Source organism: Choloepus didactylus, assembly GCF_015220235.1.
Source record: "Choloepus didactylus isolate mChoDid1 chromosome 25 unlocalized genomic scaffold, mChoDid1.pri SUPER_25_unloc2, whole genome shotgun sequence".
Lineage (NCBI taxonomy): Eukaryota > Metazoa > Chordata > Mammalia > Pilosa > Megalonychidae > Choloepus > Choloepus didactylus.
The window spans coordinates 3,074,152-3,218,330 of NW_023637607.1; the positions used below are offsets into that span (position 1 = coordinate 3,074,152).

Consider the following 144,179-nt stretch of genomic DNA (forward strand, 5'->3'; position numbering starts at 1 on the left):
CCATCAGCACTGAACATCCCTTCTCTCCTGAATCTGGATCTTCTGGAGATAGCAGGATAAACACCCATATTCCTCTGTTCTCATCTGCTTCAGCTCTCAGTGATAAAACCTTAGGGACCAGCACATTTTCAGTCCAAAAAGTCACTTCCCTCATGACTCCAGGGACCCCTGAGACCCACACAGACAGAGCCCAACTCACCTATTCTGTTTTCTACAATACCAAGCAATACAGAAATAAATACTGAAAGAGTAAAAAAGTGCAATTGCCACTCTGGGACCTCCATCTACACCAGGAAAATGGCCATCAGGGAGTGTTTTTACCCTCAATACTTCCCCTAATACCACAGACACATCCAGTATCTGTATAGCCAGAACTTTGGCTTCTGAATGGTCAGGTTAGTCCACGTACCCTCGGTCTCACTACCCTCGGTCTCACTACCATTTCAGGCACGGTAACTAACATGTCTTCGACATCTTCCATCTTCTACCACAGTGGAGAACAACCCCTGTCTTTCCTTAACTGGAAAGTATGTCAATGAAATTTTGAATACATATGTGAGTCCACCTGATTTCTCCACTCCCAGAAAGAATGCCGTCTTAGCTGTTAACCCTTCTCCCACCCAAACCTTCCCCACCATGGACAACAGAACAAGGTATACTCAGATCATTTCTACCCATCTAATGAGTGAACACAGAGCCACAAACAGTGCCCTAGTTTTAAACTCAACCAGTAGAGCTCTTCCAGAAAGATCTCATCTCTCTAGGACCACTGCTTTAACTTATGCGGCAGCCATATCATTGACCAATGCATGCAAAAAATAATTATTCCACAGCACTGTGCAACACAAGTTGGTCAGAGATGAGCCCCAGGATTGAAACAGCGTCACTCCCAGGTCCAGTAAGTATATCAGCTTCTGTCACCCATTTCCCTACTGCTGTGTTGGTCTTCAGATTCACTCCCCCAAGGACCAGTTCCATGGAAGGAACTATCAGGGAAACATCAATAGCCATGTTTACAACAGAGGCTGTAAGTGGCCCAGCCAATTTTCAGTCTGCAAATTCCACCAGTATCACAACTACACAAGTCCACAGCAACGAAAGGAGCTTAGGCACAACCTTTCTTCCCATAGTTCTATCTGAGGCATCTAAACATTTTACCCTGGGAAAGAAAAGTGTACCATTTTTTACATATCCATCTGAGTCCATGGCTGCTGCTAGCTCAAGTACTCCACAGGGGACAAGCCAGTTGTTTGGGACAGTTTCTGCTGCCTTCCACAATTTAATCTCTGGGGGATGACAGTTTTTGGGGATGGAACCAGCACAACTCTAACTTCACAAACAACTGCAACTCACTATTCATCTTGTAATCCTGATTCTTTTGGAAATACCTGGATGAGAACTAGCATCTTATCCTCATCTTCTTTTGTTCTTGCTGCCAGAGTCACAAAACCAAGCACATTTTCAATCCAGATAGTCACCACAAGTATGATATTGGACATAGTTGAAGGTAGTAAATTGAGCATGCTGAGCTTACCTGCCGTTCCTTCCTCAGTGCTAAGTAACATCACAAGTGCTGATATAGGGGAAAGTGCCATTATTTCTGAGTCTTTCATCTCCAAACCCATCAATAGAGTGGTCACCAGGGAGAGTCCCTACCATAAGCACCTCCCCTGACAGAACCAGAATCAGCTGCAGAGGACTTACCAGTTCAGAAAGTCCTAGCTTTATGAGTATCACCATGGCTTCAGTAGTGAAAACTGGCTTGTGTACACCTTTTACCAACCCCTAAAGGGGACCACCACTCCTGTACCAATAGTCAGAATGGACACTAGTGAAATTTCTTACACTTCTGGGTCCCCACCTGAGACTGGGTCAACTTTTGTAGAGACTAGTGTGGGCAGTAATTTGCCCCCCACCACATACTTCACCAGTGTAGACACCAGGGTTACAAGTTCGGCATGGGTGTCTTCAACCCCTCCAGTGAAGGAACACAGAACCACAGACAGCTAACCAGGAAAAGACTTCATCAGCCTATTTATTCACTCTAGAAGTCCTAAATTCCTAAGGTAAGCTGATTCTACCAGCCCAGCCACAATTGTATGGACCAGTGCAAACAGATTTGAACACTCCACTCAATCCCATGAGACAGATTTGGCAGGAAAACTCCTGGAGTTTGGTCTCAGTCAAACTCAGCACCAGTCTCTGTACCAGCCTCTACCTCTCCTTCTATTAGAAGCCACACTTTGGAACATGCCTCCAATACCCCAGGTAAGTCATTGGCCCTCTCCACCAGTGAGCAGACACAATCACTTCTTGGCTGTCGGCCTTTGCTACATCTTTCCCCATGGCAAAGGCTGAGCACCAGTTCGACAGAGGAAATGACCTCAGCTGACCCTGATGTGTCAAGCTCAAGTTCATCCATGACAAGATTTGCTACTTATTCACCTGTGTCCATACCTCATCATGAAATTTTAAATCTAGGAGAAGATACCAGTGCCCTCCAAAACACAGAACCAACCACCTTAAGTCAGCATCCTGAAGGACTCAGATTTTGGGTACTACTGGGGACTTAACTCCCTTCCAGCCTCAGCCTCCAATGACTCACCATGAGCCTGGAACCAAGTTCATGTGTCTCATTGACTTATTCATCCACAGAAACCAGAGCCAGTACTTTTATAGACCCAGAGGCTGGAGGCAGAACTGATGTCCCTGAATCTAGATTTGCAGTCCTCCTCAGCACAAAAGCCAGGGAGAATCCGTCCCCACTGCCCCCCTCTACCTTTCCATCTACAGAGCCCACATCCCCACTGATACTGACCACTTTCGTATTAAGCCCCCAGATATCCTGGAAAAGACCCACATCATCAGAGGCAACACCAGTCAACTCTATGTCTAATGATGAGACAGGTTTATCTCCAGAGTGGCCTGTAGAAGTGCAGAAATTTGCTGCTACCTTCAGCTCTTTGGAAATGAACAGAGGGGTTACTTAGGCCTTTGGACAAGGAGAAGTCACAGTAGATCTGGGATCAAGCTCAATTTCTGAATGGAGTTCACTTATGCCTTTGATGCCAAGCACTGATAGGGCTCCAGCCTCCACTGAGGAAACCATCCCCAGATGGCAAAGTGGTCCCTGGTCAGAGTCATCAGTAACCAAGCGGAGGGCTGAGCCTGGACTCCTCTTCAGCTTCTGTGTCTCTTGAAGTGACCACTCCATTGGTCATTTCCCCCACAACAGGGAAACCCAGAGGCTCTACTTCATTCTTCTGTAAGGTTAGGGAAGTGTCAACTGAGGAAGTACCAACTTCCTCATTGGCACTCAGACTGCTAGATACAAGATCTCTATCTCTTTCAGGACAGCACTTTCTGTTGGCATTAGGAAAGACTCAAGTTCAAACACTTTGTGATCCAGCACATTTTCTGATGGGGAAATAAGTTCCTCAATTCACATATCCTCCACCATTAACAACAGCCCTGCTTCTTTCAATCTGTCCAGGAGAGCAGGGCCCAGGGCCTCTCCTCTGACTCCCACAACTGCAACCTGGATCTCTTCATCAGCATTTACCAATGTCAGACACAGATAAGCCACACTTCTCTTAAGAATATTTCCTCCTCAAGAGGCTCAAAGGGAAAGCACACCAGCCCAGGAGTGGAGTTTGGCCTGACCAAAACCCCGTCAGAAGCATTCACTTCCTCCAAGGCTGAGAGAGTTCCTATTTGGACATCCACCTCTCCCCTGGCAGAGGCCCTAACCTAACCTGACTGCTGGTCAGGGAGCACTTATGCTCCTGATCTAGGCAGCTTACCCCCATTCACAAATAAGGATCTGCTGCCCATGACTTTTTTTTTTAATGATCTTCATTTTATTGAGATATATTCACATACCACGCAGTCATACAAAACAAATCGTACATTCGATTGTTCACAGTACCATTACATAGTTGTACATTCATCACCTAAATCAGTCCCTGACACCTTCATTAGCACACACACAGAAATAACAAGAATAATAATTAAAGTGAAAAAGAGCAATTGAAGTAAAAAAGAACACTGGGTACCTTTGTGCCCATGACTTCTTAGAAATTGGTTTGTTGTCCTTGGGTGGCTTTGGGAGATGGTAAAGAATTTTTCTTTTATTCATATGGTCTCTGATTTGTACTATCTCAGGATTATGGCAGAAGAGAGATGTCCAGTTGGTCAAGGTGGATACCACAGTTCCCTAATTATGGTCTCTTAGGTCACTGTAGAAATTATTACCTGCATGTATCCATAGTTGTAAGGTCAGCCATCTACATCATCATGGTTTGTAGCTACTCCTGATGAATAGCAAATATTTATGTTTAGGTTTCTGAAACATTTTCTCAGGTTTACCAGTTCTCACCATCCCCTCGCCATTTTCCATGATGAGTAATTAGGGTCCCCACCAAGATGATGTGGCCCTAAGCACCCCTGGATATCCCCAGTTGAAGATCATTCTCAGAAAGAGTGTGAGAACAGAACAAATAACTGACCTCTGTGTTTACCTCTTTGCTTTGAGTTAACTGACTATACCACCTTCCTTCAGTTTTTCTGACAGGGACTGTTGGGAGTATGGAGACTTTTAGCCAGAACTCAAGTTCAGCAATACAGAGGCATGGTCCACAGCCAAGTTCTGCCCTGGAAACCAGCTCACCTGCCATTAAAATAGGTAGAAGTAAGTCTTATTCCTGAGTCCTCTCTGTACTTCCAGTTGGGTCCTTGCTGGAGAAAACTTGAGAAAATCAAGTGGTTGTTTTAAGTGAGTTTGACTCCTGGTAATGGCAGAGTACCAGCCAATTTGATTTCTCTTCTTAGGCTCATAAATTATATGAACAGAATATACTGATAAGTGTATCAATACACATCCAAATAGGCTCTGGATGAGGGTTGAGAAACTCTTAAGTTTTCTTAGTTTATTAATTCATTCAGTAAATCGGATAATCAGAAACATTGAGTGGTCATTCAATAATGATGTAGTGAAAGGGTGAAAGTCAGGAAAAGCCCTTTCCCATGCTTAGTGGGCCCTTGTTTTATCAGACTTCTGACCTAGATGAAAGCTTCCTCAGTTTGAAATTTTAAATATTTTTTTTGGGGGGGGGTAATTCTGTGCTCAATGAGAACTTCGAAAGGCAATCAACAAGAACTCCTGCTCATATATAGGACATAAATTCCTCAAAGGTCTTTTATATCTTCAAAGTTGACAGCTTGATGTGGGCATACAGAGTGCTGGAGATGGGAACAGACTCACCTCTAGATCTTGTTAGGTAAGGGGAAGATTTCAAATCCTACTCTGTGCAGATGGAAGCTGTGGCCTCCCAACCAACCACACATGATGGTCAGAGGATTTCAGCAGAAGCCCAGCATCTACGGATACATTTGGTGGCTACAAGGAGCTTGTCAGAAAATCAGGGATCAATGCAGAGAAGGAAATGTCTCTCAGATAGTTAGCTATAGTGACTTCCTTGAGGAAGGCCTAAACTTGTCCATACACTTTCTCAATGACCTCTTCCACTGACCCCAGCTCTTCAGTTGGTACCAATATTAAAGTTATCTTGGATGTGATCCATTCACCTTGAGGAGTCTAGACTCCAGAAGAGATCTATACAGACATGACAGTGGGCACAGAAATGGTTCCCTCTCTATTTTTCCAACTGAGGACTGGACTAGCCTTGAGGGAGTTACGCTCAAAAGGACCAGTGAATCAGGTAGAACAGATTTCTTCACCTTCCTTGAGTTTATTCCTAGAATAACTGTGGTTTCCAGGTCAGAACCCAGCACAGATTGACTTCACAAGGGACTTCAGCTCTCTCTTCATCCCCTGAGCCAAGTTCCACTGGAGGGTCCAGGACGGGCACCAGGGTCCATATGGTCTAATCTTTTATTCTTGTCAAATGAGCTAACCCACTGTCAATGTGGAGAGCTGTCTCAAGCATGGCTTTGGGTACATCTGTGGTCACAGAAAGGACACAACACAACTCAATTGTCTTTTCTGCCATGTCTTTGAGCAATGGCACTACCAGCTTAGAGAGAGGGGAGACTATGTCTGCCATTTTGAATCTTCTATCTCCATCTCTGTCATGGGAAGGGATAACAAAAATTGTTCTTTCCCTCAACACCTGTCCTGGAACTTCAGGCACACAGCATCAGCAGTAGGACACACACCAGCCCATCCAAACTTAGGATCTGTGATTTGTCAGCAAGTCTTGGAAACACCAGCTTCACTAAGGCCACCCATTCTTCTCCCTGCTAAGGACCTGTTACTTCTGTATCCTTAAGCAGAACAGTCACTAATGGGCCAACTCTCAATCTGGAGACTTGGTGACTGTGTCAGTATCACCAGGAGAGATCACCTGGAGTGGCTCTTTAGACTACCTCTGACAGTGAGATAAGAACCTTATCTCCAGTCTTGTTACCTATCTAAGCAGGGTTCTCAAAATCACAGACAACTCCCAAGGAAAAAACCCAGTAAACTTGTCTCCAGAATCTCTGAATTTCCAGAGATACCTATTCCTACCTCTCCCATAGCAACACCATGGAACAACACTGGGTTCCAGAATACAGGTTTGGTAAAGACAGGCCCTGGAGTGGAGACATAATCTCCCCAAGCACCAATTGTTGTGCCAGTCTCTGCCACTCCTCCCTCTGCTACTTTGGTGGTCCCTGGAGCTAGCACTCCAAGGATCAGTTTCCAAGAAGGAACTTTTTCAAGGAGACACTACAGACACACTTAGCACAAAGGGCATGACTGGACCAGCCACCATTCAGTCCACTTCTCTTGTGGAGACCACAATTACAGGGGGCAGCAGCAGCTGGATCTCACCCAACTTGCCACAGTTGCCAGTAATCAAGCTGAGCCGAGACATCCACAAACATGATTCTGTATACTGAAACTCTTCTACCTTCTCCCTCTACAGCTGCCCTTAGCTCAAGGGTATCAGGAAAGGCCAATCATTTGTGACAGTTTCCTCTGTCCTCCCTGATCAGTGGGCCCACTCATTCAGCTGGAGTTGGAACATTTTCTTCTCTCCCTCTCACTATGGGCCCAGGTGAAATCAAAGCCATGTCTGAAATCTCCATTAGCAGTGTGCCAGCTCATCTCACAACAGTAACCTGTGAAGCCTATTATTGTCTATTATTGCTCAGTCAGGGCTCCAAATGCCTGTCTACCTCTTCAGACCCATTGAAGGCCTTATCACCACAGACTATACTCTTTTCAACAAGGGTGATCCCAGAGTCCTCCTGGACCCTTGACTTATCTCTGAATGCATCAGAGAGTGTCCTTTCTCTGGAATCACACACACACCTTCCTTAGAAGGGACATTCTTGTCTCAGAGTCATAGCTTTCCACTCTTAGAGATTTGTCACTACCATGAGTAGAGAATCAGAGGCTCGGTCACAGACAGTCTCTTCCCCTGATGAAGAAACCATACTCCTGTCTTCACAAATGTGTTTCTCCAGATCAACCTCCCTTTCTCCAGTTCCCCTAAGGGAGGTGAACTAAGAGACCTCACTTCTCTTCCTACCACAAGACTGACAGTATTCCCATCATACACAGTGAATCCCTGAAAAACACAGCTACCCCAGGTTCTTGTTCTCCAGAAGATTTCTGGCCCTTGAGTATTGCTTTAGGAGAGGAAAGTGTCTCCGAGATGATCTCTATAGACATCACTATGTCAGTGGTTGGAAATCTACCACTTACATCTGGCATAGCCAAGATTAGAGCCATTGAAGTTAGCGCCCATCCTGTAGAGCCCAACTCAATATCAGCTCCTTACAATACCACCCCACTTACAAGTAAATCTACCCTTCTTATATGTCTTTGTTTTGGGGGGCTGAGTTTTGGTGTATACTGTTGAGTGAGGAGAAAATACGATTTCTGGTATGAATCTGCTTTCTGCTTCTGTATTTCCATTTGAGTCCTTGTATTTTCTGTTAGAATTTGGTGGTACTTCCAGCTCCCTGGAGTTGAATACAGTTCCCCCAGAGTGCTTTTCAATATCCCTGATATGAAGTATGCAAGATAACAGTTTATAGCATGTATTGAAGGAAAATGGCATTGCTTAATTGCCCATTTTGTTAGTCACATGCTTTAACTATTACAATATCTACAACAGTCCTATTATATTATACTCACTTTACATATGAATATTTCAAAATTTGCAAAATGGGCAAAGGTAAAATAACCTGAAGAGCTTACTAATTTAAAAGATGGAGACAGAATGTCTCACAAATGCATACATGCTTGAGGCCCAACAAATTGGTACTTCCCCTTTATGACTCAGGGCGCCTTGGGGTTTAATTTCATGTCAAAAATATATTTATTCTTTAAATGCCTTTTCAGAGAAAAATGAGGACATTGACAAGTCATTGTTTAGTAGAATGTTCCTTGTGGACCTACATTCTGAGAGAATACAAGGCTGACACCTCCATCCCCTTCTCCTTTAGAGTCTGATGCATCTGTAGCAATGACTACCAGGGAGGTGAGTCAAAGAGTGCATGGAAGCACCACTTCATCAACCACTGACATTGCATCTCTTGTGACTGTGATTAGTCGTGGTATGTATGAGTGTCATCCATATTTCCTGAAAGGTCATCCTGTATGGAGTATTTCTCTTCATCCCTGGGGTCATGGGTTGTTTAGAGGAATAAAATGACTAGGGCTGTAGTAGTTTTCTTGGATCTTGCCACTGTACTCTCAGGATGTTATTTTTTTTTTCTTAGAGAGTTTATTAATTGCACACTTTTACTGCTTCAACTTAAGTAATCTCTATGATTGGTGGTCAATCAATTTAGCAGGAGTAAACTCCAAAGTGACAACTGTCTTTATATCTCCTCTTGTTCTGATGTGAAGTGTCTTTCTACCTCAGAGACCATCACTGAAATCTTGGATTGACAGGGAGGCCGTGGGCAGACTTAAAATAACAGGTTTCTTTTGCTACAGAAGATGATGAAGGGTTTGTGATCCTTGGCTGTACTGTTCAATGTAGTAATACACTGTTGAGAGGAGGTATAGACTCAAGTTTGTTAGGGGAGTGTGAAAAACCGGTCCTCAGGAGGAGTGCCATTAAAAAGTCCGGCTTTTCTCACCCCTATGACAACTGAATGTTATTTTCACAAATGGCAAGAAAGGGCTCTAAAGGGGGTTGGACTTAAAAGATGAGGAAGCTAAAGAGAAAGAATGAGGTTCTCACCCCCTTTGTCCTCTTATTTCTCAAATATAAATCCTTAAGTGGCTTTTTAGTGAAGTCAGATTTGGGGTATCTAGAAGAGACTGGTAGTTGTAAACTGAAACAGGTTCAGCAAAGGCAGAATCTGAGGAGAAAAATGGAAATGGAGGAGGGGCAGCTTCTTGCATGGGTATAACCCTGGTTAATCTTCCCTTGTACAAAGAGCCCTTTCATATAAAGCATAGGGATTCTGAGCTGGAAGTGGCAATTTCTGCTATGAAGGCCAGATGGATGAAAGCCCTCACCCCACCATATCCTTGGGGGTGGTCAGCATGATCCCTGGCATCCACATGCTTTAAGTGTGAGTTGGAAGGGTTAACATTTTTTAGGGCAAGGGGTAGAAAGCAATAGTTTTAATTATATTCTCAGGAGAGAATGAATGATAATGTCAACCAGAAAGACTCCCATGCTGTCTGACTTGTATATGTACCACCAACTCACTTGCTGGTCACAGACCTGCCCACAAGAAGCCCAGACATTGCTAAAGCTCTCAAAATCATAAGCTCTAAGGAGTTCATCAGTAGACAAGAGACCAGGTCCACTGTGGAAAATTCTCCTTGGGAGACACCAACAGTGACTGTCCCCATAGACACCATGGTGGGACCAGTGACCCTTCAGTCCAAAGCCATAGGGAATGGGAACATCAGCCTCCATCACTTACCCACAGGAGTCAAGGCACCAGACAAGTCACTAAGAGCAGCAGAAGGGACAGTGGCTACAGAAAGGGTCTTACTCTCCCCATCCCTGTCTGAGGCTTGGGCCAGCTCCTACACTGAGAATCCAGGAGGTACTAGCCAGTCATGCAGAACAGTATCCTCTGTTCTCCCAGAGTCAACCGATAGTGCCACCACAGGTACAGGTCAGCAAAACAGCCCAACTCTGAATCTAAAGACAACTGGAATGAGTTCCTCCAAGAAGCTGAGCTCCACTGGAGGGAATGAACCCACACATTTCTCTGAGTATATTTTCCACTGGCCTTGAAGACTATATAGTCAGCGCAAACTCCACTACAACAATAAGCTCAGTGACAGATAAATATGAACTTAGAACCAGGAGATGGGTCAGCACCATAGCCACTCTTTCCACTGTCCTGAGTAAATAGACAATGACAGCTGAACAGCAGACAACTGGAGTAATGCTTATTCATCTGCTAGCCCATGGCCAGATGGGAATTATCTGCCCCTTGGTGAATCCCTTAAGACCACAGACACTTGCACGTTATCGCTACAGCACAAACTACTTCACTGATATCTCCGAGCTCTGAAGGTGAAACCATCGTTAGCCTCACCAAAAGTTCAGGAGGAAAAATGAGCTCATTGTGATTTGTCACCTTGCCCTCAATGGGGCCTAAGAACCTGGTGCCCATCACAAGGGTAACAACCAATGATGCTGCCTCTGCACCTGGATAACTATCACGAATCTCATCTCCAACAGGAGTGAGTACAGGGGTGTTAACACTGCCACCGCTCTTGGTGTTAGCACCACCATCACCACCATTGGAACAAGCTCAATTTTGACTACCATTCCCCACCCGGAAAGGAATGTGAATACCGCAGACAACACCCTTGTTACAAAGATCAGCACAGCTAACACACAGCACCCTCCCTCTTGACTTGCCACATTTGTGTCTGCCCCAATATTAGGTCCCCAGACTATCCCAGACATGATTTCAAACCTGGAAGGCACAGGTTCTCCTGAAACAATAGAGACAACTTCATCCTTACCACCAACCATTGCATCAGGCTCTGTGTCTACAACCCATGGTCCTGTTAGTGTTAATGGAATGAGCCTGGCTATTCTATCCTCCTTTGTTTCAGCTGAAAAGTCAGAGGCTAGGACAAGTGTGAAATTGATGGGGCCTTCAGATACAACTGCGTCTTTGTTCTTTTCAACATCTTCTGGTGTCCAGAGGCTGAGCACCTCAGTTCCTGTATTTCAAGCACAAGCAGGACTCCCAATAGAAGAGGGATAGAAATGCTGTATGTTTCAATGGCTTCTCATCACCAGGCAAGAACAAAATCTCACTCAAATATCTCCTTGTCATCTCTTCTGTCTGATTCTCTGTCTAGTCTTGACTGGGCCCTTGGGGCATCTGTGTCACCAGCCACAATCACTACCTCAGTTCCTAAGGGAGACACAACTCTCCAAGAGCTCCCTTTGGGGACTGTGATCAACCCAGCTACCTCACAGCTGCCCTTCTCTATAGGGGTCAATACAAGTAGGGTCACAGCTGCTCCACTGGTGAGTAGCACTGGAGTGATTTTCTCAGGGAGGCCAGATCTCACTGGAAGAGCAGCAGAATGTATTTCTACCCATATTCTTGCCACAACTTCTGGAATTCCAGAGCCTGTGTCTAGACTAGCAGCAACAACTCTGGGTTTGGTCCGATATAGAGCAAGAACTCCAGAATCAACACCCCAAGGACACGGGATAATAACTCTTAAAACAGAGGAAAGAGCCACATTTGATTCCCGGACTGGGGAAGAAACAGCCTCAAGTGCATCTCTGAACAATGACATGCTAGCAGTCTCTCCTGATTTGGAGGGTACCTTCAAGGAGGTAAATGATTCCTCTGGTCCTGCTACTGAGATCTTCAGGTCAGTGGTCCCTTCCCCTGATGAAACATTCATGACAGGTTCTGTAACCTCAGCAAGGTCCCTGGGCATGTCCTCAGAAACCAGCAGCAGGCCCTCTGCTTCTCTTACTGTGACACATTCCATGCATAATGCCTTACCCACACAGAGAGGTCCTTCTGGGGCTACATACCCAAGTTCAAATACCTTGGAGACTTCAACTGCAGTGTCCTTTAGAAGGACACATTTGACCTTCTCAAGGCCATCCATGGGCACATCTCCCATGGATACTGCCCCTACCATGGGGCACACCACTGTTTCATCATTGGCACCTGCATTTGCTGATCTCACAAGGACTGAGACTCTGCCATCTTCCTCCATGATCCCAGAACTGCAGAAGACAAGCACCACCCAGGAAGCCACCTCAGCCACAGGGACAAGCACTGTAGATTGTCATGTGTTCACTGATGCTACCACTTTTGAGTTATCCAGATGTCCCTTCTAACAGGACATCTATGCCAGGAACTAAATTTCTCCCAACAAACCTACAGGAAGCAATACCAGCCCATTAACCTCCCTGTGCCGGTTTGAATGTATTATGTCCCCTAGAAAAAGCCATATTCTTTGATGCAATCTGGTGGGGCAGACATATTAGTGGGGATTAAATTGGAATGTTTGGATTAGGTTGTTTGCATGGAAATTTGCCCCACCCAACTGTGGGTGATGACTCTAATGGGATAATTTCCATAGAGGTGTTACCCCACCCATTCAGGGTGGGTCTAAATTAAATCACTGGAGCCATATAAATGAGCAGACAAACAGAAGGAACTCAGTGCAGCTGAGAGTGACATTTTGAAGAGGAGCTACAGCCAAGAGGGACACTTTGAAGAATGCACAGAAGCTCAGAGAGTAGCTGCAGATGAGAGACAGTTTGAAGACAGCCGTTGAAGGCAGACTCTTGGTCCGGAGAAGCTAAGAGAGGACAGACACTGCAAGAGCAACTAAGAGTGACATTTTTGAGGAACTGCAGCCTAGAGAGAAATGTCTTGGGAGAAAGCCATTGTGAAACCAAAACTTTGGAGCAGACACCAACCATGTGCTTTCCCAGCTAAGAGAGGTTTTCCGAACACCATTGGCCATCCTCCAGTGAAGGTACCTGACTGCTGATATGTTACCTTGGTCACTTTATGGCCTTAAGACTGTAACTGTGTAACCAAATAAACCCCCTTTATAAAAGCCAATCCATTTCTGGTGTTTTGTATTCCAACAGCAATAGCAAACTAGAACACCCCCCACTCATCACAGAATCCACCGGAGGGCCCTTCACCACCCAAACAGGTCCTCCTTGGGCAACCTCACAGAGTATATTTACCATTCACACATCAACCATAGACTCCTGGGTATGGACACACTCAACTCTGATTCAGGGTTTGGCAAACTCAAAGATTACTACTTTCATGAACAGAGGTCCCAGAAATGCCTCATGGACTAGCCCTCACTCTCTGGAAGAAACCAGCCCTCCCTCTTCCCTTGAACCTAAACCTGCCTCAGCCTCAACTTCCACTGTTTCTTCCACATTTGCAGGGTTCAGTCCCTCCTCCCGTGTTTCTGCAACCTCAGTCCCCTCCTCTGGGATGGTGAAGATCCTGGCCATGATGGGCACAAGCTTGGAACCTGGCACCAGTTCAACTCCTGAATTGAAGAGCACCTCTGGTGAAATACTCACCCCACCTGAAGCCACCACAGATACAGAGGTGATTTACCCTTTCACAAGCACAGACGCGACCAATCTGGCAACCACCACTTCTGCTCAAGGATTACATTCCTCTCTCCCAGCCCACTCAGAGCTATCTGAAACCACAATGCTAATGGTTATTGCTACCACCGTGGGGGAAAACTCTTTTTCCACATCTGTCTCTGGCTCCTCTGAGATCACTAGAGATGAGTCAGAACCAGTGTCCTCCTGGACCCCTCAATTGAGTGAGAATAGCACCTCCCAGGACACCAGCTCAGCTGAAGAGACAATCAATGTACATTCCCAGGTGCCCTCTGATGTGGCTACGACTGAGGTCTCCAGGGTAGAGATTCCCTCTTCTGGTAAAACATTCATGCCAGGTCTTGCTCAGACAACAAGGCCCATTGAGATACTGACAGGAACCAGCAGTAGACCCTTTGACTCTCTCATGACAGAATCTATGCACATGACCTTCACCGCACCAACAGTTCCTCCTGGAGCTACATCACTGCATGAAAATACCTTGAGCACATCAACCACAGATCCCTGGGCAGAGATCCAATCAGTCTTCCCCAAGCAATCTGGGACCACACTTTCAAAGGTTACTGCCTCTATCACAGGAGGCACAAATGTTTCCACATCCACGCCTGTCCCCTCTGAGACCAAAAGCATAGAGACAGAGCCATCCTTCACCCTGATTCCAGATCAGAGGGAGACCAGCACCTCCCCGGGAACCCACTCAGTCACAGAGACAAGCACTCTCCTTTCATACCTGCCCACTGGCACTGATACTACTGAGGCCTTCATAAGAGAAGACATCTCCTCTACCAGGACATCCAATTCAGGCCCTGCTCAGTCCTCAATGTTACCATCCATCACCACACCCTATACCTCCCCTGTCATCCCAGAATCTGCAGGAATGACCCTCACTGACCGTATAAGTCCTTACGAGCGTACATCAGTGAGAACACATAACTTAGACACATCAACTGTAGACCCCTGGGAAGTTGCACTTTCAGATGTGGCTCAGGATTCTGAACACTCCAAAATGAGCACCCTCATGAACGCAGGTGCTGGGGATGCATCATGGATCATCCCTCACTCTGTGGAACAAACCAGCACTCCCTCTCTCCTTGAATTTACTGCTGCCACAACCTCAGCTTCCCCTGTTTCTTCCACATTGAAAGGCATTCAACCCTCCTCTGCTCCTCCATTGACTTCACTTCCCACCTCTGCTGTGCTGAAGAGTGCAGCCATGTTGAACACAAGCTTTGGACCTGGAACCAGTTCACTTCCAGTTGTGAGCAGCAACTCTGGGAAAATACTCCTTACTGCTGAGGCTACCACAGATTCTCAGGCAATTCCCCCTTCCGCAAAAGCAGCTACAACCACGGAGGGTACTTCCAGTTCTGGACTGGACTCACATTCCTCTTTCCCAGCCCATTCAGAGCCATCCAGAGCCACATCTCCAGAGGTTTTTGTCTCCACCATGGGGGTCACCACTCTTTCCACACCAGTATCTGGCTCCTCTGAGGTCACCAGGAATGAGACAAAACTAGTGTCCTCCCAGAACTCTCAACTGAGCAAGACCAGCAGCTCACAGGTAACTAGCTCAACTGAAAATATAAGCAGTGTCCATTCCCAGGTGTCCACTGGTGCTGCTACTGAGGTCTCCAGGTCAGTGATTCCTTCCTCTGATGGAACATTCATGAAAGGTTCCATAACCTCAGCAAGGTTCCTGAGCATGTCCTCAGAAACCAGCAGCAGGCCCTCTGCCTCTCCTCTCATGGTAGATTCCATGCATAAGGCCTTCCACATACAGACAGGTCCTTTTGGGGCTACATACCTGAATTCACATACCCTGGAGACATCAACTGCAAACTCCTTTGCAGGGACCCATTTGGCCTTCTCAAGGCCATCCATGGCCACCTCTCCCAAGGATAGTGGCTCTACCATGGGGCACACCACTGTTACATCATTGGCACCTGCATTTCCTGAGCCCACAAGGATCGACACTCTGCTGTCTTCCTCCCTGACCCCTGGACTGCAGGAGACAAGCACCACCCAGGAAGCCACCTCAGCCACAGAGACAAGCACTGTCCATTCTCTTGTATTCACTGGTGCTACCACTTTTGAATTATCCAGGACACAAGCCACCCCTTCTAGCAAGACATCTATGCCAGGAACTACTGAGTTCCAAATTTCTCCCAACAAACCTACAGAAAGCAATACCAGCCAATTAACCTCCCCCCTCATCACAGAATCAACAGAAGGGGTCTTCGTCACCCAAACAGGTCCTCCTGGGGCAACCTCACAGAGTATATTTACCATGGACACATCAACCATAGGTTCCTGGGCAGGGACACACTCAACTGTGACTCAAGGTTTGGCAAACTCAAAGATTACTACTTTCATGAACAGAGGTCCCAGAAATGCCTCATGGATTAGCCCTCACTCTGTGGAAGAAACCAGCCCTCCCTCTTCCCTTGAACCTAAACCTGCCACAGCCTCAACTTCCACTGTTTCTTCCACATTTGCAGGGTTCAGTCCCTCCTCCCGTGTTTCTGCAACCTCAGTCCCCTCCTCTGGGATGGTGAAGATCCTGGCCATGATGGGCACAAGCTTGGAACCTGGCACCAGTTCAACTCCTGAATTGAAGAGCACCTCTGGTGAAATACTCACCCCACCTGAAGCCACCACAGATACAGAGGTGATTTACCCTTCCACAAGCACAGACGCGACCAATCTGGCGACCACCACTTCTGCTCAAGGATTACATTCCTCTCTCCCAGCCCACTCAGAGCTATCTGAAACCACAATGCTAATGGTTATTGCTACCACCACGGGGGAAAACTCTTTTTCCACATCTGTCTCTGGCTCCTCTGAGATCACTAGGGATGAGTCAGAACCAGTGTCCTCCTGGACCCCTCAATTGAGTGAGAATAGCACCTCCCAGGACACCAGCTCAGCTGAAGAGACAATCAATGTACATTCCCAGGTGCCCTCTGATGTGGCTACGACTGAGGTCTCCAGGGTAGAGATTCCCTCTTCTGGTAAAACATTCATGCCAGGTCTTGCTCAGACAACAAGGCCCATTGAGATACTGACAGGAACCAGCAGTAGACCCTTTGACTCTCTCATGACAGAATCTATGCACATGACCTTCACCGCACCAACAGTTCCTCCTGGAGCTACATCACTGCATGAAAATACCTTGAACACATCAACCACAGATCCCTGGGCAGAGATCCAATCAGTCTTCCCCAAGCAATCTGGGACCACACATTCAAAGGTTACTGCCTCTATCACAGGAGGCACAAATGTTTCCACATCCACGCCTGTCCCCTCTGAGACCAAAAGCATAGAGACAGAGCCATCCTTCACCCTGATTCCAGATCAGAGGGAGATTAGCACCTCCCCGGGAACCCACTCAGTCACAGAGACAAGCACTCTCCTTTCATACCTGCCCACTGGCACTGATACTACTGAGGCCTTCGTAAGAGAAGACATCTCTTCTAGCAGGACATCTAGTTCAGGCCCTGTTCAGTCCTCAATGTTACCATCCATCACCACACCCTATACCTCCCCTGTCATCCCAGAATCTGCAGGAATGACCCTCACTGACCGTATAAGTCCTTACGAGCGTACATCAGTGAGAACACATAACTTGGACACATCAACTGTAGACCCCTGGGAAGTTGCACTTTCAGATGTGACTCAGGATTCTGCACACTCCAAAATGAGCACCCTCATGAACACAGGTGCTGGGGATGCATCATGGATCATCCCTCACTCTGTGGAACAAACCAGCACTCCCTCTCTTGTTGAACTTACCCCCGCCACAACCTCAGTTTCCCCTGTTTCTTCCACGTCGAAAGGCATTCAACCCTCCTCTGCTCTTCCATTGACTTCACTTCTCACCTCTGCTCTGGTAAAGAGCGTAGCCATATTGAACAGAAGCTCTGAACCCAGCACCAGTTCACTTCCAGTTGTGAGCAGCAACTCTGGGAAAATACTCCCCACTGCTGAGGCTACCACAGATTCGCAGGCAATTCCCCCTTCCACAAAAGCAGCTACAACCACTGAGGGTACTTCCAGTTCTGGACTGAACTCACATTCCTCCTTCTCAGCCCTTTCAGAGCCATCCAGAGCCACATCTCCAGGGGTTTCTATCTCTAGCATGGGGGTCACCTCTCTTTCCACACCGATGTCTGGCTCCTCTGAGATCACCAGGAACAAGACCAAACCAGTGTCCTCCCGGAACTCTCAACTGAGCAAGACCAGCACCTCAGAGGACACCAGCTCAACAGAAGATACAAGCAGTGTCCATTCCTATGTGTCCACTAGTGCTGCTACTGAGGTCTCCAGGTCAGTGGATCCTTCCCTTGATAGAACATTCGTGACAGGTTCTGCAACCTCAGCAAGGACCCTGGGCATGTTCTCAGAAAGCAGGCCCTCTGCCTCTCTTCCTATGACACATTCCATGCATCAGGCCTTCCCCTCACAGACAGGTCCTTCTGGGGCTACATACCTGAGTTCACATACCATGGAGATATCAACTGAAACCTCCTTTGCAGTGACCCATTTGACCTTCTCAAGGCAGTCCATGGCCACATCATCCAAGGATTCTGCCTCTACCATGGGGCACACCACTGTTTCATCATCAGCATCTGCATTTGCTGAGCCCACAAGGACTGAGACTCGGCCGTCTTACTCCCTGATCCCTGGACTGCAGGAGATAAGCACCACCCAGGAACCCACCTCATCCACAGGGAAAAGCATTGTCAATTCTCGTGTGTTCACTGGTGCTACCACTTTTGAATTATCCAGGACACTAGTCACCCCTTCTTCCAGGACATCTCTGCCAGAAACGACTGAGTTACAAATTTCTCCCAACAAACCTACAGAAAGCAATACCAGCCAGTTAACCTCCCTCCTCATCACAGAATCCACACAAGGGCCCTTCACCACCCAAACAGGTCTTCCTGGGGCAACCTCACAGAGTATATTTACCATGGACACATCAGCCATAGGCTCCTGGGCAGGGACACACTCAACTGTGATTCAGGGTTTGGCAGACTCAGAGATTGCCACTTTAATGAACATTGGTCCTAGAAATGCCTCATGGACTAGCCCTGACTCTGTGGAAGAAACCAGCTCTCCCTCTTCCCTTGAACCTGAACCTGCCATAGCCTCAACTTCCAATGTTTCTTCCACATTTACAAGGTTCCGTCACTCCTTCCCTATTTCTGCAACCTCAGTCCCCTCCTCTGGGATGGTGAAGATCCTGGCCATGATGGGCACAAGCTTGGAACCTGGCACCAGTTCAACTCCTGAATTCAAGAGCACCTCTGGTGAAATACTCACCCCGCCTGAAGCCACCATAGAAACAAAGGCAATTTACCCTTCCACAAGCACGGAAGAGACCAATCTGGCGACCACCACTTCTGCTCAAGGAACACATGCCTCTGTCCCAGCCCACTTAGAGGTATCTGAAACCACAATGCTAATGGTTATTGCTACCACCACGGGGGAAAACTCTTTTTCCACATCTATCTCTGGCTCCTCTGAGATCACTGGAGATGAGTCAGAACCAGTGTACTCCTGGACCCCTCAATTGAGTGAGGACAGCACCTCCCAGGACACCAGCTCAACTGAAGAGACAATCAATGTACATTCCCAGGTGCCCTCTGATGTGGCTATGACTGAGGTCTCCAGGGTAGAGATTCCCTCTTCTGGTAAAACATTCATGCCAGGTCTTGCTCAGTCAACAAGGCCCATGGAGTTACTGACAGGAACCAGCAGAAGTCCCTATGACTCTCTCATGACAGAATCTATGCACATGACCTTCACCGCACCAACAGTTCCTCCTGGAGCTACATCACTGCATGAAAATACCTTGAACACATCAACCACAGATCCCTGGGCAGAGATCCAATCAGTCTTCCCCAAGCAATCTGGGACCACACATTCAAAGGTTACTGCCTCTATCACAGGAGGCACAAATGTTTCCACATCCACGCCTGTCCCCTCTGAGACCAAAAGCATAGAGACAGAGCCATCCTTCACCCTGATTCCAGATCAGAAGGAGACCGGCACCTCCCCAGGGAACAGTTCAGTCACAGAGACAAGCACTCTCCTTTTACATGTGCCCACTGGCACTGATACTACTGAGGCCTTCGTAAGAGAAGACATCTCTTCTAGCAGGACATCTAGTTCAGGCCCTGTTCAGTCCTCAATGTTACCATCCATCACCACACCTTCTACCGCCACTGTCATCCCAGAATCTGCAGGAATGACCCTCACTGACCGTATAAGTTCTTCTGAGCTTACTTCAGTGAGAATACATAACTTGGACACATCAACTGTAGATCCCTGGGAAGTTGCACTTTCAGATGTGACTCAGGATTCTGCACACTCCAAAATGAGCACCCTCATGAACACAGGTGCTGGGGATGCATCATGGATCATCCCTCACTTTGTGGAACAAGCCAGCACTCCCTCTCTCCTTGAACTTACCCCTGCCACAACCTTAGTTTCCCCTGTTTCTTCCACATCCAAAGGGATTCAACCCTCCTCTGCTCTTCCATTGACTTCACTTCTGACCTCTGGTCTGGTAAAGAGCACAGCCATGTTGAACCCAAGCTTTCGACCCAGCACCGGTTCACTTCCAAATGTGAGCAGCAACTCTGAGAAAATACTCCCCCCTGCTGAGGCTACCACAGATTCGCAGGCAATTCCCCCTTCCACAAAAGCAGCTACAACCACTGAGGGTACTTCTGGTTCTGGACTGGACTCACATTCTTCCTTCCCAGTCCATTCAGAGCCATCCAGAGCCACATCTCCAGAGGTTTTTGTCTCCAGCATGAGGGTCACCACTCTTTCCACCGCAATGCCTGGCTCCTCTCAGATCACCAGGAATGAGATGAAACCAATGTCCTTCTGGAACCCTCAACTGAATGAGACCAGCAACTCACAGGAAACCAGCTCAACTGAAAATATAAGCAGTGTCCATTCCCAGGTGCCCACTGGTACTGCTACAGAGGTCTCCAGGTCAGTGGTTCCTTCCTCTGAGGGAACATTCGTGACAAGTTCTGTAACCTCAGCAAGGTTCCTGGACATATCCTCAAAAACCAGCAGTATGCTCTCTGCTTCTCTTCCCATGTCAGATTCCATACAGCAGGCCTTCTGTACACAGACATTCCTTCTGAAACTGTATCTCTCTTTTTGCTGCCATCTTCTTCCATGACCCCCCAGTCTCAGGTAGACCAGTACCTCCCAGGATATGAATGCAGCCATGCAGAGAGATGCTTTCCTTCTTTTTTCTTACTTCTTAGTTTCCTAATGCTTATGACCTTTCTTCTAGCTGGATATCTCTTTCAGTCCCATCTCTGTTCATGTTGTTACTATCTGTCTCCACAGGAACTTTCCCACTCGCCACCCAAAGAATTTTTTGGGGCGTTACATCTTTGGGTCCCCTTATCTTGGACATATTTATTTACCTCTGCCTTTTTGGAAGATACATTGTCATCTGTGACTCTTTGTTTTGAACACTCAGTGGTGACCACTCTCATGAACAGAGATCCAGAGGATGTGTCATGGATGAGCACTCCATATCTGGATGATACCAGCTCTCCTTCTAGCACCTTTCCCTGCCATGACATCACTGTCCTCCACATCAGAAGGTGGTAGTACCTCCCATCCTCTTCCTACAAATTCATTTGTCACTGTGGTCCAGTGCAAATCCAAGCTATGTGGGCCACAAGCTCAGAGCATGGCACTAAGTCACCTTCAAATTGGAGCAGCACTTCAGTTGAAATATTGACCACTTCTGAAGCCACCACTAATACAGAGAGAATTCCCTCTTCCATAAACACAACCATGACAACTCTGGGAACTGGTAGTTCAGGATACGAATATTGTTCCTCTATCCCACCCTATTCAGGGTCATCTGGCACAATATATCCAATGGTTACCACCACTGCTACACAGAACACTGTATATCCACATCATTGCCTGCCTTTTTAGATACCTCAAGGACTAAGTCTCATCCACTTTCTCATGACTTCTGGAGTTATGAAGACTATCATGTTCCTGAACACTAACTCAGTCACACCAGCAAATACACTTTAATTTCCTGCATCCACTCATCTTTTGCAGAATTCCAAGATGGATATTACCTCCTCTGTCAAAATATTAATCACTAACCAGTTTCCATCCTCACAGACACTGAAATTCCAGGGGAAACAGTCACTCACTTTTATGCTTCTCCCTCTGGTACAGGGTCTGGTGGAGAAACATCCTTTCCAGAATCAAACCTTACTACATCTGTATCAGAAAATACTCGTTACCTGAGTACAGATATATCATCCTTAACTAATCCTATTCCAGCTGACAAACTTATGCCTTCTCAGTCAGAAGCTATGGTTTCCTTTGCCTAACTGAACTTCAAAGGTGCCAGCTCAGCTGTCTTGTCATCCAGTTCCTCCTTTAGAGCAGAATCCAGCTCTGGGGCTTCTACTATTTACACCATTGCAGAGAGCCTACTTAAATCAGCTTCAACCCCATTCCCCTCTTTAACCTTCACTACCAATTACTCTTCAAGGAACCCAGCTGACCTGGGGATGACTTCCTCACCAGCTGCTCCACCTACAGTGGACACCAGTCTTGGGGGAGAGAGCAACAGTGCTGAAGGACACTCAGTGATGATCAGTTCTTTGGATACTTGGACCAAGCCGGTCAGGACATCTATGTCACCCTTTGCGGATACCATAATAACAAAGAATGTTCACTTGGGAATAGTGACAAGTGCTTTTCAAGTACTTCCACAGTCAACACAGTTGACAAGTAAGGACCTACAGCTCCTACTTCCAATTCTTTGGGGTTAACAGCAAATGATTCCTTTACTGGTAATTAATTTGACTCAATTAGGAGTTTATTTTTGCACCAGAAATTCTTTCAGAAGATATTTGTTGGTCTATCCTCTGTTCCAGGCACTGGGCTAGGTAAAGGGGAAACAATGATAAATAAACAAGTCGCTGAATAATTAGATATGTGCTCTAATACTACTACTAATGATGATGAGATGACAATGATATTAATAACAACTATGCTTATATAGCACTTATTCTGTGCCAACCACTGTTTTATGAATTTCTTAAACCTTGTTATAACACTTTTGAAGTAGATATTATAAGCCCATTTTAGAGATGATGAAATTGAGGTACAGAGAGGTTAATTAATTTGCTCAAAGTCATAGAGCTTGTAAATGACAGAGTTAGAATAAAAACTCAGATTATCTGGCATTAAGAATCCATGCTCTTAACCATTAGGCTAAACAGCAATGGTCAGATATATAGGAGCAAAAGCCACAGTCTGGCATCATAGTAGCCACAGGATTTTAGGAAGGAAGAATGACCAGTTATTTGAAATGCAGCAGAGTATCCAAGTTGAAGTGAGATGAGAAATGTTCTTTAGCAGCATGGGGCTGCCTCAAGGATTCTAATGAAGAGACTATCAATGGAATGGAGTGGACAAGGTCAATAGCTAATACAATACATAGATACAAGGGGAGTTTCCCCCTTTTACTTGCACATGTTTGTATGTTGAACACAAAATGTCAAAAGCTGGGAGAGATGAATAAAAGGTGAGTCAATGAAAATTGTAGCAACAAAGTATCTGAGGATGCAGGAAGGCCCCAGGACTTAGAAGGAAAAATATCACTCCAGGAGATCAGTAGATAAGGGAAGGAACCTTTTGGGGATTCCAGTCCTCAAATTTGACCCCCAGGTTTGTTCTGTACTTAATTCCAGACAGGCCCTCTAACTACTCGAGCATCTATTCCACTAGACAATGAATACAAAAGGATGACCTTGATTCTCCCTTAAATTAAAGTTTTAACAATTCAAAAGAAAATTAGAGACATTGGTGGCTATTGACCCATGTCCTAAAATGTGGCTTAGTAGTTGAGTCATGGATATTCAGCAAGTAAATGGTGAGTGGAATGGTAAGAAGGTGGAATGGTAAGAAGGTGGGAGTGTAACTGGCTGGATGGAAGGAAGAAAGAAAGGAGAGATTAATAAATGGAAGGAAGGAAAGATGGATGGATATAAGGAATGATAGATGTTTGGAGGAAGTATGTAAAGAAGGAAAGGACAATCAAATAGTAAAGTTTGAAGGAAAGTAGGGGGGAGAAATGTTGGTAGGAAAGTTGAAAGGAAATAAAGATTGAAGAAAAGAGGGGTGAATGGAAGAAATCAAAGGAGGGAGGAAAGAGGGAAGGAAGGAAGGGTGGATGGTAGGAAGAAAGGAGGAAGAACAGGTGAGTAGATCAAGGAATGGAAGGAAAGAAGGAAGGAAGTTAGGGTAGATAGAAGGATCTCTATGGATGGGTGTAGCTACTCATGGCATGTAACCCTGGCTCAGTGTTCTTCTGGATGAGATGAGACACACGTGTTTCCTTCCCCCCTTACCTACAGGGATTGATGACACTGTGGAATCCATCACAAAGATACCCAGTGTAGCAGCACATGGAGATACCACAGGGTCAGTCAGTGCCCTTCTGCCATCCACACCACCTGCTGGAGGTAGGTGCAATTTTGCTTGTCTCCCATTAATCCCACTTGTGGCCTTATTGCCTGTTCCTGAAAGATGAAAATGTTTGCTTCCTTTAGAGAAAAAATTTTCTGGAGCTGCCATGGATTTCCTTGCTTAAGCTGAATCTTTTCTTAATGGTTACCAGGTGTATTTTACCACTTTGCCTTCCCTCATAATGTGCCGAGTGTGCTTAGCTAAAGGTCAGATATTTCATCTTCACAAATTCAACACAATTTAACTAAATTCTGAAAGTAATTATTAATAATAGCCTATGTGTTAGAGACTATGCTATGAACTAAGGTCACTAAAATGAAGATATTTTGGCATTCCACCCATAGAACTCTCAGTCCAGTAGGGGAGACAGCAAAGAAACAAAATAATTAAGATGCAACTTTGAAAGTATGTAATGAAGATATATTTGAACCACAGAAGGAATAATTCATAGTTGAGGCAATATTTGAATAGGGTTTTAAAGAATAAATATGAATTTACCATGAAGACAGAGGGAGCTGATGATGGCGTTCTAGATGGAAGTCTCTAAAGGCAGAGAAGGGTCAAAGGTACAAATCATTCATCTTTTCTAAAGGTTAAAACATAAGGAGGATGGATGGTAGATGAGATTGAAGAAGTGATAGAAATCAACTTTTAGAAAATCTTCTCACCATTAAGATAAAATGCTTAAATATCCTTAAACAAAATGACAATGTTTGTGGTAAAAACATTTTTGCAAACCTTTTTGTTCCGTTTTAGAGAATCCTAACATGCTAAGCATATTAAATGCTCTGGATTAAAGAAATTTTACTATAAATAAATTTGTTTAGTGTTGTTCAACACAGACTTTCCTCTGAAAGTCACCTAACATTTCAGAGTTCTGAATAAGAATTTAATGGTTGCAGGTATATATAGAAAGGGGACCACCTCGCTGAGTTGCCAAAAGGTAAAACTTTACTTACCTATGCAATTATTCCCAAGGAGTAACTGACCAAACTATTTTATCAGCACATTTTGGAGGCTTTTTTAAGATCCAGGCTAATTGGCTTTGAAAAGAGTCAACCTCTATCAGATTTTTAATCTAATCCTGTGACCCAGATGTCTTAAATTGCATTCCCCAGAAGCAGAACCAGGGTCAAGGATTTGGGGGCAAGTAGTTTATCTTGAGTAGGGGTGATTCAGGAAGTACTGATCAGAGAGACAGAGAAGAGGGAAAGGAAGCCAATGCAGGGTGCATTCATCAGCAGGTAACAGCTGTAGGCAATGCTGTGTCAATCCCAATGCAGATCTCTGGGGGACAGTGTAAAATACTTCAGAGCTGTCCTATCTAAGGGACAAGGTGGCTGGGGTTTTGTCATACAACTCCTTTCCATCATTGGCAGGGGGCTGTTGCTCCCAGAAGTGAAAATCCCAGCACTTCTGGACTGCCCCACACAAAGTGTGAGTGAAAGCCCTAAGGTGTGGGATCATAAGGGCTTCAGTAGGACCCCATTGGCCGGGACTGGAATAGTGAGTGCTGACAGCATATGTGTGGGACATCAATAGAGTCTGTTAAGTCAGGCCACTGGGAAATGGATCAAATAATGGGAAATGGCAAAGTTTGTGAGGGATATCCAAGAATATTAATTGGCTCCTTTCAATCTAGAGTAGGTTTTCTACCTTTGTCACTATTGACATTTGGGGCCAGATGATTTTTTGTTGTTCAAGGCTGTCCTGTGCATTGTAGGATGCTTAGCAGCATCCATGGCCCCTACCCACTATATGCTAGTTGCCCTGCCCCACACACATTTGTGACAACCAAAATGTTTCTAGACATTGTCAAGTATCCCCTAGGGGAAAAACTGCCCTGGTTGAGAACCACTGAGCTCGAGAGTGCTTGCTATGAACCCTGGATGGATGTTTTCTCCTTATTTCTTTCTCTTTCTGTCCTATTCTCTTTCTATTCTTTCTTATCCTCTTTCTATCCATAGACCAACACGAGTTTCTGAAACTCAGTTAGGGAGTTAATATAATGCAGTGGGTTTAGGATGAGAAAACTAGGTTCAAAATTCCATGTTATCAGTAAGTAGGTTTGTGACCTTGGCAAGTTCTGGTCTCTCAGGTTCTGTTTTTCTCTTCTGTAAAATGACAAGAATAATAGAATATATTCACAGTTCTTGTGAAGACCAAAGAGATAAAACAATTTGCAATTCCCTCATCTTTATTGTCAATACCATCAAATAAATATGAAGTACTCTGGAATGTCTTCTCTCAGAAATATGGTTTTTAGTGTACTTTCAGCAATACAGGGACATTTGTGTGATTCATTCGCTGGTTTGACGTACCATCAGAGTTACTTTTCCCCTCCCCCTCCACCAGTTTCCAGCAAGCTCTTTGGTCTTTGTAGAGGGGTTTCCACTCAGTTCATCCTCTTCCCTGGGAATCATTTTCTGAACCCTGCTTCAGTAGGTGCTATTTTAGCTAATGCCACTTTGCTTCAAGGGCTTCATTCCACTCTGCTTAGTCAGCTCTAGTACTGGACTAGCGTGGTTCTTGGTGAATTCAAATCGGCAAAAGTTTATTTTGTAGTAGAAGCAGTAGTAGTAACAGTAGTAGTAGTTAGTAGTATTAGTAACAGTAGCAATAGCAGTAGTAGGTAAGAATAGTAGTAATAGTAGTAATAACACTGGTAATAGTAGGTAATAGTGGTCATAGCAATGGTAGTAATAACAATTGTTATAGTAGCAGTAACAGTAGAAATAAAATAGTAACAGTAGGAAGTAGCCTTAGTGGTAGTGACAGTAGTAGGAGTAAGTAGTAGCAGTGGTAGTAATAATAGTAGTAATAATAGGTATTAGTATTAGTAATGTCTTATTATGAGCCAGGAGGCACTATGCTTGATGCATTTTTATCAACCCTCTGACCTGGTCACTATACTTATCCCCACTTTGTAGATGAGAAAATAGAAGTCTAGCAAGGTTTAAAGAGCCACATGTCTATTTAGTGAAGGAGTCAGAATCCTGGTGCAGGACTATTCCAGAGCCCAAGCTCTCAAGCACTATGAAATATGCTTTCTCTCAGGACAGAGGAGACCCACTTATGTATGCATGCATCCATATATTCATTCATTCATTCATACAATGCATCTTTTTTGAGCATCTACTATAGGCCAAGCTGTCAGATGTTAATAGCTGTTAACAAGCAGACTGTGACGGGTGGTATGGTGCTTGTTCAGACAATGTGATAAGGAAGTATTGAGAAGAGGAAGATGAATTCTGATATGGATAAGTAAAGTTAGGTTTAAGCTGGGCAGAATGTAAAGAATCTGTATGGGGGATGGACATGCAAGGCAGAGAGAACAGCTTGAACAAAGGTTCAGAAGCTGAAGAGTACAGAAAAGATTTGGGAACAGTGAGTCGACTAGTATAGTGAAGAGTTTGTGAAGGACTTATATTCCAGGATGAGGCAGAGAAGGTAGGTGAATACCAGTCACAATCCTTATTCCCATTCTGGAAACATACCAGTCCAAATGAACAAGAGACATTTTACACCCTTACCCCAGGTGGAGAAAAAGCAAGCTATTACCAGTCCCGTAAGTGGTGGTGATTTTGTCCATATTGTGTGCTCACTCCCATTTCACAGGACTACACATGGGAGAGACAGAGAGAGCAGAGACCACCACCACAGCTCTGATGGCCACCAAAGTCTCCACTTCTGTATCAGGAAGGACATCAGGTAAAACACTCAGCTCCAGCACAAGAATGATCATCACAACCCAAGGTATTCCTCCTGATGTTCCAGAGACGACTGCCTCACCAGCCACCAGACCTACAGTAGAGGCCAGCACAGCTGTTCCCAGGACAACCTCATCTGTTGTTACTAGTGAGCCAGAGACCACACCCTCACTGGCCCCTAGTTCTGCTGCAGCGACCAGCCCAGGTGTTCCAACTCTGACTGTTTCCCCTCATGAGTCAGAGACAACAGCCTCATGGGTCAGCCATCCTGCAAAGACTAGCCAAACTCCAGCTGTTTCCCATGGTGAATTATATACCACACCCTCAGCAGCCACCAATCCTGGGGCAGAAGACAGTTCAGCTGTTCCAATTCCAACAGTCTCACCTGGGGTACCACATATGGTGACATCACTGGTCACTAGTTCTGAGGCAGCGAATATTATGTTTATTCCAACTATGATTGATTCCCCAGGTCGACCAGGGACTATAGCTTCAATGGCCACCCATCCAGGGGCAGAAGCCAGTTCAACCATTCCAACTTCGAATGTTAACCCTGGTGTAATGGGGATGGTGACTTCACTGGCCCCTACTTCAGGGGCAGAAATCAGCCCAGCTGTGCAAATTTTGACTGCTTTCCCTGGTGAGCCAGAGACAACAGCCTCATGGGTCCCTCATCCTTCAGAGACTAGCCCATCTGTTCCTAGGAAGACCCCAAATGTTTCCCATAGTGTATTAGACACAACAGCCACCAGTCCTGGTCCAGAAACCAGTTCAGCTATTCCAACTGCAACTGTATCACCTGCTATGCCAGGGATGGTAACCTCACTGGTCACTAGTTCTGGGACAAAGACCAGTGTGGCTATTTCAACATTGATTGATTCCCTGCATGAGCAAGAGACCACTGCTTCATTGGCAACCCATCCTGGAACTGAAGACAGTTCAGCTGTTCCAACTCGTACTGTTGCCCTTAGTGGGTCATTGGTTGTGACCTCACTGGTCACTAGTTCTGGGACAGAGACCAGTACAACTGTTCCAGTTCTGACTGCCTCCCCTGGTGAACCAGAGAGAGCAGCCTCATTAGCAACCAATCTTGGGACAGAAGAAACTTCAGCCATTCCAACTATGTCTGCTTCCGCTGGTATACTTGGAATGGTGACCTCATTTGTCACTAGTTCTGGGACCAAGACCAGTATGGCTATTCCAACCATGACTGATTCTCCAGATCAACTAGAGACCACAGCTTCATTGGCCAGTTTAGCTGTTCCAACTTTGACTATCACCCCTGGTGTACTGGGGGTGGTGACCTCAGCGGCCCCTAGTTCTAGAGCAGAGACGAGTTCAGCTGTCCAAACTTTGAGTGCTTCTCCTGATGAGCCAGAGACAACAGCCTCATGGTTCACCCATTCTGCAGACACCACCTTGACTGTTTCCAGGACAAAACCGTATGTTTCCCATAGTGAATCAGAAACCACATCCTCAGTAGACACCAGTCCTGGGACAAAAGCTAATTCAGCTATTCCAACTCTGACTGTCTCACTTGGTGTGCCAGATATCATGACCTCTTTGGTCACTAGTTCTGGGGCAGTTAGCAGCCTGGCTGTTTCAACTCTGCCTGATTCCCCAGGCCAACCAGGGACCACAGACTTACAAATCACCTATCCTGTGGCAGAGACCAGTTCAACCATTTCATCTCCAACTGTTTCCCCTGGTGTATCAGAAACAGTGACCTCACTGGTCTCTAGTTCTGGATCAGAAACCAGTACAATTTTTCCAACTCTGACTGATTACCCACATGAATCAGAAACCAGATCTTCATTGACCACCTTTCCTGAGACTGAGGACAGTTCAGTTGTTCCAGCTCTAACTGCCTCACCTGGTGCCCCAGATCTGGTGACCTCAGTGGTCACTAGTTTTGAAACAGAGACCAGTACCACTATTCCTGTTATGACTGATACCCCACATGAACCAGAGACCACAACCTCATTGACCATCCATCCTGGTACTGAGGACAGTTTAGCTGTTGCATCAACTGCCTCTCCCAGGACCCCGAATCTGCTGACTTCAGTGGTTCCTGGTTCTGAGACAGAGTTCAGTACAACTATTCCTATTATGACTGATTCTTCACATGAACCAGAGACCATGGTCTTATTGACCACCCATCCCAGTGCAGAAAAAAGCACACCGATTTATGTTTCAACTCATTTATTAGAAACCACAGCCTCACTTGCCATCAGAACTGGGACCAAGATTAGTACAGCTCTTCCAGCACAGACTGTTTCACTTGGTGCACTAGAGACATCTTCTCTGTTCACCACACTGGGGACAGAGACAAGCAGAGGTGATACAGCCCCAACTGTCTCACCTGGAGTTCCTGATGAAACAGCCTCACTATCCACCCATCCTGGAACAGAGACCAGCACTATTCCACCTTCAACTCTTTCGCCTGGTGTACACGGGCCTGCCACTGCCCTTGCAACAGCTGGCAAACCTAATAGTGTAGCCTCCCGGAGCACAGAAACCTCGCTACTCACAACCTCAACTGGACTCCCAGAGTTTTCCAAGACTGTCACAAGGACCACTGGGACTTTGATACCATCGGAGTCCACAGCACCACCTAAAACTAGTTATGGAAAAGGAGAAAGTCCAACAACTGTCCTGAAAAGTACAACCATTGAGACTACTCACTTAGCCACAGGTTCTGTGTCTGAGACCACAGCCACCTCCAAAACCCTGGCCAGAAGTCCCTTTGCCCCTTTGCCCACATCTGGAATTTCCACCTTGGCTTCTGTGAATGTGACTTCAGGAACAAGTAAGAATAATTTTTAAATTTATTGTTATTATTATCTCTTTTTCCCTCATTGAAACAGTTCAATTACTCTGCCAAAAATGTTGAAAACATGTAAAAGCCTCAGAGAATTAAAAATCCCTTGTAACCCTACCTACTAACCAGAGATAACCCGTTTGTTTTAAACAAAAAATAGTTTTGTAAGTTGTGAACATTTTCCTTGTTACCTAATATATTTATTTAATGTTTACTATTTTCCATTACTTGTCTTTGACTATTTTCTTCAGATTTACAAATTCAGTTCTCCAACATTTATTTAATGTTTACTATTTTTGCATTATTTGCCTTTGACTATTTTCTTCAGCCTAATTTACTAATAGCTACATTTTATTATGTGGTTCAGCTTTCCCATTATTTTATTTAAACTAGAGGTCAGCAAACTTTTTCTTAAAGGGCCGGATACTAAATATTTTTGGGTTTGCAGGCCACACAGTTTCTGTTAAGACTACTCATCTGAGCCATTGTGGTGCAAACGCAGCCATAGACAATACATCAACAAACGGGCATGGCTGTGTACTAATAAAACTTGATAAAATCACAGCACTGGCTTCAGACCATGGTTTGCCAATTCCTCATTTGAACAGTCCCCCAATGGTGGATATTTACAGTTATCATTATTTTAAAAATAAACTAAACAACAGTGAGATGAACACACTTATAACTAACTTTTAATTCTCTGAAATGCTCTATTTGTGTGTTTGCCAAAGATTTCCCTTTATTTGTATATTTGGCTCAGAATGAAATTAAACTTTGAATAAATTCAATTTGATAAATACTTAGTAATTGCCATAGGTAACTGTGTCAATACTTTACTACATATTTAGCATAATATTATTTCAATTAATCACCCCATATCCTATGAGGTAGAAATACTGTAACGCCCATTACAAATAGGGGAACTGAGGCTAACATGGGATAAGCAGGTCACTTAATCACCTAGCTATTAAGTAGCAAGCTGGGATTTGAAAACAGGTCTGTAACTATAAGGTACATATTCTTTACCTCTACACTATCTTGCCTCCCTTGAGAATTGACCATTAAAACCCTTCTCCCACACTTGTGATTTCTAGGTGAGTAGAGCTCTTATTCAGTTAATAATTTATATACGTGAGTGAGATGTGTAGTAATAGGTAAGTAGCAGATGAGGGTTCCTTGTGGATGGAAGGAATGTGTGAGGTGGGTATATGATACTGATCAATGGGAAATAACTGTTAAGAGTCACAGTCTCTTGCAGTTGTTAAAATAACTAAGAGGAGGGAAAAATATTTAGGGCAGAGGGAAAGTATGTACAATTACCCTGGGGTGTGAGAGGGAAGCACAGTGGGTAGGAAAGCTGATAGAGGGAACAAGAATATCAATGCAAAGAGTGTGTGGGAAATGAGACTAGAAGGGTACAGGGTAGTGATGGTGCCCAAGCCCTTTCTTCCATGGTAAGGTATCCCAGATTTTTTTTCTAGTGTTATTGTGTTGTGTTTTGAATACAGAATATGTAAAGAACTGCTACATCCCACATTCTATTAAGGAAGCTCAAAGACTCCAGCACTCACTGCTAACAACATAGATAGGACAGGGAAAAATGCCAAGGTAATTCCCCAAATGGGTGCCTCACTTGGCCATTCGGGGGCAAGAAATGCAAGACTAGATTTTCTGATTCCTTCAATTCATGTCTATTGGCTTCCCTTGTCTTCCTGGCTTTGTGCCAGGACCTGTAGACTCAGACACAAATCTAATAGTGGTATTCCCAGAGTGTTAGAGCTGGAGGGAGCAGACAAGGAGCACAGGGACTCCGGAGGACATCTTCACCCAGCACCAGCTGATCCCCATTGGCAGATATACCATGTCCCACAAACTGTCTTCACTCTGTGCTATTCTACACCACAATTCTGCAGTTGGATTCTTTTCCTCAGCTTTTGTGACCACCACTTATACACTAGTGACTTCAAGCCCTTTTTTTCCAGTTCCACAGGTAGGAGCCCTCTTCCATGTCACACAAGTGATCCATCTCTGATTTAAGTAGGGACAATGAGAGAGTTAGAAAGAGACTCTTTTTTCTGGAAGTATTAGCAAGTCTCTGATGCTGAATTCTCTCCCTGGACAAAAGGGATGAGTGGAAGCTTCCTCAGGACATTTAAAAATATAACCAATAGCAGCAGGCTCCTTGAGGGGCAACGGGAGTTCCAGTTGGTGAACAAAATGTTTAGTGAAATACTATCGAGTGATCTTCAGCTACAGGGAGGAGGCTAGTCTCTGCTGACTCAATGCAGAGTGAAAGAGCAGGACACAGCAGAATGGGTCAGATAGAGTCAACAAAGGCAGGAAGGTGGAACTGACCCTGAAGCAGTCACTTCATTAAGTTTTTACTGTTCACCTCCTTACATCATTGGAATTGTCATTTTTGAGAGCCCAAATCCCTGAGTCAGTAACTTCCTTGTAGCCAGAAGAGGTAATATGTCTTAGGCCCCAAAAGCAGACTCTGAAACACTGATTTGAGTGCAAATGGTTTATCTGGGGAATGAATCTCAGGAAGCATTTGTAGGGGCACGGGTATGTAAGTTAGGGAAGGGAAAACAGGCAGCAATGTATTACTGCTGCAGGCAACTGGAGCTCAATTCTGCTGGGGAAGCCACGGATAGCACATAGCACATACACTTTGAAGTTGTCCCACCCAAGAGGCAAGGGGGTAGGAGTATTTATACACCAACTCCCATCAGTCATTGATGGAGAGATGTTCCTTTGGCCTATTAATTACAATTATCCCAAGATGAAGAGGTGCAGTAGCTGGTGTGTGCTGACGTGGGAAGAGCCAAGGGGATATGGGAGTTAGATGACCAACTCATAGTTACCTGTTTGTTTTGCTTTTCAAACTGAAAGTCTGCATCCTAGGAACCCCCTTAGCCCAGGAAAACTAGGATGGCTGGTCCATCTATGTGGAAGAATTTTCGACAATGACTGTTAGACAAAGTGTTGCAAGCAGAACGGCCCAGACCTTACCCCAACTCAGTACTGGAGTTAAGGTGTGTTCTCAGAGCCTTCCCTCCATCCTTAGCCCAGGCCTAACTCAGGACTAGCGTCTTCTTACCCTCCCCCACTGCAGCTACAGTTCCTTTCCTGATGCCTTTTACCATCAACTTCACTATCACAAACCTGGGCTACACGGAGGATATGGGACTCCCAGACTCTGAGATATTCAACATCACTGAGAGAGTCCTGCAGCGCCTGGTAAGAGCCACCCTGCCAGTGCCCAGTCTCACCTTATCCCTGCCACATCCTGGCCTCTTGGCACCTCCGATTTACCTCCCTTTCCTTCCTTGCCAGCTCAGGCACTTGTTCAAGAACAGCAGTGTTGGCTCCCTCTATTCAGGCTGCAGACTGACCTTGCTCAGGTAAGACCTACCTCTATAGCACCTACAGCAACCCAATTCTGCAATATTTGGCCCCCTACTGTCCTGATCAGTCACAGCCACATGAGCCTATGCCAAGAGTTGGTATGACGTAGTAGAACCAAAGAGTCTAGGTTTTAAACCCTGTTCTTACATTTGCTATTTGTGTGAACTTGGCAACACATACAACCTCTCTGTTCCTCAATCACTTTATATATAAAATGGTGATAATAACAGTACCTCATTCATGGGGTTGTTAATCACTCAGCACAGTGCTTGACCCAGAATGAGTGCTCAATTAATGGCATCACATAGTACCTGCTGGTGAAGCATTTTTAGCAATTGTGTCCACAGAATCCCTGACACCTTGCCTGCCCTGAGCCACTTTTGACATATCGGGGGGAAATGCATACACTTCAGCTCCACTGTTTGCTCCCACTTTTAAGTCCAGGAACTTTCCCAAAAAGGGCTTTTACTTGAGACAAAAGGAAAAACAAACCAAATGTTTATCATTGGCCAAGTATTTGGCAATTAAAAGAAAATCTCAAATGGACCTGGATTTTCAGCAGAAATAGCCTTCCTTTTCCTCTCTGCCTATGTCCCCATCAGCATCCTCTGAGGTTGGTGAGCTCAGGACACTTTATTCATACTTGATCTTGTAGCCTCTCTGTTGGGTTCTTCATCCAGCTGATACAACTCATCTAGCCAGAGAGGTGGGTCCATGAGGGGAGATTCCCAGAGTATCCTAGACCACAATTATCCTCAAATGAGTTCTACCCACCCCACCTGCCCTCTTATCTCCAGAGAATGGGGGAATCAATAATAATAATGTCACCCTTACTACATGCTACAGAATGATCTGAGTACTTTACATGTTTCCTTTAATTATCACGACCCTATAAACTGGATACAATTATGATCTCATGTTGTAAATGAGAATACTGAAACTCAGAATAGCCAAGTTACTTGCTTGAAAAACATTATCTTTAAGGATAAGAGTCCAGATGAAGAGGATCACCAAATGAGAAAGATGTGTTTGAGAAGGCAGACAAAACCCAGGAAAGAGTGTAACATGAAAATCAAGTAGTCATCAAGAGTATCCAACTCTCAAGTATCTCTGTACATCCCTATTCCTGTGGCCCTCTCTCCCCAGGGCTGAAAAGGACAGGACAAGCACCAGAATGGATGCAGTCTGCTCCTATCAATCAGACCCCACAGGCTTTAGCCTGGACAGAGAATGGCTGTACTGGGAACTAAGCCAACTGACCTATGGCATCACGCGGCTTGGCCCCTTCACGCTGGACAGGAACTCTCTCTACATCAATGGTGAGTAGCTCTTCAGATGGAGCTCCCTTAATTCAATTTCTCTGTATCTACGTACATAGTCCCAGGCCAGCCTAGAATATCCATGGGGCCTGAGTTCTCTCCCCTCAGAACACCTAAGAAGGACTTTCAACTTCTGGAAATAAAGGTTGACTTCAAAGTCTTCCTCATTCCAGTGATCTTTCACAGAAGATTGACTGGAGCATGCAGATATCAGAGAAGGAAGGGGTAAAGCAAGACCATGGCTGCTATCGTGGTTAACCCTTCCCTAATGGGTAATAGGTTCCCAGTGCAGTGACTCCTCCATTTCTTTCTTTCTAATGGCAGCATGCAGCTCTTTACTCTTTCTACAAGGATCAGCTGGAACTATGCCCTACTTGATAAACAACAAAACTGTTTCTCATATTAAATATACTAATATTTAAGCAACAAAGTCCTTAGCAACAACACCAACAATAACAGCTATAACAATAAATAATATTTATTGAGACATTCCTATGATCTAGAACTATACATATATTATGTCTTAGTAAGCCTACCTAAAACTCTGTGAGATATGATATACATTTTACAAGAGGAGCAAACAGGGCTCAGGGAGGGAAATGCATTTGACCTAGTTGAGACAGCTAATAAGTGGTAGAGTTGGGACTCAAACCCCAAATCAATTCTAAAATCTAGGTCTTCTAACTACTAGTTCTATTACAGACCAAGGTAGCAAGAACAAGCCCTAAATTTCAGAAGGAAAGGTACATTAAGAGACTTCTGATACAATTTAAACTAATGTTTGATTAATTATGTCCTTACTGTACCACCTTAGATTTTTTCTTTATACCTGGATTGAAGCATATGTTGCCTTGTATGGTGACTGAAAAGCAGTGGTTAGCAGTATGAGATTTGGTGAGTTATGGACCTTGGTTTAGGTGTTGGCTCTGCCTTTTGCTCACTATGTGATCTTGGGCAAGCCATATAACCTCTCTAGTCTTCAGTTTCCACTTGTAGAAAAAATGTCGCTTCAGAAGGTCAAATGTGATAAAACCTGAATAGCCCAAGTAAATCATAGAGCTTCACTTGATCCATTATCAGAGATAAGTTTCATTTCAACAAATCTGGCCAGGCTATCAAATGTAAAGTAAGTATTAACTTTACTTGCATTACTCACAGAACTTCAAAGGAGATTCAATTAATGATTCAGAAAAATACTTACTCAAATCTCTTTTCCCCATTTGTTTTCAGTCTCCAACTTAATTGTCTTTGGCTGACTCCCAAGTCTCTCCCTTCTTCATTATTCAAATCCTTTTCCTAAATCCACACACCAACACATCACCTCTTTCCTCCTTTTCTCTCTCTATATTAACATATCCATAAGCCATATTTTTCCCCTCTCCACCTCATTATCTCAGTTCTACATTACAGAAGCCCAGGAACAATCTGGTAAGGGTAAAGCTGTCTTTGGAAATTGGGGAATGGGTAGAAGCAGAGAAAACAAGGGCAATATTATCTTTAGTGGTTGAAGCAAATACAGGTAAGGCTAGAAACACTCATTTCCTTAAAATTTTTGTACCTACAATTCATTTAATGAGGTTTAATGTAGGTATTGTGGACATACCCACAATATAGAGATTGCTCTGATTACTATATCTTTATGATAATAGTGATGAGTACTAAGTTATCTTTAGCATCAGAATATGAGGCTGTTACCCAATAAAGTAGATGTTATTACTTATTTATGAACATCAAAGAAAACACTTAGGACAGTTTGTATAGTTTGTAAACTTATGTTTCAACTTCTATCACCCACACCTTTTTTTAACCTCTTCCCATCATCTTACTCTTTCTCCCCATCTCTCTTTAGGTTATAACTATCAACACTGGACCCACATCACTAGCAGTGAGTAATAAGGGCCCTGATGTCCCTGTACCCTGGGATCCTTCTTCCCCAAGTCTGTTATCCAGGAGAATACCCTCCATCCTCCAGATTTCATCCCAAGAGCAGCCCCATGCCAGCAGAAGTCCCAGGCAGAACTAAGAGAGATACAAGTTCCCATTAACGGTTCAGTTTTCTCATTACCTCATGATAGATCCCGACACTTTTTGTTCACATTGTATTTTCCTTCTAGTGACTTTCATATTCTCTTTAGGATCCCAAGAGTCTCTGACCCTCTGCAGGTGGGAAACTTCTCTCTGAGTCCCATGAATCTTCAGTTCCCATTCAGTGGCTAATGAATTTCTACATGATCTGAGCCCTGATGTCCATCTAGCCTCAGCCTGTCCCACTCTCTCCCTTGCTCCCTAAGCTCTGGCTACACCAGGCTTCTCCAAGGCCCAAATCTCACTCCATCTTGAGGGCCTTTGAAGTTGCTGTTCTTGAAATTACTATTTGGATTTATTTTACTGTTCATGTGTTTGGCCTGAGGACTGAGCACAAGAGGCCTTGACTCCTCTTTTTCCCACCAATATGTCTACTACTTTTCTATCATTGGCCATTCACTGCTGAAGTCACACATCTAACATAGCAGTCCCTTCCCCTCCTCCAGCTATCTAAGGAAAGAGGTGTCTCAGATGGGATATTCAATGCCTCACTTACTGGACGCGGTGGTCAGGGAGACAGCACAAGTCCCTTACCCCACTTCCAGCTCAGGCCTAAGCCTGAGAGGTGTCTTCTCTCTCTGTCTCCCCCTCCAGCTGCCAGTGTGAGTTCAGCTTTGATGCTTTTCACTCTCAACTTCACTATCACCAACCTGCTCTATACCCCAGACATGGGACACCTAGGCTCCAGAGAGTTCAACTCCACCGAACAGCACCTGAATCGCCTGGTGAGAACCCCTCTAATACCTACCCTGGCCTACTTTGTCCTTGCCTCACCCCATCCCCTTGACTCATTTGCTTACCTCCCTCCCTTTCTTCCAGCTTGAGTCCTTGTTCAAGAATACCAGTATTGGCCCACTTTACTCTGGCTGCAGACTGACTTTGTTCAGGTGAGGCGCTCCTCCTCCACAACGGGAAATGCTGCACTATCATAAGTAGCATCACCTGGAGGCAAGGTCCTGAGCATGACAACTGAAGGCAGGGATTGTAAATGACTATGGGCTTCCAGAAGTCCAACCACTGAAGTTATCACCTCTGAGTATATCAGAGAGGGCTTCCTATAAGAAGTGGCTGTCTAAGGCCATAAATTATTTGGGTATGTAGAGGCATGGAGCATTCAGGCTCACCAGTTAGAAAAAAGGATATCACTGATGCAGTAAGAAAACAAGAAATGAAACACATTAGGTCAATCCCTGCTAAGACCACTGAGAGAGTCAGCCGTGGGCCCTGACCTCATGGTGTCCACTGGGATATAATGTGTATAATATATAATGGGCAGAAACTACATGAACTTAAAACCTGCTATAAATGAGGTTAGTATGATGTTAGAGCTCTACATGGGGGCCACAGGAGCCCAGAGGAAGGACTTTTAGCTCAACCTGATAGAGTTGAGTAGAGGCTAACTGCAGGAGATAGCACTGGAGCTAAGTTTTGACAGTTCAGGGTACATTAGTCAGAAGGATCATTGACAACAATATTTTAGGTGGTAGAACATCTTGAATAATGGGACAAATGTGACAGACAGCCTAGTACATGAGAACAGTTGTAAAATGGGCAGTGGAGTGTGGAAGGAAAGACAAGAAGAAAGGGAGGAAGAGGGGGAAGGAGGAAGGAAGGGAGGGAAAGGAATGGAGGAAAAGGAAGGGACCAAGAAAAGGAAGAAGGGGATGAGAATGGTTGACTGGGAGACTGACTGAGTGACAGAAGTGTAGCTACATGGACAGATGCAAGATGAGTTTGGAGTAGTGGATGTTATCAAGAGTTCAGGCTGGAGTTGGGGTTTAAAGGCCATATCAAGGAGTTTTAGTAGTGTAGCACAGCAAAAAAGGTTAGACATTGAAGGTCTCTAATATCCAAATATATGAAGTCACATCCTGTTTCTGTCACATTGAAGGTCTCTAATGTCCAAATATATGAAGTTACATCCTGTTTCTGACATTGCTTCCTCATCTATAAAGTGGGAATAACATGAGCATCTACCTCATAAAGTTGTTGAATGTATAACACATTTAAAAGTCATAGCAGAGGCTCTAGCACCTAATGGACACTCAATAAATATTAGTTATAACTATTCAGAGCTGTGGATAACTATGGAGCTGTAGTAAGCAGAGTCCTGACGTGATGTGATTTATTTTAAGTAGAACGCTGGTAGTTATGGCATGGAAAATTTTGAAAGGATGATAAGACAGAAGTTTGGGAGATCAGTGAGAAGTGGTACTGGACCTGGATACTGACTGGATATGAGAAGAAATGAAGACGGATGGTCCAGGAGGCCTCCCTGGTCTCTGGCTCTGACACTGATAAGGAAATATGGGAGGAGTAGCTGATTCCGTTTTGGGGAGAAGATGGATTAGCTTAATTTGTGACCTGTAGAACCTGAGGGGGTCTATGGGACATCCCTAAGTATGTCGGATATATGGAATGGAGCCCAGGGGAGATATCTTGGCCAGGAAGAGTGAGATGGTGCCCCATGATAATATAGCTGGTAGTTGAAATGATGAGTGTGAACCTAATTATCTAATAAGAATGGGAAGCAAAAGAAGAAAATGAGGGCTGGTAGATTATCTACTTTATGGAAGGCAAAGGAGCCTGGATGAACAGGATCTAGGAAATAATATGCCTGAGAAACCAGTCAAGACCCAATAAGAGGTATCATAAAGCCAGGGGGTCAATTTGGAGGAAAGAGTTGAACAAAGTATCTAATTCTCCCAAATCTCTTAATGTCTACATTCCCATATCTCTCCTGTCCCAGGACTGAGAAGGATGGGGCAGCCACTGGAGTGGACACTGTTTGCTCCTACCGTCCTGAACCCATGGGCTCTGGGCTGAACAGAGAACAGTTGTATCAGGAGTTGAGCCAACACACCTATGGTATCACCCGGCTGGGTCCCTACACCCTGGACAGAGACAGTCTCTATGTCCATGGTGAGTAGCTAGCTGTACCACAGCTTGGGTCTCCTCCTGCCCCTTCTTCAGTTCCATATCTGTCTATGCTAGTGGTTCTCAACTGGGGATGATTATGGGTCATAATCACCCTTAACTGGGGGCATTTGGCAATGTCTGAAGTCATTTTCTTGTCACGACTGGGGGTGGGAAGATTGCTACTGATAATTGGTAGGTAGAGACCAGAGATGTTGTTCAATATCCAACAATGCTCCCCCCCACCCACCCCGCCGACTATAAAACATCATCCTAATGAAAATATCAATAGTGCAAGGTTGAGAAATTCATAATTATGGTACAAATCTAGCATATCTTGGGGAGTTCATTTTTGAACACTTAACATACTGATGGAGGCTGATTTCCTCTCCCTTTTACCCCCTGGAGTGAAATATTTCCACGGTGTTCCCTATTCCCACTGTCTCCTATGAGCTCACAAATGGAGCATTCGGATTCTGGGGATCCTGGTCAACTGTTGGAATTAATTCTTTCCTAATGGGCACTGTGTGCCCAGTTTAGCCCCCAGGCCATTTCATTCTCTGCATCATGTCAGCTTGAGACAATTTTCTATGTTTCTATGGGCCGCAGGAACTAGATCCATTTCATGAAACAACAATACCCTTAGCAAATATGCCATGATGTTTACAAAACACCATTGGCAGCAATACTTTTTGGCAACATTGCTGTTAGGAGTAACACCAGAACCATAACTATAATAGCAGCTAATTACTTATTAACAGATTCCTACATGCCAGGAATTGTGCTAAAACCTTTATTTATATTATCTCATATTAATCTTACCCCAAACTCTATGAGTTATTATACTCATTTTTACAGAGAGCCATCATACATTGAAAGGAAGTAATTTTCCCAGTATCATCCAGCTAATGTATGGGGCAGTCAGGATCCAAACCAAAGATTGAGTCTAAACTGCAGGCACCTAATAACAAGGAAACACTGCAGACCTTCCAGATAGAGTAAACCTCTAATCTCAGGACTGGAAATGCTATTAATGGCCTCTAGTCTAACATAACCTAATGCTTTGTACTTGCCTGGAGATTTCCTTCATATATGGTTTGAAATATATTTCATTGTATCATCAGTAGAACATCCTGTTCTGTGTTTATACAAGGATCAACTCCAAGATTGGGACTAACTTAAAAAAGGTTAAGATTTTAATATTGGGACTAACTTAAAAACTGTTTAGGATTGTTGTTACTATTAAATGAGTTAATTCAGGAATAAATCAAGTAAGTTGCATAGCTCCCCTAGGTCCAGTCATTACTTGCATCTTTCATAGAGCATCAGAGATGCAATCCATAATCCAGAGAAACAATCATGAAAATTTTCTTTTCCATAATTCCTTTCTATTCATCTTTTATATCATTCACCTAACTCCCAAGTCAAATTTTCCCCAACATTCCAAACCACATGTTCCTTCCCTTTCTTCCATCTTTCTATCCTTTTATATCCACATACCACTACCTCACTGTGACAGTAAATTAACTGTGAAATTACATGCGTCAGCTTGGCTTGGTTAAGGTATCCAGTTTTTTGGTCAAGCAAGCACTGACCTGATTGTTACTGCACTGTTCTTTCATGGATTTAAAGCATTAGTCATTTGATTGCCTTTATGGCTGATTATATCTATAATCAACAAAGGAGACCACCTTCAGCAATGGGAGAAGCCTCATTCAATCAATTGAAAACCTTAAAGGTAGAAATGATGATTTTTCACAGTCAAAAAGAAGAATTTATATCTCTACTTCAGCCATCCAGCTTCTCCTGGAGAATTCATGAACACCTTCATCAGAGTTGCCAACTTGTGGCCCGTGCTATGTAATTCACAATTCCCAATTGCCAGTACCTACAGTTGCATAACCAATTCCGATAATAAATTTCTTAGTATTTAAATCTATCTGTTATATATCTTTCTATGTATCTATCTCTGTATTTATCTATGTATCTACCTATCTATCTATCATCTCCAGTTTTTCTACTTCTCTGGAGAACCCTGACTAAAACTCTCACTCTGTCATAACTTTGTGGACTCTATATCACAGAAAACACAGGAACTAAGCTAGAAAGAAATATCATACTATCCTAAAAATGTGAAGTGAGAGTGAGAGAAGCTGAGAGAGAAAAACATTAAATTGTCTTTATCAATGAGAAAACATGGACAAGGTTTGGAATATACTTGTTCATAAATTTGTCCCATTACACTTGTATTGTGTTTAGCATGATTGTTAGTAGATAGTATGCCTCCAGTAAATAGAGGCCACTACTATTATTTTATTTTTGTTTTTGTAAAAATAATGGTAATGATGATGATTGGTATCAAAGGACAAGACACAAAATAGGCTCCAAGTAAAACCTAGTCATTATTATTTATTTCCCAGTCATAGGAATTTTATCAGTGATTTCCATTTCTAGGTCTACATCCACCCCTTCCTTAATTCTTACCTGTCATATAAATTCTTTACTCTTTTCTCCCTCATTATCTGCAGGTTATAACCATCAATACTGGACCCCCACCACCAGCAGTAAGTATTCAGAGTCATGATACACCATTGCCCCCAGGACCTTTCCTCCCCAGAGCACATTCCTCAGGAAGGAACTAACAGTGCCCCCTAAGTGCCCTTCTGCACCCTAAGAGAAGCCCCTAAACCAACCAGTGCCTTGGTATGAGCCAAAATATAAGCTCAAATTCCAATTAACAATTTCTGCTCAACATTCCTTCAGGATGGGATTCAATCATTTTTTCCCTGTTTTTTATTTTTTATTTTTTATTTTTATTTTTTATTTCAGCTCCAGTGACCTCTACATCCTCTTCCAGACCCTCCACGTCTCTGTCCCATACTCCCAACTCTACAGGTAGGAACCTGCTCTCTCAGACCTGGGAAATGACAATTCCGCATGGTCTGGTCTCTGCTGACTATCCTGCCTCAACCTGTTTCACTCTCCCTTAGTATCTCATTTCTGGCCACATCAGACTTTTGTTTGTTCTTCTAGCGCATTAACCTCTGTCCAACTTCAGAGCCTTCAATACTAGCTATTCTTGTAGATCAGCTATGCCTGGCACCTGTTCATCTTTCAACTTTAAGCTCAAACATCGTATTCTCTGAAAGACCTTCTCAGATAACTTTATAAGAAATAGCATTTCCCCCACATATGTACTTGACCTACAGGTCTTCTCTGTCATATCATTGTGATTATTTCATTCGTGGAATTTGCTACTGTTTCTTCTATTCACTTTTTATGTATTCGTCACCTGTGAAGTGGGCACCTATTTGGCACTTAGTTATATTTGTTGAAAGAATGATTGACTGAATAAATGGATGAATGAAGCAATTCCCATATATGTCTGCATTTGTGGATTCTGTTTGAATATCCAGAAAATCATTCAAAAGCTGTTTTAGTTATGAGTTTTATTCTTGTCCATCTGTTCATATGGACCAGATGTTGATCTGAGGACTTCTGAAGATCCACGAACTTGCCACAATTGCCTGTTTTTGCCACAAAACCTGTCCTACTTCTGCTCTTAAGATTTGTTTTAAAAGTTGAGTCTATGGGTCTTTTACATGCATGCATCAAGATATAGGCTGGGTATCTCTGATCCTTAATTCCTGCCTTGTAAGTCTGGAGTCATGAGATGCAAACTGGTATCTGCTGTGTCTTGTGAGCCATGACACTGTACACTTTTTACATGCTTTTAGACAGGATGCACACTCTCCATTTCCCCACGGCTCCACCCTGATAAATTCAACTATTTATGTAATGTTACTAGTTCCTATAATTTTTTAAATATGTAACATATACTGTGTACCAATTCATTCCATTATTGATAAGAAGGGACATTATTTGGAAACAGTACTAAGTCTAGTTATTGTTTATGGAACACTTACTATGTACAAGACACTGTGTACAATACTTTGTGCCTCTAGGCTTGCACTGATTCTCAAACATTGAATCAGCTTTGCATTCATGGAATAAACCCTATTTGACCATGATATGTTAGCTTCTTTGTATTTTGATGGATTCATTTTGCTGTTATTTTGTTGTAGATTTTCAAGTCTATATTCCTCATAAAAGATATAGGGCCAGTTGGGTTATCTATTTCTTCTTGAATGAGTTTTGGGAGATTGTTTGGAGCATAGTTATAACAGCTGCTTTAAAACTTGTACCAGAAAATTCCAACATCTGGGTCTCCTTGAGGTTTGCATCTATTGATGGTCTTTTCTGTTGAGAATTGGTCACATTTTTCCTGGTTCTTGGCCCAAGTAATTTTGGATAGTATCCTATTATTGTGTATGTTATGTGTATGCATAATCTTTGTCCTATTATAATTCTTTGGGAAATGTATTTTTGCTTGTGTTTGGTTTGTTTGTTTTAGCTGGTAATTAGCTCTTTTCTTTCCAGTCCACAATCACCCCACTTCCTTGTTCCATTTGGTCAAAAGATGAGTTTTCCATCGAATTTTAGCCATCTCTGCAAACACACACACAAACACAGCTCCATGACTTGGATGGGCCCTCAGAAAAAAAACTTTAAGAGAAAAGAGGAGGGAAAGTAAAAGTCAGCCTTGTACAAGTTGTTTTTCCAAATTTTAACTCCCTTCCACAATCAGCTGGCTTTTGTTTACTTTTTAGAGTCCTTGATAGTTAGTTGCTTTTCGTATTTTGTTTTGAGGTTTTTAGATGTAGTCGGCAAGAGAGTCAGGCTATGGTGGGCTTAATCTACCTTGGCTGTAGTTTTACTCAATCAATCTTCACCAAAACCTTAGGAAATAGATATTACCATTACCCCTTTTTATAGAGGATGAAATTCGGATCACAGAGATGTTAATGAACTTGTCTAGTCAACCATCTAGTAAGTAGTAGAGCTGGCATTCAAATACAGACAACCTGGCTCTAGGGCTCAAGTTTCTAACATATATGTTATAAGGGAGATGTGTGTTTTCTGGGGAAAGATGACAATTTTGGAGCCAGAAAGATATTGTAGCAGTACTGTTTATTTGTCTGTGGGACTCAGGCAAATTTACATTCTGCAAGTCACAGTTTCCTCATCTGTAGAATGGAACTGGTAACACTTAACCTCTCAAGGTTGAGGTGAGAGTGATCTGGGATGCTGCAGGTGAAGTGCCCACCATAAGGGCACACAGTCAGTGCTCCATAGTACCAACAGGGTTCAGGTTGAGAATCCTTCTCTAGAGGATGCATAAGACTTCTGGCTTTTGATTATTTATACCCTAACCCATACAGTTAGGTGACCATACAGTTAGGTGACCATACAGTTTTGATTTCATACTGGGTAACTTTTGAGAGACAAAGGGGTGAAATTAATATTTACATGAGGACAGCATGACTGTTCAGGGCAAACCAGAATATCTGGTCTCCCTACCTAAACTCTGCTCTCCAGAGATGGTTGATGGAGCTGAGGGAGGGTACCACTCTCACAGGAAGAAAAGCCTTGACCCATTAGCAGTTACCAGTCTCTCATGATGAAGTCAGAAGACCAGGGGAGTTTTCTGTCCCCAGAGTCAATCCAACATAGTGATTTTGTTTCTCTTACTCCCACTGACATGTCCACCAATTGCCTAGTCTTTAGACACTTTAGGCCAAATGATTTGAGGTTCTTTTTGCAGATTAGATTATCTATCCAATATGGAGACCTCTTCCCCTTTATAGGCTGGCAAGGAGCAAGGGTGACTCAGGTGGCATATCTCAAGCCTGATCTGTTGGATACTGGAGCTAAAATGACAAGTCTGGATCCTTCCCCATAGCCATCCTAAACCTGAGCTTGTGATGGAACCCCTTCTCTTCCTCTCCTGTTGCAGGCCCTTCTCTGGTGTCCTTCATCATCAGTTTTATCATCACCAGTCTGTACTATACAGAGGACATGGGGAAGCCAGGTTCTGAGATATTCAACACAACAGAAGGAATCTTGAATCGTCTGGTGAGATCACCCAGTGCCTTCTCCTTCTCATCTCACCCTTGTCCTGCCCAGCCCCTTGGCCCATCCTGCTCTTTCTCTTCCCTCCTCTCTGCCCCCAGTTCAGGTCCTTGTTCCAGAACAGCAGTATTGGGCCCCTCGACTCTGACTGCAGACTGACCTTGCTCAGGTGAGAACTCCAGAGTACACATGTGGGCAATATGGGAAGTAATGTTGAGCTGGGCCCTAGCTGGGCCCTAACCCACTGCACCTACCACCCAAGGGACAGTCTCTTCTCAGCCTGACTGTAAAACACAGAATCCTCTTAGGCCTTTCCTTCCTGGGAGATAAGGATGAATTTTCTGGAGGATCTTTATTCTGGAGCTCATCCAGAAAAGAATTAGCCAACACATTGGCTTTTTCACTAAAGAGCAGTGGTTTTCAACCAGGAAAGATTTTGCCCCCTAGGATATAGTTGGCAGTGTCTGGAGACATTTTTCATGGTCACAACTGGGTAGGAGGGAGTGTTATTGGCCAGAGATGCTTCTAAACATACTACAAAACACAGGACAAAGAAATAACCCATGCTTTGCTATTACACAGCAAAGACTTATCTAACCCACAGTACCAACAGGGTTCAGGTTGAGAATCCTTATCTAGAGGATGCATAATTCTCTCTCCTGCTTTAGCCACATTTTTGCTAAAGATTGGCATGTTCATAACTCCTAGCAAGCCCTCCTCTTCCCTACAGTCCCCCAGCAATGGCCAAATCCTGTTGTCTGACTTCTCAGAGGTGAATTTGGGATATCTGCCAAATGCTGAGAGGTCTGTCCTCTTACCTTATTTCACAGCTGAAGAAATGAGGCATGGAGGGGGTGAGAGATTTAACCAGAGTCATCCATGATTGATTGGCAGAGCTGAGATTTAAGCAATTTGATATCATCTTATTTCACTTTGTCAGATTGCCAGACTTTCTTCCACTCCATTTGTCATGTTTCTGTTGTTAGGGTATGCAGTGCCTTGTGATGATTGTCACTTTAAAGTTAAGCACAAAAATTCACACTTGAAGATGCTATATCACCTTTGTTAAGGGATCTTGGCAGCTGTCCTGTTCATTTCCAATTCTCCTCCACCAATAAGGCCATTCTAGGCTTCCCACAAGCCCTCCCCATTTCCCTTGACCCTCCCTGCCCAGGCCTGAGAAAAATGGATCAGCTACTGGAGTGGATACTGTCTGCACACACCGCTCTGACTCCATGGGCCCTGGGTTGGACAGAGAGCGGCTATATTGGGAGCTGAGCCATGAGACCTGTAATGTCACCCAACTGGGCCCCTTCACTTTGGATAGGGACAGTCTCTACGTCAATGGTGAGCATCCTTTTATTTCATGCAATTTTACTGAGATATATTCACATATCATACAATCATCCAGAGTTGTTCACAGTGTCATCACAGAGTTGTGCATTCATCACCATAATCAATTTTTTGAACATTTTCATTACTCCAAAAAATAATAAGAATAAAAATAAAAGTAAAAAAGAACACTTCAAGCATCTCATACTCCTTCCCCCACCCCTGTTATTCATTTACTTTTTGTCCCCCTTTTTTCTTCTCATTTGTCCTACACCGGATAAAGGGAATGTGAGCCACAAGGTTTTTCACATTCACACAATCACACTGTATAAGTTATATAGTACTATGAACATCTTCAAGGATCAAGGATACTAGATTGCAGTTTAGCAGTTTCAGGTACTTCCTTCTAGCTATTCTAATACTCTAAAAACTAAAAAAGGATATCTATATAATGCATAAGAAAAACCTCCAGAATGACCTCTCAACTCCATTTGAGATCTCTCAGCCACTGAAACTTTATTTTAATTTCTCTTCCCCTTTTGGACAGGAAGGTTTTCTCAATCCCATTTTGCCAGTTCTAGGCTCATCCCTGGGAGTTGTGTCCCACATTGCCAGGGAGATTTACACCCCTGGGAGTCAAGTCCCATGTAGGGGGGAGGGCAGTGAGTTTACCAGCCAAGTGGGCTTAGAGAGAGAGGCCACATCTGAGCAAAGAAAAAGGTTCTCTGGGGATGACTCTTAGGCATCATTATAAGTAGGCTTAGCCTGTCCTTTGCAGTAACAAGCTTCATAAGGGCAAGCCCCAAGATCAAGGACTTGGCCTACTACAATTGTAGTCCACAATGCTTGTGAGAATATCAGAAATTCCCCAGGTGGGGAAGTTTAATGTTTCTACATTTTTCCTCAGGCCCTCAAGGGGGCTTTGCAAATACTTTTTATTCTCTGCCCAAATTACTCTGGGATGTATGGGGGTTTCACACTAACCTGTACAAACCAACCAGATCTCACCCCCTATTCAAGGTTCCATGTAATTATGGTGTTTGAATAAATTGACCGTACAAGTTCAATTATATAGCGAGCTACAGAAAGTATAGATTTTGCACCATATAAACATCTCTTTCTTTGGTCAGTAAGCATCCTTTTAGTAACCCCAAGCCGAAGCTGAGAATTTGCTCCTCAGAAGGGATGTGGGCTCTCCAGTTTACCACAGGACCCATTCTGTATATCAGCTTCCTCGTGAGCCACCTCCTTTAATAATACTATCAGCTCAGTCCCCATAATCCCTTGAGTTTGGAAGTCATTCTCCTCTCATTGTATCTCTGCTTTTCAGGGCACTGATTTGCCCACTTGTGTGGCCACAAAAGCCTCTCTCTATTTAGGTGAAAGAGAAGATCCTTTGGCTGAAGCCAATGGGGTTCAAGAGTGTAGCCATTCAGCTTTCTCCCTTCCAATGCCTCAAAATCCCTAAAGACTCACAACCTAGAATTCTGTTTCTTATCTTCCCCAATAAATTACAAGCCCATGAAGACAGAAACTTGGTTTTTGATTTCTCTGCATTTTAAGAACAGGATACTGTTGCTGTTAAATCATTACTTTTGAACTGTATAGACTTGAAGCCTTATTTGGGGGTAGGGGCTAATGGCCCTTGAGGTGTCTCTTGTATATCCCTCCCCTGCCCACACTGCAGTTCAGTCTTTTATTCTCATTGCAGGTTATACACATCGGGCCTCATCCTCCACCCCCAGTGGTGAGTACTCAGGGCCCTGATGACCTTGTGCTCCAAGTGCCCTGTGGGTAGCATCCGATTCACCTCCACCTACCACCCCATGAACAGGACCTTGGGGAGAGAGGAAACCAGAAGCCTTGATTATCTCACCCCCACCTCCATAATTCATAGCTTAAACTGGAAAGGAACAATGCACACATGGGCATCTGTGACCCACCCCACATCCCTGTTCTCACTCTAGACCATTTCCCCTCAGCTGCTGTGAATTTGGCATGCACCCAGTGACCAGAGTTCTGCCAGTCAACTTCTCTAGCTCCATGAGTGGGTGACTTTTCTCTCCACCTCCTTCTAGGTAGCCAGGAAATGTCCTCATATGACCTCAAAGCAAGGTCCTGAGAGTTGCAGAGAAAAGCTGGTGTGAGAGAGCTTGGGACTCAGTCATGAGCCTCTCCTGCTCTGCCCTGAATTCCTCAAGATCAGGAGATGTGCCTTCTCCAAGCCATGTTGACCCTGGGCAAGTTACTTACCCTATCAGTTACTTACCCTATCAGTGCCTCAGCTTCTTCACATACCAAGTGAGGATAGCAGTAATTCTTAAGGTCATTGTGAAGGTTAAACAAAAACATATGCAAGAACACTTAGTACTGGGGCTAGCAGGGAAGTTAGGTCAACAAATATTTATTGGGCACATTTTCTATGCTAGGAAGAGGGGTAAGACGTTGGGTAAGTTAGGTGGAGTCACTCCCCTCACAGAGTTTACAGTGTATTGGGGAAGACTGTCACTGAACATGCAATTATAACTAATAAAAGTAATAAAAGACAACCATGTTATTTAGCCCTTACTATGTACCAGGCCATGTGCTCCTTTTTAAAATTTTGTTTTGAAATAATTATAGATTCACAGGAAGTTATAAAATGGTACAGAGTTCCCAGGTATCCTTCAGCCAGTTTCTTCCCAATGGTTACATCTTGTGTGACTATAGTACAATATCAAAACCAGGAAATTGCACAGACCTCAGTCAGATTTCACTAGTTTTACATGTCTTCATTTGTGTGTGTGAGTAGATGTGTGTTTTTGGTTCTATGCCATTTTATCGCATGTGTAGATTTCTGTAACCACCACCACAATCAAGATACAGAACAGTTCCATCACAACAAAGCTCTCTCTCCTGCTACCCTCTTACAGTCACACCCATCCACCCTCAACCATTTGTAAACACTTATCTGTCCTATATCTCTATAATATTGTAATTTTGAGAATATTATATAAATGATATCATTCAGTGTGAGACTTTTTGGGGTTAGCTTTTTACCTTCACCCTAATGTTCTTTATAGATACTGTTTTAACAAACACAGTCATTTAACAAACACAGTCACAGAACCACTCTAAATAAAAAGTATGATTCTTCCCATTTCACAGTTGAAGAAACTGAGGTACAGATAGGTTGAATAAAGTGCCCAAGGTCACACAGCTGATGAAGGGCAGAGAGGAAATTTGAAATCAAATGAGAGTTTCTAGAGCCTGTGGCTATTTAGGCTCTCCTGTGCAGACTTATATTAAAGGGTAAGTTCTTAGTGTTATGGAATGGAAGGGGGAATCAAGGTGAGTAGTTGAGAGGAGGCCTTCTTTAAGGATTGATGTTTGGCTGAAGAAAAAAAAAAATTGTTTGTTAAATGCTGAGTGGGATTAAATTGATTTTTTCCCTTTTCCTGTCTCCCAAACCATGATATTACCCCAATCCTGTTTCTTAAACCTCCAAACTAGATCTGCCAGGGCCAGACTGGATCCTCACCAGGATTTAAGATCTCAGTTCCTGGTTGCCTGACCTGGCACATAGGCAGACAGGGGCCCCCTAACCTGCTTCTTGTTAATTAAAAATATTAGAGAAATTGTAGGTTTACAGAAAAATCATGCAGAAAATACAGAGTTCCCATATACCACGCTATTATTAACACCTTACATTGGTGTAGTACCTTTGTTACAATTCATTAAAGAACACTTCTATAATTGTACTATTAACCATATAGTCCATCGTTTAAAATAGGATTCATTGTGTTGCACAGTGCTATTTTTTAAATGTTTATTGTAATAACCTATATACAACCTAAAATTTCCCCTTTTCACCACATTCAAATATGTAAATGAATGCTATTAAGTACATTCACAATGTTGTGCTACCATCACCACCATCCTTTACTGAAACTTTCGATGAACCCAAATAGAAACTGTACAATTTAAACATTAATTACCCATTCCCTATTCCCACCCTGGCATTTGGTAACCTATATTCTAGATTCTGGCTCTATGAGTTTGATTATTTGAATTATTTCATGTCAGTGAGATCATTCAATATTTGTTCTTTTGTGCCTTATATATTTTACTCAACACGATGTCTTCAAGTTTCATCCCTGGTATTGCATGTATCAGAACTACATTCCTTTTTACAGCCGAATAATATTCTATTGTATGTATATACCACATTTTGTTTATCTATTCATCTGTTGATGGAAATTTGAATTGCTTCCACCTTTTGGCAGTTGTGAATAATGCCATTAAGTATATTGGTGCACAAATGTCTGAGTCCCTGCTTTCAGTTCTTTTGGGTGTATTCCTAGAAGTGGGATTTCCAGGTCATATGATGATTCTCTACTTAACTTTCTGAGGAGTCACCAAACTGTTTTCCATATGACTGCACAACTTTAAAGTCCCAGCAACAATATCCAAGTGTTTCTATTTCTCCACATCCTCTCCAACACTTGTTATTTCATGATTTTTCAATAGTAGCCACTCTAGTGGATGTGAGATGGTATCTAATTGTGGTTTTGATTTGTATTTCTTTGGTGGCTAATGACTTTGAGCATCTTTTCATGTGCTTATTGACTATTTGTATATCTCCTTTAGAGAAATGTCTATTCAAGTCTTTTGCCCATGATTTAATTGGGTCATGTGTCTTTTTGTTGTTGAGTTGTAGAAGTTCATTACATATTCTAGATATTAAACCTTATCAGATATATGGTTTCCAAATATTTTCTCCCATTCACAGGTTGTATTTTTACTTTCCTGATTGTTTTGATGCACAGAAGTTTGTAATTTTGATCAAGTCCCATTTATTTATTTTTTCTTTTGTTGCTTGTGCTTTTGGTGTAAAGTCTAAGAAGTCATTGCCTACCACAAGGTCCTGAAGATGCTTCCCTGCATTTTCTTCTAGGAATTTTATGGTCCTGGTTCTTATATATAGGTCTTTGATCCATTTTGATTTTATTTTTGTATATTATCTGTGTGAGGTGTCCTGCTTCATTCTTTTGCATATGGATATCCAGTTCTCCCAGCACCATTTGTTGAAGAGGCTATTCTTTCCAAATTGAGTGCATTTGGCAGCCTTGACAAGTATCAGTTGGCCATAGATGTGATGGTCTATTTCTGAACTCTCAATTCAATTCCCTTGCTTGATATATCAATACTTGTGTTAGAACCATGCTGTTTTCACCACTGTAGCTGTGCAATATGCTTTAATGTCAGGAAGTGTGAGTTCTCCAACTTCATTCTTCCTTTTCTAGAGGATTTTTTTTTACCATTCTGACCCCTTAACCTTCAAAATAAATTTGATAATTGGCTTTTCCATTTCTTCAAAGTAGGCTGTTGGAATTTAGGCTGGTATTGCATTGAATCTGTAAATCATTTTGGCTAGCATTGATATCTTAACAATATTTTGTCTTCCAGTTCACAAACACGGAGTGCCCTTTCATTTCTGTAGGTCTTCATTGATTTTTTTCTTGCAATGTTTTGTAGTATTCTGTGCACAAGTCCTTCATCTCCTTCGTTAAAATTATACATAGTTATTCAATTTTTTAAGTTGCTGTTTTAAATGGATTTTTTTTCTCCATTTCCTCTTCAGCTTGCTCATCCATAGTGTATGGAAGCACTACTGATTTTTGCGTGTTGATCTCATATCCACCACTTTGCTGAATTTGTTTTTATCTCTAGAAGCTTTCTTGTAGATTTTTTAGCACTTACTCTATACAGGGTCGTGTCATCTGCAAATAGCAAAAATTTTATTTCTTCCTTTCGAATTTGCTTGCCTTCTATTTCTTTTTCTTATTGCTCTCATACGAATTTCCAGTACAGTGTTGGATAACATTGGTTAACGTGGCATTCTTGTCTTGTTCCAAATCTTAGAGGGAAAGGTTTCACTGTCTCATCATTGAGTATGATTTTATGCCCATTACCATGTTGAGTAAGTTTCTTTCTAATCCTATCTTTCGAAGTGTTTTTATCAAGAAAGGATGCTGGATTTTGTCAGATGCCTTTTCTATGTCAATTGAAATGATCATGTGGTTTTTCCCTTTGATTTGTTAATGTGGTATATTACATTAATTGATTTTCTTGTGTTTAACCACCCTTGCATACCTGGAATAAAACCCACTAGATCATGGTATATAATTCTTTTAATGTGAGGTTGGATTCAATTTGCAAGTATTTTGTTGAGGAGTTTGGATCTATATTCATTAGGGATTGCTCTTTAATATTTTTTCTTGTAGTGTTTTTATCTGGCTTTGGTATTAGGGTAATGTTGGCTTCATAGCATGAGTTAGTGTTCCTTCCTCTTCAATTTTATGAAAGTGTTTGGGCAAGATTGGTATAATTCTTCTTGTAAGGATTGGTAGAAATCACCTCTGAAGTCGTCTGGTCTTGGGCTTTTCTTTTTTCGTAGGTGTTTGATGAATAATTAATCTCTTTGCTTGTAAATGGTCTGTTGAGGTCTTCTATTTCCTATAGAGTCAGTATAGGTTGTTCATGTGTTTCTAGGAAATTGTCCATTTCACCTAAGTTGTCTAATTTGTTGGCATACAGTTGTTCATAGTATCCTTTTCTGATCCCTTTATTTCTGTGGGGTCAGCAGTAATGTCCCCCCTCTCATTAATGATTTTTTTTATTCACATCTTACCTGTGTTATTCTTTGACTAGCTAAGGGTTTGTCGATTTTATTGATCTTTTCAAAGAACCAACTTTTGGTTTTGTTATCTCGCTCTATTGTTTTTTCTCCACAATTTCATTTATCTCTGCTCTAATCTTTATTTCTTTCCTTCTGCTTGCTTTGTGGTTAGTTTGCTGTTGTTTTTCTAGTTCCTCCTAGTGAAAAGCTTAGTTTTTGGTTTCAGCCCTTTTTTCTTTTTTAAATGTAAGTCTTTAGGGCAATAAATTTCCATCTCAGCACTGCTTTCACTGCATCCCATAGGCTTTGATATGTTGTGTTCTTGTTTTCTTTCATCTCAGGATATATACTGATTCTCTTTGCAATTTCTCCTTTGATTCACTGAATATGTAAGGTAGTGTTATTTAACTTCCATATATGTGTGAATTTTCCAGTTCTTTGCTTGATATTCATTTCCAGATTTATTCCATTATGGTCAGAGAAGATGCTTTGTATGATTTCAATCTTTCTAAATTTATTGAGGCTTATTTTGTAACCAAATGTATGAACACTCCTGGAGAATAATTCATGTGCACTTGAGAAGAATGTGTATCTTGCTATTTTTTTTTGTTGTTTCGTTTTTTGTTTTGTTTGCTTTTTTGTTTGTGTTTCATGCATTCTTTCTTGTAATTGCAATCAGAAACTTTTAGCAATACATGTGTTAAAAATGGGAAAAAAACAAACATTCCATTCAAGCATCCTAATTTCCTCTAAAACCTACTCCCATAGCTCCACAACAGACATTCTCTCACATCACCTATGAAGATTTCAAAAAGAAAAGAACTCATTATAATGTGGTCTTGGTTCTTAGATCCCTTCATGCTGGATCCATCTGGAGACTAGTGCAGTGGTTTAGTTTTTTTTAATTCATTTTATTGAGATATATTCACATACCATGCAGTCATACAAAACAAAGTGTACATTCATTTGTTTACAGTACTATTATATAGTTGTGTGTTCATCACCAAAATTAATTTTTGAACATTTTCATTATCACACACACCAAAATAATAAGAATAAAAATTAAAGTGAAAAAGAACAATTGAAGTAAAAAAGAACACTGGGTGACTTTTTTTTTGCCCCCATTTTTCTACTCATCCATCCATACACTGGACAAAGGGGAGTGTGGTCCATATGGCTTTCCCAATCCCATTGTCACCCCTCATAAGCTAAATTTTTATACAATCATCTTCAAGATTCAAGGGTTCTGGGTTGTAGTTTGATAGTTTCAGGTATTTACTGCTACCTATTCCAATTCATTAGAACCTAAAAAGGGTTATCTATATTGTGTGTAAGAGTGCCCACCAGAGTGACCTCTTGGTCCTTTTGGAATCTCTCTGCTACTAAAGCTTATTTCATTTCCTTTCACATCCCGTTTTGGGTCAAGAAGATGTTCTCCATCCCACGATGCCAGTTCTACATTCCTCCCTGGGAGTCATATCCCACGTTGCCAGGGAGATTCACTCCCCTGGTGTCAGATCCCACGTAGAGGGGAGGGCAATGATTTCATCTGCCAAGTTGGCTTACGTAGAGAGAGGGCCACATCTGAGCAACAAAGAGCCAGCCTTTCATTTTCAACCTATTTTTGTCCTGTTATCTAAGATGAGTCTCTTGTAGACAGCTTAGAGTTGGGTCCTGTTTTTAATCCGTTTTGCCAGTCTATATCTTTTTATTGGGGTGTTTACTCCAGTAACATTTAATATTATTACTGTAAAGGCAGTACTTTCTTCTACAATTTTGTCCTTTGGATTTTATGTGCCACATCTTATTTTTATTCTCTCTTTCCTTTTACCCTTCTTGATAGACTTTATTTGTACTCTCTTCTCCAAACCTCTGTCTCTTGTCTTTTCCTATCAGCTTGTAGCACTCCTTTTATTATTTCTTATAAAGGAGGTCTCTTGTTCACAAACCCTCCCAGTGTCTGTTTGTCTGAAAATATTTTAAATTATCCCTCATTTTTGAAGGGCAGTTTTGCCAGATAAAGAATTCTTTCTTGGAAGTTTTTCTCTTGCAGTATATTAAATATATCAAACCCTGCCCTCTTTCCTCCATGGTTTCTGATAAGAAATTGGCATGTAGTCTAGTTGCGGAGCCTTCATATATGATGAATCACTTTTCACTTGCTGCTTTCAGAACTCTCTCTTTATCTTTGACATTTGACATTATAATTGGTATGTGTCTCAGAGTATGTCTATTGGCATTAATTCTGTTTGGGGTACCTTGAGGTTCTTGGACATGTATGTTTGTGTCTTTCTTAAAACTTTGTTAGGTTTAGGCCATTATTTCCTCAAATATTCTTTCTTCCCATTTTCCCTTCTTTTCTCCTTCTGGGTTACCCATGAAACATATGTTTGTGCACTTCATATTGTCACTTAAGTCCATGACACAGTGCTAAATTTTTTGTATTCTTTTCTCTATCTGTTCTTATGACTGTATGATTTCAATTGTCTTGGCTTCTAGTTTGCAGGTCTTTCTTATGCCTGTTCAAATCTGCTGTTGTATTCCTCTAGTACATTTCTAATATCTACTATTTTACCTTTCATCTCTCATTTTCTGTTGTGTCTCTTTTTATACTTTCAAATTCTTCATTATGTTCACACAATATCATCCTAATATCCTTTATCTCTTTGTGCATATTTTCCTTTATCTCCTTGAATTGATTGAGAAGCTTTGCTTGAATATCTTTGATTAGTTGTTCCAAATTCTGATTCTCCACTGAAGTTTTAGTTTGCTCCCTTTGCTGAGCCATATCTTCCTGTTTCTTAGTATGCTCTAATTTTTTTGTTGATTTCTATGTATCTTATCTTGATGAGTTAATAATGAAAGTCCTTTTCTCCTTCTTGTCTAGGGTTTTATTGTTGATTGACTTTGTGTTGAGGCTCTTTTTTGAAACTTGGTCCATCTTATTCAGGACCTTTAGAGAAACTGTTTTTAAGTGTTCTGATTTTCTCAGCTCTTCTTCATGTGATTGTTGCCCTGGATATACACTGCAATTGCTAAGGTTGTACTTTTTTTCTAATTGTTTCACTTCCATGTCAGAGCTTCCTTTCTTCCATTCCTTCTCCAGAAATCTTGATCTATTCTGTTTATTTTTGTTTAGACTTTTCTCCCCATCTCCTTTGGTTTGTTTAAATTGTCTCCCTCACTCAGTGCCCCATTTTCCTTACACTTTTTAGTTGTGGGTCTGTCTTACAGCAGTTCCAATTATCCTTTTTAATTTACTTTTTTTCTGTGAGGATTTTATGCCTCCGTTTTCTTCCCCATTAGGATATCACAACCCAGAGAGGTGGATGCTATCAATCCAGAAATCTGGTCACTTCAGAAAAATCTATTTTGCTTTTACGTGTCCAGCTGACTGAAACTGGGCCTGAGTGAGAGCACAACAGTCTTACCAGCCTTTCTATAGTGGTCTCTCTTTTTGTTTCCCCGGGAGGCCTTTTGTAGTGTCTTGTGTTTCGCTGTGGGTCTTTGTGGACTTAGGTCCCTGTGCCTAGATATGTATGGAGTTCTAACTTGCTGCTGTGAGTCTACTGTCTCAGTCTATGGTTGGAGGGAGCTGGGCTCTGCTTCCTCTGTGTGACTCCTAAGCTGGTGGGATTTCGTAAGGGTGTGAGGAATGAGGACTGACTGGCATTTGGGTTGGAATTCTCCTACCTACGATTTTTCTGTTTCTGTGATTCAGCATTTGTTGAGTCTGTCTCCAGCCTTTACTTCCTCCACAGTTCTAAGCAAGTGGAGTGTGTCCTTGAATTTACTAAATCTCTGCCCTATTTACTTCTATTGTACAATTTTTCAAGTTTATCCCTAGTACCCCTCAATTATTGTAATGTATGCTGGGGTCTCCTCTTTTTTGAAATTGCCATTCTGGAGTAAGCTGTTCCCCAGTACTTGAACACACACATGAGGGATGTCCCAGGCTTGAGCATTTGGTATGCTCAGTTGGCATTTCTCTTTCATCCCCACTTTAGCCACTGGCCCTGCCCTAGTGCTCTTTACCCTTAACTTCACCATCACCAATCTCCACTACAAAGAAGGCATGCAACATCCAGGATCCATAAAGTTCAACACCACTGAAAGAGCTCTTCAGCTTCTGGTGAGAACCATACCCACCTCACCCTAACACTGCTCACCTTACCCACCCTGTCCACCTCACTCCCATCCTACCCTCTTCACTCCTGCTTTGCCCATGGAAGCATACCCCATCTACCAATGCTTACTCACCTAGCTCCTGCAAATGCTAGCTCCTCAGCCCTCCTACTCACCTCTCTCTCCTTCCTTAACAGATTGAGCATTTGTTCAGGAACACCAGTGTCAGTTCACTCTACTGTGGCTGCAGACTGATCTTCCTCAGGTGAGACTCCCTCGAAGACAGCCACCTGGACCTGCCCTGAGCATTGCAAGGGCCAAAGAATTTGGTCCACTTCCTTCCTTCCCTGTTTAAATGTCCTCAGCAGAGTTGGAATTCAGAAGGCACTAGCTCTAGGACTAAGGTGTTATGTCCTCCTCTCCCCCATATTCTTCAAATTCTACAGAGCTCATCAGCAGGAGTGGGTCTCTGTGCTGGTCATCCCTTCTAAATTCCCTCTCACTTCTCCACTTGCTTTAATTCCAAATTCCAGCAACTCTTTACCTATCTCAAGTATGCACTTTCCTGTCCCCATGGTGTGACACTGCAGGTTTCAGCTTTTCAATTGAATAAAAATTCTCACACCCACTAATTCTGCTAAGTCCAGACTGGCCAGAAGTTGGTGTACTCAGAGAATCTGAGTCTGGCTTCTCACCTCCATTACCTCTGACCCTTTTCTGTTTTCCCAAGGAATCTTAGGACCCCTCTCTGGAGACTGTGTTTGTTATCATTCCCCTCACTCTCTCTTCCTAGGTCTGAGAAGAATGGTGAAGCTACTAGAGTGGATGCCATCTGTACCCACTGTACTGACACTGCAGGCCCTGGGCTGGACAGAAAGCAGCTGTACTGGGAGCTGAGCCAGCTGACCCATGGTGTCACCCAGCTGGGCCCTTACACTCTGGATCAAGACAGTCTCTATGTCAATGGTGAAGGCACCCATCTTTGGCAGCCCAGAAAGCCCCACATCTTCCCTCTCCATTCCTCCTTTTCTCTTACCCCATCTCCTCTTTCCACTTTCTCTCTCTACCTCTGCAGGTTACACCCACCAGGCCCTGGCCACCACACCCATCAGTGAGTATTTTGAGGTTTCAGAAGTCTATGCAACTTTTGTTTGCTTCCTCCCTGAGTCCCAGCCCTTAGGAATGAAAGAGACCAGATCCTGCTGCCCCCATTTTCCACCTCCACCCACCTCCACCCACCTCCAGCTTCAGATGGACAGAGTCCAATACCCCCAAATTCCAAGGTGTGGGAACATCCCCCTGGCGTCTCCAAGGTGAGGATGTACCCAACCCAAGCACTTGAGTATTTTCCCCCATCTACTGTGGTGATTACATTTTCTGCAGGGATGCCGACCTTCTTCTCCAGTTCCACAGGTAGGAGTTCTTTTCACTGAAGATGCTCCTAGAAACTTCTGCTGGATTCTAACCACAGGAGACAGGATATCATTGGGGATGGGGGTGGCATCTTTTGGGGGACACCATGGCTAACTCCTGGTGGTTTGACACGGCCTTCCCAGGTCCCTGGGGATGTCATGAATCCCAGTCTTAGCCCCAGCACTCACTTTCCTAAGCCACTCTCTGTAAACTTGTTTTGAAACCTATATGTTGCCCCAGTCTTCCAAATGATTCCCTAACTCTTGATAGAGTAGAAAGCAGACAAATTCACTGAGAATAGATTTGTCAAATTTCCAGTTTCTCAAAAGCCAACTCAATAAAGGATCAATACCCCACTTTACCCAATTAGTTAATTTACTAAAATATTGTTTGAGGGATATTCTTATTGAATATATTGAATAGATATAACTTTATTTCTTCTTAGTGTCTTTATGATTATGTTCCTTGTGAATATATATGGTTTCCCTGACCATATCCAATGAATATTGCCATTTTAGCAGCATTTTAAGGAAAGTCCCATTTATCAAAGTCTAGGGATTATGGAGCATTTGAACATTTCACAAATAGTGGGTGTGTGTTTACTGCCCTCCCCCCAACATTTTCTGTTATGAAAATTGTAAAAACTATCACAAAAGTTGAGAAAAAAGTACAAGGATATCCATCTTTCCACCACTGGAGTTCAACAATTACTGAAATTTTGTCTTATTTGCTTCTTTGAATAGTCAGCTATGCTAGAACATGACATTGTATTCCTTAAAATCTCCATGCTAAACAAAATGTGCAATGAAAACATGGAGTTTATGGGACAAATGGGTTTGGGGCACATCACTTAAAAACATCTTCAGTGACACATAAAAGAAGAGATAGGAATCTAATTTAAAAAAAAGCACAGTTTTCCATGTTAAATGTTTAAGAAATACATAAATACCATCATAAATGTGTCAAATTGTTCCAAAAGTAGCAAGGGTACTGAAGCAATCATGTTTTCAAAACAAACATTATAGAATTGATTTCAGTATACATGTAGACATAATTTTTTCTGAACTATTTGAAAGTTGTAAATGCCGTGCTTTGCGACTACATATTTCAGCAAGAATCAGCAAAGAAACAGGACACTGTCCTATGTAACCATAATGCCATTATCATGCTCACAAAATAGCAATAATACATTAGTATCATCTAATATACAGTCTGTATTCAAATTTCCCCATCTTCCTTTTGTAGATGACTTTTTCTAAACCAAGATCCAATCAAGCTTCCCATATTGGTTAGGTTATTGTCTTTTTTAGTGTCTTGATCCAGAATAGTCCTATTCACTGTCCCCCTTTTATTCTCATGATATTGAGTATTAAAGACAGCAGGCAGAACCTGGTCCCACATTCTGGATTGTCTGATTGCTTTACCTATATTCTTGAATATACTTAGAGGAATTATTCATAAAATAATTCTGGTTAAGTCGATCAAGTTGGTAAATTTTGGAAAAATGGCATAGTGCTCCTTAGGCAAATTACCATATAGACCTCTGAGAATAAACCTGTCTTGGAGGGTCCTCAAAGGTTTCCTGGTAGGAAGAAGAAACTGGCTCATGCCTAGCCAACCTGAACACCACCATCTATGGTTTCAGCTTGTGGCCAAAGCCAGGAACCATGTAATAGAACAATTTCAGGGGCTATTTTAGACAGAGCTGGCAGGCATGTGTCCCACTGGTCCTTAAACCCATATTATGCCTAGGCCTGACCTGTGCATGGCCTCTCCTCACCCTTCCCTTCTGCAGCTGCTGGCTCTACCCTGGTGCCCTTCACACTCAACTTCACCATCACCAGTCTTTGCTACATGGGGGACATGCAGCCAGGCTCCACAGTGTTCAACTCCACGGAATCATTTCTACAACGCCTGGTGAGAGTCCCTGCTACCCGTCCTTCTTTTCCAAACCCCTCTCCACCCCCTTGCAGTCTTTCTTGTTACTCTCTGAGGTTGGAGTGCTTAAAGTTGTGGGCTCAGCAGGCAGATAGTTCCAAGTTTAAAACCTGGAACTGCCACAGACAAGCGATGTGGCCTTGGACCAGTGTTCCAGTTTGCTAAAGCTGCCATTATGCAAAATACCAGAAATGGATTGGCCTTTATAAAGGGGATTTATTAGGTCACAATTTTATAATTCTCAGGCCATTGAAGTTTCCAAACTAAGGCATCCACAAGAGGATGCCTTAACTGAAGAAAGGCCAATGGCATCCATGACACCTCTGTCAGCTGGGTAGGCTGGAAACTTCTGGTCCTTTGCTCCTGGGTTCTGGTTTCAAAATGGCTTCCTCCATACTGTCTCTGGGCTTCTGTCTCTCTTAGCTTCTCTCTCTCAGCTCCTGTGCATTCTTGGTTGTTCTCCCAGGGCATTTCTCTCTAAGCATCTGGGGATCCTCTGTTAGTTTCTCCAGGCAACCACTGGGCTTCGTCTCTTAGCTTAGCATCTCCAAACCTCTTTCTGTCTGCATCTGGAAGCATTGCCAAGTGTCTGTGTCAGCTCTTAGCTTCTCTCCAAAATGTCTCTCTCAGTCTCTCTAAGCATCTGGGTCTTGTAGGCTCTCAGCTCTCTTAAAGGACTACAGTGATCCAGTTAAGACCCACCTGGAAATAGAAATGGTCTAATCAAAGGTCTCACTCACAGTTGGGTGAGGCACATCTCCATGGAAACACTCAATGAAAACTTTCCACTTAACAAGATTACATTAAAAGATCATGGCTCTTCTGGTGTCCATAACAATTTCAAACTGGTACAACCAGTGACCTTGATTTTGATACGTCAGTTTCCCATCTGTAAAACCGAGATAATAAAAAGCATCTCTCCCAAAGTATTTTGGAAGAATTAGATGCAGTGTTGAGTGAGTTAGACAGTTGGTGTTTCATTTAAAATTTATTTTTAAATTATGTTTATTTTATATTCATGTTCATTCCTTCATTGTTCCTCCTCAGCTCAAGGTCTTGTTCACCAACAGCAGCATCGGTTCACTCTACGCTGGTTGCAGACTGACCACACTGAGGTGAGACCTCCTCTCGGACCTGCCTTATTTGTGTGATGGTTGGTTGTGCAGGGCCCAGCTAGCATGAGGCAAGCGAGGCACCTAGGGCACAACATTTAACGAGGCATTCACCCTCAGGTGCCTGCCCTGCACTTGCATGATCTTGAGAGTGAGTCCTTCCTTAAATATTGCATCTTAGCTGCCTTGCTTTTTTCACCCTATGTCTGACCATGAGGCTTGCCAATTAAATAGAATTGATAGACCTTAATAGGCCATGTGTGGCTTCAGTTTCATGTAGAAGAATATAGACAGCAAACAGTACTCCAGCAAGAAAGTGTGGGCATTTCCCTTCTGCAGGATCCCTCAGAAGTCCATGGGGCTATTCTCTTTGGCATCCCAGATGACATCTAATGTGCAAGAAAATGAGACTTTAATGGATAGGTGGAAGGGTCACCCTAGCTTCAAAGTCCCATGTCCCCCTAGTTTTTGTTGCTGCCCCAGGGAGATATTATGCAAGAAGCCATTGGGCAACAGATGAGGAGTTACTTCTGTGCAGCATCTCATCATGCTCAGCTGCTCAGGTTGAGAAGTTGGATTGTATCAGATTTCTGAGAGTTGAGGGGTCTCTATTCAGAGCTGCCATTCAGTCTTATCAGAAACTGTAGGTGTTCTGTAAATATTTGTTTAATTAACCAGTTAACTAATGAACACTTAAAATGTACTTGTCACCAGGACTGAATATTTTCTGTCAAAAGAAATAAGTTTACACAGGTTGTTCAGCAAACAACAGAGCTAAGGTCACCTGACTCTGAAATGTCCACTTTTGTGCTTTGTGGCTCAGTGAGGCCCTTTCTCCTCTGATTGGCTTCTGACTGTGCAGGGACAGTAGAGGATCAAGTGTCCACAAACAAATGGACTCAGGGAAGGATAGCCTGCCAAAGATGCCCCTGTGTCCTGTCCCCATCCTCATGTCCTTCTTTTCCCAGACCTGAGAAGGATGGAACAGCCACTGGAGTGGACGCCATCTGCACCCACCGCCCTGACCCTGCAGGCTTCAAACTGGACAGGAAGCTGCTGTACTGGGAACTGAGCAATCAGACCTATGGTGTCACCCAGCTGGGCCCCTATACCCTGGACAGAGACCGTCTCTATGTCAATGGTGAGTGGCTGGTGGTGACAGGGGCTCCTCCTGCCTCCCTAGGTGGGTCTTTCTGCCACGAGGATAAATTCCTGGCTATGTCAAGATTTCTTTCTCTTCACTAGTCCTTTCCTTGTAAGCTTCCCCTTACCCACCAATGAGTCAATCAGAGAGAGAGGGGGGCAGATATTAAAGGATTCCTATTCGGAGGTATTCTAATTGGCTTTTGTTCTTCCCCAAATGGTCCAGCTCTTCATTACATCTTTAACTTTCAAATATCCCACCTTACTCTTATCCATTCTCTGCAGGTTACACCAGTCCAGCCTTGATCTCCATCCCCACTGGTAAGTAGTCAAACCTTAGATGGCTCCATGCTCTGCTGACCCTGTGGGAGAAGATTTCCCTCTCCTCTCGTCGAAGTCCAGGACTTCAGGGATGAAGGCTGTAGGACCCTGGTCACTCTCCCCCACCTCTACTTTCTCTGCCTCAGGCTGCACATCAGGGTCTCCTGTCTCTGGCATCTCCAATATGCTGGGGTTGCATCTTTCTTAATTTTGATGCTTCCTCTTCAGTTGCTTTGACTTCTATACTCTTCTCAGGAATCTCTGCTACCGTCAATCCCCTTCTCCAACTCTACAGGTAGGAGCCAGCTCTTCATACCTCCCTTCTGCCCACCATCATGTATTTGTGGTTGGAAATAAGAAGGGCAATTGAGGGTGCACATACAGGTCAAGGTTAGAGGACAGTGTAGGGAGGATGAATCCTTCAGGCCATGCCCTTGGAACACACCAGTTCAGCTCCATTCCTGGGTGTGGACTCTGTGATTCCAGGTTTTCAATCCTAGACTGAAGCAGTGACTCATTTTTTACACCCTTTTCTTTATCTCATAGCGTTATACCAGTTAGTTTTATTGCATAAAAAAATAAATAAAATTTAGTGGCTAAAACAACAACTATTTATTATTGCTCAGTAGTATACAGGTCATCTGGTCAGTTCCTCTGGTCTTGACTGAGCTCCCTCACATATAACTGCAGGTCAGCTAGATGCCTCTGCTTCTTAAGGATGCTTGATTATTGATTGGCATGCTTTAGTTCTCCTTCATGTAACTCTTCCCATTGTCCAACAGGCTAGCTCACGCTTACAGTATGGTGGCCATAGAGCTCCTAGCAGCAAGATAGGGTTAGCCCCAGTGCACAAGCACTTTTCAGGCCTCTTCTTGTGTCAGTTTTTCTTTTCTCTTTGGCCAAAGCAAGTCACACAACCAAGTCATTTTCAAGAAGTGGAGAAATAGACTTTCACCTTGTGATGGGAGGGGCCACAACATTACACTGCAAGAGTGTACTTGCAGGGAGGGGAAGGATTTGTAGTCATTTTAAAAACCCATGTTAAACAACCTGCCAGGGACCAACTTGTGACCATGTTCTCTGTCCCCAGACCTCTGGGAGAGCTCAAGGGGTTAGTTAGTGAAAGCAGAACCAGTAGTTCATTCCATTACAATGCTTGAAGTGTCACTATCTATTAGAATGGAAAGGAAATAGTCAAGGGCAAATCTAGGACTAATTCCCAAGAGACAAAAGGTGTCACTAGAGAAAGGAGAAAGAGATGATAATAATGATGACAAAATAATGACAGCAGCATTCACTGATTGTTTGCCACACTGACGGTGAGCGTGCTTTATGCATATTATCTTACTTCAACCCTAGGAAGTAGGCACTATTACTTTTCTATTTGAGAGAGGCAGAATGTGGCACTCAGTGATTTTTCCAAGGTCACATAGCCAGCAGATGGCCAGAACTCTACCCTAAGTCTTTCAAACTCTCAATTCTGAGCTTCTGCCCTAAAAAAGGGGGACTTGGCAATCCCATTTCAAGGTATATACCAAAAGAATTGAAAGCAAGGATTTGAATAGATACGCACACTGATGTTCATAGTGGTATTATTCACAATTGCCCCCAAAATGGAGGCAGCACAAGTGTCCATCAACCAATAAAGGGGTAAACAAAACGTGTAACAAAATGTGGTATATATACACACAGTGGAATATTATTCAGCTATAAAAAGGAATGTAATTCTGATATATGAGACAACATGGATGAACTCTGAAGACATCATGATGAGTGAAATAACCCAGACACAAAAGGACAAATATTGTATGATCTCATTGATATGAAATAATTTGAATAAGCAATTCAGAGTCAGAATCAACAATATAGGTTACCAGGGGACATGGTGGGATGATGGAAAAGTTTTGGTAGTGGATAGTGGTAATGGTAGCACATATTGTGAACATAATTAAGCACTGAATTATATATTTGAATGTGGTTAAAAGAGTAAATTTTAAGTAGTATACATGGTACTAGAATAAAAATTAAAAGAAAATTCATGGAGCTGCACAAAAATATGCCTTCAGTAATTGTAGCAAATTTACCACACCAATTAAAGGTGTTGCTAATAGAGTGGTATATAGGAATCTTGTATTTTATGTGTGATTGTTCTGTAAACCTACAGCTTCTCTAATAAAAAAAAGAAGGGGCCTTGGGGCTATAACTTAACCTCTTTGAAACTTACTTCCATGTCCTATAAACTGGGGATAAGTGATAGAATTCACCTCAAGGAGCTGCTGTGAGGATTACGTGAGATATGGGTGGAAGGTGCTTAGCACAAAGCATTAAGTAAGTTCTTAAATATCAGCTGTTATTGCTGCTATTTTTTATTGACATTATTTTCAGTGCTATTATCAGTGTCTTCAAAATGAATTTTCCCATTTTGGGAGGAGACATTCTGATCCATATTCCAGATGTGAGCACACAGGGCCCCAGGGATATGAATCCAAATTCTTCCCTCCACATCTAGCTCAGCACTAACTTGTGGTATGGTGTCTTCTCTTCCTCCTCCCTCCTGCCTCTCTCATCAGTTGCTGGCCTCGCCCTGGTGCCATTTGTCCTCAACTTCACCATCACGAATCTGTACTACACGGAGGACATGAGGTGCCCGGGTTCCTCAAAGTTCCACAACTTTGAGGTGCTCTTGCAGCGCCTGGTGAGAGCCTACCCACCTTACTCCTACCCTTCGAGACGCCAACCCCACCCACTGAAGCTAATCTTGCCTACCAAAGCCAACCCTGCCCCCCGCAATGCCCACCCTGCCTGCCTCTTTCCTGCCTTCCAACTGATGCCAGCCCCCACCCACCTCAACCCTGACCCCTACCCCAAATGATGCCTGTTTTGCCTACCTCCCCCCAGGTCTACACCTATTCAGTTTCAGCCCTTCTTCTCACCTACCTCTCTCTTCTCCCCAGCTATTGCCCTTGTTTAAGAACACTAGCATTGGCCCCCTCTACTCTGGCTGCAGACTGACCTCGCTCAGGTGAGATGGCTGGATATGACCCAGTTAGGCATGGTGGAGACTCTTGCCCATAGACCCCTAGGGCTGGGTCCTCCTTTTCCAGTTCTCAATGGGGACAACCATTGCCCTTTAGGCTCCTGCCCCCCAGGTGCTGCTCTGGAACTTCCCTTCTCAAGAACCCTCAAATCTCACATTTGTTTACCACAAACAGAAAGACATAGCTACTTAAAAGTATGCACAAAACTCCTTCATAAAGGACACACCTCTGATCTTAGCATTCCCTGGGGTCAGCAAGGTTGCATTGCCTACCATGCCTCCAAACTCTTGCAACATTCAAGTATTCCTGAAGTGCACATCAAGCACTACTCTAGACGTTGAGCTAAACCAAGGTTTCTCTGCCATATTGGCACTATGGATATTCTGGGCCAGGCCATTCTTTGTTGTGGTGAGCTGTTCTCTGCATTGTAGGGTATTTATCAGCATCCCTGACTTCTAATCTCTAGATGCCAATTGCAATGCCTTCCACCTTTCCAGTTGTGACAACCATTTTCCAATAAGTGTTAGATGTTCTCTGGGGATGCATGGTTGCCCACATTTGAGAATCATTGGATTGAATGTTTCCCATATAGCATATCTCTAAACTCTTACAATGAAGATATTATTATCTACATTTTACAGGTGAAAAACCAAAGCATAGAGAAGTTAAGGAACTTTCTCGGAGTCATACAGCTGGAAAATGGTGGAACTGGGATCTAAGCCCAATATCCCCAGAGCCCATGCATTTATCCACTAAGCTTGCCTTGCCTCTTCCCTTAGGAAGAACCACATGCCCTCAATCCCTTCCCCTGGGAGTACAGCCTCTGGTCCTCTGCTCTCAGAGCAAATGTGAGGGTTACATCACTAGTGTAATAGGGGTTTCCTAGCATTAGTGACTGGCCCTACTCCAAGGTCTCTGTAAGGGCTTAACCTCACTAAGCATCTTCTTAGAATTCACCCCATGCCTCAGGGTGTAGATTTACAGAGAGGAGATGCTCCCTTGAAATTCTTGGGTGGAGAGGGAAGCAATGAAGTCAACTTTTTTAAACACAAGTGTGGAGTGTTGATGTGCCCCAGCAGAAGTGACCTTTCCCCTCCCTTGGAATGGAGTCCACAAATTTTCTTCCCTTTGTCAAACATTGCTTGAGCAACTATTCTGTACCAAGTTCTTTGCTCTACTCTGAACATTTGAAGGAGCTCAAAGCACAGACTCTGTCCTTAAGGAAACTTGTAAACAGATAATTAATAGTAACAATAATGATAGATGATAATAATAATAACAGAATAAACAGTACTTAGGATATGACAGGTGCTATTCTAAGCACTTTACTCATTCAATTGTCATAAAAAACCCTCTTCATCAGTGCAGTGGGTATCATTATTACCCCCATTTTAAAGATAAGAAACTGAGACATAGAGAGACCATTGAAATGTTGAGAGATAGGGAAAGTGCAGTAGACCCAGGAGGAACTGAGGTCAGAGCTCCTCCCAGGAGTCAAGTAGACAATGTACAGGAGATACAGTTGCAGACAGAGGGAACAGCAAGTGCAAAGAACAGAGCCTGAGGTAGAGAGTTCACACAGAGCAGAAATACTCAAGTGCCAGTGTGTGTGTGGAGAGGTGAACAGGGCTGGTCATGATGCCCTGATGTGCATGGTGGGACATTCAGGCTTCAACCATACAGTAAGGAGCCATTGAAGGAATTCAACAAATGTCAAATGAGGAAAGACTTTCATTTCGAATGAGAATTGTCTCTCATACAGAGAATGGATTGTAAATTCTGGGAGACAGCGATGGTAGGCCTGCACTCAGGCAGTGCTGTTTTGAGGAAGTTTTCACATTTTATAGCAAATTCCCCCAACAGTAGATGATGCAGCATCCCAGGTCCTATTGACAAGGGCCCCAACATTTTCTGTTTTTTCCTATAGTACACCTACCATGTTCTCAGGGACCTTCTTCAAATGGGCCTCTATTATGCCCTTCATTGTGTCCCTACCTCCCCAGGTATGAGAAAGACAGACAAGCTACCACAGTGGATGCCCTCTGCACTCACCATCCTGACCCCATAGGCACTGAGCTGGACAGAGAGCAGTTGTACTGGGAGCTGAGCCAGCTGACCCATGGAGTAACCCAGCTGGGCCCCTTCACCCTGGACAAGGACAATTTCTTAGTCAATGGTGAGCAGGCACCACCATCTTTTCTTTGTTGTTCTGTAGAGCCTACATCTTCTTCATCTGTCCATATTCCTTTTTCACCTGGCAGCACGTCCTTTCTCTCTTTCCCTTTCTCTCTCTCTGCAGGTTACACACAGCAGACTTCCAAACCAACCTCCAGTGGTGAGTACCCAGTGTCTTTAGATGTCCCTCTTGCACCAAGATATCTTCCCCAACCCACACAAAAGGAAGCATCAGGCCCCCAGCCTAAATCCCCATCCTGCAGCTCACAAAGAGGGAAGGAATCAAGGGTACACTCTGGGAACCCATTTCAGTAAGATTCAGCTGTGAATAGCCTTTGTATTGTCAGTTAGGCCCGGAGAAATAGCTACCAAATGTTGGTTGGGTGAATGGATGGAAAGATGAGAGTAAGGTGAACAAGTGAATTAGAAATAAGTAGGAATGTCAGGATGTAAATTGGCTCATTTCAAAGCTTTATAGCTTCCAAAATATTCCCTCCTTTACCTACAGCAGATAATGGCCAAAGGTTTCCCACAATTGGTGATTCTGGTATTCAGCCCCAAAGACCCTCTATCATTGCTATGGTCTCCCATGAGGTGGTTCTTTGTCCCAGGAGTGTGGCCCCAGACCCTGCCACCCAGTCCATCCCGGACCTGACTCAGGTGTGGCCTCTTCTTTCCCTCCCCTGCTGCAGCCACAGAATCACTCCTAGTGCCATTCACTCTCAACTTCACCATTACTAACCTGAGATATACGGAAGACATGTGGCCTCCTGGCTCCACAGTGTTCAACACCACCGAGAATGTCCTGCAACTCCTGGTGAGAGCCCCGCCCACCTTACCCTGCCCCCAGACCTCACCTTCCCCTCCCCACCTCACCCTTCCCCACCCACCTCACTCTATTCATTCCACCTCTCCCTCACCTCACAGCCCCACCCAAGGAAACCAACCTCACCTACTGATGCCTACCCACCTCACTCCTGCCACAAACCTGCCCCCTTAGCCCTCTACTCACTTTTCTCACCCTGCTCCACAGCTTGGAAGTTTGTTCAAGAACACCAGTGTTGGGTTTCCCTATTCTGGCTGCAGACTGACCTTGCTCAGGTGAGTCTTCTTAAAGGACAGCAAGCTGGGCCCATGACAAGTGCTCCCAGGCCTGAGGACATTGGTCTGCTTCTTTCTTTCCGTGATAACAGTGTCCTCAGCAGAGGTAGAATTCAGAAGGCAGTGGTTCCAGGACTAAAGTGTCTTCTTATCCTCCCTTCCACAGCCCCCAGATTCTGCAGAGTGCATCAGCAGGACTGGGCCCCTCTCCTGGTCATCTGTTTTGTATTCCCTCCCCCTACCCTTCCTCTAACCAAGGAGGACATTTCCTCTGGGTGTTAAATCCTGTCCCCACATATTCTCTCAGGACAAATGTACCTTTTCCACTTGCTTTAATCCTAAATTTTAGCTCTTTACCTGTTTCAAGTATGAAGTTTCCTTTCCCCATACTGTGAGGATGCATGTTTCTGCTTTACTATGTAATAAAAACTCTTGTACCTACTGATTGTGCTCACAGTCCCAGGATGTCTGAAAGTCAGTGTACTCAGAGAATCTAAGTCTAATCTAATCTCCCCTCTCTACCAGCCTTCTCATTTCCTCTGGCCCCTTTCTGCCTGCCCCTCCCTAGGAACTTCATTTGTTGTCATCACCCTCACCTTACCCCCTCAGGCCCAAGAAGAACGGGACAGCCACTGGAGTGGATGCCATCTGCACCCACCATCCCAATCCTGTGGGTCCCAGACTGGACAGAGAGAAACTGTACTGGGAGCTAAACCATCTGACTCATGGTGTCACCCAGCTGGGCCACTACATCCTGGACCAAGGCAGTCTCTACATCAATGGTGAGAGGCCAAGCTGGAATGTGGGTGCCCTCCTGCTTGCTAGATGGGCCCTGCTGCCACAGGCCTCTGCACCAAGTTCAGTCTTCCATCTGAGCCTGCCTTCCAGAATTCTTTGTGCAAGACTTTGTCTCTCTGGGGCTAGGGTTGGGGCAGTGGTACACTTTGATCTCTGCCAGATGAGACTTTGTCTTCATTGTGATGAACCACAGCTGTGATAGTCCAACCACCCTCTCTCCAGTAACTGAATTGCCTCCACAATAAATGTCTCTCCTACCCCCTTCTTCTCCATCTCTCCCTCTCTGCACAGGTTACACCCATCCGGCCTCAGCTACCATTTCCAACAGTGAGTATTCCAGACCCCATGACCATCCTCTTTTCCCTGAAAAATAGTTCTTGCTGGACCTGCCAACCCCTCCTTACAGTTATCAATCTTCAGTAAAGGAAGGATATGCATAGAAATGTGGCTGAATTGGGCATGACAGGGGTCACCCACCCTCCTCCACCTCCCTGAAGGCAAAGTCCTGGAGCTCAGAGGACATCTCTAGTCACTTGTCTACATTTCCCAATGTCCACAATGAAAGGAGTTCAAGTTTGAGTGCAACATCTCTGTCTTGCTGCCAGGCCTTTATGCAGGCTGAGTGGAGCATAGAGAGAGGTGCATGTTTCTATTACTAGAGCCCTCATCACCAATTCCCACCTGCCATCAATCCCTTAGATATAACACACCTTAGATTTCATTCCTGATGTTTTCTTCTCAGTATCTGTGACCTCCACATCCTTCCCAGCATCTTCTCAGACTCCAGTGCCTACTACAAGGCCTACAGGTAGGAAAGGCCCCAGTCTGTTATTGGTACCAAAATCCTTTCTACAAAAACATCATTTATCAAATAATTTCTTCCATCATTATTAAGTCACTCTTCCTGAAGGAGTTGTCTGCTTCTGTGAATTCCAGGGACCCTTTTACCTCTCAGGGTGCTTACATTCTAAATTCACCTATTCTCGTTTGCTAATGCTGCCTTTTTGCAAAATACCAGAAATGGATTGGCTTTTATAAAGGGGGTTTATTTAGTTACAGAGTTACAGTCTTACGGCCATAAAGTGTCAAGGTAAGACGTCAATAGAGTACCTTCATTGAAGGATGGCCACTGGAGTCCACAAAACCTCTGTTAGCTCAGAAGACATGTGGCTAACGTCTGCTTGCTCCCAGGTTGTGTTTCAAAATGGCATTCTCCAGAATGTTGCTCTTGGGGTGTTTAGTCCTCTCTTAGCTGCAGCTCCTCTTCAAAATGTTGCTCTCAGTTACTCTTGGGGCGTTTGTCCCTTCTTAGCTTCTCCGGAGCAAAAGTTTGCTTTCAATGGCCATCTGCAAACTGTCTCTCATCTGAGGCAAGCATCTCGGCCTGTGTGGCTCTTTTTAAAGTACTCCAGTGATCCCATTAAGACCCACCCTGAATAGGTGGGGCAACACCTCCATGGAAAAAATCCAATGAAAGTTCTCGCCCATAGTTGCTTGAGTCACATCTCCATGGAAACACTGAACCAATAGGTTCCAACCTAATCAACACCAATATATCTGCCCCTACAAGACTGCATCAAAGAACATGGAATTTTGGAGGACATAATACATCTAAACCAGCACACCAGCTCACACTGCCACAGCTCCAGACCTTTTGTGTATTCACACCCTAGGACATCACTCAGGCCTCTTTGTCTCAACATGTCCAAGTTGAAGTTGTCAGAATACTTCAAATATGTTCCTTCCCACATTACCAAAGGCAGAGGCATGAGTGCCAATCTTGGCCCTCCCTCCCCCTCACCCTCTGATATCCATCTGTCACCAAATCTCATCTCTTCTCCCTTCTGAATATCTCTCAAGTCCTTTCTTTCTCTACATCTGCATTGCCTCAACCTTTATTCAGGCCATCAGCATCTCTTGCTAGGAATATTACAATAGCCTCCACTCTGGCCTACTACAATACTCCATACACACAGCAGCTGTTGTGTCATTCCTCATATAAACATGTCCAAATAATTCCTCTCTTGTTTGCAATATTTTGTGACTCCACCTGGTCTACAAGTCATGTCCAAAACCTGTGCTAGATAGTCTCAGCCTCTCCTTTCTTGACTCAGAGGACCCCTTTAGTCTCATGTCTGTACTTTCCTGTGGAAATATTTCAAGTTTCTTGAGTGCAACTGCTCTGTCCTACTGCCAGGCCTTCACCAGGTTGTTCCTTCTGGCTGGAGCACACTATTCACTTGCTCTGCTCCTGTTCACCTAATTCTTTCTTTTGGTCTCACCTGAACTGATGCTTCCTCCATGAAGCTTTTCTCAGACATTTGGTTGGATGCCCCTTCTAGAATTGCATGGCACCCAACCCCCCCTGAAGCATAATGGTCTGGTCACTCCCTTGGCCACAGAACTGGAAGGTTTATTCATCTTTGAACCTGCAGAAGCCAGTACAGAGCCTCACACACATTAGCTGCTCAATAAATTCTCACTGAATGAATGAGTGAAGGTGCATAATGCCTTGCAAAATTACAGCATGTTCCCTCTTTCAGCTCCTGCAGCCCATGACTGTTCTTAGTCCACTGCTTTGGCTTTGGCTATGGACCCAGGACACCTTGGTCATTACTAACTGTTTATCTTTCTCTCTTTCCTCCACTGCAGCCACTGGCTATACCTTCTTCACCCTCAACTTCACCCTCAACTTCACCATCACCAATTTGCGTTATGCACAAGACATGCACCCAGGCTCTGCGAAGTTCCACTTCATCGAGAAGAGCCTGCAGGGCCTGGTGAGAGCTCCCTGAGGACTGCCATCAGCCCTGCCTTGATTCCATGGTCCCTCAGCCCCTTGAGACCTTCTGCTCACTTTCCTCTCTTTTCTCACAGCTTGAACTCTTGCTCAGTAAAACAAGTGTTGGCCCCTTCTTCTCTAGCTGCAGACTGGACTCTCTCAGGTGAGACTCCTGGATGGGGAAGTTTAGCAGGGTGGGTGGACCCTCCTGCATAGGCCAGTCCTTCCCTGCTGACCCATCCTTCCCTCACTGAGGTGGTAAAAATGCTGAAGGCCTAGAAATGAGGAACTGTGTTTACAGTTTATAGAATCCAGTTAATATTTTATTTTGAATGAAGCTCTCCTCTTCAAAGAGGTATGATGACTGCTGCATCCTATCTGCAAATTCTAAGGGAAAATTTTTCTGTCGCCAGTTGTGAAGGTGTCTCAGAGGAGAAACACTTATGAGGGTCCTTCCCAAACTCAGAGTTAGCTGCTTCAGCATCTCCCCTAGCCACCTCCCTCAGCCACCTCCCTCCCACTCTCTTCCTTTCCATGCCCAGGTCACTCAAGGCCCCTCCTTGGTACTCCACATCTCCATCCCCATATCTTTCCTTCTCTAGGCCTGCAAATGGTGAAGCTGCCACCAGAGTGGACATTGTTTGCACCTACCATGCTGACTCTGAAGGCCACAGGCTAGACAGAGAGAGGCTGTTCTGGCAGATGAGCTACGAGACCCACAGCATCACCCGTCTGGATTACTACACCCTCGACCCAAATAGTCTTTATGTTAATGGTGAGGGGCCATGCTGCAAGCAGAGTCTTTTTCCCAGAGTCTTCTGTTTTCCCAAAACTCTGAGCAAGATCTTCATCTCTCCGGAGTGAACTTGGATCCAACTTTTTCTATATTCCGGGTTGTGTCCAGTCTTCATTGTGACAAATCAGAACCATGGCTGTGTCCACCTTCCTTCAATATTATAACTTGGTTGTCTCCTCCATGAACCTACGTTCACTGCCTCCTCCCCTCTGCTTTTCCAGGAAAGGTCTCTAAATCATCCCTTTCCCTTTACCCTTTATGTTCACCCCAGCTCTTGCTCACCTTATCTCTCCTTCTTTCTGCAGGTTACACCTATAAAACCTTGGCCCTGACCACCATCAGTGAGTATTCTTGACCCTGATTTCCTGTGTTCCATGTTCACATTGGTGCGTGAGAGTATTGCATCTGATTCTCCTTCACCTCCTGCCCTCAGTGAAGGAAAACCCTCCTCTCTTTCCTGGGTCTTGATGGAGAGTTCCAGTCCAGGTTGAGGAGGGATAAGACTCAAATATGATCTACCATCGCATTCTAGCCCTCACATCATTTTCATTTAAATTCTCCTACAAACTTGCCCTTGGTGTTCTCTTCTTGTCCTTTATTCCTATCTCTTTTTGTTGTTCTGAGATTCTGAACATCAGTATTGCACCTGTTGTTATTAGGTTCTCCACTAACATTTATTGAACTGATTGCCTTCCGTGCCCTAAGCTGAGAGTCACATACATGATCTCCTTTAATCCTTACCCACAACCATGTAACTTAGCTCCATTTTACAGATGAGGAAACTCAGGCTCAGAGAGGCTGAGTCTCCTGCCAAGGTCACACAGGAAAAAAATAATAAAGCCAGGATTTCATGTAACTCTAACTCATTGTCTAACTCTCTACACTTATTTATCTATTTAGTTTATTCATAAAAATGTACCAGTTTTTAGTGTACACCTAATATGTTCGAGTTCATGTGCTGAACTCCCTTTGCATCACAGACAAACCCAGTCATGAGTGCCTTGTGAATAGATGGATGGAAAGAAAGATGAAAGGAAAACCTTGTTGGTTTTCATGAATTAATTGTCTTTGCATTAGGGCTATGCTTTCGCAAACTTTCCAAACTCTTCTTGGGTTCATCACTGATGTTTACACTACAACATCCTCCATCATTCCCTCCAACCGCAGAAGTTGTCTGGGCCACTAAGGTCCAATGACAACCATATTTTCCAAATATTAGGAGAAAAATTAAGTTAACATCAGCTTCTTGGACTGTTTTGTTAATTACCATTTCTCCAGCCCTCAGAATAATTCCTGGAGCATTACAGAACCAATTATATATAAAAAGATGGATGAATGAATGGAGGAAAGAAAACATGGATAGAAGGAAGGAAGGAAATATGGATGGATGGATAGAAGGAAGAAAGAAGGGTGGAAGTGAGGAAGGGAGGGAATAGGGGAAGAAAAATTGATTCATAGATGCAAAAAAGAAAATATAGATGGAAGGAAGGAAGAAAGAAAGATAAATGGATGAATGGAAGGATTAAAGGAAGGGATGAAGGAAGGAAGGAAGGAAAGACTGATAGATGGACAGACAGATGGGAGGGAAGGGGGAGTGAGGGAGGAAAGAAGAATTGATGAATAGATGGATGGAAAGAAAGATGATAGAAGAGAGGAAGGATGGAATGAAAGAAAGGAGGATGAACTGGAGGATGCCCCAACGGAGGGAGGAGCAGAAGGAAAGGAGGGAAGAGGGGAAAAGGGAGGTCAACTTTTCTTCCAGAGGTTTGTCTTAAACATTTGTCCACTGCATCACTTGCCTATTCTAGAGTCGAGTCATGAGGCCTCTGGTTTCACCTTCATCCTGTGTTCACTTATTCTACTGTAATAAGGTAGGACTTCCATGAAGTTCTGCACAGGTCTCCCCAACTTTGGGTACTGCACCAGCTACATGAGTCTGAGGAAGAACATAGAAGGAAGGTTAAGAGCATGTGTAGTGGTTTGTTAAAACTGCTATTATGCAAAATACTAGTAATGGATTGACTTTTATAAAGGGGATTTATTAAGTCACAAATTTACTAAGGCAATAAAAGTGTTCAAACTAAGGCATCAACAAGAGGACACCTTCACTGAAGAATGGACGATGTTGTCCAGAACACCTCTGTCAGATAGGAAGGCATGTGGCCGGCATCTGCTGGTCCTTTGCCTCCTGGGTTGTGTTTCAAAATGGCTTTCTCCAAAATGTCTCTGGGCATCTCCTCTCTCTCCACTCCTCTGCATCCTTGCTTCTTTCTCCCAGGACATTTCTCTCTAAGCATCTGGGGGTCCTCTCTTTGCCTCTCCAGGGCAAACTCTTGGCTTCATCACTTAGCTTAGCATCTCCAAAAGTCCTTCTGTCTGACGTCCAAGCATTTCCAAGCATCAGCATCTGTGTCAGCTCTTGAATTCTCTTAAGTACGCTAGTGAAATAATCAAGACCCACCCTGAATGGTCAGGGTCCATACCTCCATGGAAATAATTTAATCAGAGTTCTCACCCACAGTTGAGTGGGTCACATCTCCATGGAAACACTCAATCAAAAGTTCCACCCAACAAGATAGGGTTAAAAAATCATGGCTCTTCTAGGGTCCGTAACAGTTTCAAACCAACACAGCATGGTATTTGGGGTTGGAGAACCCTGGATCCAAACCAAGACTCTCCTTCCAGCCATGTTTCCCTGTGTAGATAACCATTTCAGTGTTCTGGTTTCATTCTTTGTGAAACATGGATAATTTTAGTACCCAGCTCATATATATCCATGTGAAAAGCTCCATGCAGTGCCTGGCAAATAGTAAATGATCTGAAAGTGCTTCTTTATTTATTTTAATAAATACTTACATAGTACCCAGTTTGTACTTGGCACTACATTAAGCACTTTACAAAGATTAACTCATTTAAGCCTCAATATAATCTTTGAGTTAGGAATCATTATTGTACCATTGTACAGATGAGTAAACCAGGTTTCATACAAGTTGGTGTAGCTATTAGGATTGTTGTGGGTTTTTTGTTATTACTATCATAATGATTAACCAGCACATAGAAGATTGGCATATCTGGCTTTAAAGGCTGGAGAGAGTGAGTGGGGAAGGGGAGGAAGACAAAGATAAACACAGAGACAGACAAAGAGATAAAAATGGGCAGCACAGAGAATATGAATGAAAATATCTAGGGTCTTTAGTTCTGCATCAGCATAGCAAGATTGAGCCTTCCTCCTGGGAAAGAACAAAATGATTAGTATTTTCAGAGCCCTCTCCTCCTCTATCTGGGCCATCTCAACCCCCAAATCATTAACCCCCTTTTATTCACTGTTGGAGTTGTCTCCATTAACAAGTGACCTTCAGGCTGATCAGAAAGAAGGCAGAGTCTTTGGAAGCCACACATTGGAGAGGATGCTGGACTCCTGACCTACCTGTGAGCCTTGTGTCTCTCCCCTGCTACAGCTGCAGAGGTTAGCGAAGAGCCATTCACACTGAACTTCACCATCGACAACCTGCGCTACTCAGCGGACATGGGTCGCCCCAGCTCCCTCAAGTTCAACATCACAGACACTGTCATGCAGCATCTGGTGAGAGACTCGCCTCTACTGCCCATGCTCTGTGCCTATCCCAGGGGTTGTTGCCCACTCTGACCAACAGTGGCTCCTTCCTTCCCCTCTAGCTCAGCCCCTTGTTCCAGCAGAGCAGCCTGGGTACCCGATATGGAGGATGCAGGGTGATGGCACTAAGGTGAGAAACCCACTACCAACACCACCAAGACAATTGATTCTGTCCATGAGGCTACCCAAGGCTGGTGGTGGGGTATACACAGAGGGTTTTCTTTTACATACATTTTCACTCTCACTTCCCTCAACTTGTATTCTGTTGGTATTAACTAAGCATATGTCCATTCATGTTTTCATTCAACTGAAACCTATGACATAAATCCTCTGGGGCAGGTGGTGGATGCCACAGTTACAAATAGACTCGTCCCCTGCCCTCATCTGGTAGAGTGTACCAGATGCAAAGCAGGAAAATACATAGCTAAGTAAGGTGATTTCAAAGAAGGTGAGGTGATGTGGAGCATAAATAAATAAAGAGTGATGGGGAGGGAAGCTTTACCCAGAGAACAGGAACTGCCTCTCTGTTGGAGTTGAATTTTGAGTTGTATACTGAGGCAACAAGTATTCCACCATGAAGAGTGTTCCAGGAAGAGAGAACAGCATGGGCAAAGGTCCTGAAGTGGGAATGAGCTTGGCATGTTCAGTGATTAGCAAGGATGCTGATGTGGCTAGAACAAAGAGAGCAAGGGGGAAGGAGAAGTTGAGATTTGAGACATCAGCAGGGTCTACGCTGTGTAGGGTCTTGAGGGACTTTGATTTTTATATGGAACAGGTATTGTGCTAGGTGCTGGGGGTTCAACATGGCAATAGTGAACTAGACTGGCCCATTCCCTGCTGTCATAGAAATCATGGTCTGGAGGGAACAGGGACAAATAGTATATAATTGCATAGAATACCACCAGGGCTATAATGGGGAGAGCCCAGAGGAGGAACCTGACCCCAGTCTGACAGCATTCTTGGTGGAGGGGACATATAACCTGAGATCTGAAGGCTGATCAGGAAGTTACTCAGGTAAAGAGGAGAGGGGAGAGTATTCCAGACAGAAGTAACCCCATGTATAGAAACCCTGAGGTGAAAAAAACAGCAACTGTTTCAGCAAAGACAGAACACAGATGTGAGTTGTGCATTGGCCACCAGTGGAGAGGTGCCAGGTGGCCTGAGTCCTGCAAAGTTCAGCCTCTCCCTTGGGTCCTCATGCCACCTCCCTCACCAGGTCTGTGAAGAATGGGGCCCAGACAGCAGTGGATATCCTGTGTACCTACCGACAGCACTCCAGTGGCCCAAGCTTGCCCACCAAGCAAATATTCCATGAACTGAGCCGGCAGACCCGTGGCATCACACGGCTGGGCCCCTACTCTCTGGACAAGGACAGCCTCTACCTTAATGGTGAGTGGCCCTCAGCCCCTCTTCACTGGGCCTACCCCTTCATCCCAGAAGGGTCTCCGTTTACCAGTTCACCAGGGGAAGACTTGGATAAACTCAATTGTGAATTCAGACTCCACCACTGACTCCCCACAACAACCAGCAAGGCTGGTCCTTGATTAATCTCATGTTACAGATGAAGAAACTAAGGCTTGGAAAGGTTCAGTAATTTTCTCATGTGTGTGTAGAGTTATAGTGGTGGAGCCAGGGAATGAATTCCACTTGTTAGAATCCATGGGCTGTGCATTTAACACACAGAAGAGTCTCCTTGGGAGAGTCCTTAAGAAAGAAAATCCCGTAATCTGTCTCCCCTTAAGGCTTTCCTCTTACTTTTACCTATGATGGGTTTCTCTCCTCGGTAGGGACCTATGCCAGGAAGGAAGGTAGACATCCTGAACATCTGGGGGTCTAATTGTTGGACACACTGGGCATCAGTGCAGGATTAACAAGAGAGTGTCCTGCCTGTGGTTCTGTGGAGGAAAGAATGGCTACAGTGAGATTGATGGCAATAACTCCCCATCCCTCCCTTCCATCCTTTTCTTGGGAATGGTGCTTGGCAACTCATACTCTCTTATTTCCTGTTCTTCTCACCATTGCCCCATATGGCAAACAAGGGGGATATGACCTTTATTATTTTATAAAGAGGTAAATGGAGGACATAGAAGGGAAGGGTACTGTCCATGTCCATAGTAAGTTTGTGGTCAGTCTGAGCCTTAGCACTGAGTTCACATCTGTCAGCTTTGCTTTGGCCATTGAGGGGTCCAGCTTATGGTTTGCCCCCTTATAAATGGCACAAATTTTATTTTCATTTTATTCATTATTTACCAAGCATCTTCTATAAGCCAGGTCCTATACCTGGCACCAGGGACAGAGATAAGTCAGACATGCCCTGCTCTAATGTAGGCTCCAGTGAAGCTGAGACTTTTGTTCAGTACTTTATTCCCCAAAGGTGAGTTGGAAGCTGTCACTTTGTAGGTGCTCAATAAATATGCATTGGAATGAGGGATATATTGATGGGAAAATCAAAAGGTTGAGAGGTAGATGATTTAAGTGGATGGGTGGATGGATAGGAAAGGGGATAGATGTGTGAACCCAAATGTACTGATATTTCTGTTGTTGGGGGCATACTGGAGAGAGGAGGAAGGGAAGGGTCAATTCTAACTGAGGGATCAGAAAAACCTTTACAGAGGAGGTGACATTTGAGCCAGATCTTAGAAGGTGCATAGGTGCTCAAAAGATGCACAGAGGGAAAAACCCTCAGGTAGGAACCCTACATGGACAAGGCATGGAATATCTAGGACTCTTCTACCACTCCCCTTAAGTGTCACTTTTTGTTCCCAGGTTACAATGAGCGTGGTCCTGCTGAGCCTCCTACAAGTACGTATCTTTGCATCCAGTGCCCATTTCAGCCTGGGGCCTGAACCAAGTTCTTCCCATTCACAAAGAGAGCATGCCCCAAACTCAGCCAGATCTCCTAATGGGACCAAGTCCTCAGTGGGTGGAAGAAGTCTGGGTCCTTGGCCTCTTCTTGCACCTGCAGCCATGGTATCAGTTTTCAGAATTTTCCATGCCCTTTGACGTGGAGGAAGAAGTTTGGGCAAGCATTCCCTACAAGGATAGGTGTTGAAGACAGATGGTGACCTTGTCTTCTATGCCTTCTGATAACAGAATCTCCTACAGGGAGGCCCAAGCAGGGGATTTCCTATCAACCTGAAAATTCTGGTGCCTGCTCAAGTGACTTTGGCCAAATTAACTAATTCACTTGCCTAGTGGCCCATTCATCTATCTTTCCACCCATCCCAGTCATCCCTCCTCTCAGCCATCATCCACCCATCGGTCCACCTATCCTTCTGCCCATTCACTTGTTTGCCTTTCCTTCCTTCTGTATTGCTATCTGTTTTTCTTTTATCTCTTTTTCTTCCATGTTTTTTACTCTTCATTTCTTTCTCTTTGAACCCTCACCAGTCCATTCTTCCCTCTGTTCATCTATTTATCCTGTCTGTCCAAGTTTCTGTCTGTCCATCTATCCTCTTTGTTAAGCCTCTTGTTCACTCTCTTGGGTTGATCATTCACATCTTTCTTAGGTCTCCACTCACACTGTTGCTCCTTTCACCCTCATTTATGGTACATTTGTGAATGGTTGTTCTGGGTTGGACAACTTCTGGAATCCAAGTGAGGCTGGGAGGCATCTCCCATTCTTTCTAGGGGTCTCTGTTTTTCCACAGCTCCTGAGCCACCCAACATATCCCTGCTTCCTCCATCAGCACCTTTGCCACCAGAAACCACCACAGGTATCTAGGAATTCCTTTTCCACCCTGAGCTAGCTGACTGTCCCATGGGGGCTGGGAAACTGGGTTGTGAAGATTCTGGTTTCAGGGCAATGTTCTGATCACAATGATTAGATCAGCAATTCAATATTATGAGAGAAACAGACCGTTGTAACACAGTGTGGGAGGTTTTGAGAAGATGTATCTGGCTTTGGTTGAAATGGGCTTTCTGGAGAAAGTATTACCTGAACTGAGGCTTTAGGGAAGAATAAGAATGATCCAGGCAAATAGTGCATTAAGGGTATTCCTAGCAGAGGGGACAGCACAAGCTCAATGACCAGAATAAACATAATTTATAGAGATAATTGATAGAATTTGGTTTGCATGGAGCATAAAGCTTAATCCAGGGAAGATGGAGAAATGAGGCTGAGAAACAGGATGGGCCACATGGGAAAAGCCTTGAATACTTGGTCAAGAGGCTTGAACTTAATACTGAAGGTCATATGGAACCATGGGTGGTGATAGAGCAGAAGAAAGAATAATCTTTCATCTCAGAGAGATTATTCTAGTGTTCAGTGTATAGAACATCTTATACATAGACCATTCAGTGAGTCTGATGGGGTGCTGCAAGAAGGTATACCCTAAGCTGGGCAGGGGTGGAGAGAGGGGATGTAAGACAGAAACATTCAGCAAGTAGAATTGGTGTTACTTGGAGGTAAAGGCAAGGAAAGAGCTGAGGAAGTATACACGTTCAAACTTGGGTGACCATGTAAGTGAATGGTGGTGCCACTGGGAGAGAAGACAACAATTAAAATTAGTTCAGGACTCTAAGTCTGGGCTCAAGCCAGCTCTCAGGAAAGGGAATCTCTCCCCTTCACTGTCTATAGCTGTGGGACACACCCTGAAGACCCTCACACTCAACTTCACCATTTCCAACTTCCAGTATTCTGGCTCTACCACATTTAACACCACCGAGAAGATCCTGCAGCACCTGGTGAGACCCTGGTCCCAGCAGCTCTTAGTAGTATAAAACCTCCTCCAACCTTGGTGCCTCATGCCCACCCTCCTCCTCTTTCCTCTCCAGCTTGGAACCTTGCTCCAGAAGAGCAGCCTGGGTTCCTTCTACTCGAGTTGCAGACTGATCTCCCTCAGGTGAGAACCCCTTCCCTGCCATTTGCTAGTAGTGAGCATCCTGCTTTGTGAACACCCGTTTCACAGTCTGCCTATTTCTCTTCCACTTGCTCCATCCTCCTTCTAGTCTCCACCCCCAGAGATCTCAGGACTTCTCCCTAGAATCCTTACATCCCTCCTTTTTCAGGCCTAAGGACAGGGCAGCTACCCGAGTGGGTATCATCTGTTCCTACCGCCCTGATCCTGCGAGCTCTGGGCTGGACAGAGAACAGCTGTACTGGGAGCTGAGCCAGTTGACCAATGGCGTCACCCAGCTGGGCCTCTACACCCTAGAAAGGGGAAGCCTCTCAGTCAATGGTGAGCACCCTTGCTGAACTTGGATTTATAGTGACCCTTGCTGGGCACTGTTCTATTTTCTTTCCTTTCTAAGAAGTCAGCCCCAGGTCTGGTTGGAGGACACCCCTCCACAAACAACCAGATGGAGGGGTTGTGTCTTCCATTAATTCAGGTAAATGGCATGGAATTCTGTGATAAAATTAATTCAATAAATTTTAACTCAAAAACCAAAATATCAGACCCATGGAACCTCCAAAGATACAACCACAAGTTCTACATGAGGATCGTCTACATCAGGTGTCCTTACAAAGGGGTAATTTTACTCCCTAGTGGACATTTTGCAATGTCTGCAGGCACTTTTGACTTTCACAATTTGGTGGTGAGGATGCTAGTTACATCTAATATATAGAGGCCAGAGATGCTGGCTCATCCACCTGCAAAGAATTATCTGTCTCTGAACATCTGTAGGGCTGATGGTGAGAAACCCTGCTTTATCGGGACTCACAGTTCCTAGATAGGGATCATCCCAACACTTATCAACACTTGACTCTAGTCACTCATTTAATTATCTGACTTCCCCTTACAGTGAGCTCTACAAAATTAAGGTCTGTCTTGAATGTCACTGTATCTTTGGCTTTCAATATGTTCTTTAGAGTTCTGTATGAATGAATGAATGAGTGAATGAATAAACAAAAAAATCTCAGTCCCCCATGTTTGGGATCTGCTATAGCTCATGTTCAACAAACATATATGGGTGACATGCTTCAAGCCCCATGCTAGATATAGAGATAGAAGACAGTTTACAAGAAACTAAGAGCTAGAGAAACTCAGTTGAGTGAACCGAAGATTACAGTAAAGACTGCAAAACTGTTAACAGGGAACTGTGGGAGCTCAGAGTAGTAGTTAGTTCAAAACGGCTTCCTATGTGTCTGGCACTGTACTAATCACTGAGATACAGCAGTGAACAAGACAGAAAAGGGTCCCTGCTCTCCTGGAGCTCCCATCTCCTTGAGCATCTGAAGTATGACTGGGAGTTTTCCAGGGAACGAAGAGAGTTGAAGATTATTCCAGGAGAAGGGAACTGAATAAGTAAAAGTAGGAAAGCTTTACTCAGGAGAATCCCTGTAATACCAAAGCCTTTTCCCTTTTGGGGGTGACTTTCCATTTGGGAGCCAACAAAGACCCAGCATGCAGGCCTCATTTTGGCAGACTCTGAGAGCAGATTGGGGTACCTGGGCCACTTTGGTTTCATGCAAGGAGCTCAAGGCCCCTACCTTTATTTTCTTCCTCTCTGTGTCTCCAGGCTATGCACCCCAGAGTTTATTGATGCAGAGCGAGTACCAGGTGCATTTCCGCATCATCAACTGGAACTTCAGCAACCCAGACCCCACATCCTCAGACTACATTACCCTGTTGAGGGACATCCAAGCCAAGGTGGCATTTCTCTTGCCCCCCCATCTCTACTTGCCCTGCGTGCCCTTCTCACTCCTCTATCTAACTTATATCTATCAAGTTATTATTTCAACTATTCACTTTATCTACATGTTCTGGTCCTCTCAGTTTCCAGAGATGGTGCACTGGCTGCCTTCCCCATTTCCCAGATGGGCAAACTGAGGCTCACAGGCATGTGGCATGCCTAAGGCCATGCAGTGAGTTAGGGGGCAGAATCAGAATTTGAACTTAGGTCTTCTTCTAAAGCCAAAGTTCTTTCTATTGGCTCCAGTTGCCTCTCCATCCCTGAGCAACCTCCACCTTACCTCATCTCCCCTATGCCTCATTCTAGGTAACCACACTCTACAAAGGCAGCCAGCTACAAGCAGTGTTCCTCTCCTGCATAGTCACTGACTTGAGGTAAGTTGTGGAGATTGGAAACACTGGCTGAACTGGCAGCTTGTAACTTTGAGCTCCCATGATACATACTAGAGCTGGAAGTCACTCACATGGTTCACATTCTCCCTCATATCCATATCAGTTAATACTACTCTCTCCTCCTACCGGTGTGTTTTTTTTGGAGGGGAGGGCATTAACTTCATGTGGCTTCCGAACCTAAGCATCCACCCACTTCTCTTCTGGACACTTGGGGGAACCAATTTTTTAAAAAAATAAACATTGTGTTTTTTTTAATTATAGGAGTTGTGAATTTACAAAACAATCATGCTCAAAATATAGGATTCTCATATACCACCTCACCACCAACACCCTACACTGGTGTGGAACATTTGCCACAATTGATGGCAGCACTATGTCTATAGTTCTTTTTTTTAAACAGTAGTTACCTTTGTTACAATTGATGAAACATGATTCAAATAGTTCTATCTATTGTCCACTATTTCACCTAGGTATATTTTTTTCCATAAACCACTCTGTATTACCACCTTGTATTAATATTATACATTTGTTATAATTCATTAAAGAACCTTCTTATACTTGTACTTTTAACTGTAGTCCATCACCCACAAATGGGTTCACTGTGTTATACAGTCCCATATTTTATCTTCTAACTTTCATTCAATTCAGCACTGTTAATTACTCTCACCACCATTCTTTTCCAAACATTTAAATCTACCTAAAGAGAAATTCTGTACAAAGTTAGCATCAGATCCCCATTCTCTACCACCAATCTATCCCCTGGTAACATATATTTTAGATTTCATCTCTATGAGTTTGCTTATTATAATTAGCTCCTATCAGTGAGATCATACAATATTTGTCCTTTTGTGCCTGGCCTATTTTACTCAGCATAATGTCTTAAATATTCACCCATGTTGTCACATTCATCAAGACTTTATCCCCTTTTATGGCTGAATAATATTCCATTGTATATATAGACCACATTTTATTTATCCATTTTGTGGACACTTGGGTTGCTTCCATTTTGGGCAATTGTGAAAAATGCTGCTGTGAACATCAGTGTGCATGTATCTTTTGAGTCCAATCTTTCAGTTCTTTTGAGTATAAACCTAGTGGTAGGATTGCCAGATCATCTGGTAATTCCATACTTAGCTTCCCGAGGAAATGCCGAATTGTCTTTACACAGTGGCTATGTCATTTCACATTCCCACCAGCAATGAATGATGTCTATTTCTCTACATCCTCTCCAACACTTACAGTTTCCTGTTTGTTTTTAATAGTAGCTTTTCCAGTTTGCTAGAGCTGCCATTATGAAAAATACCAGAAATGGATTGGCTTTTATAAAGGGGATTTATTGGGTTACAAACTTAGAGTTCTAAGGCCATAAAAGTGTCCAAACTAAGGCATCAACAAGACGATAACTTCCCTGGAGAAAGGCTGATGGCATCCAGAACACTTTTGTTAGCTGGGCAGGCATGTGGCTGGTGTCTGCTTGTCCTTTGCTCCTGGGTTCTTGTTTCAAAATGGCTTTCTCCAAAATATCTATGGGCTTCTGTCTCTCTTAGCTTCTGTCTCTCAGCTCCTGTGCATCCTTGCTTGTTCTCCCAGGGTTTTTCTCTCTAAGCATCTGAGGGTCCTCTCTTAGCTTCTCTGGGGCAAACTCTGGGCTCTGTCTTAGCTTAGCATCCCCAAATGCCCTTTGGTCTGCATCTCCCAGAATCTCCAAGCATTTGGTTATGTGTCAGCTCTTAGCTTCCTTTGAGGACTCCAGTGATCTAATTAAGACCCACCCGAAATGGGTGGGGTCACACTTCCTTGGAAAGTATCTAATCAAAAGGTTCTACCCTACAAGATTGGATTAAGATACCATGGCTCTTCTGGGGTCCATAACAGCTTCAAATAGGAACAGTGGCTATTCTAGTAAGTGTGAAATGATACCTCATTGTGGTTTTGATTTGCATTTCCCTGATAGCTAATGATGTTGAGCATCTTTTCATGTGATTTTTAGCCATTTGTAGCTCCTCTTTGGAAAAGTGTCTATTTAAGCCTTTTGCCCATTTTTAAATGGGTCTTAATAATGTTGCACTGTACAATTTGTTTCTATATACTGGATAGCAAACCCTTATCATAAATTTAGTTTCCAAATATTTTCTCCCATTGAGTAGGTTGTCTTTTAACTTTTGGGATGAAGTCCTATAAGGCCAAAAAGTTTTTAATTTTGAGAAGGAACAGTTTTATCTTTTTTATTCATCATTGCTTGTACTTTGGGTGTAAAGTCTAAGAAACCATTGCTTACCACAAGATCATGAAGATGCTTCCCTACATTCTCTTCTAGGATTTTTATGTTCCTGGTTCTTATCTTTAGGTCTGTAATAAATTTTGAATTAATTTCTGTTTATAGTGTGATGCAGGCATCCTCCTTCATTCTTTGCATATGGATATCTAGTTCTCTCAGCATCACTTGATGAAGAGAGTATTGTTTCCCCTTTGTGTGGATTTGGCAACCTTGTCAAAAATCAACTGGCCATAGATGTAAGGGTTTATTTCAGAACCCCCAATTCAATTCCATTGGTCAATATATCCTTTCTTGTGCTAATACCATACTGTTTTGACTACTGTAGCTTTGTAATATGCTTTAAAGTCAGAAGTGTTAGCCCACACCTTCATGCTTCTTTTTCAAGATGTTTTTGGCTCTTCTGAGCTCCTTAACCTTTGAAATAAATTTGATAATTGTCTTTTTTGTTTCTGCAAAATAGGCTGTTGGAATTTGATTGGGATTGCATTGAATCTGTAAATCAGTGTGGTGAGAATTGAAATCTTAATAGTCTTCCAATCCCTGAACACCGAATGTCCCTTGTGCCGGTTTGAATGTATTGTGTCCCCCAAATGCCATTGTCTTTGTAGTCTTGTGGGGCAGACGTTTTGGTGCTGGTTGTATTTGCTTGGAATGTGCCCCACCCAGCTGTGGGTGATGATTCTGATGGGATGTTCCCATGAAGGCGTGGTCCCGCCCATTCAGGGTGGGCCTTGATCAGTGGAGCTATATAAATGAGCTGACTCAAAGAGAGGGAACTGAGTGCAGCTGTGAGTGATGTTTTGAAGAGGAGCAAGCTTGCTAGAGAGGAACGTCCTGGGAGAAAGCCATTTTGAGGCCAGAACTTTGGAGCAGACGCCAGCTGCCTTCCTAGCTAGCAGAGGTTTTCCAGATGCCATTGGCCATCCTCCGGTGAAGCTACCCGATTGCTGAGGTGTTACCTTGGACGCTTTGTGGCCTTAAGACTGTAACTGTGTAGCGAAATAAACCCCCATTTTATAAAAGCCTATCCATCTCTGGTGTTTTGCATTCTGCAGCATTAGCAAGCTAGAACATCCCTCCATTTATTTAGTTTTTCTTTGATTTCTTTTAGCAATGTTTTGTAATTTTCTGTGTACAGTCCTTCACATCCTTGGTTAAATTTATTGCTAGATATTTGATTCTTTTGGTTGCTATTGTAAATGGAATTTTTTTCTTGACTTCCTCTTCAGCTTGCTTGTTACTAGTATGTAGAAAGACTACTGATTTTTGCATGTTGATCTTATATCCTGCAACTTTGCTGAGTTCATTTATTAGCTCTTGTAGCTTTGTTGTAGATTTTTCAGAACTTTCTATATATTGGATCATGTCATCTGCAAATAGCAAAAGTTTTAATTCTTCCTCTCCAATTTGGATGACATTTAATTGTTTTTCTTGCCTAACTGCTCTGGCTAGAATTTCCAGCACAATGTTGAGTAGAAGTGGTGACATTGAGCATCCATGTCTTGATCCAGATATTAGAGGGAAAGTTTTCAGTCTCTCACCATTGAGTACATTGTTAACTGTGGGTTTTTCATATTTGCCCTTTATCATGTTGAGGAGGTTTCCTTCTATTCTTATTTTTCAAAGAGTTTTTATCAAGAAAGGATGCTGCATTTTGTCAGATGCCTTCTCTTTGGCTCAACTGAGATGATCTTGTGGTCTTTTTCCTTTTGTTTTGTTGATGTGGTGTATTATGTTAATTGACTTTCTTGTGTTAAACCACCCTTGCATACTTGGGATAAAACCCAATTGATCATGGTGTATAATTCTTTTAATGTGTGGTTAGATTCGATTTGCAAGTATTTTATTGAGGATTTTTCATCTATATTTAATAGAGAAATTGGTCTGTAATTTTCTTTTCTTGTAGTATCTTTATCTGGCTTTGGTATTAGGGTGATGTTGGCTTCATAGAATAAGTTAGGTAGTGTTCCCTTCTCTTCAGTTTTTTGGAAGAGTTTGAGCAGGATTGTTATACATTCTTCTTGAAATGATGCGTAGAATTCACATGTGAAACCGTCTGTTAGGTCTACTTCATTTATCATATTATTCAAGTTCTCTTTTTCTGTCAAGATGTTCTACCTGTTGAGGACAGTGGGTGTTAAAGTCTCCAAATAATATTGTTGAGAAGTCTGTTTCTCCCTTCAGTTTTGCCAGTGCTTGCCACATGTATTTTGGGGCACCATGATTAGGTGCATAAATATGTATGATTTTTATTTCTCCTTACCCCATTTATTGATATATAATGTCCTTCTTTGTCTCTCATAACAGTTTCTCATTTATGTCTACTTTCTCCAATATTAGTATTGCTACCCCAACTCTTTTTGAGTTACTATTTGCATGGAATTTCTTTTTCCAACCTTTCACTTTCAACCTATTTGTGTCTTTGGTCCTAAGTGGAGTCACTTGTAAACAGCATTATTTGGATCAAACTTCTTTCTCCATTCTGCCAATCTGTGTTTTTTGTTTGGGGAGTTTAATCCATTAACATTCAATGTTATTTACTGTGAAGCAGCTCTTACTTCAGCCATTTTATCCTTTGGTTTTTATATACTGGATCTTGTTTTTATCTCTCTTCTTGCCCTTTTAGTTACCCTTACTAATAATCTTCATTTCTACATTCTACTCCAAGGCTCTCACTCTTGTCTTTTCCTTTTAGTATTTCTTGTAGGGCAGGTCTCTCATTGATGAACTCTCTGATTCTGTTTATCTGTGAATATTTTAAACTCTCCCTCATTTCTGAATGACAGTTTTGCCAGATAAAGAATTCTTGACTGTAAGTATTTCTCTTTCAGTACCTCAAATATATCATACCACTGCCTACTTTCCTCTATGGTTTATGATGAGAAATCAGAATTTAGCCTTATTGCAGAGCCCTTGTATGATGAATTCCTTTTTACCTAGTGTTTAAGAATTCTCTCTTTATCTTTCCCATTTTACATTCTGATTAGGATGTGTCTGAGAGTAGCTCTATTAGGATTTATTTTGTTTGGAGTATGTTACACTTTTTGGACATGTATATTTATGTCTTTCATATGATTTGGGAAATTTTGGGCCATTAATTCCTCAAAAATTCTTTCTTCCCTTTTTCCTCTTCCCTTCTCCTTCTGGAACACCCATGATGCATATATTTGCACACTTCATGCTGTCATTCAAATCCTTGAGATACTTCTCATTTTTTTCTATTCTTTTCTCTACCTGTTATTCTGTTTGTAAGGTTTCTCTTGTCCTGTCTTCTAGTTTGATGATTCTTTGTTCTGTATGTTGTATGCCTCTAGTGTATTTTAAATCTCTTCTATTATGCCTTTCTTTCATCCTCATAATTTCTGTTTCTTTTTATACTTTCAAATTCTTCTTTGTGCTCACCCTGTGTCTTCTTAATATCCTTTATCTCATGTATATTTTCCTTCATCTCCTTGAATTGTTTTAGGAGATTTGTTTGAACATCTTTGATTGGTTGTTCCAACTTCTGAGTCTTCTCTGAAGTTTTAATTTGTTCCCTTGACTAGGCCATATCTTCCTGTTTCTTTGTATAGCTTGTAATTTTTTTCTGATGTCTAGGCATCTGATTATCTTGAGTTTACACTGAAGATCAGTTTCTCTCTGTTGCCTATGATGTTATTGTTGATCAGCTTTGTGTTAAGGCTCCTCTTTGATGCCTGGTTCAACTTATTCTAGACCTTTAGAATCCTGTGTTTAACTGATCAGACTTTTTCAGCTCTTCTTCACCTGCTTCTTGCCCTGGATTTGAGGTACGATTTTTATGATTGCACTTTCTGTGCAATTGTTTCACCTCCAAGAGAAAACTTCCTTTTCTCTTTTCCTTCTATGGGAATCTTGGTCTACTCTGTTTGTTTTTGTTTTGTCTCTACAATATTTTATACTGCTTTATTTTCTCTAGCTGCTTTTGCCTGGAGGGAAAATTTTGGAGGAGGGTCACCCTTCTGGAGGACTCTCTCAAGTCACTATTTTCCATCTAAATGAGGACCAGGGACTCATGAAGGGGACATAGGCGGGTTTCAAAGTGCCTTGGGCAGGGGATCAGGAAGGATGCCAGAAGCCTCTTTGACAGCTTCCCAAAGCTATGCTTTCCTGGCCTGATCAGCAAATTAATCCTTTCAGCTAACCCTTCCCCACAGGCCTGAAGGAAGTACTGCAAGTTTAAATCTCTCCTACCTTCACCCCTGTTCCGGCCAGTTGAAACAATGCCTACCACCACCTGTGTCCTGGGGAGGTTGAAACAGTAGCTCAGAGCCTGAAGTCAGTGATTTGTCTTTGCTAATCAAAAGCCATGATCAGTGATCCAATGTGCCCACTCCTGCTTTTGCGGAGGAGTGTTTTTATGTTGCTTTCAGTCTCCAGCAAGCTAGCCAGGGACTTGACCCCAAGGTGTTCCCCAAGATGTGGGCACTGGCAGCAATGATGTGAGAGCAACTCACAATTCTCCACCTTAGTTTATCAGACTCTTCCTCCTGCCCTTCCCTGGATGCTGTGTAGTGTTCTTCTGACCTCCAGAACCCCAGAAAAGTTGTTTTAGACAGTTACTTCCTGTTCAACAGCTGTTTTGGAGGAAGGACTGAGTCCAGAAGCTTCCTAATCTACCATCTTCCCTGGATGTTCCCCCTTTAATAAACTTTTTATTTTGAAATAATTTCAAATTTACAGGACAGTTACAAAAATAATGCAAAATCCATACAGAGAACTCCAGTATAACTGCCAACCCAGATTCCCAGATCCACCAAATTTTAATAGCATTTTGCCACATTTGACCTTTTTTCTTTTTCTTTCTTTCTTTCTTTCTCTTTCTTTCTTTTTCTTTCTCTTTCTTTCTTTCTTTCTTTTCTTTTCTTTTCTTTTCTTTTCTTTTCTTTTCTTTTCTATCTGTCCATCTATCCATTTATCTATCTGCCTGTCTCTCTGTCTACTCATCTGTGTTCTAAACTTTTGAGAGTTGGTTGTATGTATCATCCTTTTTGAATACTTAATACTTCCATGTAATTTTCCTAAGAACAAGATATTCACTTATGTAACTGCCTAAGTACAGTTATCAAGTTTAAGAAATTTAACATTGATATAGGGCTTCCAGTCTATATTCCAGTTTTTTTCTTCTGTCCAATAGTATTCTTTTGGGCATATCCCCCCCCCGTTATTTTATCCAGTCCAGGATCACGTATTGCAATTACTTGTTATTGTCTCTTTAGTCTCTCTCTCTCCCTCTTCCTCTCCCTCTTCCTCTCTCTCTTACTTGCAGAAACATATATACAATATGAACTTAAGGAAAGTCAACTTTTGTTTGTTTTAATTTTTAATGCAATTTTAATACAGTCATCCAAAGTTTGCAATCAGTTGTTCACAGTATCTTCGTATAGTTGTGTATTCATCACCACAGTCAATTTTTGAACGTTTTTATTACTACAAAAAATAAAAATAAAAGTGGAAAAGAACACCCCAAACATCTCATACTCCTTTCCCCCACTATTGTTCATTTACTTTTTGTACCCCTTTTTTCTACTCATGTGCCCATACACTGGATAAGGGGAGTGTGAGCTACAAGGTTTTCACAATCACACAGTCACACCATATAAGCTATATGGTTATACAGTCATCTTCAAGAATCAAGGATACTGGATTGCAGTTCAATAGTTTCAGGTATTTCCTTCTAGACATTCTAATACACTAAAAACTATGTAATTCATAAGAATAACCTCTGCAATGACCTCTCAACTCCATTTGAAATCTCTCAGCCACTAAAACTTTATTTTATTTCATTCTCTTCCCCCTTTTGGTCCAGAAAGGAAAGCCAACTTTTTGATGTAGAACTCAAAATACCAGCTCAGTAATAATATTTACCATGGTCCAAGCTTTCAGCCGAGCACTTTCATGCATTAACATCTCACTTAGTTGCCACTACAGCTCCTGTGAGGTGGGTACTATGATCACCTCCACTGAACAGATGGGAAAACTGAGGCTCATAGAAGTGCAGTGAATTATGCAAGAACTGTGAAAGCTCAGTTTGAATTCAGGTCTCTGAGGGCTGGATAAAGGAATTAAGGCTAAGGAAGAGGAGGATTAATATACACAGTATTGATTTTGAATATTTTCAAGCTTTAGTTCTGTTGTCTGTTACACCATTACATGGAGAAAATTATACCAATACCTTCCACCAAGTGTGGTCATGGGCTCTGGTGTATTGCAAGTGCTCAGTAAATGTTCCTTATTGTTATTCCTTCCATTCCAAATCCTGGAAGCCTTGGTCAGGGTCTTTATCTTAGACTTGGGGAAAAGGAGCTAGATAAGGTTCCATTGCTTGTCCCAAAGTCTTTGGCTTTTTAAGACTGGAACTCATGAAACACCATGGCTTTTAGGTTCTGCTGAGTACTTGTGGTTTCTGTCCCCAGGGTGGGATCCATGCTGGTCACCGTCAAGGCACTGTTCTCCTCCAAGCTGGACTCCATCCTGGTGAAGCAAGTCTTTCTGGATAGGACCCTGAATGCCTCATCACATTGGTTGGGAGCCACCTACCAGTTGGTGGACCTGCATGTAACTGGTATGAGGTGGGGTGGCTGGTTCATGGCTGGAAATGATGGGGCTGGGAGAAAAGAATGGAGTTTATGATTATAAATGGAATGGATGGAGGCTTGAGAGGGAGAAAGGGACTTTCTGGAGCCCCAGTGGATCATCAGTAGGAGGCAGGAAGAGAACATGTGACAGTAATCAAGGAAATATTTACTTTCATATGTAAATATTTCTGACCCAAAGTGTGGACAATCCTGAGTTGCTTTCTTAGGTCGTCAATTATGTCATGCATTGATTTACTGATTTGTTCATTTATTCAACCAATTCTTAACAAAAGTAATCAAGCACTGATAGTACAGTATAATTACTATTTTAAGGTTGATTGGTCAGGGTTCTCTAGGGAAACAGAACCAATAGGAGATATCTGTAACTATGAGATTTTATGAAAGTGTCTCATGCAACTGTGGGGATGTATGAGTCCAAATTCTGTAGGCTAGGCTGCAACTCTGATGAAGTTCTTTGATGAACTCCCCAGGAGAGGCTGGCTGGCTGAAGAAGAGAAATTCTATAGGGTAGGCTGTGAACTGGCACTTTGATGAAGGTCTTCAGTGGATTCCCCATGAGAGGCTGGCTGGCTGAAGAAAAAATGAAAGTTCTCCCTTCTCCCTTCAAAGTCTTCAACTGATTGGATTAAATCCAGCTTATTGAATTCTCTCATTGCAGAAGACACTCCCTTCATTGATATAATCATCCAAAGATGCAATCAGTTGACTGATGATATAATAAACCAGCTTTCTGGTTTATTAACCAGCCACAAATGTCCTTGCAGTAATGGTTAGGCCAGTGGTTGCTTGACCAAACAACTCGGCACCCTCACCTGGCCAAGTTGACACACGAACCTAACCATCACATAAGGGAATTTTAGGAGATGGTGGGAGCCCTGAGAAGAGATATACAGCCTAGTCTTGGAAATTTATATGGAGGAAGTGATGAAGAGTCTGAGATCTAAGGAATAATAAGGTCTAGTTAAGGGGAGGAGTGCTCCATGTGTCTAGAACCTAGAGGGTACAAAGAACATAATATATTTGGAGAAGCTGTAAGAAGTTTGATGTGTCTGTGAAATGAAGAAATGATGGATGAGGCTAAAGAGGTGTGCTGGGGCACTGTGTGCCACTAAAATAGTTTGAGGAAGGGCATGAAACACTCAACATTCTGCTTTAGAAAGTTTATCCTCAATATGCTGTATGGATAATAGACTGGGAATGACAAGAAGGCTGGAGTCAGGAAGACCCATTAGAAACCCAGATCATCAGAAGCTTAGGCAAAGGTGGTTGGCAGATACTTACTGGAATGGCCAGCACCTGTACTGGTGGACCAAAACCCAGAGAGACCTAGTGGCCTATTCCTCACATCCTGAAGAACCCTCAAACATACTTGTTGGTAGGAGAGATGAATAGGTAGACAGATAGTGTGGACAGATATTTGGAGGGTCTTCTGTAGCCTACCTTTAAAATGCTGACTCAGGTCTCATTTCCAGGCATATGTAGGCTGACTGGAATAGCCTCTTAATCAAAACCCTCTTCTGACATAATGGCTATACATACTTATTTTTCTAGAAATGGAGCCAACAGTTCATCTAGAGACAGACAAACCAACGAGCAGTCCCAGCCCCCAGCAATTCCAGCTGAATTTCACTATCACCAACCTGCTATATTCCCAAGATATGGCCCAGCCAGGCTCTACAAAATACCAAAGGAACAAGAGAAGTATTGAAGATGCAGTGAGTATGGGGCTGTATATCCAGTTTTTCCCCTTGCAGAGACTGACCCTAAGAACACCAGATAGTCAGAGGGTGACTTTTCATAACAATTAATGAAACAGGTTCATATTCCCATTTTACGGTTAGGAAGCCACACAACAGAGTTTCAGTAGTTGGCCCAGGTTCAGAGCTAACTCATCCCCTGGAACAGGACATACATGTGGGCTAGTATTTGTCAGAACAAGAAAAAAAAAAAGAGATGGGAAGTGTCTTCGTTGGCTGAAAATTCTCTGAATCCGGTGAGCCTGTGATTTTGATCTAGGAAACATTACCCTGTCTTTCAGCTCAATCAGCTCTTTCGAAACAGCAGCATCAAGAGTTATTTTTCTGACTGCCAAGTTTTAGCATTCAGGTGAGTTCCAACTCAGGACCTAATGACTGTGGGAACTTCTGCTGTCCCTTAAGTAAATGTCCCCATGCCACAGTCTTCAGTTCCTAGCTGTTAAGGAAAAGAGAGCCATAAGAAAATAGAGCTATTACCTAAAACTAATATGATTCCTGAACTAGTGAGCCTAACTGTCTTAGAAATTCAAGAGAGCTTGAGTCTACCTCAGTTGACATGGAGGTGCTTGACACTGGGAAACATGGAATCTAGAGTGTAGAATCCATGCCTTAAGAAATCAGCTATTGAAGTCTGGGTCCTTGGAAGATAGAAAACTAAAACCAGGTGACTAAGAATCTAGGAGTCTAACTACTGTCCACTAACCACTTGAGGCTATTTTTAAAATAGCAACATAATTGAGATGTAATTCACATATCATAAAATTCACCCTTTTGAAATATACAATTTAATGTTTTTTAGTATATCTATAGAGTTGTGAAACCATTACTACTATCTAATTTTAGAACATTTGCACCACGCCCAAAAGAAACCCTATACCCATTAGCAGACACTCCATATTTCTCCTTTCTTTCTGCCTTGGGAATCCAGTAATCTACTTTTTACCTCTATGGTTTTGCCTACTCTGGACATTGCATAAAAATGAAATAATAGATTATGTCATCTTTTGTTATTGGCTTACTTCACTTGGCATAATGTTTTTAAGATTCATTTACATTGTAATATTTATCAGTACTTCATTCCTTTTTTGTGGCTGACTAATACTCCATTGCATGACTATACCACATTTTATTTACTCATCAGTTAATGGACATTGAGGTTATCTCCAGCTTTGGTCATTATTAATAATGCTGCTATAAACATTCTTGTACAAGATTTTTTTTGTGAACATAGGTTTTCAACTCTCTTGGGTATGTACCTAGGATATGACACCTAAAGCACACACAAAAAATAAAAATACAAAAGAAAAAATAGGAGTGAATTTACTGGATCATATGGTAATTCTATGTTTGACTTTAAGGGGAACTACCAAAATGTTTTCCTCAGTGATTGAACCATTTTTTATTAAGATTTATTCACACACCATACAGTCATCCAAAGTATACAATCAGTTGTTCACATTACCATCATATAGTTTTTCATTCATCACCTTGATCTATTTTTTGAACATTTTCCTTGTACCAGAAAAAGTGAAAATAAGAATAAAAAAATAAGAGTAAAAAAAGAACACCCAAATTTCCCCCCCTCCCACCCTATTTTTCCTTTAGTTTTTTGCCCCCATTTTTCTACTCATTCATCCATACAATGGATAAAGGAGAGTGTGATCCACAAGGCTTTCACAATCACATTGTCACCCCTTGTAAACTACATTGTTATATAATCATCTTTAAGCTTCAGGGTTACTGGGTTGTAGTTTGATAGTTTCAGGTATTTACTACTAGCTATTCCATGAACCATTTTTTATTCTAATGAGCAATGTATCAGGGCTCCAATTTCTCCACATCCTAGACAGCACTTTATATTTTTGATATTTTATTGTTGGTATCCTCTTTATTGTGAAGTGATACCTCATTTGCATTTCCCTGATGACTAATGATGTGAAATGTCTTTTCATGTAGTTACCATTTGTGTCTTCTTTAGAGAAATGGATATTCAAGTCCTTTGTGCATATGGAATTTGATTATTTATCCTTTTATTGTTGAGTTTTAAGAGTACTTCATATATTCTAAATCCAAGATTCTTATCAGATATATAATTTGCAAATATTTTCTTTCATTCTGTAAGTTGTCTTTGCACCTTCTTAATATCCTTCAAAAGACAATTTTTTTTATTTTGATGAGGTCTCACTTACCTATTTTTTCTTTTGTATTTTTATTTTTTGTGTGTGCTTTAGGTGTCATATTTAAGAAACTATTGCCTAATGCAAAATAATGAAGATTTACAATATTTTCTTCTAAGAGTGTTGTAGCTTTAGCTCTTATATTTATGTTTTTGACCCTTTTTTAGTTAATTTTTATATGATATGAGATAGGAATCATTCTTTTGCAGGTGGCTATCTAATTTTTCTAGTACCACTGGTTGAAATGATATTCCTTCCTCATTCTTGGCACACTTTTTGAAAATCAATTGTCCATAATTGTATGGATTATTTCTGGGCTCTCTGTTATATTCCATTGATCTGTATGTTTCTGTACTTATGCCGGTACCACACAGTCTTTATTACTGTAGCATTGTGGTAAGTTTTAAAACAGGGAAGTGGAGTTCTCCACCTTTGTTCTTTTTCAGTATTGTTTTGGTTATTCAGGGACATTTGTATTTCAATATGAATTTTAGGATCAGTTTGTCAATTTTTGCAAAAAAAAACAAAAAGCAAAAAAAAACAGCTAGGATTTTCATAGGAATTGTATATTGAATCTGTATATAATTTAGGGAGTTTTGCTGTCTAAAAATATTAAGTCTTCCCATCCATGAACATAGTATGTCTTTCCCTTTATATCTTTAACTTTTTTCAGCAGTGTGTTGTAGTTTTTAGTGTACAAGTTTTATACTTATTTCGTTAAATTTTTCATGAGTATTTCATTCTTTTTGATGCTATTATATATGTAATTGTTTTCTTTAGTTTGTTTTCAGAATGTTCATGGCTAGTGTATGACAATACTATTGATCTTTGTATATTGGCCTTGTATCCTGTAATCTTGCTGAACTAATAGGGTGTAATAGGTTTCCTTAACATGCAGATTTCTTAGAACTTTCTAAACAAGTTCATGTCATCTGCAAGTAGAGATGGTTTTAGATCTTCCTTTCCAATATGGAGGCCTTTTTTTAAACTTTATTTATAAAAATATTAAAAAAATAAACAATAAAAATCATTTCAAACATAACCAAAACAAAGAAATCAGAAAAAACAAATAACCTAAAATAACTACATTGTTTTCAACATGTTCCTCCCCTACCCCAAGAAAATAAACAAACTATAACCATACAAAGGAATAAGAAAAACAAATAACCTAAAATAGCTGCATTGCTTCCGACTTGTTCCTACCATATCCCCTAAACATTAACAACCATAGTCGTCCCTGAGCATTCCCAGAACATTATGTTTACCCTCCATAACTTATCTGTTCTTATTAGATTATCATTCCCCCTTCACTATTTGCTGTCTATCACCAGGTCCCCTACATTCTACAAGATAACCATTTATTTTACATTTTTTACAGAGTTCACACTGGTGGTAACTTACAATATCTCTCTTTGTGTGCTTGGCTTATTTCACTCAACATTATGACTTCAGGGTTCATCCACGTTGTCATATGTTTCACAACCTTGTTCCTTCTTACTGCCGCGTAGTATTCCATCATGTGTATATACCACATTTTGTTTTTCCACTCATCTGTTTAAGGACATTGGATTGTTTCCATCTCTTGGCAATTGTGAATAATGCTGCTGTGAACATCGGTGTGCAAACATGTGTTCGTGTCACTAGTTTTAAATCTTCTGGGTATATACTGAGAAGTGAAATTGCTGGATCAAAGGGTAGCTCTATAACTAGTTTTCTGAGGAACTGCCAGACTGTCTTCTGCAGTGGCTGTACCATTATACAGTCCCACCAACAATGAATAAGAGCTCCAATTTCTCCACGTCCTCTCCAGATTTTGTAGTTTCCTGGATGCTTTTTATTACTTTTTATTGCCTATTGCCCTGCTTAGAATCTCCAGTCCAACGTGAATAATATAGGGCAAGAGCTGACATCTTTGTCTTGTTACTGATCTTAAGAGGAAAGCTTCAAGTCTTTCTCCATTGAGTATGATATTAACCGTGGTCTTTTCACAGATGCTGTTTATCAAGTTGAGAAAGTTCCTTTCTATTTCTAAAATTTGAGTGTTTTGATCATGAAACCATATTGTACTTTGTCGAATAGTTTTTGTGTGTGTGTCTATCTAGATCATGTGTTTTGTCCTTTGTTCTATTAATATGGTATATTACATTGATTGATATTTTGAGTATTAAGCCAACCTCATAGGTAAAGCTAAGAGATTAGGTTCTTTCCTGGTCTTTTCTAGGCATGTGCACAGCTCTGAACATTTATGATCTTCTAAATACTCAGGAATATGTTGGAAGTTTTCAAAGCTCCCTATGGATGTCTAATTCCCCAAGTTTTTCCTTCAAGTTTTGGCTCTTGTTTGCCCCAGCTAGTATTATTCCCTCAGGAAACTAAAATGTTAAATAATTGCCACTGATTGTTTTTAACAAATGTCCTGGGAATAGGCTTTCTCACTGAGCAAACTGTGAGTCGGGTCAAACAAAGACAAGCCCTGAAATTGGAGCTCTTCTGGGGATCTGCCAGACAGGTCAAATAGTGACAACTCTCTGGGGATGTGTCTTTTAGGGGAGCTTCAAATCCATTATGCCCTCCTCCAATGACTGCTACGCTACTGATTTTTCACAGCTACCATGGTTCCAAAGCTGCTGTTTCTTAAGGTTACTGAGGACCTGGATAGAGGGAAATGGGAATACAGTGAGTTAAAATACCACAAGTTTCTTGCTGTCCTTACCAAGAAATTGCTGTTTTTCTTAAGTAAATACTTGGATTGTTGACAGTTTTTGATTAGTTTACAGACCCCTTAAAAACAAGTTGATTTTGACAATTTTTGCCAGTGTTCTCATTGCTTTTGTGGATTTTCAGAGATCCTTACTTTAACATTACAGAAGTGCTTCTCCTTGTGGCTATTTATTTCTAAATTTTTTGATTAAATACAGTATAAAATTAAGTTCTTCACCCACACAAGCCATATTTTAAGTGTTCAATAACCACATGGGGCTCATAACTATTGTTATTTGACAGTTCAGATAAAGAATATTTCGTTCATTGCAGAAAGTCCTCTTGGACGGGGCTTGGAAGCCCAGATATCCTTGTTCATCCATTATGTATTTCCAGGTCTGTTCCCAACACCAACCACACTGGGGTGGACTCCTTATGTAATTTCTCACCATTAGCTCGGAAACTGGACAGAGTTGCCATATATGAGGAATTCCTGCGGTTAACCCAGAATGGTACCCAGCTACAGAACTTTACCCTGGAGAAGAACAGTGTCCTTGTGGATGGTAAGTTCCCCCTTCACTGGGGCTTTTGACTCCTATAACTGGGCCATGGAATCTGGAGGGGAATCAGCATTGAACTTAGTCCCTGGGCTTTGCCCACCATTGACAGGGATAAAGGAGTGCCCAGAAGGATATTTTGTTGTCTTCTAGCTAACTGCATAACCTCAGGCTAGTCACTTCCCCTCTCTGGGCTTCTGTCTCCTTATCTCTGTACCATAAGCCATTTGAGATTACCAGTGAGGGCCCCCAGCTCCAAGCTATGTCTGATCCCAGCCTTGACAGGTCTGATGAGATGAACATGTTTTCTTACCCCAGAAGTGCCTTCAAGGTGGCTAAACCTTGCATGCCTCTATTTTATTCATTCAACAAATGATTATTGTCTTTTATATAATGTGCAGGAGCAATTTCTGTCTACCCATTCACTATGATATTCCAAGAACTCAGTATTGTGCCTGGCACATAATTAATAATATATATTTATTGAAGGAATAACTAGAACTTGTACAAGACCTCTTATAGGTGGAGTGTGAATATGTGGATCAGAACCCTCCAATGTGCACTGTTTGTGGTTCTTAATTATTTTTGTACTAGAGGGAGCTGTTGATTCTCTAGAACAGGGGCCAGCAAACTTTTCCTGTGCAGGGCCAGATAGTAAATATGTTAGGCTTAGTGGACCATGTTCTTGTTGTTTGGCTAACACTTTAAAAATTAAAAACCACTCTTGGATCATAGGCTATAAAAAAAAAAACTCACAGGCCTGATTTGGCCCATAGGCTGCTCTAGATTAACACTACACAATAGAACTTTCTGCAATGATTGAAGTGTTCTTTATCTGTGCTGTCCAGTACAGTAGCTACATGTGGTTATTGTGCACTTCAAGTGTGACTAATGCAACTGAGGTACTGGATTTTATTTTATTTTAATTTCAGTCAAAAAAAAAAAAAAAACATATAGTTGGTCCTACCATATTGGATAGTATATCTTTAAGAATTTTGTTGGGACAGATTGGAAAAATAGGGAGATCTGCAACCCTCTCCCTATGTCTGGTCAATGCCATACCGTTCGACCTTCACAGAATTTATTGTGTAGCTGGGAATAACAAGAGTAGGCAGTTGTCAATTATAAATTCTTGATGTGAACCTATCCAGACTTATGGGAGGCAGTAATTAGAGAAAATTTATTGCAGGGAATTAATTATTTATAGATGAAACCTGGTAGGTGAGTATAAAACAGCTGGCTGAAGGAGAAGGTATGATACTGTTTCTAGGTAGAGAAGAATATTTTGGGGGGGAATTTACAAATTCTGAGAGACCCCATGAAATTTCTAACATGTTGTGACCTGTTCTCCCCCCATGATGGGTGGGAGAGCTCAATTTGTGTCTCCCATTCATAAGGGTTTGGATTTTATTTAATTACACTCTTTTTATGATAATGGCCTTGGGATTATGTAGCATAGTGCCCTCATTTTTTAAAGATGCAAACTTAAGTATTAGGGATGAAATGTCAGGATATCTGCTTGACTTAAAAGTTTCAGTAAAAATACTAGGTGATGCAAGTGTGTCAAAGATATAAATAATTGTTATATATAGGTGATGGATGTATCAATTATATTTCTCTCTACTTTTCTCTATGTTGAGAAGTTTATTTTAAAAAGTAAAATGCAACATACACACACACTCTCACTATATCATTCATTTCCAGGATATTCTCCCAACAGAAGTGATGCCTTGACTGAGAACTTTGGTAAGTCTCAAAGAGGCCTCACCCCAGGCTGTGGAGGGGAAAGCCTGATATTGTGTCCCTCCAGGAGCACCATGCACACAGGGTCTTAAATGATGATGAATGCTGGCCAATCTCTGTCAAGGATTGGGGAGGCACAGTGAGAGAGTACAGCAGGGAAACTGGCCTGCTGGAGGAGGGGGGTGTGTGACATTCCTTTGGGGCTTCAGAGGCATGAGGTGATGGGGCTGTCAAGTGCTCCTGTCTGTTCATGCCTATCCTTAGGCCACATAGGGTTAAAGCAGGAGCCCAGGAAGGATGTCAGGATGTGGCTCACCCCAGTATTCATCTCCCTAGACCTCCCCTTCTGGGCCATAATCCTTATCTGCCTGGTGGGATTCCTGGGACTCATCATATGCCTGATTTGCTGCTTCCTGGTGAGTTACAGAAGGTTGCTTGTCTTCTCATTATAGAATTGCAAGAGTCTTTTATATATTCTAAATATAAGTTCTTTGCTGGATATGTTTTGCAAATATTTTTTTTCACAGCCTGTGTGTAGCTTGCCTTTTTATTTTCTTAACATTAGTCATTAGGGAAATGTAAATTAAAGTTAATTGAATGGCTAAAATTAGAAAGACCAACTATAATAAGTATTGACAAGGATGTGAAGCAACTGGAACTCTCATACAGTGCTAGTGGAAAACAGGCTCTTTCTTTAAAAGTTACATATGGCCACCATACAACCTAGGCATTCCACTACTAGGACCTTATCCAAGGGAAATGAAAGTATATATCTACACAAAAACTTTTGCACAGATGTTCATAATAGATTTGTTTGTAATAGCCAAAAACTGAGAATAGTCCGAATATCTATCAACAGCTGAGTGGATAAACAAACTTTGGTATATACTTACAATGAAATACTATTCATCAATGAAAGGGAATGAATTATTAGTACATACAGCAACTTGTATAAATCTCAAAATAATGCTGAGTTAAAGAAACCAGGCCAAAAAAGAGTACTTACTGTTTTATTCCACTTATAAATGAATTTTAGAAAATACAAACTAATCTATAGTGAGAAAAAGTAGATCAGTATTCCTGGTAATGAAGGGGTATTTGCAGAGGGCCAGGAAAGAAAGAATTAAAAAAGGGAATGGGAAAATTTTGGATAAAAGGAGTTCATTATGTATTTATTGTGGTGATGATTCAACCGCAATCAAAATTTATTAAATTGTTCACTTTAAATATATGCAGTTTATTGTATGTCAGTTATACTTCAGTAAATCTGGGTGAGGGTAGGGAGGGAGAGAGGGAGGAAGGGAAGGAGGGAGAGATATGGAGGGAGGGAGGATATGAAGCGGCTATCAGAGGGGAAAAAAGAGAAAATTAGAGTGGAAAGGAGAAAGAAGAGAAAGAGGTCATGAATAGAAAGAGATCGTGAATAGAATAAAGAGGGAAAGAAAAAGAACTGAGGGGAAAACTAAATGGAAAGAAAAGGAGGGAGAGCTACATAAGGAACATAGTGTTTTTGTGGTTTTGGCCACTGTTCTAGTTTGCTAATGCTGCTGGAATGCAGAAAACTGGAGATGGATTGGCTTTTATAAAGGGGATTTATTTGGTTACAAAGTTACAGTCTTAAGGCCATAAAGTGTCCAAGGTAAGGCATCAACAAGAGTACTTTCACTGAAGGATGGCCGATGGCCTCCAAAAACCTCTGTTAGCTGGGAAGGCACGTGGCCAGTATCTGCTTGCTCCCAGGTTGCGTTTCGAAATGGCGTTCTCCAAAATGTCAGTGTCAGCTTCCAATGGCCGTCTTCAAAATGTCTCTCAGTGGTAGCTAGCTATGAGCTCCTTCTGTCTGAGCTTTTATGGAGCTCCAGTGAACTAACCAAGGCCCACACCGAATGGCGTGGCCACACCTCCATGAAAACACTGAACCAATAGGTTCCAACCTAATCCACACTAATATGTCTGCCCTCACAAGATTGCACCAAAGAACATGGCTTTTTCTGGGGGACATAATATATACAAACTGGTATGACCACATACTCACCCCTATAGTTGTCCATACTCGGGCAACTGACTGGTCCATTCTGATCCCCTCTCCTTACCCTCACAGGTCACCATCTGCCTGCGGAAGAAGGAGGGAGACTACGAGGTTCAGCGACGACGCCTGGGCTTCTACGTGCCACACCTAGATCTGAGGAAGCTGCAATGACTAGATCTTCTTGAGGCTCCATTTCCCCAACCAGGGTCCAAAGCAGCTTGGACGGAGTAGAAATAAACCACATTGGTCAGACATGGCCTCTTGGTCTTTTTTGACTTGGCATTGAATTGTTACAGGGGACTAAGAGAAAAGCCTTCCCTCTTCTTTAAGTCATTAAGAAAACCACTAGTCCTGGGGTTTTACACCATTTTATCACTCAGGTGCACCAGATCTGGTGAAACTGGTACAGAAATCACCCATCATGAAAAAATGAACATACTACTGCCATGTAAGATTTCTCTTGTTAATCACCCACTACACACCTCCCTTTGACTCCTTACCAGCCATCACTCACCGTCTATCTCTGTTCCTCCATATCGCACCATCCCCCATCCGCATTGAAGCCCTGGCAGACTCAGATTCGCATTATGCCACTTCATTATCTGAAGCTCAGACTCACCAGGACTTCCAGATCATTCTGCCATGGCAGCTCCTTATCCCCCTCATGTGTCCTCCAAGATGCGGAATAGGCCAAGAAGTAACGAGTGTATCAGAAATGACTCTGCCAGCCTTGGGACTTAGGGCCTGAGATGAGTATGCATCTGGTAACCCTGAGCCCCAGAGTTATACCAAGGCTGTAAAAAGACAACATCTGCCTTGGATGTGAAGATGAATCAAACTTGGGAAATAACTGAGGGAAAAGAAAGTATTTTTCCATCTTTCTCTGCACTGAAACCAAGAAGAATTTATAGTAGAGGCTCCCCAACAAGAAGACCAGTGCATCCCAGATATAAGGCAAACTGCGGTCTGCCTTGGGTTTGCTGGAATAGATTGTATTACTTTCACAAATTTTGCAGACTGCCATAGATGAAGTTCAAAGGGCTGAGAATTAAAGTTTCTATAATGCCACCCATTCAAACTTTTTGGTGTAAGCTTCACACCCTCCATCTTAAGCCAGTCATTCTTGGAGAATGGACTCTCTGAAGATTATCATAATGATAATTATAGCTATCATTTATTGTCTAAACATCTGTTAAGAATCATGGGTTGGAAAACTCTATGTGCATTTTCTCAGTTATACTCACCACCATTGAGGGTATTATGGCCCTCTATTACCACTTTATAGCTAAAGAAATGAAGGTTCAGAAATATTAAATAAAAAGGAAGAATTACTTAGAACCTAAATTATATATCTAGCCAAACTATCATTTGGAAAGAGCTAAAAACATTTTCAACCATACAGACATACCCAGAGTTGATGCTCTGCCGGTCTTCAGTTCAATGACCACTAAAGATACACGTCGGCAATAAGAATTGTGAACCCAGAAACACATATTGTGAAAAAACAGGACTGATGAAGGAAAAAAAAAATCAGTGCATCTGAATAAAAATTAGTTTTAAAATGAACAAGACATTAAAGCATGCTCTAACTAAAACCAGATTATTGGTACATGGGAGAATATAGAAGATGGGTTTTAAAATAATTCATTTTTATGGATGATATAAATACTATGCTACTAACACACCACTCCCAGAAACTGATAAAAAATAGAAAAATATGTAAGTATAAAGAAGATTTGAATAATACAACAAGCTTGATCAGGCAAATAGATAAGTGGATTTAAACTCTTAAACCCAGAAAACAGAGGTTTGTTGTTACATTAATATTCTGACAACATTCTCCCTTGATATCATGATTCCCCAAATAGCATTGCAATTTTCATGAATCAGATTTCAAACCCATGTAGAGCTAGAAAATGAGGGGAAATTTGGTATTTCATTAAATGAAACTTCCCAGTTTCAGAATTCATATTTTAAAAAAGAAAAATAAAGAACTAGAGGTAGATCTTATTTAACAACATAGCTATTAAAACCCTTTAATGAAACATTATTTTGTAATCTATTGGTATATTACACATAAAGAATAATCCATTCTATCTACGTAGTTCTTTTCCTATGACTACAAGGAAAAAATACTAATTCTGTGACTTCAATAATGTCCTATTGACTTCAAACAATTCAATAACGTAAATAAAAAGATCTCTTTACTAACCTGAAACCCAACCTCAAAAAGATACCACTGCTTATATTGCAAAGGAGTTTAATAAAAAAGTATTGGTATATTACTAAGATTGAAGGGTTCAAAACAAGAAAACATTATGGACACTGCGAAGAGATTAAGTGCCATGTTCCATTTCATATTCACTATTTTCTTTTATTCATAGTGATTTTCAGGACTTCCTTCGTGCCCCCCTCACTTGCTCAAGCCTGTCTGCAATCAATGCTAGTGCCAGTTTCTCCCTTGCTATTTCCACTTTTCTTTCCTGTTTCTTAATATCTTCATCAGTTACCATAAATTGTTTGCAGCGTTTGCAGAGTTGCTGTGAGATACCAAAATGATCTGGAATCAGCTCTGCCAAATCCGAAGACCGTCCAGGAGTGGGCAAGGGGCTGGTGTGCAGACCCCCAGCAATAGGACAGGGCAAGGAATCACTTGTGCAACTACGTGCAATTTCTTGCAAAGCTTTGACAAGATCCAAAGTACTTAATAGTTCTCCTGCACTGCTGTAAGCCTGGAGTCCTTGCAGTTTCTTCTGCCAACAGACGTGTTGGGGCTTGTCCAAATTCTCCTCCCATTGATGGCACCTGACTTCATTGCCAGGATGAGAAGTAATTCTAGTAACCGGTCTCTTGAATATGTAACTGGACATCCTCAAAGGAAAAGAGATGCTTAAACCAGGTTTTGGCTTGTATTGGTTTACACAATCACGTTGCTTCCTCTGTGAAGTATTGACCGTCATAACTTCTTTTCAATTACTCTATAAAAATAAAATAAATTATGAAATTGAATCAAACTGATAAATGAAGCCTGCCTTCTAAGGACAATTATCTTGACTCTTTTGAAATGTCCCTCTTCCTCTCTCCCTTTCAGGGACAGTTCTGACCTTCATTCTGGAACATCATCAAGCAGATTTGAGTCAATAACAGAAATAAAGTTCAAGGCCAAAACACAGGGCGTACTCCAAATCATTTCTCTCTATACAACTCCTTCTTTGAATATGTGTTTATTCTTTTCGTCCTTGTCACCCTTACCTGCACAAGTCCTGATATTGTCTATCATGACACACAGTCCCTAGTCCTTTCTCTAAATCCTGAATCTTGTCATTACTTCTGCATTATTTGACTATTCATTTGGCTAACTCACTCACCACTTGGTTTTCATAGATCCTTTAGAGTGAAAATCAATAGTGAAATTACCAGTGCCCTAACCTTTGCAATTCACCTCCATACCCAAGACATTTTCATCGACCAAAATGTTCATGCTCAAAAATAATTTGGAAAACTTATCCATCTACCACAAATGCCTGATTTCCAGCTTTTTTACTCAAATACCGACACAAGAGACATCTGTTCTTCACGATCAGAAATGTCAGTCCATAGGCCCTCTCCCTCCCTCCCTCCCTCTCTTTCATCCTTCCTTCCTTCTTTCCTCCTATTTGGATTTCATGCTCCATGATCTCAATTATTCCCTTGGAATAATCCAAAATTTCTTACCTCTCATCATTTCTGCCTTGTAAAATTTGAAACTGGGAATATCCCAATTACCAGGTCATAGCTGCTCCTGTCTTAGGGTAACTGCTGAAGAAAAAGCATACAATGTGTTATTTTGGAAAACCGGCAGGATCAACTGAGAATCATATACGATGCCTTGGAATTTTACATTCTTTTTATTTCTTGCCAGATTGATACATTGATTTTTCCCAAAGCCTGTTTAAAAATGTATCCACTTTTCTTTTAATACATACAAAATTTCTCTTAACTTGACTGATGTTTCACAGAGAAAATGTTAAAAGATTGAAAAGTATTATCTACTTTCCAAATCTGCAAATATCTCTGATAAACCTTCATTCTTTTCAAATTTCCTCTAATTCAAAGAGACTTACTCTTTCAGTGGTGGTCCCTACTTTCTTCTTAGTATCCCTATATATCCAAAATTACCATGTAGCTCCTCTTTTTTCTACTGAATCCTTCCCTCAGCATTTAAATATGTTCAAACATCTCCTACATACACACAAATCCCTTTTCTAACCTTCCTGGGCCCCCTCCTCAACCATTGCTCTTTCTATCCCTTACTTTTGGCTGTGAACATTGAGAAAAGGTCATCTCTAGTATGTGTGTCTGTCTACTTACCGCTAATCAAGTCCTCAGACCACTCCAAGATTCCTTCTGCCTTCACCATTCCACGGATCCTTCACTTGATAAGGTCACAATGACTCCTTTGTTGTTGGCTCCAATAGGAAATTTCTATTATTCATCTGACATGATCCTTTGAGTGAAAAACTTTTAAGAATGTTTGAAACAACTTGGATATGTCAATTTTCTTTTGGAACTGTAAATCTTGTAGAATCTAAATATCAAGTAAGTATAACTGAAAAGTTCAATTACATATTGAGATGTGCTATAAGTGCAAAGTACAAACTGGATTTCTAAAACAGCACACACACAAAAAGAATGTAAACTATCTCATTATTAATTTTTACATTGTATGTGTAAATTATAATATTAATGTAATGAATTAAATAAAATATAAATGTTTCACCCATTTGTTTCCACTTTTTTTAATGTGGCTACTAGAAAATTTAAAATTACATGATGTAGAGTCCTTAATACTACTATCGGAAAGCATTGGTACATAAATGAAAACAAAGCCCACAATAAGTAGTCAGGGAAAAATTTTCCCAAAGTAGAGTCTGACCCCTCCCCAACCATAAGATGTGTCAACAACAAAAACACACATACACATGAAAAGACACCTATATACAAAACCAATAAACATTGTCCCAGATTTTCACCACTATTTTTCAAATATCATGATGTTGCACTCCTATGTGGTCCTAATTGGAATTATGTCAAGAGAGAAGCCAGAAGTTGAGTGTTCCGGTTTGCTAATGCTGCCATTTTGCAAAACACCAGAAATGGATTGGCTTTTATAAAGGGGGTTTATTTGGTTACAGAGTTATAGTCTTAAGGCCATGAAGTGTCCAGCAATAGGGTACCCTCACTGAAGGATGGCCACTGGTGTCCAGAAAACCTCTGTTAGCTTGGAAGGCACGTGGCTGGTGTCTCCTTGCTCCCAGTTTGTGTTTCAAGACAGCATTCTCCAAAGTGTTGCTCCATGAGGCATTTTGTCCTCTCTTAGCTGCAGCTGCTCTTCAAAATGTCACTCAGTTGCTCTGAGGTCCTCTCTCTGTGAACTCCTTTATATGATTCCAGTGATCTAATTAACACCCACCCTGAAAGGGCGGGGTAACACCTCCATGGATATTATCCAATCAAACATTTCACTCACAGTTCACTGAGTCACATCTCCATGGAAACACTGAATCAAAGGATTCCAATCTAATCAACACTAGTACGTCTGCCCTCACAAGATTGCATCAAAGATAATGGTGTTTGGGGAGACATCATACATCCAAACTAGCACATTGAGATAATTTACCAATTTGGGAAGAATCAAAAACAGAGATTACAAGTCAAGACTGTTTATGAATTTCCCTCTTACTGGCTTAGAGAACATTTTTAGAGAAGGTCATTTTAAAAGTTTCATATTCACTATAAAAAAAATATACAAAACATGTAGAGATTGATTACTCTAGCCAACAAATGAAAAGCAGATGATAGAATGTGAATGTCACTATTATGCAATTCCTCACAGATTAGTGAGTCAGTCAGGGAGCAGTTTACATTGGATATATTTTGATAGCATTAGGCTGATTCTGATAGTATTAACATCATATTCATTGTGTCATTATATTATATCTGAAACTTGCTAGCCCCTCCTATTGGATAATGACCAAGGCCACCTATCAGATAAATCACTATTGACAAATCACCTGGCTTCACTACTTCCAGGAAACACTTAAGAGATATTCAAGGTATCTCTCTGTTATATGACTATTCTACCTGCCATAGGTCAGGGAAACATCCTTTCCAATGCTCAAGCTCAGTTGTGCCCAGCTTTGGTACTGGCACTTACCCCTCAGGTGAAGTAAAGGATTAGGGTGCAGACCCTATGGACCTGCAGGAAATAGGATGGAATTTGGCTGGCACAGAGAAGACCCTAGAACCCCTACTGTGTAATGTTACTGATGCCCAAGAGCCAGTGACTCCTGGATAGAATGTAAGGAAGATGATGCAGGACATAGTGTGTTTGTTTGGGTGTGTGTCTGCTTGGGAATACCTGAACGGGAAGATCTGAGTCTCTGTGTGTGTGAGGCAGAGAGAGAGAGAGGGAGGGGGAAGTGAGAGGGATTAAGGGAAACAGAAAAAGACACTAGGGAACAGGAGTTCTAGACTTTCATGAGGCTAGATATTTTGAATTGGGAGGATGGGAGAGGAATGAGGCCCACAGTGTCCACCATGTTCTGGGACCAGAGAGGGTCGATTCCTGAAAGCCGTCAGTGGACCTGTCTCAGATTTGTTCTTATTTTCAATTCTATTCCATAGAAGTGTTCTCCCTATTCTGGAGAAAGAACAATTGTTGGACATGAACTCAGATTCTATCATCCCTCAAAATGAAAGAAAACAATTCTTTCATATCTTACCCTTTTATCTCCTCATCCTCACTATCTTGTGTTTTAACAGTATAGACACATCCTTACTTGTCTGGCTTATCAATATCTCTATTTCAAACAGAGCCCCCTCCTTAAGACATGAGCTCCTGAAAGATCAAACTGTTTCCTGTGATCACCATCCCTCATTCACATGTCATTCCTGCTCATGGTAAAAGTCCTGCTAGTATGGGTTGGGATATAAGGAGCAGGTGTTAGGACAAATTAGGAGGTGCTATCTTTAAGACTGAATCAAAATATCTGTGTCCTTCTGCTAAAGTGATGGTATAGGCAAGATGAGCCCATGGAGTCTCAGGCTACTGAAAAGTGGACATTTAATTCTTTGTGGAAAATCTGACTGAGACCCTCTCTGTCCTGCAGCTCATCCACTACCAAATCTAATTGCCCCCAAAATCAGCAACTGGAGCAGGGACCCAAGACAGGTAAGGCAGTTTTCATAGCCCACTACTATGAAACCAGGATCACATTCCATCAAATATGAAAGAAGTTGCTTTCTCTGGAATTTCTGGGGCTTCATCCTTGGCTCTTGTGGGCAGAGACAGTCTCACAGCTCATCTGTACTGGGGATTGGCTTTCTCCATTGCATACCCTTAACCCCCATGGGAATCCTGCATGACCAGGACATTCACCCCACACACACTGCTTTCTCCACCCAAGTGTAACTACCCTCTGTGCAGCGAGGTCCCAGCTGTTAGTCATTCCTGCCCCTTGGAACCAACCCAGTCTCTCTACTAGGTATATGCTCAAAAGAATTGAAAGCAGGGACTCAAACAGATATTTGCACACCAATATTCATAGTGCCTTTATTTATAATTGCCAAAAAATGGAAGTATCAAAAGTGTCCATCAATTCATGAATGGATAAAAAATAACACACACACACACACACACATATATGGTGGGATATTATTCAGATGTAAAAAGGAATGAAATCCTGAAGCATGTGAAAACATGAAGGAACCCTGAGGACATTATGTTGACTGAAATAAAATAGACACAAGAGGACAAATATTGTATTATCTCACTGATTTGAAATAATTAGAATAAGCAAACTCATAGAGCCAGAATCTAGATTGCAGATTACCAGATGATGGGGTGGGGATATGGTATGGGAACCATAGACTTAAAATATACAGGGTTCCGATTTGGAATGATGGAAATTTTTGCTAATGGATGGCAGTGATGATAGCGCAACATTGTAAGTATAATTAACAGCACTGTGAATATATATATGTATGTGTTTATGTGGGTGTGTGTGTGATTAAAAGGAGAAATGTTAGGTTGTATATATGGGAACAGAATATAATTTAAAAAAAAAAATCCATGAGTCTACCCTGCACAATGAACCCTAAGTTAAACCATGGACTATAGCTAATAGTACAATTATTAAAAAGTACTGTTTTCAATTGTGACAAATATTCCACACCAATACAAGTTGTTAATAATAGTGTAGTATACAGAAGTCCTGTATTTTATGAATGATTGCTCTCTAAACCCATAACTTCTCTAATAAAGGAAACAATGAAAGGGAAAATGCAAGAAAGAAAAAAATAGTGGTTAGTGGAGGAAGGAGCTGCCTGCAACCTCCCTATCCACAATTTAAACCAGCCACCCAGAAGGAGATATCATAGCACTGACACCCATCTGGATGGACATTTGGTGTGTTAAACTTCAAACAGCTGAAGTCCTAGAGTTCCAAAATTCCTAAAAGGAAAAACACCAGAGGACTTTGCCGCTAAAATAGCATAGGTTTTATTTGCTCTATAGCTACTTGTTAAATTGTAGTTTGAAACTTATCTTTCTATATATATGTTATATTTCACAATAAGGAAATAACTGAAATTGTGGAACTATAACCCATAACATTCTTTGAAATTTGCTAACTACTTGTTAAATCATACTTTGAAAGTTATCACTTTTCTGTATATATATTGTATTTCACAATAAAAAATGTAAAAAAAAAAAAAAAAAAACAGGTTTTATTGAATGAGAGCAAACAAGCATGCAGAACAGTACCAAAAGGGGATTCTGTTCAAAAAACTGGGTTGTGGAAGCGTCTTCTACAGCTGTTTAAGGGAAAGGGGAGTGAGGGAAAGGAGAGAGTGAGGGAGCGTATGGGTCAACCCCGAGGAGAGTGTCCTTGGGCAGGCAACAGTCTGATAATTAGCAAGCTGCAGGAACAGGAAGTCTGAGCAAGATCCAGGCCACCTGGCGATTGTCAGCATACTCTTTATCACTGGCCTTGACTTGCTTGCTACAGTTTCCTTTTTCACTGAGGGGCTTTTTCACTGAGGGGCGAGGTCTTCATTGCCACTTCAAAGGATTATTGTATGTGAATTTAGCTCAGTTGGTCTCCTTCTCTTCTTCATAGTTTCCTGGATTAAGTGGAAGCTCAAGCAAATTAAGGTAGTTAGTGTACCCATTAACCATTTCATTTTCACAGATGTAAGGTCCTTGGGGTTAGGTGCTCTGGCAGCAATCTCTTATCCATCAGCCTCCAAGAACACAGTAACTTACATGGGGTGGCTCTGTGACACACAACGTGGAGCTTGCTGCATGGGTGTTTGTTCCTCTTCTGTGGAGAAAGCAGACTATGGGAAGTGAATGCCCTCATCATGAAGAATTACCCTGGGAGTGGGGGAGGGAAAAGGTTTCTCTACATGCACTCAAGAAACCCCAACAGAAATGAACTTCAGGTGTAACCCTGCCCATAAGAAAAATTGTTGCTGCCCTAGTATTTCCAGAGTGCTGAACAGAATTTCACTGCAGGTAGGGACAACATTTTTTCCTCCAATCACCCCTTGAAAATATTGGTGTCGACATTGATGCATATCGAACACAATTTTCATTTTCTGGGGGGAAGTATCTCAAAGTAGGATTTCTGGGTGGATTTTTGTTTATGAAAGCTTTCTAAAGAAAATTCTAGTTTTTCTGAGTGGTTGTACATTTTTGCATTCACACTGCAAAGGATAAGTGGTTCAACTGCTGCACATCCTTTGGTCAGTAATTTTTATCGTGACCATTGTAATGAATGTGGGGGGGGGGGAGTATGGGACTGTGGGTTTCTGCTTTAATACCCTTGTGGCTAATGAGGTTGAAAATAATTTCACATGCTTCATTATTAGCCTCATATTTCCTTTGTTGAAGTGTGTTTTCTTGTCCTTTTGTTTGTTTGTTTGTTTGTTTTGGTGTGGGTTGTTTGTTTTAATCAGTTAGGTTTTGAGAGCTCTTTTCTACTCTGGTTAAGATTCCACTGTTGGTATGATTGGCAAAGGATCTATCCACACATATAGCTTGTCTTTACATTACCTCAACATCATGTTTTACAGAATAAATTATTAGGTACAAGATCACTAGCAGTTCTTCCTTTTCCCAAGCACTTGCAGCACTGTGTTCCCTAGAAGTAGGCCCAAGAACTCCTAATAGGGAATACCAAGAAATAGCAAGAGCCAACAGCTCATTAATGGAGTGTCTCAAATTCTAAATGATAGGATTACCACCGGGCGAGGCAGTCATACTTGGAAGAGACATTTTCAGGCATTCTGCATGTCACAGCAGATTCTTGGCCCCAGGCAGTGAAGGAAGCAGAGATCAGAGTACAGTTTCAAAGATCCCAGGCAATTAAAGGCCTTCTGATGTCATCCATCCCAGGGCTAATGCCTCGACTAGGTGTGAGCAACACAGAGCCATTCTGGGGGAAGTGGCTCCGTAGCATGGTTAGAGTAAGAGGATGCTCAGGGAAGAGGTCCTTGTCCCAGGAGCATTCTTTCTTTGGGTGCCAATCCAGTGCTGTCAGGATTGGGGAGCTGTGCTGTCCTCTCCGCATGTGAATAACCCATATTCATAGCTCTCCTAGCCACAGCAGATCCATCCTCATTATTTTCCATGTGGTACTGGCAAAGGTAAGAAGGAGGCTCTGGACCTTATTAAGGGAATGGACCACCTCTGATGAACTAAGTGCATGCTCATGATAAGCACCAAACCTCATTGCTGAGTGTGAGTTACAGGGCTGTCCAGGGGATTGCACTAGAACCTCATCTCCCAAATGCAGCTCACAGTCAGTCCCCGGTTCCAGGACAAGGATGATCATATGTATGCTGGGACCTTGCTATTCTGTGGAAGAAAATTACTAGGGATTCTGTCTCTAATGGAGGCATAAAAAGTAGGAGGTGGTAGAGTGAGCTGCTTGCAACTTTGCCCTTCAAACTTGAAATTATTACTGTCACCCAGAAGTTGTCCACACACTGATACCTATCTTGAAATACATCTGTTTGAACATCTTTGTGGCCAGGAACTCTGGCAGCAATGTCCCATCCAGCAGCCTCCAAACATGTAGAAACTCACTATGGGTGGTTCCAGGAATAGGTGTGATTCACAGCAGGGATCTTGCTGCATGGGTGTTGATTTCTTTCTGCTCTGTGGAGAGGGCAGAGTGTTGGAGGCAAATGCCCTGGTAATGGAGCATTCTCACGGGGAATAAGCACATGCTATGATGAAAATCATTCCAAAACTCATCTGCAAAGAAAAAGCTGCAAGAAAAATTATCATCACCCCAATCATATTGGAGAAAGCATCTTCTCCCTCCATATTTTGTGGAATGTAACACTTGTTTCTAGCATGGGATTCTTGAGTAAAAGGAAATTACCTACCTTGCTTGTCCAATGACCCTTGTCCTGTCACTGGCATTTGAGGGTATTGCTGGAGCTGCATGACAGAAATTGACCAAGTCAGATTTTCCACAATCTATCAGGTATTGAATATTCACAAGCCTGAGACTCCAAGAGTTCATGGTGCACACACCCTCACTTTGGCCCAAGGATACAGTTAGTTTTACTCATCCCCAAAGGATAGCTTCTCATAATTCATCCTGATTACCACTCCAGATACCCTAAGCCATGTACAAGGGCTTATCCCTCATTTTAGAATGGTGTATCAATGAGGAATGGGGACCAGAGGAAACAGTATATCACAGTGGCTCATGCACATGATAAATAAGGAACTGTCATTGGTTCAGAGCTAAATGGAGTGTGAGGGGGTGAAGACAAATAATAGACAAGGAAGGAGCTGTTCCATTTCTTATGGAATGAGTAATGGACCAAAGAGCTCATATACAATGCTTTGCTTTTCTCCAGAAGTGAGAGACCACCTCTTGGAAATCTGGAGAATGGTAATAAACATGACATTGGCTAATCATGGGTTTCAGAATCAATCCACCATAGTCCCAGTAAATGGTGGTCACTATAGGCATTTTTCCTCTTCTCTTCCCCAATTTCAAAAGATCCCACCTCATGACAGAAACAATGCCTCCTCTCCTCTTTTGTCACTGTGTCCCATGCACCAACACATTCACACATACATACACACTGTCTTAGTTTGCAAGGTGGCTATGACAAATACCAAATACTGGTTGGTTTATCAACAGTAATTTATTGTGGACATTTTAAGAGAATAAATGTCCAAATTTCCAAAACTTATTTACATGCTATTTTGTCATTAAGACATGTTTACAAGTTTTGGGGGATTCAAGATCATTAACATCATTTCAATACATAATAGGTGAACAGTCATTTGGTCAAAAATAAGGGGATCTGGGAACCAAGGAAGTATGAACAGTACAGAAAGAAAATCATGGAAAGCAAGTGGCAGCATATTGGTGTATTGTCAATCAGTCAGAATTATATGGAAATCGGTATTTAGGAGGAAAGAAGTAAGAGAAGTTTCCTGAGGTCATTTTTGGAAATCCACAACTGATAGATGATACCAAATCTCATTTTGAAAGATCACTCAGCACTCCAACATGCTAATGAGAAAGAATATCATCACAAAGTCAACCATAGGTAATCTAGGAAGATCAAATTAAAAACATAGAAGTCTGTAGAGGGAAAGAAAAACAAAGGATGAACAATATAACTTTTGGAAGTGCAAGAGTTAAAATGAAGATTATCTTCTCCACTGAAAAATGTGGATGATGAAGGCGAAGGGGCTGGTAGGAGAAACCCAGGAACTAAACCCAAATTTTACACCTTTCAAGAAGGAAAAAACCAACTTTCATTTACAAGAAGAAATCACTGCACAACATGAATGAAAGAGCTGAGAATAACCAAGTCTAAGAGCAACTCTTTGTGCAGGAATTCTACTGCAATAGGATTGGACATGGAAGCAAAAATATACATTGCTTACATGCTGTGATGTGATCATATCACGTGTCCAATAAGAAAGAAATTCAACATGTGGATGAATAAAGAATGTTTCTCGTAGTAACACAAATTCAGTCCTAGTTTAATTGGGTGATTTTTTTTTCTTTTTGAAAGTTCTAAAAAATCAGTGTTCCTCAAAGTCATCAAAGAGGAGGAAAGATTGAGTTAGTGCAAAAGGTTTCAGGGGATTCTATAAAACCCTGCCTCGGGGAAAAGTGGATCCTAAGGCAGTCAAAACACCTTGCTGAAAAATGCTGTAATTGCCATAAGGACACTGGTTAAGCGAATACTATTGTACTAATATTGTACCAATGGTGAGGTAAGATGTTCATTTTAGGGTAAGGGACAGATTAGAGTTCTAAAAGCAAACGCTTTCGGACTTATTTTTGCATTTCTTCGTAAGATTACAGTGAGGTTTTTGCCTTATTATGTTTGTGTTTTTTGATGTTGCCTGTAAGTGTGGGTGGCTTATGTGGTCCAATGATGTGCGGTGTTGCCTCACAGACCCACATTGCAGTCATACCCTAAGGCCTATACCACACAAAGCTAGATAACACTTAACCCTGGGAAACCACAGACACACACTCACACACATAAGTGCATGCATTCACAAATACACACATCCCGCACAGCAAGAACAAATGCTGGAACATGTTCACAAGGAATAATACAGGTTTGAGCCACTGGCCCAGGGCATTCTACCTTTATTTCTACACAACCATGTACTCAATCTCTCTCTCTCTCTCTCACACACACACACACACACAATAAAACTGAAAACGCACACACAAACAGAGGGAAGATCAAACACCAGAAAAAGAGAAACACACAGACTCAATTAGATCCTCAGTCAGGGGACTTCCCCAGGGGTGCTAGGCAATTGAAATCATCCAATCAGTCCCCCAATGGTGGGTTTGTCACAGACTTCACAAAGCAGAGTTTACGCACATCCTCACTCAGTCCTGAGGTTCCCTCATGCTGGCCAGACAAGGGGCCCAATTTGTCTTTTTCAGCCTGTTCCTACCCCAATCCCTCTTCCTATTTCTAAACCCCCTGTGGACATATCTAAGATGACAGACCAGATCCTTACACACCCCCATCCCAGCAAAAAAGCTTCAGCCTCTTCCTGCACCTGCTACAACCAACTGGACTCAAGCACCAATTGGCCTTGGGGCACATGCATGACAACCCTGGCTAACATTGTGACAATGACTGTAGGAAGAGTCTGTGCATGCTCATTGCAAGAGCCACCTTGAACTCATGGTCACTTTCAGGACCCATTTGAGGTGACCTGTTTCACTTCTCTCTTCCTTGGAACTGAGGAACTTCATGATGTTAATTTGGCACCTGCAAAAGCTCTGAGGCTCAGAATCCAGAGAGTCTTTGAAAGCAATAGGGTGAGATGGGGTCAGAGGGATAATGTGGGCCAAGGAGTTGGGGTGTGGGAGGTGTGTGAGTGGAAGACAAGGTTAGATTCCAGGAATAGAAAAATCCCCAAGGGCAGAAGCGATGGTGTCAAATGAAAATGCATTGGCCCTGAGATCAGTAACTCCCTTAGACAAGGACAAGGGAGATCCCTGCTCTGGTAGTGATTTGAAGGGGCCCTGCCACTTAGAATGTCTTCCTGAAAATGGTTAAAAGCCCCCTGGGTACTGGACATGGCTTTGGGGATGGTGTCATCTAGAAGGTGTTGTGCAACACGTCTTCCTTGGCAGGAGACAATGACACACCCTAGAAGACTTCCAAACTCCAGCTCTTCTTCAAGTTGCTGATCCCTGAAAGAGTGGAGCTCCAGGTGGCACTGAACCTGACCCTTCCTTTAGAAAGCAGGTAAAAATAGGTATGCTAAGGTCCAAATGACCTGCAACTTTGCTTTCAAGGAGAGGGCGACTGCCTCATCTGATCTTAGTTAGTTCTGAGCACATAGCTAGTCCCTCAGTCCTTATTCCTTAAGCAATTTGTATTTCACCAAGACAGGTGTCCTTGGAGCTGCTGTTATAATTGTGCCTGAGTGTCTCCCCTAGAGCACCTCTTTGTTGCTCAGATGTGGCCCTTTCTCTCTAGCTAAGCAAACTCAGCAGATGAATTCACTCCCCTCCCCTCCTACATGGGACCTGACTCCCAGGAGTGTAAATCTCCCTGGCAAAGCAGGATATGATTCCCAGGGATGAGCCTGGATCTGACATCATGGGATTGGGGAAATCTTCTTGACCAAAAGGGGGAACTGAAATGAAACAAAATAAAGTTTCAGTGCCTGAGAGATTTCAAATGGAGTTGAGAGGTCACTACATAGATAGCTCTTTTTAGGTTTTAGTGTATTAGAATAGCTAGTAGTAAATATCTGAAACTGTCAAATTTCAACCCAGTAGCCTTGATTCTTGAAGGCAGTTATGTAACTATGTAGCTTACATGGGGTGCTGGTGTGATTGTGAAAACCATGTGGTTCACACTCCCTTTATCCAGTGTATGGAGGGATGAATAGAAAAATGGGGACAAAAACTAAATGAAAAATAGGGTGGGATTGGTGGGGGGTGATTTGGGTGTTCTTTTTTACTTTTATTTTTTATTCTTATTTTTATTCTTTCTGGTGTAAGGAAAATGTTCAAAAATTGATTAGGGGATAAATGCACCCTCTCCTTTGCAGTAACAAGCCTCATAAGAGCAAGCCCCAAGATTGAGCACTCAGCATACCAAATTGTCAGTCCTCAATGTTTGTGAGAATATCAGTAATAACCCAGGTGGGGACATCCAACATTTCTGCATTTTGCCCCAGCTCCTCAGGGGAGCATTGCATATATACATTTCTCTGCCTAAATTACTTTGGGATGTAATGCTATTTCACACTAAGCTGTACAAACCTACCAGATCTCACATCCTATTCAAAGTTCCATATCATTATCATGTTTGGATAAACTGACCATACAAGTTAAATGATTGTGCAGTACGTGAATATATCTCAATAAAACTGAATTTTTAAAAAATGAAGTACCATTTAAAATATTTTCAGAAAAACAGACACTGAGAGAGTTAGTGAGGTAGAGACTGAATCTAAATGAAACTCTAAAGGAAGCATTCCAGGCAAATAGGAAAAGACAGCAAAGTGAGGTTTGGAAAAGACCATAGAAAAAAAATAGTAAAAGTAGAAAGAGAGGAAAAAATAAAATATGACATATGAAATCCAAAAGACAAAAGGGTAGAAGAAATTACTGCCTTTATAGTAATAGCATTAAATGTTAATGGATTAAACTCCCCTATCAAAGGATATAGACTGGCAGATTGGATTAAGAAAACAGGACCCATGTATTTGCTGTTTACAAGAAATGCATGTTAAACCCCAGGACAAAAGCAGGTTGAAAGTGAAAGGCTGTAGAAAGATATTTTATGTGAACAATAACCAGAAAAGACAGTGACTAGCCATACTAACATTAGACACCTTGGATTTCAAATATAAAGCAATTATAAGAGATAGAAAAGCATAGCAATGGGGATTCAAGGGAGTTTACTCTCATTTTGAAAGACATTGGTCAGAGGTGGTGATATATAGAAGGAGAAAGCAAGAAGAGAGCTTGAAGACTGAGGAACAGTAGAACAGGGTCCTACCTGTCAGGAACTCTGGCCCCGTCACTATGTTTAGATACAAAATTCAAATGTACCTGCCTCCATCCTGTCAGCTTGACAAGATAAAACTTAAAGTACTATGACTCTGCTCTTTTACCCTCCAATCCTTTCCATGCTTTCCAGCTCAATTTTAATTATATGGAATTATCACTCCAGCCTGTACTATATTAGAGCATGGATTGGCAAACTTATTCTGTGAAGTGCCTGTATTATTAGTCAGGGTTCTGTAGGAAAACAGAGTCATCAACAGAAGAGAACTGTAAATATGAAATTTTATGAGTGTCTCACACAACAGTGTGGATTCATGAGTCAATGATCAAATTCCATAGGGCAGGCAGTGAGCTGGCAACTCCAATGCAGGTCTTCTAAGAACTCCCCAGGAGAGGCTGACTGGCTGAAGAAAGTAATTCCATGGGTTAGGCTGTAAGCTGGTACTCTATGAGGGTCTTCAATGAATTCCCAAGGAGAGAGTGGCTGGCTGAAGTAGTGAAAGTTTTCTCTCTTTTCCCTTAAAAGTCTTCAATTTATTAGATTAAATCCAGTTGACTGAATTCTCCCATTGAAGAAGACACTCCCTTCATTGATATAATCCAGCCACAGATGAAATTGATTAAGTGATGATTTAATAAACTAGACTTCTGGTTTATTAAACAGCCACAAATTTCCTTGCAGTAACTGTAAAGCCAGTGCTTGCTTGACCAGACACATGGGGAACACCACCTGGCCAAGTTGACACAGGAACCTAACCGTCACAGTCCACCACCCCTTGCAAACTTGGCAGCTCCACATATCAACTTAAACCATACTTAATCTCTAAATAGAAGACAATAACAGACATAGTTTTTGCCTAACAATACTCAGCTGTCCTGCATTCAATGGTGTTCTAGTTTGCTAGTGCTGCCAGAATGCAAAACACCAGAGATGGACTGGCCTTTATAAAGGGGGTTTATTTGGGTACACAGTTACAGTCTTAAGGCCATAAAGTGTCCAAGGTAACACATCAGCAATCAGGTACCTTCACTGGAGGATGGCCAATGGTGTCCGGAAAACCTCTGTTAGCTGGGAAGGCACATGGCTGGCGTCTGCTCCAAAGTTCTGGTTTCAAAATGGCTTTCTCCCAGGACGTTCCTCTCTAGGCTGTAGTTCCTCAAAAATGTCACTCTTAGTTGCAGTTGGGATATTTGTCCTCTCTCAGCTTCCCTGGAGCAAGAGTCTGCTTTCAACAGCCATCTTCAAACTTGCAGCTCCTATGCTTTCTTCAAAGTGTCCCTCTTGGTTGAAGCAGCTTGCTTCTTCTGTCTGATCTTATATAGTGTTCCAGTAATTTAATTCAGACCCACCCAATGGGTGGGCCAACACCTCCATGGAAATTATCCAATCAGAGTCATCACCCACAGTTGGGTGGGGCACATCTCCATGGAAACACTCAAAGAATTGCAGTCTAATTAACACTGGTAGGTCCACCCACACAAGATTACATCAAAGATAATGGCATTTGGGGGGACAAAATACCTTCAAACTGGCACAAATGGGAAATGCACTAAATCTCTCCAGAATAGGGTGGAAGTCCTTGGGTACAATTAACTGTTAAACTTCATATCCTATAACTTAAATACTACAAATGAACAATACAAATTATTCATATGATAAGAGGATAAGATTTAGAAGAAAACAAAGATATTTGCTTTATGTGCAAATACAGACACACTCATAACAAAAGGGAGGAAATATTGATGCCTTCACAGTCCTCATTTCTATAACTGGTCATGTCTTCATAGTTTGCATTTATCAATACCATCTTCCACTACCCATTCCACGTCCCCTTTACTCTCAGCAAGCAATTTGGCTGGCTGTGGTCCTTTGCTTGGCAGGGTGACTCAAACCTTCATTCCTGAAGTTTCTCGGCCACTGATTTGTCCTGGCTGCTGGGTTGTTGCAGTTTTCCATTGACTTTAATCACAGGACACAGTAGTACTAAGAAAAGCTCTAGGGGATCTCCTGTATTCTAGGAAACACTTTTTTGCCTCCATTGTGTAGTTGCAGTCCTATTTCACTTTGATAGTCAAGATCAATTATCCCAGCCAGTATGGTAATCCCCTTCCTTTCTTGTTGATTCAGAGGCATGAGAAGCCCAAGTGGCAGGTGGCAGTCTTAATTCCAGTTCAATGGAATTACTGTTGTGTCTCCTGGTGGGAGCACACCTCCTTTTGGAACTAAGTCTTGTAGAACATCATAGCTAAAGGCATAAGAGACAGAAAGCAAAAATTTTCCTAGGGGATCACTAGGGTTGATTAGTGGGTGGTGCTCCTCCGATTTGCAGCCCTTGATTCATGGAGCCATGAATCCTGGCTATGAGAGAACAGCACTATAGAGTGGATGCTGATTCAGAGCATACACAGCCTCCTGGAGAACACTGCCGAGCACTTCAAGGTATTGCTACCTAGTTTGCACCATAATTGAGTCTTCCACAGGCCATTCCACCATTCTATCAATGTAGCTGCCTCTGAATTATGGGGAAAATGATAAGATCAGGGACTTCTATGAGCATGTGCCCATTCCCACACTTCATTGTCTGTGAAGTGTTTTCCTTGATCAGAAGCAATGCTGTATGGAATACCATGGTCATGGATAAGGCATTCCATAAGTCCATGGATGGTTGTTTTGGCAGAAGCACTGTGTCCAGGGAAGGAAAACAACTCATATCCAGGGTATGAGTCTATTCCAGTGAGAACAAATCCCTTCCCCTTCCAATATGGAAGTGGTCCAGTGTAATAAACCTGCCACCAAGTAGCAGGCTGATTACCTGGGGGTATGGTGTCATAGAGACTGAGTGTGTGTCTCTTCTGCTGGCAGATTGGACACTCAGCAGTGGCTGTAACCAGCTCAGCCTTGGTGATTGGAAGTCCATGTAGCTGAGCCTATGCAAAACCTCCATCCCTACAACCATGACCACTTTGTTATGAGCACATTGGACAATGACAGGAGTGGCTTGGGAAAGAGGCTGCTTGGTATCCACAGAACGGTTCATCTTATCCACTTAATTATTAAAATCTTCCTCTGATGAAGTCATGCTCTGTTGTGAACTCACATGGGGCACAAATATCTAAATGTTTTTTGCCCACTCAGGAAGGTATATCCACATATGTCTTCCCCAGTCCTCTTTGTCACCAATTTTCAAATCATGTTCCTTCCCTGTCCCTTCCCATCCAGGCAAACCATTAGCAACAGCCCATGAATCAGTATACAAACGCACCTATGGCCGTTTCTCATTACAAGCAAAATGAACAACCAGGTGCAATGCTCAAAGTTCTGTCCACTGTGAGGATTTCCCATCACAACTGTCTTTTAGGGACATCCCAGAAAGGGGCTGCAGTGCTGCAGCTCTCCACTTTCAGCTGGTACCTGCATATCATGCAGAACCATCCATAAACCAGGCCTGAGTTTCCTCTTCCTCAGGCAACAGATTGTAAGGACTCCCTAAGAGGCCATAGTGCTGGGCTGGAAAAGAGACAGTAAGGTGGTAAGAGTGGTGGCCATGGGTATTTGGGCCACTTCCTCATGTAAATTACTTGTGCCTTCAGAACATGCTCAAGTCATATCTTGTATATATGATGTACATTTTATGATGGAGTGCTGCTGTGCATGCCCAAATTTATGGCTAGGCAGGTCAGACAACACCCAGCTCATGATAGGCAACTCAGGTCTCATAGTAACTTGTTGGCCCATGGTTAAGTGTTCTGTCTCTAGTAAGGACCAATAGCAGGCCAAAGGCTATTGCTCAAAAGGAGAGCCATATCTGCAGAGGATCCTGAGGCTTTACTCCAAATACCTATGCACCTGCGTTGTGATTCTCCTACAGGAGCCTGCCAAAAGCTCCAAACAGCATCTCTATTTGCTACTGATGCTTCCAGCACCACTGGATCAGATGGTGTTCTAGTTTGCTAATGCTGCTGGAATGCGAAACACCAGAAATGGATTGGCTTTTATAAAAGGGGGTTTATTTGTTTACACAGTTACAATCTTAAGGCCATAAAGTGTCCAAGGTAATGCATCAACAATCAGATACCTTCACTGGAGGATGGCCAATGGTGTCTGGAAAATCTCTGTTAGCTGGGAAGCCACGTGGCTGCTCCAGGTTCTGCTTTCAAAATGACTTTCTCCCAGGACATTCCTCTCTAGGCTTCAGCTCCTCAAAAATGTCACTCTTAGTTGCTCTTAGGGCATTTGTCCTCTCTTAGCTTCTCTGGAGCAAAAGTCTGCTTTCAAAGGCCATCTCCAAAATGTCTTGTAAGCTGAAGCTCCTCTCTCAGTTCCATTGCATTCTTCAAAGTGTCCCTCTTGGCTGTAGCAAGCTCACTTCTTCTGTCTGAGTTTATATAGTGCTCCAGTAAACTAATTAAGGCCCATGCTGAATGGGTGGGGCCACACCTCCATGGAAATTATCCAGTCAGGGTTATCACCCTTGGTTGGATAGGGTGCATTTCCATGGAAACAACCTAATCCAAATGTTCCAACTTAATCCCCACTAATATGTCTGCTCCCACAAGATTGCATCAAAGAATATGGCTTTTTCTAGGGGATATAATATATACAAACTGGTACAGATGGATCATATGATCCAAGTGGCAGAGCAGCTTGCACAGCAGCATAGACCTGTAGCAGAGTTTCATCTTGTTCCAGACTCCACTCACAACTAGAAGCTTTCCTAGTCACTTGGTAATTGGGCTGGAGTAGCACACCCAAATGAGGAAAATGTCTCCAAAATCCAAAGAGGCCAACTAGGCATTATGCCTCTTTTTTGGTTGTAGGAGGGACCAGATGCAACAGCTTATCCTTCACCTTAGAAGGAATATCTCTACATGATGCACACCACTGAACACTGAGAAATTTTTTTAAAAATTAAATTCAGTTTTATTGAAATATATTCACATACCATAAATCATTCATGGTGTACAATCAACTGTTCACAGTATGATCATATAGTTATGCATTCATCACCACAATCTATTTCTGAACATTTTCCTTACATCAGAAAGAATCAGAATAAGAATAAAAAATAAAACTAAAAAAGAGCACCTGAACCATCCCCCCCATTCTACTCTATTTTTCATTAAGTTTTTGTCCTCATTTTTCTACTCATCCATCCATACACTAGATAAAGGGAATGTAGTCCACAAGATTTTCACAATCACACTGTCACCCCTTATAATCTACATTTATACAATCATCTTCAGGAGTCCAGAGTACTGGGTTGGAGTTTGATAGTTTCAGGTATTTACTTCTAGCTATTCCAAAACCTTAAAACCTAAGAGGTGTTATCTATATAGTGCATAAGTATGTTCACCAGCATGACCTCTCAACTCCATTTGAAATATTTCAGCCACTGAAACTATTTCATCTCATTTTGCATCCCCCTTTTGATCAAGAAGATATACTCAATCCCATGATGCCAGGGCCAGATTCATCCCTGGGAGTCATATCCTGCATTGCCAGGGAGATTTACTCCCCTGGGAGTCAGGTCCCATGTATGGGGGAGGACAGTGAGTTCACTTGCTGAAGTGGGTCAGTTAGAGAGAGAGAGGGCCACATCTGAGCAACAAAGAGGTACTCAGGGGAGACTCTTAGGCACAATTATATGCAGGTTTAGCCTCTCCTTTGCAGTAATGAGCTTCATAAGGGCAAGCCCATCATAGAGGGCTCAGCACATCAAGCCACCAGTCCTAATGTTTGTGACAACATCAATATCAGTCCAGGTGAGTAAGTCCAATACTTCACACTTTCCCCCATCTCCTTGGGGGGTGGGGGGGGCTGTAAATATATTTTTTATTCTCTGCCCAAATTACTTTGGGATGTGTCAATATTTCACTCTATCCTATACTAACCTACCATATCTTACTTCTTATTTAAGGTTCCATGTAATTGTGGTTGAACACCTAGAAATTTTACTAAGGTGGAAGTCCCCTGTATTTTTTTTGGATTTAATTCCCTTCCATTGACATGCAAATTCCTAACAAATAGGTCTAGTGTACTTGCTACTTTTTGGTCACTAGGTCTAATCAACATGACATCATTAACATAATGGATCAGTCTGATATCTTGTGGGAAGGAGAAACAATCAGTGTCTCTGCAGACAATATTATGACATAGGGCAGAAAAGTTGTTATACCCCTAAGGTAGGGCAGTGAAAGTATATTTTCTGGCCTTGCCAGCTGAATTCAAACTGTTTCTGCTGGTCCTTACTAATAGTTATTTAGGAAAAAACATTTTCCAGATTAATAGCTGCATACTAGGTAGCAGGGGAAGTATTGATTTGCTCAAGCAATGATATTACATCTGGAACAGAAGATGCAATTGGAGTCACTACCTGGTTAAGTTTACAATAACTTACTGTCATCCTCCAAGACCCATCTGCTTTCTGCACTGACAAAATAGAAAAGTTAATTGCATATGTGGTGGGAATCACCACCCCTCCATTCTTTAAATCTTTTAGAGTGGCATTAACCTCTGCAGTTCTTCCAGGAATCCTGAATTGCTTGTGATTTATTATTTTCCTAGGCAGGGGCAGTTCTAATGGCTTTCACTTAGCCTTTCATGCCATTATAGCCCTCCCTCCATGAGTCAGGGAGCTAATGTATGGATTCTTTTCAAGTTGCTGATAATGCCTTTTCTAATTATGCATTTCAGAACTGGGGAAATAAACATATTATAGGTCTGAGTATCCACTCTACCCACCGAGATGGACTTGAGATAAAACTCCATTGATTACCTTCCCTCCATAAGCCCTTACTTTGGTGGACCAGAGTGATGTTTTGGGTCTCCTTGAATGAATGTCAGCCTTATTAGTGTCTAATAATCCTTGAAATATCTGATCATTTCCTTTACCCCATTGCAGAGTTACCCTGATAAAAGGCCATAGTCCCTTTGAGGAGACTGGAGGAAAGTTAACAGTATAAATTTTTTACAGTGCAACAGGGTCCTTCCCCAAGTGTACCCAGCTTTACCCTCAATCAAGAGGCTCTAGCTCTGTAAACTGTCACAAGTGTAGGAATTGATTAAGTGGCCACGTTTTTATAATTCAAGTTAGACTTTTGTTCACTTGACCTAGAATTCTTCTGCTTATACAGATCAAACAAGAATTTAGTAGACTGCCCATCAATTTTACTTTTAGGTACCCCATGATCTACTAGCAAATGCCCTAAGTGTCTTCATATCAGATTATTTTTGTTAGGTTTTTCAACAGAGAAGAGAAGAGATGAAAGCTCTGTCAAAAGAAGTTTTATTGTCCTGCAATGCACAGGCATGCTGAAGCCTAAGAAAATAGTGACAGCCCTGAGTCAAGGGAACAGTAGAGCTTATGAAGGATGGTTGGCAGGAAATTCTTTGTCCAGGGACAGGGAAGCTGGCAGGTTTACGTTTGCAGTCCTTCAGTGGCTACTTTTGGGAAAGGGGGTAGTTGGCAGGTTTCCATTGGCTGGTTTGAGAGTGGGAGCTTGGGAGTGGGAAAGTTTAAAATGTTAAACATTACCACAAGCTTGCAGAATTCCTGAGGGCAGTGGCAGTGGCTTATTGTGTACCTGCAGGGCTCCTAGGGTGGTGGTGGTGGTGGTGGCTTTACCTCAAACTTGCAGAATTCCTGGGGGTAGGGGATGGGGTGAGGGCTTAGGGCCTATACCTAATATTCCAGACTTTTATTTTTCCAGGGATGTTGAGGGACACAGGTATGTCCTTCTGTATCTGCTTCAGGCTGATGGGAGGGAGTTGTCCCTATGGTCCATTGCGGGGTAGTGGCTGGAAAGGGTGTTTTCATTGGAGGAGTAGCCTGGTTTGTCACGGCTTGAACAGCTCTTCAAATAAACTGAGTTGGAAGTTGTAAGAAACAATGTCCCAGAAGGAACACAGAGGAGATGAGAAGTAAGATAGGAGAGAGCTAAGCTAGGATGAGTTGTTAGCTGCATTTTCTTTAGCTTGTTTTATGTCTATATTCTCTTTTAAAGTTTTTAAGTTCTCAGCTACTTAGCCAGTTGTGTTTATGTAAAAACAGCAAGTTTCTTTAAGTAAAGTACAGGTTTTTCCCAATTTGGCAAGGGAGAGGTGGGATAAATGATAGAACTCAAGATTTTTATCTACTCCAACTATGGGACAGGTTTTGGAGGAGAGAGGGCTGGAGTGAGAGGTTAAGACAGAATAGGTGTCTCCTATATTCATTACAAAAATTAACACTCTTATTTGCCACATCAAGAGATACCCGGGCTTGGTGATCTTGATGTTCTTTGGTGAGATCCAGGGAGCCATTTTTCCTGTGCCCCTTCAGTCCTGGTTGAGGGTAACCAACAGGGCTTTTGGAGAGCCTTGCTCCCCCCTGGGGGCTCAGTGCACTCTCATGCCCAGTGTCCTGGCTTCCTGCACTGTGGTCAGGGCCCTGGAGCCTATCTCCATCCTTGGTGCTCCTTTCATCCTTGGGAGCACTCTCATTTCCAGTGCCCTATCTCTCTACATTGATGACAGGTTCCCCATGGCTTCTGCCCCTGGGTAAAACTGAGGTGGCTGATTACTGTTTACAGCTAAAGCTATGAGCTCCACATTATTCTGGTCCCTCCTTGCTCTCTCCTCCTCTGCAGTCTGGTTACAATTATTAAAGACTGAAAAGACAGTATTCATAAGGTTATTCATAGGTGTTTGAGGTTCCAAGACTGACTGTCCTATAAAGTAGGTTCTTAACACTGTGCTAAGTCTATTAAAGAAAAAGGCACATGGATCCTGTTCTAGTTTTCTAATGCTGCCACACACTGGGGAGACCACCTTTTTGGCCCCACCCTCTTCAAACACTGGGACAGCACCCAGATTCCCTTCCATGCTCAACCCCTTCAGAACAGTGGCATGGCAGCCAGGCTCTCCCCAGTTCTCTGGGAATGTGCTCCACCCTCTTTGGGACCTGGGGTGGCAAAACTCTTCCAGAGCATCACGGCAGAATGCCCACCCTCAACCTCTGGGGCAAACTCATCCTTTCCATGCATGTGGGCCACTCTGCTCTCCCAGCCCAAGGCCTCTTGACTCCAGACCTCAACTTCCATGGCTCTGTGTTTGAAGAAATTTTTCCTTCAATTTGTTCCTTGTCTGTCTCCTCCAGTCCAGACTGGCAATGGCTCTGTCTATAAAGATCTCACAAAAATTCTGTTGGCTTCACATGAAGCACACAGGGGTCAAAGCCATCAGACAATAAGACTTTCCACAAATCCTTTCTATTTAACTCCTTTTCCAATCTTGTCTTGTACTGAAATGGCAGCTGGGTTTCATGTTTGGTTACATCCTCATGTTGGGCTGTAGTTTCTGGGATTCCACCCCCTGGAAGCCCATAATTTTCCAAGCCATCAGCTTCTGGTTTCTTTGAACCCAAGAGTTCAATTCTAAGTTTATCTCTCTCTGCTTGCATTTTACTATAAGCTGCAAGGAGAAGCCAGGGTACACCCTCCACACATAGTCTGGAGATCTCCTCAGCTAAGTATTCCAGGTTGTCACTTTCAAATTCTTCCTTCCATCTGACACCAGGACTCAACTTTGCCAAATTCTCCACCATTTTAAAACAAGGATCACCTTTCTTCCAGTTTGCAACAACACATTCATCATTTCTATTCAAGGCCTTGTCGTAAGTATCTTTAGAGTCCATATTTCCACGAACAGTCTCTTCAAAGCAGTTTAGGCCTTTTCTATCAAGCTCCTCACAATTCTTCCAGAATATTCCCCTTATCCCTTTAAAAAGCCGTTCCAACATGTTTGGTGTTTGCAAACTCAGCAACAAAAGCACCCCACTTCTCTGGTACCAAAATCTGTTCTAGTTTGCTAATGCTGCCAGAATGCAAAACACCAGAAATGGATTGGCTTTTATAAAGGGGGTTTATTTGGTTACACAGTTATAGTCTTAAGACCATAATGTGTCCAAGGTAACACATCAGCAATCGGGTACCTTCACTGAAGGATGGCCAATGAGTCTGGAAAATCTCTGTTAGCTGGGAAGGCATGTGGCTGGCATCTGCTCCAAGTTCTGGTTTCAAAATGGCTTTCTCCCAAGACATTCCTCTCTAGGCCACAGCTCCTCATCAAAATGTCACTCTCAGTTGCACTTGGGGAATTTTTCCTCTCTTAGCTTCTCTGGAGCAAGAGTCTGCATTCAACTGCCATCTTCAAACTGTCTCTCATCTGCAGCTACTCTCTCAGCTTCTCTGCATTTTGCAAAGCGTCCCTCTCAGCTACACTTCAAAATGTCACTCACAGCTGCACTGAGTTCCTTCTGTTTGTCAGCTCATTTATGTCTCTGCTGATCAAGGCCCACCCTGAATGAGTGGAGCCACACCTGCATGGAAATTATCTCATTAGAGTTATCACCTACAGTTGAGTGGGCACATTTCCATGCAAACAACCTAATCCAAATGTTCCAACTTAATCCCCACTAATATGTCTGCCCCACAAGATTGCATTAAAGAATATGGCTTTTTCTGGTGGACATAATACATTCAAACCAGCACAGATCATTTTGGTTCCTATATTCCCACTTGCTATAGGTCTGGTGGGCTCTTAGGCTAGGTTTAGGGGATTTTTATTTCTGAGCCTTTTTGATGCTTTAAGTTGGGGAGGCCTGACTAATAATGGGTCATTTAAAATATCTGCTTCCTTTTTTTCCTGAGATAAAAGGATTTATTTCTTGTTTTACCTTTAAGATAACAAACTTTACAAGCCACCATTTTACCTTTAAGATAAATACTTTATAAGCTCCCCTCATGGTCCTGTCCCAATAGAGGATTATAAAAGTTGGACATATGGAATTTTAGACTATTTCTCTTTTCTTTTGCAAAAAAGATTTAATAAGCATATGGTGTTAAAGTCAAGAGTGTCATTTTGTGAACATTCTTCCCACTTTTAATAAGGAGCTACCACTAGGGCATGGCAGCTTCCCCACCCGCTTCCCTCCTTGGGGGATTAGGGTGTTGAATTTCCTCTGTCTTAACCCTTTGTTGGACCAGAGGTTGAACATGCTTACGTTTTTCAGTTTTAATTTCCCAGTTAGAAAGGGGTTTACATTTTATGGTCTCAGGGGAAGCTAGGATACATTTAACTTGCCCTTTTACTCTAGTGTATTTGTAAACTTTTATCCAGAATGTTTTTAATTCTGCTTGGGTTAATTGCGTATCCCTTCTTAGCTTCAATTCTTCTTCTAAGTGGCAGACTGCTGCATCAGCCATTAAGGCTTTTATTTTTTAGATGTATACACAGCTTTAAAGAATGGCGAGGCATTATTAAGCAGTGATATCACTAGTTTTTACCATTCTTTAACTTTGACCACAGACATAAATTTCCCTTTCTGCAAACTTTTTGCAACATTCTGTATCCATTTAAGGTTTTGTTCCACATTTAAAAAAAATAAACAGTCATTCAGGGCAAAACTACTTTCCTTTTCCTTTCAATAAAAACATCTTTCATATCCTTTATATTTAAGTTATTAAAACAATCTTAGAAACTGTTCTTAAGCAAGCATTTCATAACATACTCGTGCTTGTTTGGATGTATTATGTCCCCCAAAACTCCATGTTCTTTGATTCAATCTTGTGTGGGCAGATGTATTAGTGTTGATTAAATTGGAATTCTTTGATTGAGTGTTTCCAAATAGATGTAATTCAATCAACTGTGAGTGAAACATTTGATTGGATAATTTCCATGGAGATGTTTCAAGATGGATGTTAATTGGATCACTGGTCATATAAAGGAGTTCACAGGTAAGGACACCAGAGCAACTAAGAGCAACATTTTAGAGGAGCTGCAGCTAAGAGAGGACAAAATGCCCCAAGAGCAACATTTTGGAGAATGCCATTTTGAAACATAACCTGGGAGCAAGCAGATGCCAGCCATAAGCCTTCCAAGTTAACAGAGGTTTTTCTGGACAAAAATGACCGTCCTTCAGTGAAGGTACCCCCTTACTGTGGACACTTTAGGGTCTTAAGACTGTAACTTTGTAATCAAATAAACCCCCTTTATAAATGCCAATCCATTTATGGTGTTTTGCATAATGGCAGCATTGGCAAACTGGAACAATATTATTACCATTAAAATTAAACTTGTTAGAATAATGCTAAATACTTAAAACACTTTAGTTAATGCATTACTGAAACAGAAATACATAATTTTTAACAAGAATTCCCAGTATAGGAGTGGAACATTTTGGGATTATTAAGAAGGAGTGAGAAAATGTATACTATGGAGGGCATAAGGCAGTGGAGGGGGTTGTAGGGGCTTAGAGATTATACATCTATTCCAATAATAGAGACTGAGGAGCAGTTCAGTGGCCTGGAGAATTTAGGCCTAGTTGAGGAAGTGACTTTCATGTGTAAAAGGAATGAAATGCTTTTACCTGTGACTGAAGGCATTACCTGTGGTTTCCACAGCATGATGATGGTAACTGGAGCCTTTTCAGCACCCAGGCATTTTCAATTGTCCATGGATTGCTCAGGAGATTGGGGAGCTTGAACTGTGGATTGGATTGGTTTTGGGAGTCTGATGTTTTCTGACCTGGAGGGGCCTGAGAGCAGTTGGACTTTCAGTGGCCTTGCTGTTTGCACAGTGGATGGGGCTCAGGAGGAGTTTTATTCCTTTAAAGCTTTTTCTAGTAATTGACACACTGGATTTCTAGAGTTAGCCTTATCTTTTGTTTTCTCCTGCTCCTGCTGACAGCACTCCAGGTTTCTATTATTAAACACCTTGAAGGTTAGGTTTTTGGAGTTAGGAGGCTAGGTTTTAATTTCTGGAGTTTGTGGTATACATCAGAATTGGCTTGAGAAATTGTGATAGAAGAGAAAAAAAAGGGCAGGTTTTTAGAATATGAACCTCAGTGCTGTTTAATTTGGGAAAGGTCAGAAAGAGAGGAACCTGGATGCAGATGGGTCCCTCCAGTCCAGATACTTTTTGCAAGGGGAGGATATGCTGAGGTCAAGAGGAGAGGATCTTTTGCAGGAGAGGAAAGGAGGGTTGAGACTCTGTGGTGGAATCTGGAGACGGGGGAGGGTTGTTTACTGGCCATGGTTTAACAGCAGTTTCAGCTTGGCCAGGTAGGGCTGTGTAAGGAGGATGAGGAGGAGAATTGTGGCAGTGGTGTCTATGTCCCTGGCAGGGGTGGGGTGCAGCAGCAGTGGTGGTGTGGAGCCCTGGCAGGGCTGGGCTGGTGCTAGGTAAGGAGCTCAAGGAGAATTGAGGAGAAAGTTTTTGGAAAGATTGAAGAAAGAGTCAGGAGGAAGGGGAGAGAGAAGAGGTGCCTGTGCATGTTGAAAAAGGCCTGGACATATGGAGCTTCACTCCACTTTTGAAGACACTGACAGTAATTGTCAAGGTTAAAAAGAATTTGGGGACAAAGTGTCCCATTCTTTGGCCAGGTTGAGCCATTATCTAATTTGTATTGTGGCTATGTGGCCCATGATTAGAATGAGGCTGTATAGGGTAAGGAGAAATTCCAGCTCTCAAGCTTAGGAACAATAGAGAGGGTGCCCCCTTGAGAGTTCCCAAGCTCCAGTGCAGTGATGGAGGAGTGGTTAGTGGTGTCCTACTATACTACTCACTCCTAGGGTCCAAGTCCCAGTTGTGGCAACTCCCACCTGGTGCTAGGATTCCCATGAATGTTGTCCCAGACAACACAGAAAGAGAGTGCCAGAGAGAGAGAAGGCACTTTCTCCTTACCCTGAGATGATTTGCTGGTGATGGGTGTTGAGGTCAGCCAACACCTTATGGAGGTTCATCTCTTTCTTGATTCCCAGTTTTAAGCACCAAAATGTTAGGTTTTTCAATTGAGAAGAGACAAAAACTCGATCAAAATGAGCTTTGCTGTCTGGCAGTGTGCAGGCAGGCTGAAGCCTAAGAAAATGGTGACATCCCCAAGCCAAGGGAACAGTATGGCTTATAAAGGATGGTTTGCAGGATGTTCTTCATCCAGGGATGGGGAGGCTGGCAAGTTCAGGTTTGCTGTCTTTCAGTGACTACTTTTGGGAAAGGGGGTATTTGGCAGGTTTCTGTTGGTTGGTTTGAGAGCAGGAGCTTGGGATTAGGAAAGTTTAAAATTTTAAATGTTATCACAAGCTTGCAGAATTCCTGAGGCCAGGGATAGAGGTTTATGGCATACCTGCAGGGTTCCTAGGGTGGGGGTGGTGGTGGCTTTATCTCAAACTTGCAGAATTTCTAAAGGTAGGGGTTAGGGTGTGGTCCCAGGGCCTAAATCTAACAATTTTGACTGTTGCTTTGAGCCTGTTTTCCCTTATGGTAGCCAGGTCCACTTTGTCTTTGGTGATTAACTGCTGCTATGTAGCTTCTGCCAGCTCAGGATCTGATTATCCCCATTGCATTTAAGGTTTCCAGGTCAGTGACAGCATTTACCTCAGTAATATATGATCTACAGAGTAGGGGGAGTACAGAGCTCTTCAGGGATAATGGAGCTAGTCTCACAAATTTATTCCTTACTGTCCTGGTAAAAGTTGTGTCCTCTGGATATTTCTCATGTATATGAGCAGGTCTTCCATGATAAACCCACTCTAACATTGCAATTTATCTGAGCCTTTGGATCCACTCCTCTACATTACACCATGGCAGTTCTGGTTATTTCAAGCTCAGGAAATGTCAGCCATCTTTTGATCCATGTTTCAGTCAACCATCTAAAAAAATTGTTAATGCCCTTTCTAACCCCTCAATCTACAACATTGAATGCAGAATCTCTGCATACTGGGCTCATATCAATAAATTCAGCCTGATTCAACTTTATATTCTGTCCACCATTATCCCACACCATAATGTCCATTCCTACACATATTCCCCTATTTTTGTCTATATAAATTGGAAAACTCATGGAGCTCTTCTAGAGTATAGTGTACTTCCTTATGAGTCACACTTGTACCTCCCCTTTCAGGGTCTGTAGGGGTTTTAGTTCTTGGTATAGGCCTGGAAGAAAAGAATGGTGGTGGGGATGGGTCAGAAAAAGAATTAGAAGTATCCTTCAAGCTAATTACCTTAGGGTATTCTGTTGCAGTTTCACCTGGTGAAAGAGGTTTAATCTTTTCAGACAGAGGAGTGTTTCTCCAGGGGAGGTGATTACAGGATTAGCAGGCACTGAAGTGTTAATCTCTTTAGGAAGAGTTTGGATGACAGGCTTCTCAGGGCAGACTGGAGGTCAAGAAGCTATTTCCTCAAGGCAGTCTGGAGTTCAGCTAGCTGACTCCTAATGGTAGGCCGAAGATGGGCTGGCTCTTACCTCAGGGCAAGCTAGAGGAGAGGGGACATTTCCTAAGGGCAGACCTGAGGTATATCTAGCAAAAACTCAAGAATTCAGAGTTTCAATGTCCCCACTGCCATTATTATCAACCCATATGCCCCATCTCAATTTTCAGGAGCCGGTTCTTTCCCAATAAATGTCTTTACTTTAACAGCAGGCACCCTGCAATGTTGAGATTTTAGTTTACATTGTAAATCTGCTACTTGCACAGTGACACTTTGGGTCTGGTTTTCAGAGATCTCAAGTCTGTAGTCACAGGAAATAAAATTTCTTTCAGGGCACATATGGAAACATTTACATCTTTCATATGGCATTTAAAGTTGCAAATTTGAAGCCTTTGGGTCATCCCTTTCTCTTATAACACTATCCAGTGTATTTGAAGAACAACCAGTCAAAACCATTATACCCCTTAACTCCACAAAACTCCATTAAGATGTCAAAAACACTGTCACCCAGAGCCTTACCTCATAGAAGAGTATGATTAGGGTAATCGAATGGTGATATTTTGCATATCTCCATTGTCAACTCATGCCATGGACTGTCAATGCCATCTTGATTATTGGAAATAGAGTCATTAGTGCCTTTGAATCTAATCAGATTAGAAAACCAATTGTAAAAGCCCACTTTAAGTTTCTGTTTCTCAAGAATCATTCTTGGTACCAAACTGTATTAGTCAGGGTTCTCTAGGTAAACAGTATCAACAGAGATATCTATAAATATGAGATTTTATAAAATTGTCTCACACAACTGTGGGGATGCATGAGTCCAGATTCCATAGGGCAGGAGGACACATGAGTCCAAATTCTGTAGGGTAGGCAGCAAGATGGAAACTACAATGACTGGATTAAATCCAGCAGATTTAATTCTCTCATTGCAGAAGACACTTCCTTCATTGATGTAATTATCCACAGATGCAATCAATTGGCTGATGGTTTAATAAACCAGCCTTCAGATTATTATATAGCCACAAATGTACTTGCAGTAACTGTTAGGCCAGTGCTTCTTTGTCACGGCACCTGGGCACCATAATCTGGCCAAGTTGACACATGAACCTAACCTTCACAAGATCAAATAATATTTTCAGTTTTGCAGGCCATATGGTCTGTTTCATATTCAATGTATTCTGCTGTGATGGTGCAAAAGCAGTCAGAAAAGCATAAATGAATGAGCATGATTGTATTTCAATAAAATTTTATTTACAAAAACAGGCTATAATTCCTGAATTAGATAACCAGCTAATCCAAATCACGACAAGTAATCATATTAACTCAGCCACATGATAAAATATGTGAGATTTATTACCCATTGTATTTTCATGAAAACTTTTACTTCCATTGGAAAATTTCATTCTAAAAATGTAATTTGAATGAGTTCCTTGTATCATTATAATATAACCAATGTAATACTGGCCCTGTGAAAAGAATTGGAGTCATATGAACCCCTTTCCAGTAATAGCCAATAAATTATATATCAGATTGAACCAATTCCTTCCCTATTCCATCTATAAAGCCCCCAAGGGAGTAGTGTCCAAAATCTTGTCTGCCTTTTCTTCTCATTCAGCATAATTCCAAGCAGAGCGTTATCTCTCACCAACCTTGGTGGTGTCTAGCCTCTTCTGGCAATGACTTAAGTCTCTTTTGATTTCCTCTGAGCAGTTTTAATTGAATGAATATCTCAGAATATGATTACTATAGGCCAAATGCTGTTACTTATCCTAGTTTGTAAATATTCAAAGGAGCCAAAAATACATACAGCCAATGGATACATCTTTAGTTCAATAAAACTCTTTTTTCAAAATTTGCTTTTTCGTCCATGTTCACTGTATTGAAGAGAAAAATAGACAATAGAAAAATTCTTTCCTTGTTCCACTTTTTTCAATTTCTTTTTTTTTCATGAAAATAAAATACAGAAGTAATTCTTATTATTGCATCATGTGGCTAAGAGTTAATCATTACTAATGAAGTCTTAATCATTTCTGTGTGCCAGTATGTTGAAATCTAAAACTTGTCAACTTAAAATTAAATTTGAGCTATTTCTTATTTTTCAGTCAATTGTAAACAAACATGTGTGTTTACTTGAAAAATATCATTCATTTAGCATTAATATTCTATAAGTTTCAGTCAAACAAGTTATAAAAAGGCAAGCATCCAGTAGGAGGCAAAGCACATAAATGAACAATTTCATAAATTACAAATGAACAAATTCATAAAATAAAAGCAATGTAGAAGGTAAAGAGCATATAAAAATATATTGCAAAACAAACTGATAATTACATCTTTTCCCCCTATTATATTAATAGTTACATGGATTAAATTGTAGAGAATTTTAAACTTATGGTATTTTACAGTCTTTCCAAAAGATAGTGGAAAATTGTATCAGATGTGGAATTCACACATTGGCCAACAACTTCATTTTTTAAGACTGTACCTACATGAAGTATTAGGATGTGTTCAAAGATGTATGTAAAATTGAAGGGTGCACACTTCAGTCTTAATTATATTTTGTAAAATTGTAATTAATCTGTATATCAATAATAAGACTAGGGAAATAAATGATATATTTACCCAATTAGAAAATATCCTGTTATTAATATGATGTTTGTCCTAATAAGTGAAATGAAAAGCCAGGTTTCCAAAAGTTCATTTATTCAAAACTTATTGATGGCTAACTATTTTTAAGACATTGACCTTGTATTATTTCATTCATGTAAAATGGTATATGTATGTACTTGTTTGAAAATGGTCAATAAACCAGTTTATAGGACAAATAGCCATGAAAATGTAGAGCAATTAAAAAAGAAAAAGAGGGACACTATGTATTAATAAAAGGAACAATTTATCAAGAAGATAAAACAATCATAAATTATGCACCAAGACAGAATGCCTGAAAATACATGTGGTGAACATTGAAAACACTGAAGGGACAAGGTGACACCTCTACAATAATACTTGGAGATTTCACTGCAACACTTGTAACAATAGACAGAATATCTAGACAGAGGATAAATAAGTAAACAGAGATTGTGAACAGTGTGATAAGTGAACTGGACTTAACATTCACTGAAACTTGTGCTCCAAAAGGGCAGGATACATGATTTCCTTAAGTGATAATGGATCATACTCTAGGAGAGACCACGTGTCACAAAGCAAATCTCAATAAATTTAAAAAGATAAAAGGTATACAAAACACTTTCTCTGATCACAATAGAATGAAGTTGGAAATCAATATTAGGTGGAAGGCTGGAAAATTCACAAATATATGGAGGTTAAACAACACACTCTTTTTTTTCTAAATTCATTTTTATTGAGATATATTCACATACCATGCAGTCATACAAAGCATACATTCAATTGTTCACAGTACTATTATATACTTGTGCATTCATCACCAAAGTTAATTTTTGAACATTTTCATTACCACACACAGAAAAACAATAAGAAAAAAATTAAAGTAAAAAAGAACAATTAAAGTAAAAAAGAAACTGGATGCTTTTTTATTTGCCCCCATTTTTCTACTCTTTCATCCATACGCTGGACAAAGGGGAGTGTGGTCCATATGGCTTCTCAGCCACTGAAACTTATTTCATTTCCTTTCCCATCCCTCTTTTGGTCAAGAAGATGTTCTCCATCCCACTATGCCAGGTCTAGATTCCTCCCCAGGAGTCATGTTCCATGTTGCCAAGGAGATTCATTCCCCTGGTTGTCAGACCCCATGTAGGGGGGAGGGCAGGGATTTCACCTGCCAAGTTGGCTTAGCTTAAACAACACACCCTTAAACAACCAGTGGGTCAAGGGAAAAACTGCAAAGAAAATCAGTAAATATTTCAAGGTAAATGAAAATGAGAACACAACATATCAAAACTTATGGGATGCATAAAAGGCAGTGCAGACAGGGAAATATATTGCCCTAAACACCTACATTAACTAAGAAGAAAGAGCAAAAACAGAGGACTCCACTGTTCTCCTGGAAGAACTAGAGAAAGAACAAAATACTAACCCCAAATCAAATGGGAAGAAAATATCAAACATTAGAGCAGAAATAAATGAAATTGAGAATATGAAAACAGCAGAGAATCAACAAAACCAGAAGTTGGTTCTCTGAGAAAATCAATAAAATCAATGGACCATTAACTATAGTAACAAAGACAAAAAGAGAAATGATGCAAATAAAATCATAAATGGAAGGATGGGCATTAATGTCCCCAAACAGAAAAAAGAAATGATAAGAGAATACTAAGAGCAACTGTGTGCTAGCAAACTAGAAAACTTAGATGAAATTGACCACTTCCTAGAAAAGCAAGAACAACAAACATTGACTCAGGAAAAAATAGATGACCTCAAAAACCCAGTTAAAAGTAAAGAGAATGAATCTGTCATCAAAATCTCCCAAAATAGAAAATTTCAGGACCAGATGACTTCCCATATGAATTCTACTAAGCATCCAAGAAAGAATTAGTACCAATCCTGTTCATGTTCAAACTCTTCAAAAAAAATGGAAGAGAAGGGAAAGAAACCCAACTCTTTCTCAAAGCCATCATAACTTTAATACCATAGCCAGACCAAGATACTACAAGAAAAGAAAATTCCAACCAATCCCTTTAATGAATATAGATACAAAAATTCTGAACAAAATACTTGAAAATCAAATCCAACAGCACATCAAAAGAATTACACACCATGACCAAGTAGCTTATTCAAGGTATGCAAAGGTGGTCCAACACAAGAAAATCAATTAATGCAAACACATCAGATTAACAAATCAAAAAGGGAAAACCACATGATCATTTATATTGATGCAGAAAAAGCACTTGACAAAATTCATCACCCTTTCTTAAAGAAAACACTTCATAGGATAAGAATTGAAGGAAACTTCCTCAATATAATAAAGGCAGTATGTGAAAATCCTACAGCTATCATCATCCTCAATGGATAAAGACTGAAAGCTCTCCAAGATCAGGAACAAGACAAAGATGCCCACTTTCACCTTTGTTATTCAACATTTTACTGGAAATTCTAGCTAGAGCAATTAAGCAAGGAATAAGAAGTGAAAGTCATCCAAATTGAAGAGGAAGAAGTAAAACTTTCACTGCTTACAGATGACATGATCTTATACATAGGAAAACCCTACAAATCTGCAGAAAGTCTACTTGAGCTAATAAATGAGTACAGCAAAGTGGCAGGATAGAAGATCAACACACAAACAGCAGTAGTGTTTCCATACACTAGTAAGGAGCAATCTAAGGAGGACAGAAAAATATTCCATTTTCAATAGCAACCAAAAGAATCAAATATTTAAGAATAAATTTAACCAAGAATTTAAAATACCTATACACATAACTAAAAAAATGCTAAAATAAATCAAGGAAGACCTAGATAAATTGGAAGACATACAGTGTTCATGAATTGGAAGACTGAATGTAGTTTGATGTTAATTCAATCCAAATTGATACACAATTTCAATGAAATACAAATGAAAATCACAACAGCCCACTATGGAGACATAGAAAAACCAATAATCAAATTTATTTAGAAGGGCAGAGTGGCCTGAACTGGGAGATATCACACTAGTTGACTTTAAAGCATATTACAGAGCTAGAGTGGTCAAAACAGTATGATACTGGCAAAAGATAGGTATATCGACCAATGGAACTTAATTGAGTATTCAGAAATTGATCCTCTTATCTATGGAAAATTGATCTCCGATAAAATGGTCAAATTAACTCACCTAGGACACAGCAGCCTCTTCAACAAATGGTGCTTGGAGAACTGGATACCCATATCCGTAAGAATGAAAGAAGACCCCTATCTCACACCTATAAAAAGACAGCCTAGGGTGAGGGTGGTGGTGGCTTTATCTCAAACTTGCAGAATTTCTAAAGGTAGGGGTTAGGGTGTGGTCCCAGGGCCTAAATCTAACAATTTTGACTGTTGCTTTGAGCCTGTTTTCCCTTATGGTAGCCAGGTCCACTTTGTCTTTGGTGATTAACTGCTGCTATGTAGCTTCTGCCAGCTCAGGATCTGATTATCCCCATTGCATTTAAGGTTTCCAGGTCAGTGACAGCATTTACCTCAGTAATATATGATCTACAGAGTAGGGGGAGTACAGAGCTCTTCAGGGATAATGGAGCTAGTCTCACAAATTTATTCCTTACTGTCCTGGTAAAAGTTGTGTCCTCTGGATATTTCTCATGTATATGAGCAGGTCTTCCATGATAAACCCACTCTAACATTGCAATTTATCTGAGCCTTTGGATCCACTCCTCTACATTATACCATGGCAGTTCTGGTTATTTCTTAAAAAAGAAAAAAAAAGAAAAACAAGGAAAAAAAAAAAAGATGTAGTGCCCCCTTGAGGAGCCTGTGGAGAATGCAGGGGTATTCGCCTACCCCACCTCCATGGTTGCTAACATGACCACAGACATAGGGGACTGGTGGTTTGATGGGTTGAGCCCTCTACCATAAGTTTTACCCTTGGGAAGACGGTTGCTGCAAAGGAGAGGCTAGGCCTCCCTATATTTGTGCCTAAGAGTCTCCTCCTGAATGCCTCTTTGTTGCTCAGATGTGGCCCTCTCTCTCTGGCTAAGCCAACTTGAAAGGTGACATCACTGCCCTCCCCCCTACGTGGGATCAGACACCCAGGGGAGTGAATCTCCCTGGCAACGTAGAATATGACT

General features: G+C 42.0%; 5 protein-coding genes across 5 annotated transcripts; 4 read left to right on the forward strand and 1 right to left on the reverse strand.

Annotated features, from left to right (window-relative positions):
* The first annotated feature begins 13,449 nt into the window (after positions 1-13,449).
* LOC119525539 (mucin-16-like) lies at positions 13,450-17,164 on the forward strand. The gene is made up of 4 exons (XM_037824316.1): positions 13,450-13,528; positions 14,171-14,947; positions 15,068-15,153; positions 17,150-17,164. The coding sequence occupies exons 1-4, from the start codon at positions 13,450-13,452 to the stop codon at positions 17,162-17,164; spliced, it is 957 nt and encodes a 318-aa protein (XP_037680244.1).
* Positions 17,165-17,757: 593 nt separating this feature from the next.
* LOC119525540 (mucin-16-like) lies at positions 17,758-37,294 on the forward strand. The gene is made up of 6 exons (XM_037824317.1): positions 17,758-17,918; positions 29,893-30,659; positions 33,790-33,914; positions 34,011-34,078; positions 35,229-35,401; positions 37,251-37,294. Exons 1-6 carry the CDS (start codon positions 17,758-17,760, stop codon positions 37,292-37,294), a joined length of 1,338 nt encoding a protein of 445 aa, XP_037680245.1.
* An 807-nt stretch (positions 37,295-38,101) lies between these two features.
* LOC119525541 (mucin-16-like) lies at positions 38,102-61,664 on the forward strand. Its single transcript, XM_037824318.1, has 11 exons — positions 38,102-38,211; positions 38,306-38,373; positions 40,236-40,408; positions 42,931-42,966; positions 43,232-43,297; positions 46,260-46,378; positions 46,477-46,544; positions 59,287-59,459; positions 59,569-59,604; positions 59,739-59,806; positions 61,659-61,664. Exons 1-11 carry the CDS (start codon positions 38,104-38,106, stop codon positions 61,662-61,664), a joined length of 921 nt encoding a protein of 306 aa, XP_037680246.1. The 5' UTR covers positions 38,102-38,103.
* A 64-nt stretch (positions 61,665-61,728) lies between these two features.
* MUC16 (mucin 16, cell surface associated) lies at positions 61,729-105,831 on the forward strand. The gene is given in 33 exon segments (XM_037824382.1): positions 61,729-61,823; positions 62,892-62,959; positions 63,925-64,097; positions 64,385-64,420; positions 66,991-67,115; positions 67,375-67,442; positions 69,462-69,634; positions 69,758-69,816; positions 70,259-70,450; positions 70,667-70,734; positions 71,344-71,516; positions 71,824-71,859; positions 74,185-74,312; positions 74,410-74,477; positions 74,917-75,089; positions 75,416-75,451; positions 78,569-78,693; positions 78,786-78,853; positions 79,940-80,112; positions 81,490-81,525; positions 82,413-82,439; positions 83,303-83,409; positions 83,500-83,567; positions 83,734-83,903; positions 85,186-85,316; positions 85,666-85,733; positions 94,464-94,612; positions 96,198-96,361; positions 96,685-96,752; positions 101,677-101,843; positions 103,542-103,583; positions 103,917-103,996; positions 105,682-105,831. Coding segments are annotated over 33 exon segments (3,381 nt in total). The 5' UTR covers positions 61,729-61,760; the 3' UTR covers positions 105,781-105,831.
* Positions 105,832-107,999: 2,168 nt separating this feature from the next.
* Positions 108,000-108,569, reverse strand: MBD3L1 (methyl-CpG binding domain protein 3 like 1). The gene has a single exon (XM_037824319.1). The coding sequence runs from the start codon at positions 108,567-108,569 to the stop codon at positions 108,000-108,002; it is 570 nt and encodes a 189-aa protein (XP_037680247.1).
* Positions 108,570-144,179: the final 35,610 nt, after the last annotated feature.

Coding starts and splice junctions, on each gene's coding strand:
- MBD3L1 (XM_037824319.1), bottom strand. CDS start 108,569: ATGACGGTCAATACTTCACAGAGGAAGCAACGTGATTGTGTAAACCAA.
- LOC119525539 (XM_037824316.1), top strand. CDS start 13,450: ATGGTGAAGATCCTGGCCATGATGGGCACAAGCTTGGAACCTGGCACC. Junction 13,529..14,170: donor TGAATTGAAGAGCACCTCTG/GTGAAATACTCA, acceptor CCTCTATCACAG/GAGGCACAAATGTTTCCACA. Junction 14,948..15,067: donor AGCAGCTACAACCACGGAGG/GTACTTCCAGTT, acceptor TTTCCACACCAG/TATCTGGCTCCTCTGAGGTC.
- LOC119525541 (XM_037824318.1), top strand. CDS start 38,104: ATGCTTTTCACTCTCAACTTCACTATCACCAACCTGCTCTATACCCCA. Junction 40,409..42,930: donor AGACAGTCTCTATGTCCATG/GTGAGTAGCTAG, acceptor CATTATCTGCAG/GTTATAACCATCAATACTGG. Junction 59,605..59,738: donor CCTGGCCACCACACCCATCA/GTGAGTATTTTG, acceptor ACCCACCTCCAG/CTTCAGATGGACAGAGTCCA.
- LOC119525540 (XM_037824317.1), top strand. CDS start 17,758: ATGTCTGGCTCCTCTGAGATCACCAGGAACAAGACCAAACCAGTGTCC. Junction 30,660..33,789: donor GAATGTGACTTCAGGAACAA/GTAAGAATAATT, acceptor CCCCCACTGCAG/CTACAGTTCCTTTCCTGATG. Junction 34,079..35,228: donor TGCAGACTGACCTTGCTCAG/GTAAGACCTACC, acceptor CTCTCTCCCCAG/GGCTGAAAAGGACAGGACAA.